This window comes from Nelumbo lutea, chromosome 5, assembly GCF_056320005.1.
Source record: "Nelumbo lutea isolate HS-2025 chromosome 5, American lotus-T2T, whole genome shotgun sequence".
Lineage (NCBI taxonomy): Eukaryota > Viridiplantae > Streptophyta > Magnoliopsida > Proteales > Nelumbonaceae > Nelumbo > Nelumbo lutea.
This window is the reverse complement of record NC_142688.1, coordinates 26,634,414-26,778,592: the sequence shown is the minus strand read 5'-3', so window position 1 is coordinate 26,778,592 and position 144,179 is coordinate 26,634,414. Positions and strand designations below refer to the sequence as shown.

General features: G+C 37.4%; 7 protein-coding genes, 2 non-coding genes and 1 pseudogene across 17 annotated transcripts in view; 3 read left to right on the top strand and 7 right to left on the bottom strand.

Annotated features, from left to right (window-relative positions):
* LOC148851210 (protein CHAPERONE-LIKE PROTEIN OF POR1, chloroplastic-like) overlaps nt 1-100 on the top strand; it is a 7,684-nt pseudogene extending 7,584 nt beyond the window's left edge. The window contains exon 5 of the transcript XR_016099003.1: nt 1-100. This exon is cut by the window's left edge and continues 187 nt beyond it. The product of XR_016099003.1 is annotated as a protein CHAPERONE-LIKE PROTEIN OF POR1, chloroplastic-like (transcript).
* Nucleotides 101-2,466: 2,366 nt separating this feature from the next.
* LOC148851209 (fructose-bisphosphate aldolase 1, chloroplastic-like) lies at nt 2,467-4,574 on the top strand. The gene is made up of 6 exons (XM_088943578.1): nt 2,467-2,805; nt 2,963-3,232; nt 3,333-3,442; nt 3,551-3,641; nt 3,730-3,999; nt 4,108-4,574. The coding sequence occupies exons 1-6, from the start codon at nt 2,632-2,634 to the stop codon at nt 4,384-4,386; spliced, it is 1,194 nt and encodes a 397-aa protein (XP_088799704.1). The 5' UTR covers nt 2,467-2,631; the 3' UTR covers nt 4,387-4,574.
* Nucleotides 4,575-6,756: 2,182 nt separating this feature from the next.
* On the bottom strand, nt 6,757-27,258 carry LOC148851208 (putative serine protease EDA2). Of its 2 annotated transcripts, none has more exons than XM_088944270.1 (13): nt 27,084-27,258; nt 25,684-25,863; nt 24,143-24,268; nt 23,869-24,024; nt 23,135-23,317; nt 19,111-19,227; nt 18,437-18,490; nt 18,272-18,343; nt 11,322-11,527; nt 10,955-11,049; nt 9,999-10,079; nt 8,128-8,211; nt 6,757-7,113 (listed from the first exon to the last, which is right to left on the bottom strand). In XM_088944270.1, the coding sequence occupies exons 2-13, from the start codon at nt 25,834-25,836 to the stop codon at nt 6,998-7,000; spliced, it is 1,443 nt and encodes a 480-aa protein (XP_088800396.1). In that variant the 5' UTR covers nt 25,837-25,863; nt 27,084-27,258; the 3' UTR covers nt 6,757-6,997. The 2 variants fall into 2 exon arrangements, with proteins under 2 accessions (XP_088800396.1, XP_088800395.1); XM_088944269.1 differs by lacking the exon at nt 27,084-27,258 and adding an exon at nt 26,687-26,934.
* Nucleotides 27,259-52,433: 25,175 nt separating this feature from the next.
* On the bottom strand, nt 52,434-57,579 carry LOC148851207 (B-box zinc finger protein 19-like). The gene is made up of 6 exons (XM_088943948.1): nt 56,901-57,579; nt 54,594-54,690; nt 54,373-54,488; nt 54,040-54,282; nt 53,610-53,704; nt 52,434-52,934 (listed from the first exon to the last, which is right to left on the bottom strand). Exons 1-5 carry the CDS (start codon nt 56,991-56,993, stop codon nt 53,615-53,617), a joined length of 639 nt encoding a protein of 212 aa, XP_088800074.1. The 5' UTR covers nt 56,994-57,579; the 3' UTR covers nt 52,434-52,934; nt 53,610-53,614.
* Nucleotides 57,580-68,748: 11,169 nt separating this feature from the next.
* On the bottom strand, nt 68,749-69,791 carry LOC148851206 (glyoxylase I 4-like). The gene is made up of 3 exons (XM_088943947.1): nt 69,501-69,791; nt 69,308-69,419; nt 68,749-69,210 (listed from the first exon to the last, which is right to left on the bottom strand). The coding sequence occupies exons 1-3, from the start codon at nt 69,662-69,664 to the stop codon at nt 68,911-68,913; spliced, it is 576 nt and encodes a 191-aa protein (XP_088800073.1). The 5' UTR covers nt 69,665-69,791; the 3' UTR covers nt 68,749-68,910.
* Nucleotides 69,792-74,585: 4,794 nt separating this feature from the next.
* On the bottom strand, nt 74,586-75,791 carry LOC148851205 (glyoxylase I 4-like). Its single transcript, XM_088944671.1, has 3 exons — nt 75,456-75,791; nt 75,212-75,323; nt 74,586-75,128 (listed from the first exon to the last, which is right to left on the bottom strand). Exons 1-3 carry the CDS (start codon nt 75,620-75,622, stop codon nt 74,775-74,777), a joined length of 633 nt encoding a protein of 210 aa, XP_088800797.1. The 5' UTR covers nt 75,623-75,791; the 3' UTR covers nt 74,586-74,774.
* A 9,035-nt stretch (nt 75,792-84,826) lies between these two features.
* TRNAD-GUC (transfer RNA aspartic acid (anticodon GUC)) lies at nt 84,827-84,898 on the bottom strand. Its single transcript has one exon. It is a non-coding gene; the product is annotated as a tRNA-Asp (tRNA).
* Nucleotides 84,899-84,906: 8 nt separating this feature from the next.
* On the bottom strand, nt 84,907-84,977 carry TRNAG-GCC (transfer RNA glycine (anticodon GCC)). Its single transcript has one exon. It is a non-coding gene; the product is annotated as a tRNA-Gly (tRNA).
* Nucleotides 84,978-98,918: 13,941 nt separating this feature from the next.
* Nucleotides 98,919-109,760, top strand: LOC148851202 (kinesin-like protein KIN-7E). Of its 7 annotated transcripts, none has more exons than XM_088945322.1 (15): nt 98,919-99,654; nt 99,970-100,057; nt 100,636-100,923; nt 101,442-101,531; nt 101,634-101,734; nt 101,841-101,954; nt 102,028-102,109; nt 102,187-102,254; nt 102,360-102,425; nt 102,587-102,711; nt 103,108-103,444; nt 103,668-103,772; nt 103,859-104,836; nt 106,478-106,800; nt 107,544-107,893. In XM_088945322.1, the coding sequence occupies exons 3-15, from the start codon at nt 100,704-100,706 to the stop codon at nt 107,581-107,583; spliced, it is 2,649 nt and encodes an 882-aa protein (XP_088801448.1). In that variant the 5' UTR covers nt 98,919-99,654; nt 99,970-100,057; nt 100,636-100,703; the 3' UTR covers nt 107,584-107,893. The 7 variants fall into 7 exon arrangements, with proteins under 7 accessions (XP_088801448.1, XP_088801445.1, XP_088801443.1 ...); XM_088945319.1 differs by lacking the exon at nt 107,544-107,893 and adding an exon at nt 109,198-109,760 and having other exon boundaries at nt 98,921-99,654; nt 100,677-100,923; XM_088945317.1 differs by lacking the exon at nt 107,544-107,893 and adding an exon at nt 109,198-109,760 and having other exon boundaries at nt 98,946-99,654.
* Nucleotides 109,761-112,344: 2,584 nt separating this feature from the next.
* On the bottom strand, nt 112,345-128,582 carry ARC6 (Chaperone DnaJ-domain superfamily protein). The gene is made up of 7 exons (XM_088945316.1): nt 127,920-128,582; nt 127,571-127,801; nt 127,252-127,476; nt 124,558-124,818; nt 123,335-124,292; nt 119,334-119,458; nt 112,345-112,742 (listed from the first exon to the last, which is right to left on the bottom strand). The coding sequence occupies exons 1-7, from the start codon at nt 128,238-128,240 to the stop codon at nt 112,452-112,454; spliced, it is 2,412 nt and encodes an 803-aa protein (XP_088801442.1). The 5' UTR covers nt 128,241-128,582; the 3' UTR covers nt 112,345-112,451.
* Nucleotides 128,583-144,179: the final 15,597 nt, after the last annotated feature.

Below are 144,179 nucleotides of genomic sequence, written 5' to 3'. Positions count from 1 at the left end.
TTCATCAGCATTACAGGATCTCTTGCATTGCAGAGCTGGTCATTTTCCGTTTGTGGCTTCACTTTTTTGTGTATTTGTCATTCGATTGAAACTTGTAATAAGCAAGAAAGAGTTTTTATTCATCTTCTTCCTAAAGCTAGAGAATCTTTTGTGAATTACATGGAGTTTTAGAAAAAAAATTTAAATAAAAGAAACCACAGAGTTTACATTCATCGTAACTTACTGTATGCCATAAGTTCATTCAATCTGGATTGGTGTTGCCTTTATTGGTCGTGGAATGGTTATGAAGTCATAATTTGAAAGAGAATAAAGTTGAAGGCTGTGTTTGGTTGCATCTATAAAAAAAAAAGGCTCTGTTTGGTTGCAATGCAAATAAATTTGCACTGATGCAAAACCATGGCAGTGCAAATGGTCTGAATGTAAATTCCGATCTATTTTTGTTTCAAATTTTAGTTTATCTTGCTTCAAATAAATTAAACAAGAACTTGCATTTTTTACATTTGCACTCCCATGCATTTGTATTAATGCAAATAAAATTGCACAGCAACCAAACACAGCCAAAGGAAAAAAAGGGGACCAATCCAAGGTTCAAAGTATCGACACGTATCCGCCTGTATTGGCCGATACGTATTGTTCTGGGGCCCCTCCAGTACGCCCCTACAGTGGGTGTATCAGAGGTCTGATTGGCTCAGGGGGTAGAGGAAACCTAAACCGGCCCCCCTGAACCAGTTGTGAAAAAAAAAATGCAATAAAAATGTGTATTGATTCGCTTGATACGCCCCTACCGGCGTATTGGGTGTATCAATATTTTGAACCTTGGACCAATCGGAATGCTCGTATGAATTCATGAACAATTCTGGGAGGTTATTTACTGCATTGTCTTCAAAACATCCATCCAAAATGCTGGCGCTTCTGGGTGTCTAAAAGCTTCAAAGTTGCTCAATTGGTTGAATTGTATTTACATCTCTTAAGGAACAGTTCAACCTAAAAAGCTGAAGTGGTTAGGTGAGCTCTCTGAATAGGTTTGTATTCTCTTGAATATGTTTGTATTCTCTAGTATGCCCCCTCATATGAAAGCCTATCGGACTAAAGTGTGGAAATTCTCTAATATGCCCCCTCGTATGAAAGTCTATCGGACTTAAAGTGTGGAAAAGATAGGCCCATTCCATATCTTGTACTAAAATTTAATTAATTATAACGGGGTGATGAAGATCAAACATTAGACCACTTAGTCAAACAGACTCTGATATCGTCTTACAAATTGAAAATTGGCCTAATTGGGCCCATTCAAGTAGGAAATCACAAACAATTACGTCTGATATTTTTTCCCAAAATAGACAAATAACATCCCCTCAAGTAAATGACCCAAAAAAGGGAGAAGTTTTTTTACCAGTAACCGGTCGTTAACAAAGCATAAACATGGCCATCCAACGAAGAAAACAGTTGGTTGTTGGAACCTTAAAATGTTCCAAGCATCAAAGTTCAAACACCTCTCAACATTTGTCATCTCACTTGGCAATTTGATTTGACACACGAGGCTTCCTACCCGTATACATTCTTATTGAGGAGATCACACCATTTTGATAGCCCTAACAATCTCAAGCCATTAAGGCCGAATTCCTTGGTCGGGTGGTTAAGAGGGGGCCTAACCAAGTGAAGTGGTCTAGATCATTGCTTTTAGCTTTTGGTACTCATTAAGTTTACGTCTCACCTCTCTCATACTTAGGATTGGAATATCGACATATACTTCTGCCTTACGGTCCCATCAGAGAAACTGGATTCAGTCAGTGCAATTCTCCTTGGAACAACCATTATACTCTTGCATTGGGAATATTTCTCCATAAAATAAAGTATTTTCGATGTAAGGCTGTAAAGTTGTTTGAACGGAATTTGAACAAGATTTGCACCGACTGAGATCATTTTGTTCGGACCAAAATGATGATGCACCAACACTTGCTGCCTCACGTGCATAAGGGACGTGGCATTCTTTCTACCGTCCACTTGGTAATAACGATCTTATTGGACTCGGTGAAAAATGCCAAGAGGAAGAAAAAGAAGGTAGAAATCAATTAACAATAATGAAGAAAGATCACAACCTCGCATTTTATTTGAAACGGGTCTCCCAAAATTCTCCACTTTGGACTGTATAGGGTGAGTGCCATTTATAAATTTGTCTGTTTTGTTCGTGCGACATCATGTCAGAGAAGGAAGAAAAATATGGAAGATTTCTTCACAAAATTTTCTTATATTTTTCTGGTTTTACTAGTTTAACAAAAACCCACCATTAATTAAATTGAGTCATTCTTTTATTCAAGATAGACAAACGCCACTCCATGGCAACCAAGTTCATAGCGTGCCACATAAACAGGTTATCGCTCCAAGTGGCAAGCTCTGGTTGGTCGATGTATTACAGCCTCAAATGAGACATCCCTGGGATACTGTGTGGAACTATAAATACAGTGAACGAGAGCAAGCTCGATACGTGCTGCCTGCCGAGAGAGAGAGAGAGAGAGACCCACAGACACAGCAAGAGATAGGGAAAGAAAGGCCGTGACTCGCGAGACAGATAAGAGAAGAGAGGTACTGGTCTGTAGTTGTCTCAACTCTCAAGAGAGCAAAAGCAAGAAACAAATGGCATCGGCATCTCTCCTCAAGTCGTCTCTGGTCCTCGACAAATCTGAGTGGGTGAAGGGCCAAACCCTCCGCCAGCCTTCGACCAGCTCGGTCGTCCGCTGCCACCCGGTCTCTCAGTCTGCTCTTACCATCCGTGCCGGTTCATACGCCGATGAGCTTGTCAAGACTGCGGTATGTGTGTATATATATATATATATATATATATATATTCCTGTCTTATTAGTTAATGATTGGAAACACTCTCTCGGTTTACTAAATTAATAAACATAAATCCATCAAACTCTAACTCTTATATCACAAACGAAATTTGTTGAATGTGGGGATAAAGAAAACCGTTGCATCTCCTGGCCGTGGAATCTTGGCCATGGACGAGTCAAACGCCACCTGCGGGAAGCGTCTTGCCTCCATCGGCCTGGAGAACACTGAGGCCAACCGGCAGGCATACAGGACACTCCTAGTCACCGCTCCTGGCCTTGGAAACTACATCTCCGGTGCTATCCTCTTCGAGGAGACGCTCTACCAGTCAACAATCGATGGCAGGAAGATGGTCGACGTACTCGTCGAGCAGAACATCGTCCCGGGTATCAAGGTCGACAAGGTAAGAGATCTTCTTATCCCTTCTCTAGTATACGAACCTTCTAATTCCAACAGTGACAACATCTTACTGAAACCCGAGTTGAATCGTGAGTGTACAACAGGGTCTGGTTCCCCTGGCTGGTTCCAACGACGAGTCATGGTGCCAGGGTCTTGATGGCCTCGCCTCCCGCTCAGCCGCTTACTACCAGCAGGGAGCTCGTTTCGCCAAATGGTACTAATTAATTCCATCTTATATGACAATCAACACCACCTCCAATATTATAACTCTTCCTTTTTGATCGATATCTGTTGTGAAATCTGTGGTTGCTCCCTCCAATAGGCGTACCGTTGTGAGCATTCCCAACGGCCCATCGGCACTGGCCGTGAAGGAAGCAGCCTGGGGTCTCGCTCGCTATGCTGCTATCTCTCAGGTACAGAATCTAGAATAAGAATTAATCACTAATGGTTGTCTTTGCTTTCAGCCTATGAAACGTCGTCGTCGTCTCTTACTCTTTGCAGGACAACGGGTTGGTCCCGATTGTGGAGCCGGAGATCTTGCTCGACGGTGACCACGGGATTGAGAGGACCTTCGAGGTGGCCAAAAAGGTTTGGGCTGAGGTGTTCTTCTACCTTGCCGAGAACAATGTCATGTTCGAGGGTATACTCCTCAAGCCCAGCATGGTTACTCCTGGTGCTGAGTGCAAGGACAAGGCTACACCTCAACAGGTCTCCCAGTACACTCTCAGTCTCCTCCGCCAGAGAATTCCTCCGGCTGTCCCCGGAATCATGGCAAGTGTCACTTATAAATAAGACTATATGATCTTTTTATTAGTTATATTACACAGTTTGTGGAAAAAATTACAATCTTGTACTCATTTGCTAAATATGGGAGAGCAGTTTTTGTCTGGTGGGCAATCCGAAGTGGAGGCAACCCTGAACCTGAACGCAATGAACCAAGCGCCAAACCCATGGCACGTCTCATTCTCATATGCAAGAGCCCTGCAGAACACTTGCCTGAAGACGTGGGGAGGAAGGCCGGAGAATGTGAAGGCAGCCCAGGATGTTCTGCTTGTCCGGGCCAAGGCCAACTCTCTCGCTCAGCTCGGCAAGTACACCGGTGAAGGGGAGTCAGATGAGGCCAAGCAAGGAATGTTCGTCAAGGGCTACACTTACTAGGACGTACCATGTACCAATCTGTGGACGACGAAGATGATGAAGCTTAAGCACCTCTCTCTCTCTCTCTCTCTCTCTCTCTCTCTTTTATGCTTATAGCCATGAAGACTATTTTTGTTCATTACATGTAATTTTAGCGACTTAATAATAAGTTTAGTTTCAGCTGGCTAATGAGATGAGATTAGAAGGTACACACTTGTTTATGGTATATTTCTTGTGGATATATTTGGATTTTGGCAGCATGATATGATGGCATGCTCATTCGCTCTGCCTGGTTTTCTGTTTGAGATTGGCCATCCGAGTAGAAAGTTTCATTGTTCGTTCTGTGTTCACCTATAGCTTGTAGCTAAGATTGACTAAAACTATGCTTGAATCAAAATGGAGGTAACCTAGTTTATTCATTTCTTTCAATCGGATCAGCTGCAAGGATACAGGAAACCTGTCCTTGCAGTATGATCACACCCACTGCAGATTAGTAATACAAACGTGTAAAATCGGGTAAATGAGGTCATTGATTCTGCCAGGTTTCTTGTTTGTAACGGGAGCCCCACTACAGATAACAGAAAATTGAACACGCATCAAAGAACGATATCTGGCAGTAGTTTATAACTGTCACGTTTTGGGAGGAGGGCAGGGTTAGCTAATAACTTCTCCAAGACGTGAGAAGTAAAACAGGGGGAAAAGGAGGAAAAAACAGTCTAGCCAAGGTCATCTAAAGCACAGGGTTTCAATACTGCATTTTACATCAGAAAACTCCTTTTTATACGAATCCCTTTGTTCAAAACACGCATGTAGCCACTACTTGACCACACTAATCAGAAATGCTGATCGCCATGCTCAACCATCCAACATAGCTCCCATAGCTATTACCCCTGTTTTGCACTGATATAAATTCAAGCTGCTTTTATGGTGCCGAATACCACCCTAAAAGACGGTTCCGTGTACTTTCACTGTTTACTATTATTTGTGCAAATATGCAATCACTTAGGTTGTGTTCTATTTAAAGGAAAAAGTAGGGAAAGAAAGAGAAATGTAGTTTCCCTACCTTTTCCTTCAAACCAAACATAACATTAGACTGGATCTATAAATGTGTCGTATATATAACTGCTATGTCATGCTTAGATGGACAAACCATTTTACCTGATTGAAGAACAGTTGTGTTAAAAAATAACCAGTATGCAACATTGCTTGTTTCGTAATACACTCTTGAATCAGATGAAACACAAACACAACCACGAACCAAATTCACCCTAACCTCTCCAACACTCTAATAACGAATGCTAAGTGCAACTTTACGGTTCAGACTTGATGTCATGGTTTAGATTTATAATTTAACCAAGAAACCCTGTAATGAAACATGAGAGACCAACTTAAATTTTATCATACAGTGAAGTAGACCGTAGGACGGCGGACATTTTCTCAGTAATTTTCATGGTAGGAAGTTTTATATATATATATTTATATATACCAATGACAAGGGTACAAGCCACAAGGTTTCCTGGTATTCTCATTTATCTAACGAGGATTCATGAATACAAACATAGGTGAGCCCGGATCTCCTGCGAGCAAAACTATAGCATCCAGTCACACATTGGCGTTGGGAATGTCTCCCATATATGTATGTCAAATTCCTGGGGAGATGTTCCCAATGTGATTATGTGAGTCTAGACTCCCCTGCTTTCGATGCGTGCAGAGTTTTGGCTTGCAATGAATCCCGTCTCCACATAGGCAATTGATATGTATTCCTTCACATGTATCCTTACCCAAAGATATGATAAACATATTTGTTTGGCCATTACTTTTTAGAGCAAGAACCGGTCCTGACCCAATTATTAGTTGGGGCACATACCACAGAAGCAGAACCGACATAATTGGTTCTGTCAGGTAGACCCAACCCATTGACAGCTCTAATTACTTTCCATACATGATGTGAGACAGGGCTACCAAAATTGACATCTTGTGTCACCCCTTCCTTATTCTTCTTGGAATTTAAATTTACTCTGCACGTGCCTATCTAAATAAAATTAGAAAATTGTATCTAAGTATATAGTTTAGACTTCAGAAGGTAATCTACAAAAACATGCATCACTTGGATGCTATTGAATATTGAAATGCTTACTTTATTGATCATAAGAGGAAGGCTTTTTTTCGAACAAGAGGAAGGCTCTGTTATTTCTACATCAAAAACCTTTACACAAGGCTTCAGATGGGAAAGGCATTCCAAGCAGAGATCAAGGCTCCGTTTGTTTCAACATAAAATGATTACAAAATTTTTCAGGCTGAAATATTTGATCTATATTTTGCCCCTATTACGAAGAAAACTTTGCTTTCCTTGCATTTGCATCAAAACAAATAAGGGGTGGAAAGCTAAAATTTATGCTGTAAAGGGGGGCAGAAATAATAGCTGAATTATTTCAGTAGGAGAAACTTTACATCCATTTTACAGAAACAAACACAGCACAAGTAAAAAGAGAATCTATAAAGATAATTTCTATTTACAATATAATCACGATTAGTGTACATACGAAGATGAATTATAAGGATTTATCTGCTGATAACTAGTAAGAAAAGGTCGGTTTAAGAGCCAGAGCTTCCACATTCCTCCATGGATGAATCAGATAAAAGTTCTACCTGTGTCTTGGCACTCAGAGAGCCACAAGTCCATGTTATCTATTATCTGTTGTCTAACTTTGTGCACTGCATCAGGAGAGGCACAATTTTGGGCATTACCTACAAAGAACCAGATCCAGAAATGTAAAACATCATACCTATTTCAGATAATTGACAAGAGAATAAACTGCCATTTACCATCCATGAAAAATCTAGTATTGTGCCACCCAGGACTCCGGATCTCCTGCCCACGTCTACCCACAACACACTACCTCCATGCATTGGGAACATCTCCCGGTACATAATACTACGTAGGAGGATGAGATGTTCCCCATGTGTGGCTGCCATGTTATGTGGGTAGATGCAGGCAGAGTTCTTGTGGGCAGGAGATCCGGACTCGCCCAGAAGAGCCAACTCCAGTACAACATAGTAGAAAAACATAGCACCTTCTAGTAGTCCAAATGGTCTAACAAGGTCATAAATGAAATAAGTGGTTTGACATAGATGTTCCTCTTTAGTGTGTGCCCCCAACTAAGGCTGTCAATTGGACTGGATTAGGTCCAATCCGATCCAGTCCAATGTGAGTCCATTACAAATGGACCAGGTCCAATCCAATCCAATGAATATTTTGGACCGGTCCAATTCAATGTTTGGACTATCCAATCTATTCAAATTTGTTTTAATTTAGATTAATTCTATCAATGGACCAGATATTGGCTCAATCCAACCCAATCCAATATAAATTCAATATGGATGGACCAGGTCCAATCCAATCCAATAAATACTTTGGACCATCAAGTCTGGACTGGTCCAATTCAATATGTATTGTTGGTCCCATCCAATCCATCCAAATTGATTTTGGTTTGGATGGGGTCCAATCCAAAACTGGTCAGTTGACACCCACACCCCCACCTTAAGAGAGATTCTGGACTACCAATATTGGCTTCACTCCCTTGCATGTCTCATCTGCTTCATGTACTGATGATGACATTTCTAGATTATCCTCTAGTATACCATGTGGGGCATTAGATTTCCCAATTTGGATAGAATAGCTTTCAAGCTTCTTATTCTTTAGGGTTGTCAAATTAAGGCCTCATATGTAATAGTAAAATTGGACATGAATGTGAGCCATACCTTCAGGACTTAGCGGCGATTGTGGACATCCTCTCAGATCAGTTCCATGGCCACAATTATGACATGAAATTATGTATGAAGGCACTAGACATTTTTAAAATAGAGTTTTAGTAACAAAACAAGGATAGAAACCAAACTAAAGCAAAATCTAAATTAGACTAATCTTTATCATATAAAACATAAACTCTTTTGCAAATGAACAGAACAATACTATGCTCAATCATTTAAGTTCAATAGATTTGATTTGTTGTGTAGCTATTACATGAAATGACCATGAATTTCTCTTATTCTTTTTATTTTATCAATAACACACTTCATTAATTTCATTAAAACTTTTCAATGATAATTACAAAGAGGAAGACAAACTTTCTTATTTTCCAGCTATACCTTGAGCCCCAAAAGAAGGAAAAAAAAGAAAGATAAGAAGAAACAAAAAAAAAATTACAATTGTGCCCAAAACATTGACTCCCTCTCCACCCCTTGTTTAGCTAACCCATCAGCAAAAGAATTAGCTGATCTTTTAACCCATCTAATTTTAACCCCCATTCCTCGAGCCAACCATCTAAATTTCCTCCTCATATTGTTGTAATTCCATAAGCCGCTATAGTCTTTATTTAACCACCCAACCACCACCTCTGAGTCCCCTTCAATTACAAGTTTTCTGATATTCATCTCCCTGGCTTTCTGGATTCCTTCCATAACCGCATGGATCTCAGCTCGGAGAGAGTCACCCACTCCAATTGGGCTTGAGAATTCCTTTTGCAGCTCCCATCAAAGTTTAGTATTATGAAACCAACAGGGAGGGGGGGGGGGGGGACTCCACGACACATTCATCACTGTTTTGGTCTGGGTACTGCTAGCAATCGCACCCCAGTTCCTCAACAGGTCATCCACTGTATAATTTGTGAATAGCTCTAATGATTTCATCCACTGTACCACCCTTATAAGGATCAAAGCCCTCAACTCATCAACGCTTTTCTCAACTTGTGAGAAAATCCTAGCATTTCATTCTTCCGATAAGGACCAACAAACCGCAGCCCTCAGATCTCTCCACATAATCTTGCCCCTTTTCATGTGCCACATGAAAAAAGGAGAAAACAGATTTTGCATGTTTGATGGAGGGTTCCAACTACACCCAAATAGGAAAAAGCCCATTCCCAAATAGACTTTGCATATTGGCAAGACACCAGTAGGTGAAAACCTGTCTCCCCATCAGCTTTACAAAGAACACACCAATGAGGGGACAAACAATATTGGATCTCTTCTTTTGGAGCAGATCACCAGTGTTGAATCTTTCCAGAAAGGCTTCCCAGCAAAAACTACCAACCCTAGGAGTGATTGGTCTGCACCAAACCTCATGAACAGGAAAAGGGATGAATTTCTCTTATTCTTACAAGCCTCCATTGGTAATTGATACAAGTATAGATCTACACTAGCTAGGATATAATTCATAAAGGTGATAAATGCACAATAGAATAATGTGATATTGAGAGAGCTAAAAAATGAAAACCAAAAGGGCAGATGGACCAGATCTACAGTTTAAGGTGATTGCAACAGTTAAAAAAAAAAAACACGTCAAGTGCACCATACCTACTATGACTAGTAATGAAAATGGTCTTAGTCAACCTTGTAATGTTGGCCCATCTAAATTGACTCTTAATCAGTCAGGCCAGGATAGGTTGATAAGTTAGAAGTTAGAACTCTTTTTCTTTATTATTAGCAAAGTTAGAACTCGTTTCTGTCAGTAAAATTCATAAGGTTAGGTCAGCTTCTTCCAGATCATGAAAAAGCCTCCTGGTTTCTATTTCTATATATGATATTCAACGCCACCAATATTAAATCAAATTTCCTCATCAAATTTGAAAACTCACTTTCACTATCTGGTGATGGTGTCTGTTTGGATACATGTCGCCAGGGATCCTGTGAGCCATTTGTGAAAATAATCTTTGAACCTGTGAATTTATGCAAAAGAAAACATCTTAAAACAAGTGATGTATGAATGAAAGATAAGTAAGGACGATTTTCTTCAAATCACGACAAACCCCACATTCATAACTATAAATTTTACTAGCAAACTTTCATCCCCATCCACGTATATCAACAAATATATAAAAGCAATGGCGATTAAAAAAATTGGCCAGATACAAAAGTCTGAATATAATGTGGGATAAACTTTTTTTTGGCCCAATGATGCATAGGATAAATTAATCTTCAATATAGCAGAAGTTCGATGATAGCATTTAACGGTAACAATTGCCTATTTTCGAAAATGAACATGGGGAAACAGACTTCTTGAAACAGAACTAACAAGGGCATTTCCACTATTTGATTATAAATACAACAATAAATGATTAATTTAAAACATTTCATACACAATAGCGGGATGTTAATGGTGTATATTAAATAATAGTATGGTACTAGGATATAAAGATGACTTCATGTCTCAGCCACCAAAATGTTAAAAAAAATAGCAATTTCCACTATTTTTGGCATAGCTTCCATGCCACCACAAAGAAGTTTCATCCTTCAAAGAACAACACATCTACCTCCACTGATTGTAAATTTGGATCCATGTAACCACCCCCAAGTGATGTAAATTCATAAGGTAATGTTCACATTTGGTCAGACAAGTGATGTTTGGAAAATCCCTCTCTACATACATCATAAAGATTTTCATAGCATGGATATGGTACAATCAGAAACCATAATTTAACAATCATATAACAAAAAAAAAAAAAATGATACCAATCTATGCCAGCTAACTTGAGAACAAAAGACGGGTGGATAAATGTGGAACCAGAGAAGCTAAAGGGGTTAAAATGTGTACCAGCAATATCTGTGCCTCCATAGTATATGTTTGTCATGTCCACATCTGGAAAGATGCCTTCTCCAAAAACATTCTTGCATAGATCTAAGTGATATCTACAAAATATTAACAAAATTTGCATGTTAGGATATGTATCAAATATTAGCAAAATCAAATTCTATATATGGTGAATTGTTGTTTCTTAACATTTTAATGACATAGGGAAAAAAATAAAGTAGAACTGTTCTTCTAAGGAAATACTAAATAATTGCAGTATTCCCTCTTTACATGTTGCTTATTTGAAATCATGAAAAATAAGCTAATATGGCAGTAGAGGACTCAAAATAAGCTAAGAGTTTACCAAAAAATGAGCTAAGCAAATATTTACCTTTCATCTACCTTTGAAGAGCGAATGCTATCATTTGAGGGTGCTACCTGGAAATAAGCAACCTCAGTGCAAACCTGAAACCACCACAATCGATCACTACTGCCTTCACTGAGTGCAGTATTCTTCAAGTATTTCTGATTGTATGTTTGAACATCAGCTCCGAATTTTCCAATGAAATAATCTTTCACATAGTTGGCATATTCATCCTGTATAAAAAGTTAATAAAGTTTAAATACCACTAGAAGCATAACACTAGTTTCTTAGGGAAAAGATCAGAAGAAGAGTAAAAAGCCTACTGATTTTGTAAATAAATGAACAAAAACAAAATGCAACAGCTCAATAATCTTATGGACAGATATTGCACACATCCTAGGTTTGATAATAATGCCCATTTTATATTATAAAATCGGCTTGGATAGAGGGGAAATATAAAAGGAATATCTATAACAAATCTTGTTCACCGGAATTTAATAGCTAGATTGGTGGATAATAGATTATAGCACCAGATTCCCATCGAAGCTTCACCATATCTATTGAAATTTATTGAAAAAGAAGAGCACCTAATTCTTGTGATAAATCTATTCTTAAGTCCAACACTATAAATTTTTTACTCCCTCCTGAATTTTAAGAGTATAACAAAATGTTGGGAAGTTCATAATATTTTAACAGGATAATCTTTACCACCCCTTGCACATAAAAACAATACAATGAAAATCAGTGTTTTAAACCAAAAAAGTAGGAAAATTAAATGCAATTTCACATAATTATATGATGTAAATATAGATTCATAATTTCACAATGGATATGATACTAAATAGAACAGAATGGCAAAACACAATTCATGTAGCTGACCCATACAGTTGGGATAAGGCTTAGATGATGATGATGATATGATGTAAACATAGATTTTTTTTTCCTTTTCTTTTCCTTTTATAGAGAAAATGTGTTTTTAACAGTAAAAGTTCATTTCATTAATTTCAATTAAAACATATTGCACAACATTGTTATTACGAATGAGCTCAGCCCCCATTATCAATTGAATGAACCCAATTACAAATCTGTGAAAAAGAGTTGTTCCCTGCACACCCCTTGGTTTAGCCAAATAATCAGCAATCCCATTTGCTGTACACTTTACCCGTCTAAAAGCTGCCCCCAACTCCTTTGCTAAATTGCTATGTTCTCGATCTCTCTTATAAGTTATAATGTGGTTGTGAGCCCACATGCTCGGGTTGCTGTCATTCTTTTATAGATAAAAGATGTTAACATGGAAAATATTGGATATTGGGTGGTAGCAACTTTCTACAAAGGACAAGACTTGGCTATACACATATAAGCCCATATGCATGTATTTACATTTAAAGAGCAGAGCCCAATCATCTAGAATGGAACCACCCATAGGAAAGGCACAACTGATGCAACATTGGAGATCCCAAGGACTGGGAACAAGGGGTAGAATGTTTCTGGAGAATATGGTTTAGAAAGAAACAAAAAGGACCTTTCTGAATGAGTTTACATCACAAAAGATCCTCACGGAGAGTCATCTTCCTAGTGGCATCATGGATATTGGTTGAAATAGATTTCCATGAAATCAGGGACCGATCATTATGTCACAGAGTAATTTAATGAGGGACTGTTTCTGTCTAAAAGACTAAAACGTTTGATGGCAGATCATTGGGTAGCCTGAGCCTTTCAGGAATTGGTGGGGTAATAGAAGATAGAGATGGAAGCATAATCTGGCCTTTATTGGGGCCTATCTGGGAGGTGGATTTGGCAAAGGCTGAGTTGATGGGCTCTTCTATTTGACCCTTGGTATGCTGTCCTCAGCATCTCTCTTCCCTTCTTTGATTGAAGGCAATTCTACAAATGTCATTAGATAGAATAAGGGTTTGAAATAGCCTTTGGAGATTGTCCTTCATACAGAATAAGATAAGAATTTATTTTGAGATTTTGTAATCATGTTTTCAGATGAATTTCTAGGGATCAAGATGAGATTTCTGACAGGTTAGCTGGGTTATGGTTAACCAAGATGAAACGTATTGTGGCTTTCATTGACATGGAGCATGTACACTGAAAATTTTGTACAGTTTCAGATGGACTGACCTTTTGCTTTGATGTCCATCCTATACTCCTTTCTGCAAGGGCTTTCTCATCTCTTTAATATAATTTGGATCTGACTACTCAAGAATAAGAATAAGATAACAAATATAGCATTCTTTTTGGTGCTGTGGCTGAAAGGCATGTCTTGCCAGCATTAAATCTGTCAATGGGCCGGGCAGATCAGAGCCAAACCCACCCAATTGTATTAGAATCTGGGTATGCATTAGTGTCCCAATTATAATCGGGTAACTATAATTGGATCAGGATAGTTTTGGTAGTTCCACACTGATTAAGACCCTGAACAATAATTATGTATATGCATATTGGCATATGCACTTAGATGATAGGTGATAGGGTACCACCTTGCTATGCTTAAGTGGGCACCAAGGTGCCTACTAGGCACCAGTTAGGCAGTTTTTTCTTTTATTTTCCTTTCTTTTTTGGACAAGAAAAGACCTACAACTTATTGGGTATGAACATTGCATATAAAGCTAATTGTAATGAACATTGCATATAATGCATGTAATATCATTAATTTCACAAGGGACTATCACTGTTAATAATAAATTTAAATATTTCATACAAAATATAATCCAAGTCAGCAAAATAACAAGGCCAATTTAAAATTATTGAATTTCATGTAACCAAAATCAAAACCATTAAGCTAAGTAACAGCAAATTGAATCCAATCAAGCAACAAACAACATAATACACACGCAGCATATACACGTGATTTATTTTTTTGATCTGTTGTAGTATACGATTTAATTTATCATAGAACCCAAACAAAATACAACATTGTACACAATTATGATAAAGTTCTGTGAGGTGCCAACTGCCAACTGTCTATGCCAAAAAGACATGACAGGGGTGATCATTCTTAGCCCAGCCTGGAAACCTGCCCCAGCTCAGCCTGTAAATTTCTGGGTGAGCCCAGGTTTTTGTGCTTAGGCCCTGCGTGGACTGCAATGTATAATAAAATATTATATATACATGTTATTTTATTATATTTTATATACAAAAATTATAAATATTACACACAGCATATATTATTTTAACAAAAGCATTTTCTTTTGGTTTCTTTTGAAGGGCTACACAACGGGGGGTAGCCCATACCCCAACCAGGTGCAGGCAGGACTCGATCCCAAGTCTCTGCTACGACCAGCAGGAGACCTTACCAACCAGCTGGTTGGCACCTTGCATTATTTTAACAAAAGCATGTATTTCATGTATACGGTATTTCACCACTCTTGATTAAAACCCCCATCAATCACATCACCATTGTGGAAGCCCCATGTTCTGGCCATGAAACACAATTACAGTGTCCTTTGAATTCCTCATTTTGACATTTCGCCAAAAGCACCACACTGAGACACAAATCTCTCCTGCCAGATCCCTCCTCCATCTATTTTTCAGTTTTGCCACTGCATAAGCCCTCTCTGCAACAATGGGGAACTGAATGAACATAAAGAGAATTTAAGTGTTTGTTGGCGGAGGTGTAGATGTTGCAAGCTTTGGAGCAGAAAGAAGGTTTGAAGGGGTTTCCAGAGAAGAAATCACAGGGAGAGTCGAAGTTCCAATCAGGGTCTTGGAGGGAATGTAGTGGTGGAGAAGATAGGAAGCTAGGGAGAGATAGCCACAAAGAGGGATGGGAGGAGGGGAGAGTTTGGGTTAGGGTTAGGATTTAGGGTTAGAAAAAACAAGAAAAGGAGATAGCAGAGCAGGTGATGGTAGATAAAAGTTGTTGAAGTCTTCATGGAATAACCCTGAAGGTGGAGGAATCTCTGTTATTTCATCTTCCATCTTCGTCAATCCCTGAAGATCCTTCTGTCTCCATTCTCTTCTTGAGGCAACCAGTGAAATGAATGCAGAGCATTTTCAATTTTTTTATCAGCAACACAAGAAAAATTTATTATTAATTATAAAAAGGAGTAGAATAAGGAGTTGTGGGCAAAGATTAAGCCCAAAATCACTTTCGATATTTACAAAACAGCCCAAAACATGGACTGTCTCTGAATTCCACATTTAGCTAGCCCATCTGACACACTGTTTGCAGATCTTCCAATCCACTTCACTTGGATTATCATATCCTTAGAAACCTGCTTGAAACGCCTGAATTCATTCTTTAACTGCCATATTACTCCTTCCCCCTTTTTCATCCAGTCCACAACAATTTTGGAATCACCTTCAATAATCAATCTCTTGATCCCTAACCACCTTATACACAGCTGCCAACAGTTCTGATCTCACCACATCTCCATGCTGAATAGGTCCCGAAAACATAGCTACAATATTTCCACTTTCCTCCCTGATGACCTAAATAACACAGAGGCCAATCTCCTTTCTCACAACCCAAAAAATCTGCCATTTCTCTCACATTTAGACCAATTGATTTTCAAGTTAGAGATCCTTTCAAAGAGCTTCACTAGAATTCTATTTCTTCCAATTACCCAGCCCTTAACCAGCTCCATAGAGTTAGCCTTGGAGATTATCTTACTTAAGACCTCAGCTATCAAAGTGAACAGAAATGGAGAGAGTGGTGGATCACCTTGTCTAAGACCTCTAAGCCCTTCAATGAAATCAATTGTCGACCCATTGACTATAACAAAAAAGTGTCTTGTTTGTAAGCAACCTCTGATCCATTTACACCATAAATCCCCAAAGCCACATCTCCACTCCTCACAACATTGATCAAGAAATCCCAATGCACTAAATCATAAGCTTTCTCCAAGTCCAATTTTAATGATATTCCTTTCTTAACCTTTTTTGAGCCTCCATACATTCATTTGCAATTAGAACCTAATCAACAATCTGTCTATCCTATATAAAAGCCCCTTGGAATTGGGAAATGAGAGGGGGGAGGACCTTCTTAAGCCTCAAAGAAAGCACCTTGGCAATTATCTTATAGATACTAGTAACAGGGCTTAAGGTCTGAAATCCCCTAGATGAGTTGCATCTTTCTTCTTTGAAATCAAGGCTAAGAAGGCTGAATTCATTCCAGGGCTGATTACTCCCCTAATGTGGAACTCACTAAAAACTTTAATAAGATCATCTTTAATTACCTCCCAACAATCTTGATAAAAAGCGATTGTGAATCCATCAGGCCTAGGAGCCTTAGATCTATCCATAGAGAACACTACTTCCTTAATTTCAACCTCCTCAAACCTTTTTTCCAACATCTCCACTTGATTTTCTTCCAGACAATCCCATTCAAGCCCATCCAAAGACGATCTCTCATTGATTGGCCTATGATAAATTGATCTGAAATGATCTGGCAAAGGCACCCCCCCCCAACCCACCACTAAAGATGATATTGAGCTCTTCCTTTTTCTACCATTAGCTTAAGCATGGAAATATTTTGTGTTTCTGTCCCCTTCCTTAATCCATCTCTCCCTTGATTTTTGCTTCCAGCTGATCTCCTCTCTCTATAAGGTAATCTCAAGCTCCTTTCTTAGAGACCATCTTCTCTACACCACCTTGCATCTCCTTATCAATCTCCTCAATTTGCAAAATAATACTGGTGTTTTTCTCTTCCAATCTCCCAAACTTGATTCTGTTCCATTTTTAATTTCTCCCTTCAAGATCTGCAATTCCTTCAGAAATTTCTGACCTTCCTACATAGATTGTGGTATGTGGGTAACCCACCACTCCTTAACCTTTTCTTGAATTCCAGATGGGTAAGCCACATATTCTCAAATCTAAAGGGAATTGGACCTCCAACATTGGACCTTTGAAACAAGCAAATTGGCCAGTGATCTGAAGTAACTTGACGCAATGTTTTTCCCATCAAATTCAGACAATGTTCTTCCCAGTCAAGAGACACCAAGAATTTGTCCAGTCTAGAGCATATAGGGTTAACTTGAAGATTAGACCAAGTAAAGCAAGATTGACCTAACGGGATGTCCCTTAACCCATGATCCTCAATAAGCTGTTAAATCTCCTCATTCTTGAGGTAACCCTTTGTCTTCCACCATTTGATTCCTCCACAAACCTGATTATATTAAAGTCTCCTCCTATGCACCATGGTCCCTCCCACAAGCCTCTAATATCTGCTAATTCTTCCCACATTACATTTCTTTCCCTATAAGAGTTTGGACCATATACATTGGTGAGGACCCATTCAAATCCATCCTGGGTGTTCTTCAACTTGACTGAAACTGAGAATCTCCCAACTAACTCTTTACCACACCTGAACATTTCCTCCTTCCAAGCTGTTATTATTCCTCCAGAGGCACCCCAAGCTGGAGCATAACTCCACTGAATGTCTCTCTCTCTCCCCAAATACTTATCCGCTTCCTATCTACCTCCTGAATTTTGGACTCCTGGATCAACACTAGGTCTGGTTTCTCTTTCTTCAACAACTCCCTAATCAACCTTCTCTTTGTAGCACTTCCCAAACCCCTCACATTCCAGCTGATGACCTTCATTGACCTAGCTGAGATTACCCTAGAGCATTTTCAATTTTACATATATTATATATTATAATATTTATATACTATTTTTTATATTTAATGATGTAATCCAAAATCCCAGCCTGGCCCTGTCCATGGTCGTCCCTGATGACAGTAAGGCACCCCTCAGAAAATGCCTTGTTGCCTAGGCATCACTTTGACAATTATGACTTGCACCAGTAAAAACTAAGTGCACACCACTTAACCACATCAAGAATCATGGTGTTGAAATACACAAGATAGTTCGTTCTGGATGAGTTATAAATGGACCCGTCACATAGCAGAGGGCACAAAAACAACTTAACAGTATGCTCCATCATAGCCTTTAAACTATGTATTTTCCTAAGGAAGAAGCTCACTAATATTAGACTATTGAATGGTAGTCAACAGAGATCTGCATACCACCAAATCCTTTCCATCTTTCCTTGCTTTGACAAGAGGAGAACATAGTAAATTGGGATTCCCATATTGAAACTGCAAATTTTAAAAACGTGTTAATAAACTTATTTGAAATAATAAGTATCAAATAACAAAAATTTAGTTGTATCAATTGTTGGATTACATTACCGCTACAACTGCAGCATCTGCCAGGAAATATAGAAAATCAGCATCATTGTTAAGCTGCATCCGTAAATGAAATATCCACAAAAATGATCAAAGTTTGTAAATAAAAAGATCCACGATGGAGTAATAGAGAAAAGGTTGACAACCGCATATGTAGCTAACAGTATCTTGTTAACTAGTATATGCATAAATGTACACATATATTTAGGTTTATTTTATCAGTGCTGAGAACAGGTACATCTAGGAGTTGGGTCTGTCTGACCACAGAATTTTGAGATATAGAACTTGGTTAAGAAGGAAGGAAACAACAGCCAGAAAATAAATGCACTAATGAAGAAACATGATAAATTCAAAACACAATAGTGTACTGGAATTCTATGCTGCATTATTAAATGATAGATGGGCATTGCATATATTTGTTTTGAACATCTAATTAAAAAATTACATTAGATAATTATGATGTATGTGTGTCCAAATAAGTGGGTGAATGCTTAATATGTTAAAACTTATAATCAGACTGTAATCATGTTTAAGAAAAGAAAATTGAGGAGATGCATAAATAATATGGCATCTTCATATTATATTGGTAGGAAGGGATAACAAATTAGAACACACTCCACAATTCATGCTTTTGGTTAGATGAAAATTAATCTTTACAAGGAAGCAAAAATGCATACCTCAGCTGCATCAAACAAAGTCTTCACTGTTTTTCCATCTGATACAAGCTTTTCTTCAACAAGTTTCGTGATTTCTTGTAATGCTTCTTTACATTCAGCACCAGCTGACACACCAATCTACATATGAAACCCATAGCAGATACAGATCTCATAAGTCCATAAAATCTATACCAAAAAAAAAAAAGAAGTCACTAAAACCTAAAATGCAGTAGGAGCATGAAGAGTGGCCTTTAGCAAATGAAACTCCATCACTATTATTCAAATTTCCCTACTGACATTAGCAAAAAAATCATTTAGAATAATTTTTTATTTTTCTCCCAATGTGTACACACGTGAAATGTTGTAATGATCTTGCAATATAAACTTTTTCTTCTATGGTTTCCTGATCAGCCCCTAGGTGTTACACTCAATATATGATCATGTAAGTATGGTTTCCTCCAAGAACCCTCCTGTTTTTTTTTTTTTTTGAGAAAAGGTAAGGTAAATTTTATTGAGACAGAAATAATAGTACAAAGGGACCCCCCCTCAAGGAGAACACCTTGGTAGGGGAGCAGCCAAATCAAAGCAATATTACAAATGCCATAAGTTCCTAGAATTCGGCCTAGCCCCCAACTGAGGCCTGAATCCCCTTTGATGCCGAGACCCAAGAAATCAGCTTTCCAAATGAAATGGATATAATGTCCTCTGGGTCCTTGTAGATGTATGAAGAAGCCTTTTGTTCTATTATGCCCAAATGGTACTGATTACTGCAGCCAGAATGGACACCCACACAGCAGAAGCAAGCTTTAACAGCCCCTGTAACACCCAGCTCCACAACATCTCCTTCACTGAGGCTGGCATAACCCAAGCAAGACCCAGTGCAGATAGATGATGATTCCAAATGCTAGTAGAAATAGAGCAGTGAAGAAACAGATGGCTGTTGCCTTCCACATCTTGACCAGACATCACACATCTCTGATCCTGGAGTTAAATCCCTCTCGTAGATAGATGGGCTTTGGTTAAACACCCGTCTAAAGCTGTTGCCCACACCAGGGCATTGAATTTTGAGGGAGGGGCCGGGTTCCAAATTCTGGAAGCAGCCATGCCTTCCATGTTTCTTTCCGACAGGTGACTGGCAAATTACTTGACTGAGAAAAGGCGATCTGTACTCCAGGTCCAGATCCAACTATCTTCTTTGAGAAGATCCAGGGGCTGGGGGGAGATCAGCTCAAGTAGCTCGGCTAGGCTTGCAATTTCCCAATCCTGAAAATGCCTTCTAAATAAAGGGCACCATACTACAGAATTACCAAATACCTCAAAACAGTCTGCAACCACTGCTTGGAGGTCAGCTAGCTGAAATAACTGAGGGAATAAATCTGATAGAGGGGTATTTTCACACCAAGGGTCTTTCCAAAATGCCAGCCTGTCACCCTTCCCTAGTTTAGGACTTAAAACTCTGCTAAAACTAGGATAAATGTTCATTATTTTCCTCCATAAGGAGCAACCTAAGGAGGGGAAAGAAGAAATGGTAATCCAGTCTCCTCTGTCTGTGTTATATTTAGCTGCAATTATACTCCACCAATTGTTCTCTCCATTCCAAATCTCCAGATCCACTTCCCAAGAAGAGCCTTGTTTGAAAATCCTCATCCACTTGATACCCAAACCTCTTTTTTCTTTCAGAGAGCACACCTTATCCCAGTTCACCAAGTGAATTTTCTTCCTATTTTCCTCCCACCCTTTCCACAGGAAGTCCCTCTGCAGTTTCTCAATTCTTTGTGCCACTTTCCTTGGTATTGGAAATTAGGAAAGATAGAAAGCAGGAAGATTGGACAGGGAGCTCTTTAAAAGGGTGATTCTACCCCCCAATGACATATTTAGCTTTCCAAGAAGCCAATTTCTTTTCCATCTGTTCTAAAACCGGTTCCCAGATCAGCACCGAAGTGTATTTAGCTCCTAAAGGGAGACCCAAATATTTTATTGGTATGAACCCCACATAACAAGCTAACCTCTCCGCCAAGGCCTCTATATTAACCACATTACCCACGATCAAACACCACCTGTTCCAATTTACTTTTAGACCCATGTCACCCATCACTATTTCTTTTTTTTTTTTTTTTGATAAAATAAGCCCATCACTATTTCAAACCAACTGAGAACTCCCACCAATAAATCTAACTGCTCTTCCTTGGCTTCAAAGAACCCTCCTTTTTTCTAGTGGTCTCTCATCCTTCTTAATATAAGATATTTTCTCAAAAGATAAGAACAACAATTGAAACTATAAAAACTAATATTCTTATATACAGGTTAAGAATTTAAGACCCTCTGCCCCTGGCATGGACTTGTTTGGGCTTGCATCAAGGGCTTGGTATAGAGGCAGCTCATCGAATTAAGAATACAATATGTTTAACATCACAATAACCACTTGAAGTAATGCAGTTGGGGAAAAACAAAGATTTGAAAATTCCACATGCTTGAATGTTTAAGTGTTTAAAACTGTTCTGTATGCTATTTTTGTTTCTATGTTTTTTCTTTAAATATGTTTTATATGTTCTATTTATGTGTTTTAATTTGAGCCAATGGACTTCTTAAAAAATGTGGTTTCTTTTAAAATTTAGCTTTGCATATTTTTTAATTAATATTATTTTTAATGGTTTTTGTATTTTTTATTTTTTTAAATTTGCACCTTGCTTCAAAAAGAAGCCTGCCTCGAAGCCCTTGTGCTTCTAAAACACTGACTTCAGTTCTGTCAAATCAGGTGGATCCATGCAGACTCATTCAGTCACCTCAGTTGAGAAATGAAGCTGATGTTCATTGTCCAGGTGCCTCCCATGTGCGTTTTGCCAAGGTTTTCGTGGACAGTGCATGTAACAATATTGATTATGCTAGCTATGTAGCTATTCTTTTTGATGAAGACAATAGGTTTTTAGCTGCATCATTAGAAGATGATCTGCCCAGATCACCACTGTTTTCAGAAGCAAAGGCATTGCTCATTGGTTTGTATCTAGCAGCAAAGGAGTGTAAAAGTGAGATCATTATTGCTTCAGATTGTGAGGCTTTATTAAAGCATTTAAGTGACAAATCTATCTATCTACCTAGCGAGATCTGGTCTGTCTATTCTAATATTTTGGCCTAGCAGCACAATTTCTCAGGGATTAAACTCGTCCATGTTAAGAGAGACATCAATGGAGTTGCCCATTTCCTAGCCAGTAAGATGTGTTCCAAAGGAAAATGGTGTGTCAGTCTGCTTGTTCTAATGGCCAATAGCCCTCAGCATGATTAATGAAAATGTTCATCTTTTTACCAAAAAAAAGTTTCTGTATATGATGGATGATGAGGCAGATCCAAAATATCCACTGGTTAGGGGACTCTGTGGATTGGCCACATGCTTAACATCCAGATTAAATCAGCCCTACAACCCACCTTATATTGCTAGTTTTCTAAATGAATATTAGCTAATTTTTGAGGATGTACTTTTTTTGAGGTCCTTCTGTTTTTGATGTTTACATCTTCTCTTTGTACAAAGGACCTTACATCAATACAATGATACTTTACCTTTGCTCAAAAAAAAAGAATGAATATTAGCTAATTAGCCAATAAAAGTTATAGTTTTTAATACAAACCTGCACAGAGAAAAGGGTTTACTTTGAACTTGTAGCAACATAATTTGGGCCAAAATTTGTTCCACCAATATAGGAGTCCTTTTGGGTTCCAAACAAATTTCCCTTCAATAAGATTCTTGCATTATTTATTGATGAAAAAAGATTCTTGGGTTATTTAGTGAGGTCGTTTAAGGAGCATCACTAAATGAACCAACTAGTAAACCCATTTCCATATATATAGGTTGCCTCATTGAGGCAAGCACTTTTATGGCCCCTCACAACCTTGTGAACACTTGCCTTATAATACCTTAACAACCATGATGCAACTAAACTAAAGGAAACATTTAGGAGTCAAAATGTAATATTATTTGAAAAGTTGGATGTCATAAATCAAATTATTGACGCATGTCTAATTAATAGGCAGGAAAGATATTTTTCTAAAGTACCTGTTTGTCAAAATTAGTGAAGTTGTAAACAGCAAGAACAACTGCAGAACTTGCAAGACTTCCACATGTTAGATGAGGGAACTTTACACGGAACCATGCACTAAGTGCTCCAGAGTAAGAAACACCGAAAACAAACCAAGGGTTTTCAACATTTGATCGATTCAGCTTTGAATTCAAAGATTCCTGCAGGATAATTATTATTGAGTCATTTAAGAAATGATACATTAAGAATGGGAACAAGAAATAGAAGGGGAATGAAATATAAAGAAAAGAGCCACTTCTTTTTAATAAATATATAAATGGAGTGGTACAACAAGAAAGCAAAGCTGCTTAAAGAGAGAATTTTAAACAATTTGTATCAAATTCATATCTCATGATGAGGAAAAAATGGAATAGCATGCATCAAAGTGCAACATATCCAAATGAATAGACTGCTACAATCATCACATATCTGTTTCCAAAGATTATGGATAAGCTCTCCTTAAAAGACAAAAACAGTATCACACTCTTACTGGTATCATACTGAGTTTGCTTGTATTTCTCACCATATTTCAATGTGAATGAAATGCTTAACTTTGGCTTCAAATCCAACCACTGTTAGATCTGCTGTATTGTTTAAATAGAAATAATTAAATATACATAGATATGTGGTAGTAGAATGTGCAGTCAAAAAGTAGCTAACTCGAAAAGAGCTTGCTTGAAGAAAGACATGTAGAAAACTATATCATCCTTACCTGATAATACTGACGAAAAGTAGCCAAATCAAAAAGAGCTTGCTTTGAAGAAAGATATCTTAGATTTTCTGTTGTCAACAAGTTAAAAGGGGAACTCTTCCCATAATAACGATGCTCAAGAGAAACCAAAGCAGCACCAAACTTCTTTGCTAAAACCTGTTTGATGTTACAAGGCTTGTAAATATAAAATTGCTACACTGGTTATGGAAAACAAAATGTTTCAGAGAAATACATGATATTGCAGTAGAGATGCCAAAGTAATTTTATGACTTACATTGGTATAGTCATTAGGAATTCCATTGCACGAGGATTCACCACATATTTTTAAAAATATGGGTCCATCAGGAACCCGAAAGTAGTCAAGGAATTCATAGTAGCGCTGCCCAAATTGACGATGGTCCTGAAAATTTGAGTGCAGCCATCAGGACTATGAGCACATCATACATTTTAACAGAGACTCAACCATCCTTGAAAGAATAAAAAAGCACTACAAACATGCATTTGACCAAAATGAGATCATAAAGGAATACCAAATTTACCAAAATAGTAGATGAAAAGGTCAGAAAAGATCTGTTTAAGATTTCTTTTTCCAATTAGCATTTTGAACTATCCATAAGCTAGAAATTTAACAATGGAATATAGATTTCTGTCATGATGTAAGACTTGTGAGACAACTACGAGTTTTTTGTGCACAAATCAACCAGGTTAATCCAAAAGTCTGATGCATTCCATTCTTTGAACAGATTAATTGTGAAAGGCCTGGAAAAAGTGAGAAAAATCAATTTTGCAAAAAGTAGATAGTACAACCAAGTTTTCTGCTATCTTAAGTCTCCAAGATGAAACTCATTGCCATTGGATCTTGGACAACAATCTTGTGAACTCGTATGCACCAGTACACTGGCTTGATGCACTGAATTATCTATACTTACACTGGCTTGATGCCATACTTCACAATCTGGTTTCCAAGACATTATGATGTTAGCATTAGTACATCAAACATTAATAAATCAATTGTATACCTGCAACATCACTTTGCAATAAATCTGCAGCTAAATAAAAATAAGAAATAGCACCCTCCTCATTTCAAGACTCCGAAAGAATTGAATGTGATATTATGACATGCAAAAGACATGTATAATTGTTCAGAGTCCTTGTCTGTGATTTCTCAGAGTGCAAATCTCATGAAGCTGTAGTTACATATGAGCAGGAAAAACGTAAAAACATAGGAAGATCACTTTATGGAACCCAGGCTTCCATACGCAGCAGCAAGACAATGAATACAGAGGAAATCTTTTATCAGATAAAACCCTATTCTTTCAAACCCAAAGAATATCTTAATTCTCAATATGTCACTCTTGATCGGATATATTAGGCTCTTTGTCAATTATCAGGAACCTGCCGTTTTAGTGCCAAAGGAGTACGCAGGCATCTTTCTCATAGTCATAGGGTGGAGATCCTGTTAGAGCACGCCTATTTCTTAAGTAATTAAAAATACTTTCAACACTTCGATTCATAGCATCGTTAGTTCAGGTATGTGAATTGGTCATAGTAGTAATTCAACTTTGCAAACTACGGAGCTGTCTGTTTAATGCCTGCCGAAAGGTAACTTGAAGAACATAATCAATTTGTTTGTTTTTCACGTGATTTTTTTCTGATCGTTTACAGATGCTTAAGCAAGATACAGTATGAATTAATAATCTAAATATTCAGGAAACCAATTCGTCAAAAAATTAAAGTTGTCGAAAACAAATTAGGAGCCAAGTTGAGGAGGGGAGATAGGAAGACGAACTGGAAAAACGTGAGAAAAAAACTTACAAGTGGAGAGAAGTGATCGAGCGTCTGATTGAACCAGAGTTCTTTCTGAGTCAGGTACGAACTGCCATTTGTGATCTCGAACCTTCGAGATTCCACGACAACGTGGGAGATAATGAACAATAGCTGAACAACTACGTAAGCCCTCATCTCCATTTCTTCTTCCTTCACGTCTTCCCTCGTCTAAAATGCATTTATAAAAAAGGATTTATAGGATGCCGTTACTTATATATACCCTCTCATCGAAACATTTAACGTCAAGGTTGACAGAAAGAAATAAAAAGACAAAAATGCCCTTCACTGTTCATTAAATTTTAAAAACGCGCCCCTCCAGTTCTCCTTAAATTCTCTCATTTTGTGATCGGAGATTTAGGCATCCCAACATTCCAACAGATAACTTGCATGAAATCGATACTCTTTTAGGCTCTAATAATCTTCGAGAGCCTGAGTATGGGGCCGGGCACATCTCCATATTTATCCATTATATAACCAGTGGGATGCCGGTAACCAGTGGCACAGTGAAGCAACATATGTCTTCTGACAAATCATGTTTATTCCGTAAACCACAGCCCAAACCAGTGGTTTCTGCAGAGAAGAGTGGTATTCGTATTCATCCATTATAATCAGTGGCACATCTCCATTTCTTTCTCTTTACTTTTTTATTTTTCTATTTTTTGTAAAAGAATTTTTTTTGATAATTTGCTAATTATTTTTTTACAGGGAAAATTTTCAGTTTTACAAAACACAATAAAACAGAGATTTGTAGAAGATGGTTCTCGGGTTCATACGTGAATTGATTCTGCAGTAATCGATCTCCGCCTCAACTAGACAAATTATATACATTTAGTTTGAAAGACGGACTGATCTCCGGCTCTCCGCCTCAACCAGGCTCTTAATTCCGTTTTACTATTTTTTCTTTATCAGCTTGAGATTTTGTAGAAAAATCAGCAATTTATGGAAGCATTGGGAAACTAGAGGGAGAACTGCGATCGAATTAGTGAATTACCTGATTCTGTTATTCAACATATTCTCTCCTCCTCCCCGTAAAGAATGTCTATGATTCCCAATCTAGATTTCTACGAAGATCAAATTTATGAATTTTATGGACTCAGTTCTGCTTTGTCGTAATGGTGCTGTAATTCAAAAGTTCCGTATGAATTTCGGTGACGACTATTGTGATAGTTATCGTGTTCATTCATAGATATCAGCATGATAAATCTAGGGTTTCGACTGAGAAAGTCGGGAGAAGAAAAAAGCGGTGTTTTGAATGGGGCAAAATTGGTATTATAAGAAAACAATGTGCATGTGGTGTTGGCTATGTAGTGCCAGACAAATCATGTACTGCACCATATTAGCATCCGGTACAGATTAAAAGAAGTCCGGAATGATTAGACAGAAAGCACCTGCGGTAGACGGTGGCTCTGTGAAGTCAGTGTAAAGCACCCGCAATATGCTATAAGTGGATTTTACTTTGGCGCGTCGCATACATCCGAACTTGTCATTGGGAGATGTGTCGTGGGCGCATAGTACCAGTAGGAAACCAGGAATTCCTATAAATGAAAAATGTGTAACAGCCATGGGAAATCTATGTGGATGGACTGTTATTTAAAGACTGAATCTAAATCTATAGAATATATTTAAGTAGTTTTCTAAAACTATAAGATATATAAATAATTAATCCTTATAAAATCAAAAACAAATGTGGGTGGAGATTATACTCGTAGCCGACCACCGGTTAAACCTCTATGGACCGAATTTACATGAAAACTGGCCAAACCGGATCGCTAAAGTGGGCAGCCCTCCAAGTCCCAAACCGGATTTAAATTCATCGAACCTTCAAGTGTCTTTTTGGGAGAGCTGAAGCGGAACAGCCCCCATGTCCCAAATTGGATTTACACTCAAAGAACCTTAAAAATGCATGTCCGGGAGAGTTGAAGCGGACAGCCTTTCCAAGTCTCAAACTGGATTTATACTTGATGCCACCAGAAAGTGGTGGTCTCTAATGAGCTTAGTGATTTCTTGTAGAAGGAGACAAACTTAGAAGGCTCGAGGTGATATCCCGAGCTTGTAGCTCTAATGGTCGTCAGTACCAAGTACTTAGAAGTGGTTGAGAATTCAGGATTCATAAAGTATCAATTGAATGTTCACCAACCCCTTAAATAGGTTTCGATATACCTATCATGATGTATATGTGTTGGGCAGATGTAGGACACCTGTCATAGCCTTGGAACACCTAGATAGGAATGGAAACGGGGCGGGGCACCCCCTCCCTGTACCTACCCCATCCCCAATGGCGGGGCGGGGCATCCACTCCCCATCGAGGACAGGGAATCCTCGAATTTTCCCCACTCTAAGGTAATTATTTAAAAATTATATATTTTATGAACAATTTATACATATGATATAGGAATTTGGGGGTATTTTAAGAATTAAATTATAATACTTTAGGGGTAATTCAAAAATAAAATTATGGGATCCCAGGATTTTAAGAATTTAGGGAAAACATAAAGATATTTTAAATATCAATATTAAACATAGAGGTATTTTACTAATTTACCTTCGGGTTTGGGGCGGGTTTGGGGAATATATATAAAACCCGTCCCGATTTGGGGAAAATATTTTTTCCCCGTCCTTGTTTAGGGTTGGGGAAAACCCGCCCCGTTTGGGGCGGGGTGGGGTGGGGCCCCGGTTTTATGGGGAAAATTGTCATCTGTACACCTAGAGCTTGCTTTTCCTGGGTGGAACTCGAGTAAGACACCTGGAGCTTTATCAGGACACCTCTTACTCGAGTTTGGCCACATAATGCTCGATCTAGACACTAGTGGCTCAGTTTAGGCTAGCTAGTACCCGACCGAGACACCTAGGATCCTGTTCAGGCACTTGGAGCCCAATTGGTGCTACCTGTTTAGCCACCTGGTCTATGGATGTGACATGCAGTGTCGATCTGTCTTTCATGTCTTCAGTGCATGTGGTGGACCCGAGATTGGTTACCTAGCAGGTTTACCTCACATGTTGATGATCTTGTTGCATGTACTGCCAGGTAGTCACTCGATGGGCAAATGTAGAGAGAAGACTCTCCTGGAAAGGAGCTCATCTTACTATGTAAGAGTCCTTTGCGAGGTCAAAGGCCAATGAAGCCCATATATCTGAGCAGAAGTTGAGGAGTCTGAGGCGAATCTTATCCTTTGAGATAACGGCAAGATTATGTTCTCTGAGCTGAAGACAAGTTCATCAGTTCACTCAAATGCGCCACGTGTCCGATAATTCGGAGGTCGGCTTTATACTCATCAACACTCATGGACACTTAAGTGCTTCTGCGAGGGCTGAAGCGGACAGACCTCTCAAGTCCCAAACCGGATTTAGATTCATGAAAACCGGTCAATCTGACTATAGACCTAGACAAATGTAGATTAAGGTTGAAAAGCGGACAGCCCTTCAAGCCTGCCTGGGAGGGATGAAGGATAGCGGCTTGTAGCTTTTTGAAGTGGGCCATACGCTTCGAATTTGAAATTTGTGTGTGTGTGTGTTTTTTGTGAAGATATCATGACATGCTTTCAATTTCTGTAGCTCTGTGGAGAATGTAAGGAGGTCTGGGATTGTTTAGCATGGTTTTATTTTTGTGAACTTAAAGTTGTTGATACGTAGAAAGAATGAATTTAAGAAAACATTTTGTGAAGAAGCTTTGATTTTAATGTTTCAGATTTTTTTTATTTTAATATATTTTTGTGGAATTTTTAATATATTTTTATAATTTATATATTTTCTAGATTTTTTATATATAAGTGGACATTTAAATGGCTTGAATTGGATTGGATCCGGTCCATTTGTAAATGGACTTATATATATTAGATTGAATGAGATTAGACCAAATCCAATCCAATTGACAATCCTATTGAAAGCATGCAATCCTTAGAATGACCGACTAGCAGTCAACTTGGGCTCTCTTGAAAAAACCAAAAGCCAAACATAACTTATAAGCTGATCATGTGGGGAATATCTCAAAAAACTAGAAGCCACTTTTGCTTCAGCCTTCAGCCCCCGAAATGAATAAGGAATCTGCTAACCACAAAACACTAGTCATATGTGCACATAACACAACACAACAGAAGACACACATTGAAAACATATCCTGGTCAATGACAATAAAATGTGATATTCCAATAAAATAGTTCAAGAGATTTGTGTGGATGTAAATGTATGTATACAACGTTTTGTGTTGAACACATCCAGTACACTAACCAATGAAAAGAAAAGATAAACGTTCACTAATTATTCACCTCTCAAATGTGATAATAGATGTGAAAAAAAAGAAAACCCTCCTCATCAATTTTGATGAATTTTCCTTGTTAGCATACGCCTTAGGGGTGTTCTTTTTTTTTGGATTTTGAGGGGGGGGGGAGTTGGTTAAAAAAATCATGTTCTTTTATCAGATTTATGTGGGGATTAGGGAAAATTTATTTTTTTGGGTATCACTTATCCATCTCTTAGGTGAATAAATCATTTTCCCATGTGGGGGGAAATTATCATCACTTAAACGAGACAAAAATGCCCCTTTTAATAATGGATTTTTATGAATAACATAGGAAATAAAAGAACATGGGTAAATGCACTTATACTGCTAAGTCTTTCCTAGAAAATACTTACTCGAGTAAATGCATTTATCTGGATAAATAACTTACCAAAAAAAAAAAGCGAGGTATTAGGGTAAGGTGTTTCGTGTCAAACTGTTACAAATTAGTGTCATACTAAACCCATTGCATTTCAACCAGGCTGATCTTTTGTTGTTTTCATAATAAAAAAGAAAACACCGTCCATCAGCCAATACATCTAGAATTGTATTTGGTGTATTTGATCTATTGGCTTAATCAGTTGAATCCAATAAATGTGATTCTCCATTTTTTGAGAAGTTAAAAAGGTTCAACTAATACCCGTTTTTGCTCAGGTAGAAATTGAGGCTAAGCATCTGGCCAGTTTGCACCTTGCTTGATCAAAACTCATGTATTCTGTTAAACTGAAAAAACAAAAGATAAATGTAAAAGTGTGAACACTGTTTGAGATCAAAAGCAACCGAAAGAACAGAAGAAACCAAGACTGATGAGCGACGATTCCCATTTGTTATGTTGGGGTGTAGTTGTACCAATGGGCTGTAAAACAGTACTCATGACTGGGGATTACTTAGCCCACTGCAAACATCTTGTTTGTAGCAGATCCAGCACGGACGCATAGCGAGCTCAAGGCCCACCAAAAGTGTCATTTGCTTCAAAGGCATACATGGGAAGTTTCGTGTCATATGACCTATAAATGTCTCCTCCGCAGTGTGGGATGAGAACCATCAAGGACAACGCATGTAGAACGAAAAAGCCTCCGCCGCAACTTTACATAGGTTTGCGCTTGAGCCCAAAACTGCGGGTTTTTTTTTTTTTTTTTCAATTGGACCCAGCCTAATTCTTATCTAGGCCTGCCCAATAAACTTGGCCCAGCCCACTTAGACTTGCACCCCTAAAAAGTAAGCATGGTATTTTATAGGGAGAATGACTATTCAGTCCATGTCAGAATTTTGTAACCCCACTGGTGAAGGATGAGTTGACCCGATCTATGAAACGATGATACGTGGATACTGACTCGATGTAAGCGACAGCTCAGCATTGCGGCCCAGTACAGCTAAGTAACGGGCCCATAAAGCAGCTCACCACATCATATCGCACAAAAGGAGGAGCTTGCCACGACGCAAGCTTCAGGTTCCCCGAGCTATCCCCGAAGGGATATTCTGAGGCAACTTAGGGCAGAGGAGAAAGCTCTTCTTGAGACCTCCAATCTCTCGAGTATAGGAAAAAAGCGCGACCTCCACTCTTAGCCTTCATTTTCCCCTTTACTTCCCATACACAGTACTAACTTAAGCATCGGAGTATTCCCACCAGGTAAATCCCCGGGAATCCTTCCTTTCATCTTCTCAGGTGCCGTTCGTTGCCAACAAGGAGCCAGTCAGCAGTCAGCTAGGAGTGCCCGGATCGCGCTACATCATTTGGCGTCGTCTGTGGGAAACGCTTCAAAAGGCCTTTCTCTCTAAACTCTTTCAGTTCCTTCTTCTTTCTTGAAGCAATCCAACATTCATGGCTTCCTCTAGCAACGTCGGACGAAGCACGAAAATGGATAACTCCAGGGAACAACCCCAACTTCCTACTGTCTGTATCGGGCAGTTCACCATCCCCCTCTCAGTGGACGGAATCCCCAGCTTGAACGTGCCTCTCACAATGGCACCTGTCATCGCCCCACTCCCTACTACAGTTGGAACGATGTTCACCGAACCTTCGGTCGTGCCCTTAGTGGCCAGCCCGAATAAGCTGGAGGACCTGATGCAGTGCGGAGAGCCATGCAGGTCGAAATGCAACGACTCCAACAACTTCAGCTCTATCAACAGCACGTGCTGCACCAGGCCTCCCAGTACCAGTATCAGCAGCAGTTCCCCCAGCTGCCCCAACCTCAGCTTCAACAGCCTTAGCTCCAGCCTCAACACCTGGCCTTGTAGCAAGCCAAGTCTCGCCACCAGAGCGAACACTCTTGCTGAGGAGAGGCCCCCCAAAATCTCCCAAAAAATCAAGCCTCCTCCCACGGCAAACGGGAGAGACCGGCTACCCCGATCTCACCGCGGGCGGACAGGTCGGGAGGACCCCGGCTTGGCAGGTCAACGTCGCCTCGACAGTCAAAGTTTGGAACCCCGATTCTTGAGAACCGGTCTGAGATCCTGGCAACACACTCTAAGCAGGCCCCTTCTGTCCATAGCCATCACCAGTAGACTGGGCTACCCCCGACGCAAACCATTCTGGATAGCACAGAGGTGAGTAGCATGAACGCCGAGCCCGTCAGGAAGCAAAGGCGCCAACACCGAGCTCGCCGATCTGTCACCCACGATTTGCCCGAGCTCATGGGCAAAGAAGAGGCAGGCTCGGTCGAAGCCAAAGCTCCCCTCCTCTCAGTTTCGTCCCCCCTATCTTCCAAACTCCTGGCGGTCCCAATGCCCAAGGATTTCAAGCTCCCCCCTCTTGACAAGTATGACGGGTCGTTCGACCCGAGTGATCATGTAGATGCCTTTTAGTCACAGATGCACCTGGCGTGAACCAGTGAGTCGTACATGTGTGTGTCCTTCTCCACTACGTTCAGGGGAGCAGCCCGCACATGGTATCGGAACTTGTCACCCGGGTCGATAAGAAGTTGGGCGCAGTTCACACAAGCCTTCATGTCCCACTTTGTCACCAACAAGCGGTGCCCGCGAAATGAAGAAAGCATCTTCAACGTAGCACAAAGGGAGGGAGAGTCCATCAAGAGCTATATCAAGTGGTTCAATGATGCTTATATGCAGATACCGCGCCTGGATCCCGTCGTACGCCTTGCAGTAGCCAAGAAGGGCGTGAAGCACAAAGAGTTCAAGTGGCACATGATCGTCAACCAACTTGCAACCATAACTGACTTTCTAAAATTTGCGGATAAGTTCATAGCCACCAAAGAGGAGATCAACTAGAAGGGTGAGGGTGCACCCAAAAAAAGAAAGAGAGAAGGAGAACCTTCCTATCAAGAGGACACCCGAAGAAAAAAGGAAACAACTCGGGGTGCAAAACTGGGTCAGCTATTCTGAGCTCCTGCTCCGGACCGAGCTGATTACACTCCACTGAACGCAAAGCAGACCGAAATTCTTATGACGATCAAGGACGCCCCAAACGTGAAGTGGCCACCGCGTCTGAGGGGGAATCCCAATGATAGAAATAAGAATTTGCATTGCAGCTTTCAAAAAGACCATGGTCACAGTACCGAGAGTTGTAAAAACCTCCACGATGAAATAGAGGAGCTCATCCGTCGCGGATATTTGAGAAACTTTGTACCAAATAATAATAATAATAATAGTAGTAATAGAACAGGTCGGCAAGGGGAGCACGGTAAAAATGCTCCCGAGTCCAGCAACAGGCAGGCTGAACAATCGCAGAGGCAACCTCTAGAGGAGAGGCCAGTTCGGGGGACCATCCACATGATAGTGGGAGGTTCAATCGTTGCGGGTTGCACTTCAGCGGCAGCTCGGACGTCGGTTCGTGAGGTCACTCGAGAGGAGCAGAACCCCCCAAAGCGGCCAAGAACAGAAGAGTCGATTTTCTTCACAGAAGATGATGCACGAGGGATCCATTACCCCCACGATGATGCACTCGTGATAAAGTTGAGAATCAACGACTTCGAGGTCAGGCGCATACTCATCGACTCAGGCAGCTCGACCGACATACTTTTCAAAGCTGCGTTTGACCATCTCCAGTTGCAGAGAAGCGATCTGAAGCCCGCAGACACTCCTTTGGTAGGCTTCAGTTGTAGAGAAGCGATCTGAAGCCCACAGACACTCCAACGGCAAGTGGCGCATGTGAGTCGACTACACCGACCTGAATCGGGCTTGCCCGAAAGACTGCTTCCCGCTCCCCCAAATCGACCGTCTGGTGGACGCGATCTCGGGGCATGAGTTGCTAAGTTTCTTGGACGCCTTTTTGGGCTATAACCAGATCAAGATGGACCTAGTAGACGAAGAAAAGACTACCTTCATCACGGAGTTTGGCCTATACTGTTACAAGGTTATGCCCTTCGGGTTGAAAAATGCAGGGGCAACCTTTTAGAGGCTTGTAAATAAATTATTTGCGTCGTTAATTGGCAGAAAAGTAGAATGCTATGTGGACGACATGGTCGTCAAAACTCAATTCTCACATGAATTAATACAAGATTTGCGTTCTATTTTTGAAATTTTGCGTAAGTTTAATATGAGATTGAATCCAAACAAGTGTGTGTTTGGTGTAACCTCGGGTAAGTTCCTAGGATACATTGTTAACCGGCGCGATATTGAAGCCAACCCGGATAAGGTTAAGGCCATCTTGGACATTAAACCACCCCGAAAGCTTAAGGAAGTTCAGAGGTTGAATGGCCGCATAACTGCCCTAAGCCGTTTCATGTCTAAATCGGCGAACTGTTGTCTACCATTCTTTAAGGCAATAGAGCAAAGGGTTTGAATGGACCCAAGATTGCCAGCTCGCGTCCGACGAGCTCAAAGAATACCTTACTAGCATGCCGACCTTAACCCGGCCCGATGAGGGCAATGTTTTAGAACTCTACCTCTTGGCGAGCGACGAGGTGGTCAGTTCAGTACTAATAAAGGAAGTAGATCAGGTCCAATGACCCATCTATTATGTTAGCAAAGTATTGCAGGGAGCAGAAACGAGATACCCGGAGATGGAAAAACTAGCATACACATTGATAATTGCAGCTTGGAAGCTCTGCTCATACTTCCAAGCTCATACTGTTATCGTCTTTACCGACAAACCTCTGAGGCAAGTATTGCTTAAGCCCAAGGTCTCCGGTCGGTTGACAAAGTGGGCCATTGAGCTCAACGAGTATGACCTCTAGTACAAGCCGCAAACTGCCATTAAGGCCCAAGCCTTAGCAGATTTCATAGCCAAATGCACATTCAGCTCTGGAGTTCCCAGTCTGGTTGAGCGCGAGGCTCCCACCTCGGGTGAGCTCAAACCTCTCAGATCGGTCGAGTCCGAACCCCGTGAAGTAGTAGCCAGTGTGACACCTCTCCTAGCTCAGCCAACCGCGAGCTGGGATGAGGAGCCCTGGATCCTTCATGTAGATGGCTCTTCGAATCAACAGGGCAACAGTGTCGGAATAGTTCAGCACGACCCAAGCGGCATGAAATTGGAGTACGCGCTACGCTTCAAGTTCGAGGCATCTAACAATGAAGCAGAATACGAGGCATTGATAGCTGGACTAGCCTTAGCCAGGGAAGTAAAAGCCAAGCACATCGTTATTTGCAGCGACTCCCAACTTGTGGGTCAACCAGGTCACAGGCGAATATGAAGCTCGCGAGCCAACCATGGTCGCCTACTTAGCCAAAGTTAGAGAGGCCCTACTCAACTTCCAGTCACACTTCATCAGACGGATCCCTAGGTCGGAGAACACCGAGGCCGATGCCCTATCCAAGTTAGCCAGCACTAGCGACATCACCATTTGAACCGTGTACATAGAGGACCTGTCTTGGCCTAGCATTCTTGGGGGGCAAAGGAGGTCGCTCTCGTCGTTCAAGCAGAGCCAAGCTGGATTGACCCACTCATGAGCTTCTTGTTACACGGGACCCTCCCTGTAGATCACAATGCAACCAGAAGGGTGCAACACCAGGCAGCTAAATACGTTATGATAGACGAGCGGCTATATAGGAGATCCTACACGCTCCCCTACCTGCGTTGCTTGCGACCTACCGAAGCCGAGCTCGTACTCTGCGACACTCATGAGGGTCTGTGCGGTGGACACTTGGGGGGTAGAGCCCTTGCCCAGAAAGCACTTCGACAAGGGTATTATTGGCCAACAATGAAGGCAGACGTCATTGAACTCATTAGAAAATGTGACAAATGTCAGAGACATGCCAATATTTACCACCAACCCACTGTCGACCTCAAGTATCTCACTAGCCTGTGGCCCTTTGCGCAGTGGGGCATCAATCTACTTGGGCCATTCCCGCTAGCAATGGTAGGAAGAAAGTTCTTAGTAGTGGCGGTGGACTATTTTACCAAGTGGGTAGAAGTCGAGCCCCTCGTGATGATCACAGCCCGAAATGTCCAAAACTTCTTTTGGAAGAACATCGTTTGCCGCTTCGGACTACCTCGGGTATTAATTTTTGACAATGGCAAACAGTTCGAGGACATCAAATTTCAAGATTGGTGCCGAGACATGGGGATCCAACAGAACTTTACTTCAGTCATGCACCCTCAAACAAACGGTTAGGCAGAAGTCACGAACAGAGCCATCCTCCGCAGACTAAAGGCACGGCTGGACCGAGCTAAAGGATTGTGGGTAGATGAACTACCCAGTGTCCTATGGGCCTACTGAACCACAAAGAAGACCGCCACGGGAGAAACATCCTTCAATCTCACCTATGGCACTGAAGCAGTGATTCCCATAGAGATCGAAGTACCTACGTTGCACCTAGAAGCATACAGCGATCAAACAAACGAAAATGAGATACGTACCAACCTCGACCTACTCGACGAAGGGACCTCGCGTACATTAGGACCGCAGTCTACTAGCAAAGAGTAGCTCAGTACTATAATGCCAGGGTCAAGAGGCGAAACCTCCATTTTGGCGACCTGGCCCTCGTAAAGTTATGGTGCTTGAGCCCGGTGCTGGCAAGCTCGGGTCCAACTGGGAAGGTCCTTACCGAGTGAAACGAGTGCTAGGGGAAGGAACATATGAGCTCGAGACCCTCGAAGGGAAACAGGTACCTCGAGCATGGAATATTGTCAACCTTAGGCAATATTATTTATAAAAATCAAGCGGACTACGGGTCCCTTCCAAAGCCTAAGGGCCAAAAGACCGAGCTAACATGACCTCGGCACAAGAAGACCCCAATTGCCACTTCGGCCTGGGAGAAATCCAGGAGCGGACTACGTTGGTCAAACTAAGGAATAGGCAACCAATGCTTAGCTCGGACATACGTTGTAATCACTCCGTGGTATACCACGGGCCTTAAACGTGACAAATCGGGATAACGCCTACTGAAGAGCCCTACTTCAAGTATGTAACTTTAACAACTCAAATGATGAGATTGCTTTAGTAAAAATAAAGGGAGTTCATCATACTCAGAAGAATGAAGAAACTTTCATTGTCAAAATATATATATATTAAGAAAATAACAAGTGTAGTAACCGAGCTAAACAACTCGGGAAAGGTTTGATCATCATAAGGCACAACCGCCCAACCAAAAACTTGTGAAATACCGGGTTTACGGCACCTGGAAGCCACAGAAGCCCAGAGAAATGCCACCTCAAAGATCGGCCTCCTCATCCTCCAGAGAATCAGGCTCCTCTTCATTCGCTTGGTCCACTGTCTCAGGAGACAAACCCTTCATAGTAATGCCGTCGAGGTTGAGCCCGGAGAACTTCTTCCGAACCAGCCACCGGCAGAGCTTAAACCTTGAGAGGTATGAACCCGAACCATACTCCGCCTGGAGGTCATGAAATTCCTGGGAGTCTTTAAAATCCCAGACTGATTTCTCTCACTCAGCCTCCACCATCTGATCAAAGTTTCGGGTCCGATTCAGAAGAGTGGACTCCAAGTCCCGCACCTGCTCCCTGAGAAGCTCCCTCTCCCCCACCATCCTCGACAATTCCTCCATATAGCATGCACTCTCTTCAGTAAGCCAAGCGATTTGAGCCTCCTGGTCATGGACGAGCAGCTCCTAAGACTCGCTCCCCTTGCAGGTGTGATGGAGCTCGCTCTGGATCCGATCGAGCACGACTTGGAGCTTCTGGTTGGTAGCACGCTGGTCGAGGGCATCGATGTGATGGATGCGCGTCTGGAGAGCCATGGCATGGATGGCAGAATTTACCTATCGACGAAAAAGAAAGATCAGAAGATAGCGGAAAAGGGCAAAACAAAAAAGGAAGAGGGAAAAAGGTCACTTACCACCATGCAGTGAGCAGAGGCGAACACAGAGAGATCCCCGGGCTCCATGTTTCCCCACTGAGTGATTTCATCATTGTTGATTGCCTTCTTACTCCTCCGGCGAGCTACTAGATAATCATTTACCCCTTTCCAGTTTCCCACTGGGAATCGAGGGTAAGAACGGGGCTGAAGGGGGTTAAAGGGTACCTCCCTCGGCTGAGGGAGCTCGCTTCCCCCAGGGTTAGTCCCACTAGTCCCCTCAGGAGGGGGCATCGAAACCTCGGGCGAAGGAGAGGGCAGGACCGACTCGGCAGACCTGAACTCAGTGCTTCCCGAAGGCGAGGTTCGGTCAGGGCGCGTCCTCTTCACCTGACGTCTCTGGCTGCCCAAGGGAAGGCGGTGCGAATCGGCACTAGACATGATGGCTGCCACAAGACCACAAGATATTAGTCTGACAATAAACAAAATGCATGTGTACACAATAGTCACAAGGCACTACATGACCTAAAAGACCAACCTACCCGGGCTCAAGCCTGCCTGCACGAGCTTCTCCTCGGCTAAGTATTCTGAGCAATGGAAGCCTACCGACGCCCAGGACAACATTGTTTTCCGAGTCTCAGGGTCCAGCTCGGCCCCGGGGTCCTGAACAGCGCCCCTCCAAGCAGTGGGAAATGGCCACCCCTCGGGGTTACGGATCACAAAGTAGTCCCGCTTCCAGGCGAGAAACTTATTCAGCAACTTGTATAAGAGTTTATAGCCGCAACGGGGGGAGAGGTAATAAAAGCACCTCTCCGGAGGAACCCCAGGAGCAGCATTCGTTATACAAAGGATAGAGGCAAAAATGTCAAGGTCCAAAGGAAGGCCGTACTCGTGACACAGGGATATAGTTCCAACCATGTTCCGAACAACGTTGGGATGAAGCTAGTCAATAGTGACATTGAAATGATTCAACACATCGACTATCAAGGGGTGCAGGGGGAGGCGCAAGCCAGTCTCGAGCTGTTCTTAAAAGATCACTATATCATTGGGACCATGCTCCCAGGGGACCTGAGTCTCTCCGCTGTCATTAAGGAAGGGCCAAAGGTATCAGGCTCCCTCCCTTTAGAAGTAGATGCCATGTCGCCGGAGGCTTCCCAAGCCTCCGGGATATGCTCCCAGGCTCCTCCCGAGCTCGAGGGAGCATCATCATCCTGGCTATCGCCCTTGTGATAGGTATGGCGTGGGTACCCAGACATGGCTGACGGCGATTGGGACTCACTAGAGTAGATGGAACGGAGCAGAATGAGAAACTCGATTAGGCTAGTCGAAGTACGCGACCTCAGAATCCAAAAGATGGCATGGAAGAAGATAGGGCCCGAGGGGGAGCCCCTATTTATAGCCCCCATCCTTTCAAACTGACAGCCTGGATCAAAGCAGATCTAACGGTCCACAGACATTTTGACCGCACGCCTTCTGAAAACCGGAGGCGATTGGCCGCACATCTTTCACAATTAAGGTAGTCGTAGCCGCACGACGTTTGGAATTAAAGGCCACCTCAGCATGTTTTCGGAATCCAAAAAGTCAGGGAAGTTAGAAGATCTCTTGATTCCCGCAAATGCATTTAATGGGGGTAGTCAATCAAGTTTGAATTTCGGTCAAATCAGTCCATCGCGCTTCATAAACTCCCCGCGCTAAGGCGATATTCTTAGCCCAAGGAGTGGGGGGCAATTGATGAATGATGATTTGACCTGATCTATGAAGTGGCAACACATGGACACTGACCCAACGTAAGCGACAACTCAGCATTGTGGCCTAGTACAGCTAAGTAACGGGCCCATAAAGCAGCTTGCCACATCATATCGCGCAAAAGGAGGAGCTCGCCACGACGCAAGCTCCAGGTTCCCGAGCTACCCCCAAAGGGATATTCCGAGGCAACTTCAGCTCGCAAGCTAAGAAAGCCAGCTCGCCCGAGCTCCCCAGTAGACAAGTCATCCCAAGGACTAATTCTACTAAGGGTACTCCTGGAGTATTCCGAGCTCGCTGCAAAGTAGCTCGCGAGTGGGCAGCACGAGCATTCCACAGGAAGCTTCTATCTGACAGGCCATACCAATCAGACTGCGCCATATCCCTTACTAACGGTGCAGTCCTTATCCTTTCGACAGTCAGTGCTCATGTCTCTCAGTAGGCGGAGGCGTGCCTGTCACTTTGGGGACGTGTCACTCGCCCAGGTAAAGAGTACGTCACAATGGCCACTTGCGCAGCCCTGGCAGGTAACGGCTGTGGCAGGGGGCCCAGTGGCGGTTATGCCCGATCTCACAAAGAGCGCCCCTATAAAAGTCCTCAGGGCAAAGGAGAAAGCTCTTCTTGAGACCTCCAATCTCTCAAGTATTGGAAAAAAGCGCGACCTCCACTCTTATCCTTCGTTTTTCCCTTTACTTCCCATACACAGTACTAACTTAAGCATCAGAGTATATCCACCGGGTAAATCCCCGGGAATCCTTCCTTTCATCTTCCCAAGTGCCGTTCATTGCCAACAATGAGCCAGTCAACAGTCAGCTAGGAGTGCTCGGATCGCGCTACATCACCCACCATACAGGGTAAATGAATCCTGACCGTGAATTGATGCTAAATTTATGAACAAAATGTGATTTATAAGGGGGGAGGGGCTACTAATAGACTATGGGGGTTGTCATTCAGAAATTTGCATTGAGCTATAGAGTACTTAACCCTATTTTATAATTGGCAAATCCTAACTGTTTATTAGGAAAGTATTAAAGTTTTGTAGGGCAAATCTGAACCAAATAACAAATTTTACACCTGATCCAATTTTGCATATGTTTGTTTGTAATTATGACTTGCACTCCTAGGTAATACAAAATTTGTACTTTTTATTCATACCGACAGTGCAAGTTTCTCTCTCATTTACACCACCTTCTTCCTACATCAATTCTCTCTCTCAGTTAAAGTAGGGATACCATCATCGTGCTTTCTTCCCTTACTTCCAAACAAATAATCCTCTCCCTACATCCATTCTCTTTCATATAAGATGAAGACCGCATTATTTTACTTCTCACAAATAAATAAGACAAAGTTGAATCTGAAGCAAAAGTAAACTACAATCTACATTCAGCCTATTTGTACACTTCCGTACATTAACACCTTTGCAAATGAAATTCGCACTATAAACAAACTGAATCTAGTGCACATTCTTCTCACAGACAGTCTCTCAGATGCACGAATCCTTCAAGACAACTCATGAAACACGAGCTTGGTGATGGGCTGATTTATTGCACACCCACGGCATCGTAGAACCGCATCATTCAAAACATCATTTGAAGTATTGATGATTTGGGTCACTTATTCAAACTATTTTACTCCTTCTGAACAAACAACCTTCTTCCTACCCTCACTCTACAGCATGGGTAGGAAGGATTTTTACAGGCATCAACAAATAACTAATTGGAAATATTTCTAATATGTATGCACAAACAAACAAATGTTGAGTTGAGTTCACTCACAAAACTTCAAATCCAATTACACAAAAAGATAGAAAAATTAAACAACAAATTTCAACTTTCTCTAAGAATTAAATTAAGATATCGATCGTGTCATTGACTAAATTCTCCATCATCCAACTTTCCATCTTAGCGGAACAAAGAGTATTCATGCTCATATCTTTATTCCCTGTACAACAATAAAATAAATGTTGATTTTTTTCCTATTTATTGGATATATAGCAGAATTAGTGGGAATCGTGCGATGCATGAGATTTGTTAATCGAAAGCTAAACAATATAAACACATAAAAGTATACAATTGTTTTATGTTTTTAACTTTTTAAATAATTAATAATTATTTATATTTTATAATTAAATAATATAAATAATTATATATAATACTTTTAATAATTTTTTACAATACAAAATTAACAATAATTAATTTCATCTGGCGTTGTTCATCAAACTAATTAAACCAATCAATTTGACTAAATTGGATTAGTTTCGCTTTGACTATTTGTAAACGGACCAAAATCGAATGATCCAACCATAGATTATATACTGACCAAACCGAAAATTGACCCAAATCAATACAATCCAAATTGATCAGTTTTCACTAATGATCACTTGGTTTTGGATAAATAATTCCCCAACATGATTAGGTCGATTTGATTGGCCAAACAATTTACAACTGAACTGAACAACCCGTAAACACTCCTGACCAAAATAATCTCTCTCTTTGGAGCCAAGAGATGAGAGAAAATACAGATCATATGTTTCATTCACTTTAATGTAGATCATGCAAAATTTCAATCCTAATGAGTTCATATGTTTCATTCACTTTAATGTAGAGTTAGCTGTGACTGCCGGAGCATTTCCTGGTTACCCCCAATAATTTACCAAACAAAAAGTTACTCCCAATAAAAACACACAGATACGTTAAACCAATAAACATAAATTATTCAATAATTTCAGATGTGTCAATATTTTATTGGAGGTGGCAAGAAAGTGCCAATCCCATAGGAAAATAGTTGCTCTGTGATGAGTTTGGATTGACAAGAGATAAAATCATATACAGCGGGCTGGCCAATTTATGTCAGTGTTCTGTGAGCATAAGGTGTAGGTCATGGAGCTTGGAATTTTCTCTTGGGAGCCAAGAGATGAGAGAGAATGGAGATCCGGCAAAATTTTCTCTTGGAAATATTATCCATCTCAAATTTGACTCAAAAGTTTGGTTTGAAAAAGTTTCTTTTTAAGTTCAGCGTTGAAACATATGAACTCCATTTAACTTTGGGCTGGCTAAGATTGACGAATTTATCCAATTCAACCCTATAGAATAAAATAAATAAGTTATTCCAATTTGAGCCCAACCCAAAAATTCCATCCAAACAAATTGGATTGACCCATTTATGAAAAAAAAAAAAGATTAAGTTAGAGTTAGAATTGGAATTTCAACAAATTGAATTGGATCAGGGTTGAGAACAAGTATTGACGTGATTTCATTCCCACCTAATAACATTTTCTCTAAAAAGTGTGGGAAAGTCGGGAGAATATTAGTCGAATTATATATATTCCGAATGGCACAAGGAGAGCGCTTCGGCTGCATCTCTTCTATTAAAAAATAAAAATAACGAAATAAAGAAAAGTTTGGGAGGGGGAAGAACCCCCCACCCAATAACTAGAGTTGTTCATGGGTCGGGTTGGGTCGGTTTATTGAAAATTTTTTAACTGATCCGACCTAGTCGGGTTACCTGAAATTGAAACCTAAACCGACCCTGTATTAGGCAAAACCGACCTGATCGGTTTGAGTCGGGTTGGATCGGTTTGGATCGGTTTCAGCTTTAAGTTCAACCATGGTAATAAATTGGTAGATTGGAGAATGAATACTGGAATTTGATATAAAAAATGACACCTAATTCTATTAGAGAAAGAAGACTGAAATTGGTAGGGGGCAGACCATATTAGAATAGAAGTTATCAAAAAAATAGAAAGTCAAACTATATTAGAGAAAGAAGACTGAAATTTGTATATTTCAAGAAACCTTTTAATCTAAGTAAAAAAGAACACCTAATTCTAATTGTAATTAGTTGCCTATTTGGTTTAAAACACCATAAAAACTATGATCCTTTGATTATTTTCTTTAAACTTTTCCAAAAATATTCCTTATCTAGTTGTCTTATAATACTTGACATTAATGTCGTTTATAACTAGAAGACTATAAATTAAGTTAGGTTGTAACTAGGATAGAGACAACTCAGTTATGTAGGAACTAAGTAGGTTGTAAATACTAAGTAGGAACTAACTACTAACTACTAAGTCAGTTCAGTTCGGGTTGGTTTCGGTTTTTACATATGAAAATCGAAACCAATCCAAACCATCGGTGTATGATTTTTTACAACCTGAAACCGACCGATACTGAAGAAAAACCTGGCCAATTCAGGTTGGATCAGTCCGGGTTGATTGGTTTGGTTGGGTTAGGTCTTTTTATGAACAGCCCTACCAATAACTTGACTCTTAGGTCTCATATGAGCCATATGTATAAAGCACACTGACTTGTTCACTTGTGATAACTGCTCAGCCCTCTATACATGATTTTGTTTCCATCCAACCAGCCCCTCTATGCATGATAAATTGATAACGAATATGTTAAGGAAAAGTTAAGGGAAAACTTTGGCTGTCCATGTTTGACAGCTGGTGCTGTCCATGGGCCCTCTCTGACCTCCGTGTTACAGTCGCATGGACAAAGAGGTCTAATTAGTGGTACAGATGGATGGATCGATTTTATTTGGTCAGATCATCCCTGTTTGGATCTTCGGATCACTATATATATATATATATATATATTTATAAATTTATTATATTATTTATTTTTTTATAAAAACATGTATATATGATAAAAATAATTAAAAAATACTTATTTTTTTTATTTTTACTTTATTTAAATTAATATATTTTATTTTTTTAATAATTTATTAATTAAAAAAAAACAAATTGGATCCTATAAGATCAGATCCAATTTACCGTCGAATTCAAATCAAGTCCTATCAGATATTATTGGATCGGATTGGATCCGACGTGAACAGTGTCGAATCCGCCGATCTGTTTGTATCCCTGAAAGGGTGGCTTCTTACGAACATCATTAACAGAATTACATTGCAACAGATGTATTCCAATGCCATAGTTGAACAACCTGCAAAAACAAGCTAACTCAGAATTCTTAATCTATTATCATGCTTAAGCTTTAACTGATTCATCGATCAATCGTTGACTTGCTGCTGAAAGCTAACTAAGTTGACTGTTCTTGGGGATGTTCATTCATGGATGAACACAACCTGGAGCATCATCTCAAGAAATCTTAGAACTCACCATGCTCCCTCGAAATCAAAAGAGGAGGGCCTCTTTATTAGGACGAACCCAAGAACTTCCTGATAGAACTTAGCCGTTTCTGTCACAGATTTGCAGAGAAAAGAGACATGGTTGAGGGAGAACAATGGAAGAGGAGAGTTGACAATATTTTCTTTTTGAACAATTCCCATATCGTCTCTCTCTTTCTTTCTCTCTCCCTCTCCCCCTCTTCGCCCTTCCTCGCACTGCGGAAACTGAATTGGGTAGGAGCTCTTTCTCTCTCTGCATGCATTTATAAGGGAGAAAAGTCAAGAGAAGTAATTCCAAGTTTAGGTTTAATTGATCATACACGTTAACTCCATAATAAAGAAACCCTTTTTTTAGCTGGATCCGAGTCATACAACAATGCTTATAGTGATTAATCCTAGTCTAATTCTATGGGCTTGTCTGGTTAATTCTTTTAAAATAATCTTAATTAATTAGGGCATTTCTTTCGATGTAGAAGGGGGTACTGTAATGTCCTCGTCCACCTTTCGCCAGCCGATCTATCGTATATAACTACTTCAATTGTAAGGTAAATATATAATATAAGTTATATAATTAATTTAAATTAAGCTTATCTTGTTTACATAATCATTGATCACTGATTAGTAAAGAGATTAATCCACGCTAGCTCAAGTTTTCCATTTGCCACGTGGCAGACATCAAGTGGCCAAAATCTTGCAATATGTACCTGGAATTAACATGGGATTCAACGATGATACCAGAAGAGAGAAAAACTTGTAACCAATGGGTATGGATTATTAAAGTGGTAATAAATCATGTGGTTATTTATCAAATTCATGGGACGATGTTTTCAGTAGTCAAAGTCTTTCAGTTATCGTCTTAAGGTAGCATAGATGTTTCCATTAATATGAGGATAACATTTGAGCCAGATTAGCTGCCTCATGTAGAGTTTGTTTAACTAATAAAGTAATAATATTAATTATGCCCCATGTCAAGCATTTCAAGTGAGAGATGGAATGGGTTTTTTTTCGGAAAAGTATGGACAAGCCCAATGCAGATTTCTGAATTCCATTGTAAATCTATAAACATTCAAAATGTCAAAAATCTCCATTCTATACATCAATGCCCCCCGTGAATTAACATCAATTCTGAGCTGACATCTACCCTAATTGTATTTTGGGCCTAAAGATTCTGACACTAGACTGAACCTTCATTCCCCCTTTTTTCTGGGGCATATACACTTGATGAGTGATGTGGGGTGTTATTATTGGTTAAACAGCCCTTAACAGGCAGAAAATCCTGACTTAAAAAAGTAATTAATAAATTAACATCTCATATTTTTCTTTCATCTTTATTTTTTTTAAGTAACTGGCTATGTACTAATTTCTTGTTTTTTTTAAGTAATACTAATCTATCTTATACTGTAGATCTGAAATATTGTATGGATACAAGATTAATTTAACTAACATTGCTCAATTAATTGATTGATCCAGCTATTATATTTTTTTTATTTTATGATTAATTAAGAGTATTTCCATTAAACACAAGAGGACAGTGGCTAATGAGTCATGAGGACTTAAAATATGACGCATGTTGGTGCCTCCATATGCTCCAAGTAAGTTGATTCAATAATATGCCTCCTTCCCAAATCGAGTGCAATTGCCCGACCCCAACGCTACATGTGCAGTTGATAGCTGAGCGAATACTAATATATTGATAATGTAGATTCTTTAATTTGTTTGGTGGATTTCATCAAAACGTTTTTCCAATCTCCTCGAAAGTCTGCCAATGAAATCATTCGTGGCCCAATTGTTTAATATACATGTTACGATTGGAATTGCAGGTTTGATCATTTGGCTGGGAGATCAAGAAAGTCAAATCTTTATAGTAATCTTTAATTTGGTTAAGAAGGATTTGACATGTTGGGGTTTGTTGGATGCATGCCCAATTGATGATTTAGGCTATGTTTGTTTTTAGGGAAAAAGTAAGGAAAGGTATGGAGATTTATACAAATTTTGTAAGGGTTTTTCTACCTTTCCCTACTTTTTTCTTCAAACCAAGCACAGCCTTGTGGGGTGTTTAATAATATTACTGGTTTTGTTTTTCGAAACAAAAAGAAACTGTCACATTAGCAAAAAATGGTTTTCACACTTTTGTTTTCAAAGAAAAGCAGTTTTTATTTTTCCTTAATTTCTTAATTAATTTGCCACATTATTGTGAGTGTTGAAGCAAGGGCCCTATTTGTGGTTTTTTTTTTTTTTTAAGCTAGAGGCAGATAATCACCAATGATGCCAAACACTCTCTACATTAATTTGAACATGCCTATAAAAAAATTGAAAATAGAAAGCTCGAGTGTTAAATAATGGAATGACAAAATGAGGGTAAACTTGATGTATCATAGTATCAGTTGGGACTTGGGTCTGCCAAGGACAAGATTTAAGAAAATTAATGAAGGTATTTAGTTATTGTGTAAGGTTTAGGGGTCTTTAATAAGCTGATTGCAGGAGACTTGTGCTAGCTGTGTATAGATTTAGGGTTTACTTGCGAGTTGAGAGGACTGAAGCTTTGATTGAACTACCACTTTAAGGAAGTTATTAAAACAAGTATTGAAATCCAATTTTTTAGCTGAATGGCAATCAGATTTGGGCTTTCTAAGTAATTCACAAAACATAGTTTATAGGCTATTCGTGCGAGGCCTACCTCACAAAGTTACAAGCCGCTGCATGAAGAGTTCACATCCGCACCCTATAGAGCGCATCCCAAAAATGCCCCACATGCACATCTTAGTATGTATTGGGTATGGGAGATGTTCCAAATTCACGATTGGAATGTACTGTAGGGCATGCTCTGTGAGGTGCAGATGTGAATTTCTGCATGAAAACCCTTCCAAAGAGTATTTGATCTCCTTAAGATAATCTTGGCGTCCATACTATTACTAAAAAAATTTCTCTAAGCCTAAAACATGGTCTGTCTCTCCTAATTTGGGAAAAGGCTTGGCTGTTTAGGGGCTTGATACACGTGACAGTATTATTCCATTTAGTTCTTCATTTGCCTTTTTAATTTCCATCTTAATGTGTCATATTATCATGCACATGAAGCTTCAAACAACCCAGGCGGTATGAGCTACACAACAGGAGTAAACCCTATCCTAACCAGTTGTTTTTTTTCTTTCTTTCAAACATTTAATTTTTTTCTCTAATTTATTTTTTTTTTCTTTCAAATATCTAATTTTTTCCCTATGGCTATGTTTGGTTTGAAAAAAAATGTAGGGAAAGGAAGGGAAAGACAAAGAAACCTATATAAGATTTGTACAGTTTTTCCTATCTTTCCTTTCCTTACTTTTTGATTCAAACCAAACACAGCCTAATTTCTTTATATTTGTACTTTTTTTGGATAATCGAATGTGATACTGAAAAGGGAATTAACTAATTGACTGGTATCATAAAAGTGGTAACTAATCAAATGGTGGGAGATCTGATTAATCAAATCTCTTAATTTTGGCGAATTAATCTTTGAATAATTTATCAAAAAATTGCGAGTCAGATTGAAGGTTGACATACTACAAGAAAAATAAAGGACATATCACATGCCAAATTTCTCTTAACTTGCGCCGGATCACACGCATAAAATGTGTAGTGTAATATGTACTTAGTAGAGAGAGTACTACGCACCACAGATTGGGTAGACCTTTGAAACTTGAAGAAAAAAAGAAACTCGAAGGAGAAACCGGGATTTTGAATATAATTAAACGAGCTCCATGGTTGATGAGATATATAAAATAGTGATACAAATTACAAACTACAAACTGCATAAAATTATGTGCTTTGTAGATTTAATTAAGGCTGTGTTTGGTTAAAAAAAAAAAAAGTAAAAAATAGAGACTACATTTTCTTTTAAACTAAATACAGCCTAAGGGAGAACAAATATACTTAAATCCGCCGAGCTCTTTCTATTTGTTTTATCAAAAAAATTAAAAAAAAAAAAAGAAAGAAAAAAAAGAGTAGCAGAGAGAGTTAGGATATGCTTCAAAATCATATAATCTGATTGATACTCTTTATTTTTAATTTTCTTTTTAGGTTGTGTTTGGTTTGAAGGAAAATATAGGAAAAGGAAGAGAAATGTAGGGAAATCTTTACAAATCGTATATTCAATTTCAAATTACGAAAACTAACACCTCCAAGACACTGATTTTGAAAAAAATGCTTCTAAAATTTTACAAGTTTTCATTTAAGTAGAGTGCATCTTTTTTTTTCTTTACTAGCGGGGCCCATATGGTGCATAGGAAAATCAGAAAGTTGATTTATTTTATTAATTGATAATTTGAAAGATGTCTTTATTTATTTATTTATTTGTAGAGGTCAAAGCGCCAAGAAGGCTTAAAACTAAAATTGTTGCTCCATGGAGTAACTGTCACAAGTGGGTGGAGGGATCATGCCCCAATCCCATAAGGCCCTAAACATGAGTGCAATCATGATTCAATCCTCGGTCTCCACTAAAACCATCACGAGACCTTACAAACCAACTAGTTGATACTTTGGTAGGAGTGTTTCAAACTAAATTAACAAAAAAATCTCTATTTATTGTTATTTGCATAACAGAAAAATAAAAAAATATAAAAAAAAGCTTAAATATCTTAAAAACCTTGGTACAAATATTGATATAAATAAATTATTTTTCAAAAATTTATGAATAAACTTTTGTATTGATGTGAATAAATTTTCAAAAAAGTCTGAATGAATGAACAATTAATTAAAAAAACATGAAAATTATCTTATGAAAATCACCAAATTAGAATTTCCCAGTAAATACTAAAAAATCAATAATTAAGTTACCAATAACCATGGAAGTTATTAATAATTATCAATATTAAAATTCCCGGATAACTTTCCAATTTAATAATTACCAAAGACCATTGCAAATTACCAACAATTAATTATTAAAATTTTTAAATTTAATAAATTTTCAAAAATATTAAAATTTCCAAATGGTTATGAAAATTATAACTATAGTTAAAATTCTGCAATAATTCTAGTTTAATATTTAATAATTACAAAATATCCATATAAATGAAAATATCAATTAATAATTTTTCATTACCAATAAATTTTCTATTCTTGTTACTGACGTGATATGTGAGACTTTACTCTCTTAAAATTGTAAGCAGAATGGGAATGGATAATGTAATATTTCCAAAGTTTATTCCCATAATCTGTTTGGTTCAGACATGAATGGGAATGGGAATGAGAATTAAAATCAGCAGGAATAGGATTTCATTCCCAAGGGAGGGGTAAGGAATGGCCATTATTCCAAAAAGAATGGGAATAGAATTCTGATTCCACCCAACCAAACAATTGGAATCGGAATAGAACATTCCAATTCCGGTTCCAGACCCCTATTCTTGCAAACCAAACAGGGCCTCACTTTATCCACATCATGAAAATATACAAATTGTGGTGATGTTCACCAATGCATAGGCTGTCAATTGACTCTGAAAGCCTGATCTCCAATTCTACTTTGAACTTGATTATATTAGGTTTAGATGTTAGGACTTACTTCTGATTATATAATAGATCAAATGTGGATTTAACCTCATTCGCTCTGATTAAAATCCGAATATATATAATTGACAAAATTTTATATTTTATGTTTATATATTTTCATATATAAATTAAAAATAATTAAGTATTTTAAGACCTTTTAATTTTTTAAACATTTTAAACACAATAAGATGATGGCAAATTAAATCTAAATCTAATCTAAAACTAACATAATAAATGAATGCAAATATAGAATCTAATCTAAAACTAACATAATAAATGAATGCAAATATAGATCTAGAGATGTCATAATTAAACATGGATGCGGATGCAATTAGATCCTATCCAAATACGATACATTCACAGCATTACATTGGATTCTCAATTAAGCATGTCAATATATGACATACTTCCACCGGTGTCTCCTTAATTATATTACTTAATGGGGCAATACACCATCCACCAATATCTAATTTGAGAGATTCTCATGGCTTGTTCCATCTTTGCAGACAATACTTCTTCGGATATGACTATAAAACTTCTTTACCTGGGCAAACTTATTCTAAACTCATTGTTTTTGTCATGATACCTAATGACGTGAGGCGTGTTCTTCAATGTGAATTCTCATTGCTGTAAGTGTCAAAAATCAAAGCCATCTAATCATCTAATATGGAAAAAAAAAATGACTGCGTAAGTAAAAAGCACAGAAAAACATTTTTTTTATTTATTCAAAACCGGATAGACTGGATGGTTAGACTAGAAAAACCAGAAACAGGTCAACTGATTGGTTTTATTTCACCCCAAAACCACTTTTTTGACAAAAAACTGTTGATTTAATCATCCAACTGTTGACTCGGGTGATCAAATCATCCACCCAAATAGTAATTTTTGGCTGTTTTTTTTATTTTTAATTTTTTTTCAGAACAGGCCATCCATTCAGACCGGATGATTGAACTGTTCGACCCAGGAACTGGTTCCCATAATGGTTTCCTGTCCAGTCCGGTTTTAAAAACCTTGGTTATGTATCTTCTTGTTTTTAAAACTGAAACAAAAAATATATTATTAAATTTTTTATTTAAAAAAACATGTTTTATACAAGACAAGGGTTTGCCCATTGGTCTTGTCTTGGTATGGGACTTGCACCAAGGGCAGGTCTTTCTCTTTACACACTAAAGCATATAAAGGTAGAGTTCACTTTTGCGAGGTAGAGCAGGGCTAAAACATAAAATCATGGGGTTAGATATACTGCATTAACCCCACCAAGAAGTCACTTCAACCAGCAATAAGGCTGTGTTAAGGGCATGTTAGTTTGCTCTAAGTCTAACATTTGAAAGTTCAGTAATTACATTAAGAGGTGTATTTATATTGATAAGTTTTTCTTTGCTCTGAACTTTATATGCAAAGAATGTTTTGAATTTTGAAAAAATCAAATATTCATTTTAACCCCATATATGAGAGTTTTTGTTTGTCTTTTCGGGGTTATCGTTAAAGAATAAACAACCATTTTTTTCTTAAAGTTAAAAAATTCTTCTTAAAAAATAAAAATTAAAAAGAAACGAACAAACCCTAATTCAAGATGAGGCCATGGCAACAAATCAAAGGCTTCGATTTAGTTGTTTCACCTGGTAATGGAGACTTCAAAATTATAAAATTACCCTTACAACTTTTTTAGGACATCTTTCAAATATAATTCAAAATGCCATATTTACCCTTCTAGACTTCATTAGACCTAACACTTTTATAGATGAAAATCACTTATTCTTTTTAATCTTACTTGGAGATTTTTTTAATTAAAATTAAAAACTTCCTTTGGAAGCATTTTAATACATTTTCAAAGGTAAAATAGGCACGCTAGAAAAAAAAAAAAAAAAAAAAAAAAGAGCAACGGAGATGTACCTCAATTCAGTTGCACCTGTTTTTTGACAGATGTGTAAAGAGAAAAAAGGAATGTTGGAATTAGGCTGAAGATCAAGGACAAGCAATTGATGGTAAAAGGTCTCTAACCTCCATCTATTGTCTTTGTCAGAAAAGCCAATAATACATTATTGTCAAATACTCTCTAATTGCTCTTGAAATTTCCACCGTCTCCAATACATGTCCAATTTATGAGGCATTCCGCCTTGTTTGTGGTTTCAATCTTAATCATTGCATTAACCATATCAGTGTTATCCAACTTCAACTTCAAGTAGAAAGTAGTAGATATGCCAGTACATCTTTATCTTTAGTCTTGGAGTTCAAAAGAGCAGTGCTAACATATTGGGTTTTCAGAAATTCTGACAAGACAATGACTCAAGCCATTTCCTTTTGAGCATTGAAGAATGTAAACTTAAAATATGGTCTTAGCAGACTACTCCTTCGCTAGAAGGATCTTGTTTTTGGGCTTCTGTTATGATTCAACATGTCACTGCTCCTATGCATGGGCTACCTAAAACCTGGGCCAAAAGATGTTGACCACGAATTCATCATTCATGTTCCTCTAGAAAACACTTGCAAGATTATCTGACCTTTCAATGTCAATAGAAGAGTATTGCCATGTAGATTAATTCTGAATCAGATAGAAGCTATGTCTGTTAGATGTACTGACAATATTCAAAAATTAAAAACCAGATTACCAAGTCTTCGAATAATATTTGTACCTGTTTCCATGACTATGATTCCTATAAAAAAAATTACCCATTATTTACTCTTACAAGCAATTGTTGCAGATTCTCAATGAAAATTCCGAACCACAACACTCCAAACATTTTAATTGCAGCAAGAGCTCATCTATATGTGAGGAATATCAGAGTAAAGTGCTTCAAGTAATATCGAGCACCTCCAAATATTTCAAGGAAAACCAGAGTGAAGTTCTTATGATCTTGTCACTATTCAAGGAAAGATCTGAGAATACATATTGAAGCACGCCCAAAACTTTCAGCAAATGTTGTATAACAAATCCCATGCATTGGCAACACTTACAAGAGTTCTCCAACAATCAGTCAAACAACTCAAGTCTAAAAATTTGTAATTCCCAAAAACTTCAAAGACCCAAGTTCACCTTTAAAACAACAGAGAAATGAAAAAGACAACATTTACTTACTACCACTGGAGAGATGTGCAGGAGATACCTTGGTCACTTTTCAGGTTCTTTTTTGAATGCTCCAATAGGAACAATATGTGCTGCTTCATGATTACTACCACTTAAAACATCCATCCCCGGTGCCTTCATTTTCAAGCAGGCATGGCATGTATTCAGTGCACATAATTAGTAAATCAGTCGACAGTTTCTAAATTGTAAAACGGAGATCGATCTTCTAAAAATAGCTGTCTTCATTTTACCCTTGGTCCACCAAGGGACCTAATTACTTGGTTAGAAAATCAATCTTAGCAGATACAAATCCTAGAAGATCCAACATTGAGAATGTAAAGGGCTTGGATTTTGCACCGGTTAGACTCTAGGCCCATCAAAGGCCATAGATTCAGGTGGTTGTGTCCAGCCAGACTCCATATTGACAGTTTTATTCACAGTAACACACTAACACTAGAATCCTCACATACCTGGTTATTTGAAGCCTGCCCATGTACCCTCTGTGGCCTGGCATTGAGATCAATCATTTTAGTATCCTTCTTCCCATGGTTATCATTGTTAGCATCTAGAACTTGAACCGTTGAGACCCTGTGGTTTTGCTGACTCTCTCTTGCTGTCAGCTTAGGTAGTGAATTTTGCTCCCTCCTAGTCTCACCCGGATCTGCGTTTTGCAAGGCCAGGTCCTCTAAATTGCCAGGCTTATCACCTGGAAACTACATCACGGGCCAAAATGGCATAAATTTCCTTTTTTTATATTACAGATACAAGAATTTGACCTAGTGGCCTCCAGTAGAGTCACAAACCTCAACTCTCTGCCTCAAAAGGAGATATCTTCCATGAGTTCTTTTACCTCCAACATGTACAATCATGTCACATTGCAAACAAAGGGAACTTCCATCTATCTCACAGTAAAAGAATGCTACATCCAGTTTCCAGAAAAAGTTGTAAGTTCCTTTACACAAGAAAGCATCTTGTAACCAAAAAGATTAAAAAACAAAATAAAATAAAATAATAAGCTGCATACCAGGTGCATTTTCACATATGTCACAGCGAGGAACATCACTGGGATTAGCAAGCCCAACCCGTACATGCCGGCTAGCAAGCTTGTTGCACATATGAACCTGTCACTCAATTGAACAGAAATGTTACATAATGTTGCGATAAAAAATGGGCCAGATTACAGTGGAAATCAATGTGACCCAGCACCTGGGACAAGAGTCCATGAAGGAACAAACATTTTTGTATGGACATTTTAAACACAACTTTATTCCTTACAGACTGTCCTAACAATTATAATGTGATGCCACTTGATCTCAAGGCTCAGATTAGAAAAATTGGATCTGGCAAAACGAGTTAGGTCCATGTGAGGCAAAGCTAATGAAGAATGGTTTGCCCAATAAAAAGTTCGCTCCAGTGTAAACCTTATTATCACTCTCATCACTTCTCGAGAAATTGGTTTATTTGGCATCCCTTTGTGACCCCCTCCCCCCCCCCCCCCTCTTTTATAATGTTGGGCTTAGTATGTTTAATTAAGATGCCATCTCCTCCTATACTTAAAAGGTAAGATGTAGAAAATTCTGCATACCTTAAACCTCATTAACACCTCTTAAGAATGAAAATCAAGCATTTGATTTTTTATTTGAAAAAGAAAAAAAAAGAAAGTGCGAATAGTTTCTAATCTAATATTTGAATTGAGCATGAAAAACAAGTGTAGTGGCTTGACACACTTGAGATTCAGTTTGGTAAGAGTGCAAATGCAAATATGTAGAGTGCAAAACCTTGTATACAGTTATTTCTAGACCTTGTATTTGCACTGTACATATTTGCATTTGTAATCTTCCCAAACTGAGCCTGTGAGCAAATGGGTAGGTTCTACCTGGATCCGATGGAACCAATCTCGAACCAGCCTTGAACCGACCCTGCCCAATCTGTTACAGGGTAGGGTCTTGTTCCAAATTCTTGGAACCGACCCCCAGTCAGGTCGGCTCCGGAGTCTAGGGGTTTGCCCTATCCAAACCGATCTGATGAACCGGCCTTGGAGCCGAACTTGTCTTGAAATAAACTCCAAAATATTTTTTAAGGATGTGAAGATTTGAACCCAACGCTCATGGTTACAAAAAGCCATAATCTCAGTTGACCATTGAGTTACTTTAGTGATTTGATCATTGTGTTTTCATTTTAATATTTGAATATATATAATAAATAATGTAAAAGGTAATATTTACAAAATTTAAATTATAATGCCAATTTTTGAATCATATATCATATATTATAATAATCTACATATTAAATTACTCAATTTAACCAAAAAAGATAATATATGTTTTAAGCTATATATTATCATTATTGAAAATCAAGTTTTTAAAGGACATGCTTCATTTTTTTTGGAGGGTAAAGAAACAACAGGTTCCACTGGTAGACTCTGGAACCGACCCAAGAACCACCAAGGCCATAACCGACCTTCACAGCTCACAGGGCAGGTTCGGGTTCCAAAAGCCTGGAACCAACCTCTACAGGATAGGTTCCAGGTTCTTCCATGGAACCAAACTGAACCGATCCATGCTCACCCCTAAGCCTCCAGCTTTATTGGTGCTACTAGAGCCCTATTCTCTTAAGTTCTGGAATTGCTCAAATGCAAAGAATGCCACTCTACAAGAGTAAGTGCTCAATTTCCTTAGATGCATTTTTCATCATTATGCAGTGTCATCACCCCTGACTGGATTTGATGCCACAGTATGGCGGCAGCTCTTGGGTTTCATGTCAAAACATTTCTTTTTTTGGTAACCCCATGCCAAATTTTTTCAAAAGCTCATTAGGGGCATCACATAGAAATTATGCCATCTTGCTCTCCAGCACTAGAGAAGCCAACCCTTTGATTCTCGATTTTAACATCATTAGAGCCTAAAATACTTCCAAGTTCCAGTCGGATGAATTAGATAGAGTACCGCTATATGGGCAAATTGACTAGTATTGAATCAACTCAAACACCTCTGAACACCAATCTTAAACATAAACAGATAAGAATATTGCATGTTTATCAAACTCTACTACAAAAAAACATAAACCGAAATAAAAGTAACCAAAATAAAGTAACCCAAATAAACATTCCAAAAGGATTTGCCCCAATTCTTTCCAAAGGAAGAAGCGGCGATTAACAAATCACAGTAAAGTAACCCAAATAAACATTCCCATCTAAATAAATCATGTACCAATTTACCATCATTAGGACCAGTGTATTAAAACAATAGAAGAATCATCCAATTAACAGAGAAATGAAAAAAAAAAAAAAAAGCAGAAAAAGTAATGGAATAGAAACCCGAGAGAAATATACCTTTTCGTCACAGGAGCGGCAGAGAGCGGCCTCATCAGCTGCACAGAAAAGGATAGCGGCAGCGCTCTCACAAACGTCGCAGAGTGTTCGCATAATTCCCTACTTCTCTCATTTCTCCTTTCTCCAGTTCGACATCATCTCACCGAAAACAAGCAACAAAGAGAAACAAATGCAAAACAAACGAACCAAAGAATCAATCAAGGAAACAAAAAGCTTCACAGAACTGACAGAGGAAAGAGCGAAATAAGAAAAGAAGAAGAGAAGTCGAAGCTAGACTTTATTCTTTTATGAAGAGAAACGAGTCATTGACGTTCGCTTTTTTTTATTTAATTATTTAATTAATAATTTTCTATTTTAATCAAGGTTTTGATGGTGCTGGACCTGCTGGCTGGCTTTCTAGGTAGACGTTGGAATCCTTTTTATGGGTGCTATGTTAAGCACACAAATCTGTTTTATCGTATATCGTACAGACGCCACCACTGAACCACACATTTGGAACATGATTAATTCGAGTGCGTCGCTACAGCAAGCAAAGGTGGTCCCCGCCCAAAAATATTCTAAAACTGTGGTGGATAGGCATGAACATGCTGGGCTAGAGGAGAGAGGAGACAAGGGGTTTGATCTTGAATCTTGATGGACAACTCGAAAGACGAAAACTGTGGTGGTGACTGGTGAGGTTGTTGGGGGATTCCAGAAGGCGGGTTTAATAAGTGATGATTATACGATAACGCTCCCGTCGAGGTTATCCGTGGGAATCCCACGTGCCGCTCGCTGATTGGCTCAAAAAGTTGAGAATTCAAACAACCTGAAATCTCGAAGATTTTGAGTCAATGAAGGAAGAACAGTGTAAGATAATCTCGTGAAGACGTCCGTATCTAATCACCACGTGGCTGTAATGGTGGGAGAGAGAGAGAGCACACACTACACACTACAAGAAACAGCGAAACCCTTTCCCTCCTTCCTTTTCTTCGCACACTTGTTAATCCTTATCAGCCACAAGCTTCAAAATGTGGTGGGGAATGAAAGCGGCTCTCCATCTAACCTCACCCACTAATTTCATATCTGCCCTACACACCAACTGCTTCGCTCATTATTCGATCTTTCTCCAACCATCAGCAATCGTCGGGCATCTATCTGCCTTTGCTTCTCTCTCTCTTTCTGAACAGACTAGAATTTATGGCCGGACCTCCAACACTCAACAAAAGATCCATTGGATCGTAATCTTTTAATCCAATCAAATGGACGAATCCTCCTCTGACCTATCTCCTAGGGAATCTGGAATCGGTCTTTTTCCTTTTTTATTTGGATAAATTACAAAGAACCCCCGGGTCAGTGACAAAGACCCCTACATTTAACATTTTTGGCGATAAAGACCCCTGTATTTTGACTATTAGACAAAGACCCTCTAGCCGTTAAATCAGGTAACGGAATGCATTAAATCACCAGAATACCCATTTAAGGTTTCTTTATTTTCTTTTTATTGCCCCTTTCTCTTAAACCTAATCTAACCTACATTCATGCGTTAAATTACCAAAACAGCCACAACGACTATTGATTTCTAGCAGAAAGGAAATTGGCCCCTCATGTTTTTTTTTTTTTTTTCGTTTTTTTCTCGTTTCTTTTCTCCCACAGGCCACAGCCCCTCGCTTCTCTTGCTGGAAAATGTTTTCTCAACGGAAGTTTCCTGAGACGATTCAGTTGGATGACTGAACAGTGGCTCATATGATGAGACTGGATTCCAACAGCCTTTTGAATCACAGCTTTCAAAGTCTTCAATCCCATCCGACATGGTCTTTTGTTTCCTTCGATGCAGAGCTTCTTCAACTCCAAAAATATAATTTCGTTTTCTCGTTTTGTAAATCAACAAGCGAACCTGACGCAGAACTTCTTCAACTCCAAAATGCAATTTCGTTTTCTCTTTTATTTCCTGAAAATTCACCATAGCAATTGCGATCAATTCAAGCTCAGACTTCAAAGTGGGAGAGACCCACTAATACAGATCCCTGACCAATTTAGTAGTAGACATGCTTTTTTTGGGTATGACTGGTAGAAAATGAGAATTGGTTAAGTTGTAGCTGTTAACTACAAGAAAGCTCAAATGAAATCAGTTTGAGATTAAGAGAGGCATTTGTGATTTTCACTGAACTGGAGATTAGGAGTGTTGGTCATATGGATGGTGAGCCACCTAAACCCTTTATCTATCCTTTCTTTCTATTTTGAGTGCAGCCACCGAAACGCATAAAGCATCGGGTTGCTCGTACATGGCTGGGACATTCGGGCATCCACCGTGCTCGAGGATGATCTAGTTTCAGCCGGGTAGCGAGTTAGGTGAATTAGCAAGATAGGATCAGAGAATTCGGTGAGGTTGTTCTGATGCTTAATTCAATAAACTGATGTGAGTTGAAAATCTTTAAGAGTTTAGAGAAGTAGAGAGCTAGAGAGTAGAAAAATCATACGTACCTTGTGCCATTGGGTTTGGTGCCTTTATATAGTTGAGCCATCGTGGGTTTTGCGGATTGGTTCTGGGATTTTCATCCCGATGGGATTTGTTTTCGCTTTAATTGGAGAGTAACATTATTAATTAATAAAGATTATCAATTCCGCCCAATCTGGGCAGGGAGAAGATAAGTTTTTCGTTACGTGGTATGATCCTGTGAGGTTCAGAGTTTGTTGGAGAGACTTCCGAGATCGTTACGTGATAGCCTAGGTCGATAGTCCCGAACTGATACTTGTCTTTTTAATTTTGAACTGGATTGAGTGTCGGGGTGCCTCAATGCCGGGGTGACTATGCGTCGCAGTGACCTTGCAATGAGGTGACCCTGGTGCCGAGGTGGCCCTTATGCCGAGATGATTGAATACCCAAGATCAATTATTGTGAACTAATCTGGCTAAGCTGAATTATCATCTCTTAGTCAGTTCGTGTCCACGTATCTTCCTTTTTGCTAGGTCGGGCCAAATCATCCTTTATCACACCGAAACCCCATAAACCCAATCCCTTTCCAGACTGAAATTGTTCTCTTTTCTTCCTTTTAATTTTCTTAATAAAAGAAACCTGTGTGATGCGCGAATTGGTGTTAATATTCATGGCCGCAATACATTGAAGACCTTCTTGATTTAATTTCCCTACGATTTGATACAGACAACGGAATCATAATAATTGGCATTTAGTGAAGCAGCCCTCCTTCATTGTTGATTGCGTAGAATTACAAAATGCAATGCAATCCCTCTGTCTCTGTAAAAGAAAAGAGAGAGTGGAGCGTGCGAGTATGAGTTGAGCACACTGACCAAAGTAGCAAGGATGAGCACTTTCATCTTCATCTTGTATTCCTACATTCCCGCCGCCCTTCTCCTTCTACCTTTTCTCTTCATCTGCCCGCATCTGCAGGTCCATTTTCTCTATTGAGATGCTACTCTTACATGCTTCTGGTTTAAATGTAGAGGTCCTTGGGACCACCAACAATCACAAACTTACATAATCTCCTAGTAGCGGAGCGACACATGCCCCACTCACCTTCTCCATCCTCTATAAACTTTTCCTCATTTCCGTTTTGTGTACAGAGAAAATTAGATTGAACATAGAAATATTCCTTTGCTTCTGAAGCTTGAACACATCCGAGAGAAGAAAAAGGAGATTGCTCGGTGAAGGGTAAAATGTTCGAAAATTTGTCAAAAGGGCAGTATGGGTGTTTAGGTCTTTGTAGCAAAAAAAAGTATAGGAGGTCTGTATAATTTACCCTTTTTATTTTTTGGGAGGGATTTTTACAGGTTGTAAGTTAGATAGGGGTGAGAAGAAAACCGAAAAAATGAACCAACTGAAAAAACCGATCGAAACTGAACCAACCGAAAAAACCAATTGAAACCGAATCGAAAAATTGGTTAATTGAACTGATCGGTTTGGTGTTTTTAAAAAACCGAAGGTACCGGTTCGGTTTCAGTTAACCAATATAGAAAATCGACAGTTAACCGAACCAACCAGTATACATATATTCCTATATATTTTATATATATTTGTATTTTTTATTATATTTATAATATATATTATAAAAATTAAAAAACCAAAAAACCGATGAACCAAACCGGTCAACTGGCTAATCGATTGGTTTTGGTTCGATTTTGATTACTGGTTTTCTAAAAACCAATAGTACCGGTTCAGTCCAAGAAAAAACCCCATGGTGCGAACCGTGAGCACCCCTAAAGCCAAGGTTTCAAAAACCAATCCAGAACCAGAACTGTTCTATCCAGTAGGAGTGTCAATTGGACCAGATTTGATCCAATATGATCCAATCTAATGTGAGTCCACTACAAATGGACCTAGTCCAATCCAGTCCAATGAATATTGGTCCAGTCCAATTCAATGTAATGATTGTCTAATATGTTCAAATTCATTTTAATTTTGGTTGGTTTCAACTCAAACCTTGCCCAATTGGATTAGTTCCAATTCAATCCAATATAAATTCATTATAGATGGACCAAGTTCAATCCAATCCAATAAGTATTTTTGACCATTAAGTCTGACTTGGTCCAATTTAGTATATCTTATTGGTAGTTTAATCCATCCAAATTGATTTTGATTTAGATGGAGTCCAACCCAAAACCAGTCCATTGACACCCCTACATCATTTTTTGGTATTTAGCACAAAACGTTAACAACTCATAGAGGTAAATGGTAATAACAAGATTAAAATCACATATTTGATGGGACAAAGGATTGAAATATTGATACGATATGCCCGATACAGGGCATATCGACAAGCATCTCACAATAAAAAAATGGGAGGAGCATGACTCAAACCCTAGTTGGTGAATTCCCATGGCTTAGGTGCACATGTACATTAACCACCAAGCCATTTGTTATTTCATGTTAATATGTGTAATAAAATAATCTTTATTAAACTTAATATTTACATGAAAATATAAAGCAACATACATTTATTTTCAAAAACTTCAACTATAAATTAAAAAAGAATAATATTCAAAATTAGTATTTTATAAATCAATTGAACAAATAATTTATAAAGTCCACACACACACACACACACACACATATATATATATATATATACACACACACATATATATATATATATATATATCAAAAATGAATTTTAATTTCAAAAATTTATATAGATAAAATATTCATAATAGAATAATTATTTTAACACTTAAATTTTATAAAATTGCATATGGTATATATATCTTAAATTTTTATAAATTATTAATTAATATTTTAATTTGCACTAAATAACAATGTATTTATTATTTACAAAAATAAAAGTACTCTTTACAAAGTATTTGAAAATATAATATAAATTGAATCTATCAAATCCATTAATCTATATTTTATATAAAAATAAATTTTTAACTTCAAAATTTTATAAAATAAAATATTAATAATGGAATATTTTTTAGTAATTAAAATTTATGGATTTTCATATGATATATCATTAATATTAAAATTTATGAATTCTTATGTATTTATATATTATTTATAGTTGTTTTGACATTAAACTCAATGCTATTAATATTAATAATGAAATAGTTATTTTAGTGATTATAATTTATGGATTTTCATATGACATGCATTTTCAAAATTTTAGGAGATTCGATATATTTTAAGTTAAGATTATATATTTTTATAAATTATTAATTGGTATTTTAAGTTACATTTTATAATAACATATTTATTATTTAAAAAAATATAAATATTATTTATCAAACATTTTAGAATTAAGTTTTTAGTTGAATATTTTGTTAATGTCAAAAAATAAAAATAGAAAAATGATATAATAATTCAAATATAATAGTTGCATATGCTTTATGACTTACACTTTAATAGATAATAAAATAATATTGTCCTTTTTCATGTATTAATTTGTAAAAATCTATATAATATTTTCCTTGGACTCTTGATTGATGCATTATTAATAAAATTGTATAATATTTGCATATCCTGTTATATTAATTATAATATATTTCTTCATATGCGTGTGTCTGTGTGTGTATATATATTTAAATATACAATTCCTATGTATTTATATATTGTTTATAGTTGTTTTGACATTAAACTTAATACTATTAATATATTTATGGAATTTGTGTGCATTTTCTAGTATATCCAAGCATTTCCATCTTTTTTCATTTGTATCCATGTGTTTCCCAAGTGCATCTGAATCCAATCTAATACAATATCTGATACTGATACTTTAATCTTTGGATGGGACTACCTAACATAGTCATTGACACCCCTACATGGGTATGCATATTTGTGCATAAATATGAACTTGGCTTGATCATCTACATATTATAAATATGCTCTATCATGTACATCATGTATACATGGGTAAATATTTTATAGGATTTCAGTTGGACTCTATCTAGGTTGACCAGGCTTAAACCAAGCTGAGGCTACTCAAGGCCTTAAACCAAATGTAAGCTGGATTGAGATCAAGCCCAAGTTTTCTAGCTAAAGCTCATCAGCCCAGAGCCCAAAATCCATACAGAACCCATACGAATGATGGTCTCAAGTATGGCCAAGCATTTTTACCCTGTTTTTCTTATTTGAACACATGATCCCAATTGAGATTTTCTACCAATAAAATATATTTCAACCCTTTACCAATATCATCTCACACCGCACAGACCGGAACCTACCATAAAGTAGTATGGATCCATCATGTATGAAATGTACATGTGAGATGATATTGATAAAGGGTTGAAATGTGTCTTATTGGGAGGTGATCCGCTCTCATTACCTATCTAGTTTTTTTTTTATGCATTTATGGTGTTGGTTTTGGATGGAACCTAGTTTGCGCTCCTAACAATAATACAACCATATGTTTCGTGTATTTATTAAGGTTGTGTTTAGTTGCACGTAGGACAACAGAGAATAAATAATTTCGATGGAAGATGCTAGATTCAATAAAGAATAAAGAAAAGCAAGGCATATTCTTTATATCCTTAGTTTTTTGCTTGGTTTGAAAAAACAAATCAGAGTTTGAAGATATGAACAAAGAAGATAAACCTCTTTCGCAAAATGACTTGTGGAAAACAAGTGACACCATTTGTGGATTTTACATGCAACTAAAAAGTGCCTAAAAATTAAAAGAAGCTCACAGTTCAGTCTCAGTCTAATCTGTTTAGGTCCAAAATTTTCACCCTTAAGTAGGGGTGATCATTGGCCACTTAGACAGGGTAGGTCAAGCCTTGGCTGAGCTTTAGTATATAGGGGGTGTTCTTTTTTTTGGATTTTGAGAAGAGGATATTGGTCAATGAGATTTTGATTCCTGTTACATAAGAAATCCATGTTTCTTTATCAGATTAATGCAGGGACTAGGAAAAGTTTATTTTTTTCGAATATCTATCTCCTATGTGGATAAATAAATTTTCCACTGAAAAGGATAATTGAGTAAATAACTTATTAACCTTAGAATAAGGGGCTTAAGGAAGGATATTAAGTGTAGAGGAAATGACCTAAAAATTAAGGACTTTGAGTGCAAGTAATAAGATGTGATTTAAATTCACATAATTTAATTAATGGAAAAAATTACACAAAATAATTTCATATGTAATGCTTAATAGTTTTATGCAAATTTCAACCAAGAATTCATTAATTTATAATTGAATAAATTTCAAAACTTGTTGAAAATTTTTCTCGGAAATTACTGAAATATTAACAAACAATAACTAATTAATGAAAAATAATCGGGAAATCAAATTTAAAAAGTTGATAACCAAAAAGTAAAACCGGATAACATGCGATAACCCAAACCGAATACCCAATACAAACCAACCCGAAACCAATGTTGGGTCTCCTTCTTGACCCGATCTATGTTAAAGCCATTCGCTCGACAAAGCGACTACAGTAACATAGCAGGGCATCTCACGTGGCTCAAATGGGTTGGTTTTCTCCCCAAAATCAATATTTTTCCAGCCTCTCTGGTGGCCCAAATGGCTCAAATCCGATTGACCATAACATTAGTTACTATGCTATGAATCTACGTTCTATTATACATGCTAATTAAGCTCCAGTTCTCAGCACTCTATTTAACCGCAAAACTGGATCTATTAGCCTTGATAATCTGAATTTATATATCAATTTAGATTCATTTATATTGTAGTGACTACTCGGTGGTCATATAATCACTTTGTGTGTCCGTCAAGTATATGTATCTCAACCGCTTTTGCAGGCTGTCGTTGCTGAAAAACTCAGCCAGGGATTCCATCCAACCAGGTTGCCAGCCACCATCCAATAGTACCTGTCCCGAATATCCCAACGATAACCCGACTTGAGAACCCATCTTGGGTCTCCTTCTTGGCCCGATCTATGTTCAGTTGTTCGCTCGACAGAGCAGCGACAGTAACGTAGCAGGGCCTCTCAGGTGGCTCAGATGGGTTGGTTTTCTCCCCAAAATCAATATTTTTCCAATTCTGTCGTTAGAGAAGTATTAAAAATAATAATATTTGAATTAATCTGGTTCACCGATCACAACCGATGAGACGCGTTGAGAAGTGGGTAGCATTTCATCTGTCCAAAAGCTTGAAAAAGGGTAGTCTATCGGCCCTGTTTTTCGAGATCGACTTTTATCAGCGCAAATGTGTGCCCATACGGTTGTAACAGCACTTTCAATGGGAATATCTCCCAATCAAATAAAGCACACGTACGGAGATATATGGAATGGGCTTAGCACTGATCGAACACTTTTGTGGATCGAAAATGATGAGATATAAATATGAGAGAGGGAGAAGAGGTATTGAGCGAGATTCGGGATCTCCTGCCCACTTTTACCCACAACACATTACCCTGTGAATCGGGAACATCTCCCCCTATATAATATTATATAAAAGTTGAGATATTTTTTCTGTATAATTATAATAAATATAAGCATAGTTTGTATGGATAAATACATTTCACCTTATTTTAAAAACATCTCCCATAAATAATAATATATAAATACGGGGAATACTTCTAATGCATATTGAATGTACCTAGAAGTCAGTATGAGGCGTCCTGTGTGAGTAGCAAATCGGATTTCGACCGTGGCTTTTCGGAGCAAAGAGACTATTGCAAAGAGGGGTCGAGAGTTCTCCATGCTAAGGGAAAAAGAAGACCCCATCTTACTGGCCTCGATTAATTAAGTATATATAGTAATGGTCTTTATGGTCGAGAGTATTATTCATTTGGATTACAAATAAATAAAATAAAGTAAGATATGAAACAAAAGAAAATCAAAATTTGTCGTTAACTCCTTTGTACTAATATTTTTACACGAATATCACTGTAAAGTGCAAACAAATGAAGCCCTAGTTGCGCGTGAACAGTAAATCTAAAAGAAAATAGTTTTAATATTAATACCAATCGACCATTGGTTTACACACGGAATTTACGGGATGAGATAATACAAGTGCTTGTTTCCAACTTTCAAGTTTTGAGAGTTTGGACCAGATAGATTGATTCGATACTGAGTCCTAAAATTGGGTGATGGATGTTACATCAATACCTTATACATATATTATTTATTGGTTTAGACCATGGTTTTCAAAACCGATTTAGAGACCGAATTGGTTAGGAGTTTGGTTATCGGGTCAAATAGTTCGATTGTTCGAATCGAATGGTTGGCCCATTTTGACAAAAAAATTAAAAAAATAAAAAACGATCAAAATCATTCGAACAGCTTGAATGGTTAATCATCCGGTTCAGCGGTTTGCTGACCAAAATCAATAGTTTTTGGAGAAAATCCAGTTTTGGGGAAAAATAAGAACCAATCCGACCGTCTGGTCCGGCCTGGTTTTGAAAACCATGGTTTAGACTATTAAAATAAATAAAGGGAAAATTTTCAATTAAATATCCTATACTTTGGGCCTAGTACCACTTTGGTTTTTGAACTGCAAAACATGACAATTTAGCATTCAAATTTTCAAAACGTGCCAATTCAGTACTTACTGTTAAATCATCAAATAACTAACCACTAAATAGTATTTGAAAAGACACAAATACCCTTCGAGTGTCATCTAATTTTCTTTATTAACCATCCAAATTTGACAAAAAAATGAACAGTCCCAAATTCTTGCCTTTTCTATTCAAGAAAGTTGGGGTCATGTCTCCATGGGCATTGTGGTGACCTCAAGCCTCCAACTTTCTTGAATAGAAGAGGCAAGAATTTGGGACTGATTATTTTTTGTCAAATTTGGATGGTTAATAAAGAACATTAGATGACACTCAAAGGGTATTTGTGTCTTTTCAAATACCATTTAATGGCTGATTAACGACAGGCATTAAATTGACACATTTTGAAAATTTCAGTACTAAATTATCACAATTTAAAGTTTTGGGACCAAAGTGACACTAGACCCAAAGTACAAGATTCTAATTGAGAATTTTTCCTATAAATAAATTATGAATAAAGCATTAATTTATTGTGAGTTTTTTTTTCTGAAAATTTTGAATTTTGATTTTTTGTAAGCTCCAGGTCAAGCATCTTGACTCCCGAGACATTTGGGATCTTGTGCTCGGACCATTATATGTATCATTTGCTACATAACCTATCACAAATAAACACACTATTATTCCACTAACTTGTTAATTTGCTTGATGTCAAACCTTGTTCATTTGTGATTCGTTACATAACAAATGATTCACACAGAAGTGTGAATAAAGGTGCAATTTGAATTAACCTGAATTAGCATTTTACATTGTTTCGGGCTCAGACCTTTGGGTCGATCCGTTCAAAATTTAACAAAAATTCAACAAAGTCCGCCCAACTTGCACTACTGGGTGCAAAAAACAGATGGGGTTTCATTCCAAGAAAATTAGAAAACTGAAAACCCACTGATAAGCAGGTTTTATATTAGTGGGCCCTGCATGCACCTTGTGACTAATAAAACCGCAAATTAAGACAAATGAAGCAAAACACATATATAGCGGATTGGATTCTTCATCGGTAGAGTCAATGCTTGATTGCAACAAATTAAATTAAAGAAAGGTCTCATGCCTCTCAATCAGAAATTGAGGATTTGTGAGAGTGATTCCGGCCTTTACTACACAGGATTTAATTATGAGAGTATAAAAGGACAAGATATTAAAACATCCTAAGCGTTAAATCCCATCTATTTACCTTGGAAACATTCTTGATGCATTCATTGTACGAGCTGGAGATGGTCCACCCAAACCATGTCATCTTTCACGACGATGTTACTAAGAAACTTCCCGTCAAAACTAAACAATTTCTCTGAGTTATGCTGCGACCTTCGACCCACAAAATTTGTGCCACCGCCCAATTGAAGAAAATGGACGCATCGAGCTTAAAACCAGGGCAGTGTTTGGACTCAGTGCTGTTTTTGTAGTATATATTTTGAAAAAACGATACAGCACAAAAGATGTATTTTTTTTTTTTAATGTTTGAACCATATAGACATTTTTCAACATCATACTAATGATAGAAAACAGAGAAAACAGAGAAAAGGCGTTTTCTTAGACCATACCTTCCCCAAATTTCAAGAGGTGATCTGAGAAAACGTTTTTTGAAAAACTCCCAACCAAACGGTGAGCTTTTCTTCAGAAAACACGTACACATAGCACTGATGTAATAACCGTTTTTTTTCCAAACACCTACCAGATCATTCCGTGTCTTGTTCTATCTTCGCCCTGTGGACAGCACAAGGATTTCGAACGTAGAGAGCCAATCTTTATCCATGTTCTCCGCAGTTGCAAGAATTTGTGCGACGGTGGTGGCAGCAGACGTAAAATGTCCATATATTGCCATATCCTGTTCGATCGTTGGACTGAGTTCTTGTCTGTAAAAAGTTTTCATTCTAGAACCTATCAAACCCTAGCTGAAAAGAGCCTATAATGTTCGATAATATATTTAATAGTTATTCTTCTCATTAAACAAAATACAAGCATGTCCAAGTTTCGTCTCAAACTTGATGAGAGACCAAAACAAAAGCCACACATTAGTTAACAGAAATATGCTATAGCTACTTAGCTACTCTAATAAACAACAGTTCACACAGCTTAAAACGAAAAGTTTATCATCTCCGTGCTCAAACTCTCCATCATCTTAGTCTCCATCACTCCGCAACCAATGACGGCAGCCATCTTGCAACTTATTTCCTTGGCCTTGCACACTTGGAGTGGGCAAGAAGAGAGAGGAACCACGGGGATGTTGTCGCAGTTGCAGATCTCAATCATGTATCCATCTGGGTCATGGAAGAACACCTGATCTACCTTGATCCCCCCTTCCTCAACCACTGCCGTCACATACTTCATTCCCATTTCTCGCAGTCTCATCTTAACGAGTCCGACGTCGGTGCACTGTTCGATAAAAAGTTCCAATTAAAAATTGCATTGATCAGCTGGAGAACCCATAGAGCTATATCTCACAAGCGACAAGGTTTTAACAATTCTTTACCTGGAATGAGATGTGGTTGTCCTTTGGGTTAATGGGTCGCGATACAGTCGGGATATGTGCATCCACCGAATTATTCTCGAGAAGGTGTATCCCAACTCCGTAGTTGAACAACCTGAACACGATTCACGTAATTAATTCTCAATGAAATTTGAAGAAACTCGTTAATATACATGAAATTTGAAGAAGAACTAACCAAGCTCCATGAAAATTGAAAGAAGAGGGCCGCTTTATGAGAATGAAGCCCAAGACATCTTCATAGAACCTAACCGAAGTGCTCACCGATCTGCACAATAGAGATACATGGTTGAGAGAAAGAAGGGGGAGTGATGTACAAAGGCCGATTTCATCTACTCCCATTTTGCCTACACAATGTATATCCTTCTTGTTCTTCTTTCTTTTACTTTTATAGATTTTGCTTGTAATCCTCCCCACACCCTCTTACCCTTTTATAGACTTCTCAAAATGTCTCAAATGTATTCAGTAATAATCAATACGGATAAGTACGTAAATGAGTGCTGTAATCGGGATTGGAGGAACTTTCCTATAATCCTAGTCAATTCTTATTAAAATCTTGGGGTTTTTCCTGTTCAGTGGAATTCAGAATTGTTCTAGGACTGCACTGAAATTCAGAATTCTGAGGTGGAGTGTGGTCTACTTGTCCCTTTAATTAATTTTTTACGGAAGAGTGAAGACAATAGCCCTCTTTCTAGGAACGCCAGCTAATTAGGGGCGTAAGTCGGACAGCCTGGGCGGGGGTTTAGCTCAACCCAATGATCCATGCCCAACTCTAAGAATTGGGCCTAAAGCCCAAGTCCGAATTATTTATCCCCAGCTCAGCCCATACTAAAAGTTGGTCAAATAGCTTACACTGAAAATTGATATATATGTGTATCTATATGCATATATGCATTATGCATGCAAATATGTGTCTGCATATGTGCATATACATGTATACAATTGTGTCGGATTCGAGTTGAGATAAGATCAAATTGGGCTTGAGCCACGTTTGGGTTTCCTAAAAGCTAGGCCTGAGCGCAGTCCAAAAAATTTAAATGCCCAAACTTTTGGGCTTAGGCCCAGCCCAAGGATCAGAAATTTAAACTTAACCCGTATAAAATTACAAATTGAACCGGTCTGGGCTCAGGTTGAGCCCACCCAAGTTGCACTCCTTCAGAAATCAGGCCCGAGCCCAGTCTGGAAAATTTAAATGTCCAAGCATCAACCTGAGTCCGAATTCTTGTGGTGTGGTTATACCACACTCCAAAATATCAGCTAGATAACCACACCACATGCTCCTCTCCCTATCCAGTACTTAGCATGTATATTAATTCATACAATTTTTTTTTTTAATTATTTGTCTTATATTTAATTAAGAATATTTATCTTATCATTACAATTGTTATTAATTGGTATTAAAAGTAGGAATTTTACTTTTTTTTTATGTTTTTACTAATTTTAATAATTCTAATTAATTTTTTATTAATTATTTATCATGAATATTAGTTCTCTTATGTATGTGTTTTATATCTTTATATTACTTTTAATTTTTTTAGTCACAATTAATTTTTGAATTTAATTATCCATTAATTTCTTATTAATTTGTATTGGCTATGGTTAAATTGATCACATGTCAAATTAATTTTTATTTTTCTTAAAAAACAAAAAAAAATTATTACTCTTGATCGAAACCATATAGAATGCCTATATGAGTGCGGTGTAGTTCAGGCTACTTATTTTTATCACGGTATAGAACACCTATTTTGTTGTGGTGTGGTTGAGAATACATCACTCAATTTCTCATCCACACTACAAAACGCCTCCAAATCAATCATGACATGCCTGTATCTCTAGCCCATCCAGTCCCGAAAGCCCCCCCTTAAGACTGTGTTGTTTGGTTTCATATCCCTATCTTTTCTTTCAAATCAAATACAGCCTAATTGTGCATCCATTTGATGGAGATAATCAGTTTTTTTAAACTCAAGTCTTAATGACTAAAGATCACGGTATTTGTTAATTTTCAAGTTCAGAGGGTCTTTGGCTCAGTTTGGAAGGAAAACAAATGCAAATATGTAGAGTGCAAAATCTTATGATTTGTATTATTTTGTTTGCATTTGTACTGTATATATTTGCATTTGTACTCCTTCCAAACTGAGGCTTGGCTTAGCAACAAGATGCATGGTGGAGTTGGTTCACGTAGCGTTAAGCCAAACGAATACTAAGCAAGAATCTCTCAATGAGATCACGTACACACAACATTCCTAAATAGGATTATTCAGTTGACAATCCCAAGAGATATGATTGAGGAATATTTGATGGTTAGGAAACTGCATGCACCAGCGGAATCCTTGTTACATGAGGAAACTAAACTTAATTGGATTGGATTAACACATATATAGAACCAAACCATGAAAGGGGTAAGCATTTTCTTTGAATTCATCTTTGGTTCAGCAGAGCCAGACAAATAGCGGCAGCTACCTTGAATTTCGGGAATGTCTCTGGCTACTCTCTGAGTCTCTGCCTCTCTCTATCATGTAAATGTACTTGAATATGCTGCGTTGGTTGATGTTCCCCTTATTGCAACGAAGCTGCTGCTGTCTCTGTCTCTCTGCTAGCTATACCCAAGACGCGTAGATTAATAATTAATTATGTGGTGATAGGTGCAATAATATCTCTCTCTCTCTATATATATATGAGCACACTGCAAACGAAATCCAAAACTCAGAGAAGTTTCTTTCATGTTTCTTTTTAGAACTAAATCTGTTGAAGTTATTGTTTTGGTACAAAATAGAACCTTTGAAAGGGGACTTGAGCATGTATTAGGTAGGGTGTCCAGAGTCTGGCCAGACCACCGCACAACATATAGCTTATCTATATCTATCCGTAGTTTTCTGGTCGGTCATCTTGAAGATTTTGATATTCTGCACAAAATATCAGAGAATCTTGGAAGAGAAGACCACCCAACCAAATTGGATCTTTTTGAAGTGGATCGAACATATATCTCTCTTTGTGAAAGTGATGATTTTGCCCTCTTTAGCTGCTACATGTCAAGTAGAAGATTTAGACCCACCATTGGTGTCTCACATTAGATAAAACAAGGGGTGTCAATTGGACTGGATTTGGTCCAATTCAATCCGGTCCAATGTGAATCCATTACAAATGGACCTCCATGTCCAATCCAACCCAATGAATCTTTTAGATCATTTTGGATCGGTTCAATCTGCTCAAATTTATTTTAATTTAAATTAATTCTAATCCAAACTTGGTTCATTGACATCTACATTCTCATCTTCTATCAATGGATCAGATATTAGCTCAATCCAACCCAATCCAATCCAATAAATACTTTGGACTATTTAGTCTGGACTGGTCCAATTCAATATGTCATGTTGGTCAGTCCAATCCTTCCAAATAGATTTTGGTTTGGAAGGGGTCGGAGAGGGTCCAATCTAAAACCGGTCTATTGACACCCCTGTATAATACTAACATAAAAAAATCAGATAATGATAGTGTAAAATGAAAGAAATTAAATGATGATTTCCTGAATATTGTTATTTTAAGGTATTTGGCTGGATAAAAATGGTTGCGGAAGAGGAGCCATCTGGTTTTTCATGATTTTATGATTTTTCTTAATTAGTAACGGATTTATATTTCCAATTTAATATATATTTTAACATACATTTACCCATAAAATAGCTCGAACTATTGGTCCAGAATTCCTAATATAAAATTGACATATTGAAGGTATTGAACTTGAACAAAATCTAATTTCCATATTGAATTTACTGACAAAATATTGCTTGTAAGTATCATTATTCTTAAAATTGAGTCATATACCAAGTTTTATCAAATCATGCTTTTGGTGTAAGCCAAATTTGTAATCGTGATATATATATATATATATATATATATATATATATATATTTGTCCAACCTTAGAAACATTATCTTGGACACTTTAACCTTAAACGTATCCGGACTAATTTGATCCTTTGCATTGCTTTTCAACTTCTAGAGTTCTAACAAAAAGCTATTTATCATCCCCATGAATACCTAAAACGAATTTATTACAAGGTGAGATATTACTCGTCATGTCTCACTCAGGCCTATATATGTTGTATATATTACGGCTTTTCTCATTTTCTGCTTCTCCGGGTGATATCTTCTGTTAGAAAGTTTTAACTTATTAATTTAAGAATTGCCTATATATGGGTTTATTCTGCAAACATTATTAGGGCTTTTGGCCTGAAAATCTGTTCCTGGACTGTGCATTAGTGAGGGAAAACTTAAAAAGAATATTGGGTGGAGTGCCAGTTAGTTCAGCAGCATGTTCTTGGTCTTTCCACATGCATGCCTAGGATCAAATCCTGCCTTCACTAACCTGGTCCAGTTTAGTCTGGCTTTGCCCAGTCCTACCAGTTCAGTCCGGTTCTCACAGCTGGAGACAAAATCATACACACCGAGATAAACTATCTATCACAAGTGAACACGTCAATGTTCAGTACATACCAGTGAACTAGTGTTCACTTGTGATGGACATAGCTCAGACCATGTGCTCAGATCATGTGTATTATTTTGTTTCTAATTAATCTAGACTCCTGAATTAATCTCCACCGTGTATTAGGAATATCTTCCGATGATAACATCATCATTTCTAGTACATTATTGAAAAAAATTCTCAATACAGGGCGGGGATGTGCAATGTTGTGGGGCGCAGATGTATAAACTCCTTTCAGCTGTGCATTGGAAATATCTTCCATGCATAAAAATATACAAATAGGGAATGCATAACTGCAAAATGCTGTGAACAGTGTGAAAAGGGTTTTGTGTTGTGAGGACTGAATCGAACAACTGCTGCCCTGGCCCGGCTATAATTGCGCTAAGGTTGTTTAGTAAACGGATCTCAGAACTAAGACACAGGGCGACACATGGCCTTATATGGTTGCAACTCGAACTAAGCCAACATAAGAACTTGCACAAAGCAACCTTGCATCAATTCCAGGATGGAATTTGCCCATTTAAAGACTATCTTGACCCATTAATTTTGTGTGGCATAAATAGTTTACATATTGTGGAGTGTTGGGCCTACAGAAACCGAATAAAATTTTGGCCAGGTCCAGCCCAGGCTGACAGTGGGACTAGGCTGTAGGCTGTATGTGCTCCAGGCCATACCGGGCGAGCCCGGCTCATGGGCGCCCCTAGCCAAGATGGATTCATCCTGCATCAAACCATAGACTATACCCACCAATGATCATAAAACAAATTCTTATTATCAACAACTATTGACGAAAACAATTCAATATTTAATTTATTCTTTACAATAGTCAAACACATACAATTAAACTTAAGAGCTGCAACCGAACATGTAAATTATCAAATTAAGACCAGACCACAAACACGGCCCATAATTCACTATAATTGTAACAGGAATTGACAGTGCTCTTAACTCTTAAAACAGTTGACAACTTAAATCAGAACGAGAAGTTCATCATCTCCTTGCTCAAGCTCATCATCATAGCACGCTCCATCATTCCGCACCGAGCCACAGCGCTCTTCCAGGTGATGTCACCTGGATTATACTCAGCGTATGGGGAAGGAAGAGGAAAAGTAATGGAAGTTACCTCCTTGGTCTTACAAACTCGGAGTGGGCAAGCAGAGAGAGGAACCACAGGGATGTTCTCGCAGTTGCAGATCTCAATCATGTATCCATCTGGATCATGGAAGAACACCTGATCCACTTTGTTCCCTTCTTCCTCCACCAACGCGGTCACGTACTTCATTCCCATCTCTTGCAATTTCATTTTAACGATCCCGACGTCGGTGCACTGCTCAATTGAAAATTTGAAATCAATTAAATTTTAGGAAATCCCTGTATATGGCTGAAAACAATCCAGACATTAATGCTTACTTGGAAGGAGATGTGGTTATCTTTCGGATTAATGGGTCGTGATTGATTCGGGACATTTGCGTTCTCTGAGGTGTTCTCAAGCAGGTGTATTCCAACTCCATAATTGAACAACCTAGTCGAATAATTGATATTGCACAGAAATTTGAAATAGCTAATTAAGCTGATAGAATTCAGGCTCGCTAAGAAACAACACGCAGAAAATAAAGGAAGTGAAAATGATGATTGATGAAGAAGAAGAACTAACCAAGCTCCGTGGAAATTGAAAGATGAGGGACGTTTGATGGAAACGAAACCCAAGACCTGCTCGTAAAACCTCACGGAATTGCCCACCGATCTGCACAGTAAAGAGACATGGTTCAGAGACAGGAGTGGCAGTGCTGATGAAGAGGTGTTCACTTCTTCTATCTCCATTTCGCCTTCACGATATATCCTCCTCTCTCTCTCTCTGTCTTTCACTCACTTTGTTTCCTTGCTGTGTAGCTTTTGCAGGTATCTGAACGGTTGCACCACGACCCTTTGGCCTCGGACCCTTTTATAAAGGAGGATTTGTTGAGTACCCATTAATTGTCGTTCCAAACACGGAAATGAAACTGGGTGGAAATTTCCTACTCTTATTCTCTCTCGCATATCGGGAATTGGGAAGGATGGAATGCTGGACAAGCGCCCCCAGAAGCGCGTAAACCAGGAACGAACAGTAGAAGACAAAAGAATGAGATGAAACCATTCCCAAGTCCTGACTACAGCTAAAATGATCAAAATGTGGTCATTTGAATTCCATTCCAACAGATGTGTTTGCCTTCCCACTACTAACCTCAGATATCGGAAATGACCAGATGTAATTTGAAAACGAAACTGAAAGACTTCCATGTAATTGGAATTAATTGTTTCATGGGTAAATACTTCTTATATCTTGCCTTTTTTTTTTCTCCTCCATGAATTTTGTGTTATACACATTGAATATGGGTCATATGGCTTTGTAAGCTTCATTGGCTAGGGAGTGTTTGGTCGCTTTGGCATTCTCTAATGTTGTTGCATTATGGAAGCGTGTGGGGTCTGATCAATGCCAAGCGGGCAAGTACGGGACCTGATCATCATAATTTGTCATCTGTCCCATTGAGGGTGGAGCCAGGAATTTTCTTTAAGGAAGATTTTAGTAAGACACATACAAAAATACATATTGCTTTGGCCTTGAGCCCTTCACATTGTTCCACAGAACATATACTCAGAACTTGTTATAGCTGACACATTTCAACCGACTTTGTTATGGAGGACTCATCAATATCATGTAGCGTTTTCGTACGCACCACCCATCAAACTGAAACCTTCTGGATTGGCTTGTTTTCAGTTCTTCTAAGTTCTACCTATGCCAGATTTATTGCGTGCTTTATGTAATGGGTTTCTCTTCCACTTCATCAAGTATAAATATATTTCAAATAAGCAAAGGATGTCCAAAAAGGAAAACTTGCTTTTGCCAGGTGGAAAGGAATATGGCTAAAACTCACGAAATGTGAGATTTGTGTTGCAAGCAGAAAGTAGTATCAATTAAAGGGTGCCAATTGTCTTTAAATCCATTGCTGGTTGTAGATAGGACTGTTAATGGACGGGATATTGGTCTAATCCGATCATGTCTAGTATGAGTCCATTACATATGGGTCTGCTTCAATCCAATCCGTTCAATACTTTGGACAATACTAGATCTGTTAAATTCAATGTCTGGACTGTCCGAACTGTTCGATAAGTTGGTTTTAATTTATACTAGGCCCAATCCAAACCTGGTCCATTGACACCCTACTCTTATCTTATGTAAATGGACTGATATTGGTTCAACTTGGTCCATCCAATATATATCCATTACAACTGGATCAGGTCCAATGAAATGCAATAAATACTTAAACCATTATCTCTGGATTGATCCAATTCATTATGTCCTACTGGTCCATCTAATCCATTAAAATTGATTTTGATTCAGATAGGGTTCAATCCAAACTCAGTCCATTGACATCCCAAGTTGTAGTGCATGAATCTGATCTAGGGGTGTTCATTCAGTTGGTTCGGTTCGGAAATAGAACCTAACCGATATTTTGGTTAGGCCATTTTGTGGAACCAACTTGATTGCATGGTTTAGTATGTAATAATTTTATAAAAAAAAGGCCATTTTTGTTGTTCTATATGCCTAGAAAAGGATCGCTTTAATTTTTACTAGCTGGGACCCATGTCATGCATGGGCTTTGTTACACAAAATTGAAGTAGAAAGAGCCTTGTGAAATTTTTAATTGAGCCAAGTCAATCTAAGCTGATTCAAGTATTATATTTTTGAGTTATGTTTAGTTGTGACCACAATCCAAATTGAAACCCTAGTGAGAGTGGTTAATTGGTTCAGGTTTGGTTAAGTTAATTGGTTAAATTCGACTTGATTCACCCCTACATGGTTAGGTTATGGTCAGGCTTATTAGGGTGCAGGGTCATGTTTGAGTTTTGATCACGTGCAGGTTTGGCTGACTTGGTCCATTGGTTCAGGTTTGGTTAACCCCTGCCCAACAAGTCATAATACTCCTACACATACAAAGGATATTCTTATAATTTGGTCTTACTTCTAAATCCTAACCTTAAACTATATGATTTTTTTTTCTTTCACTTTGGAGAAGTGATACCTTGGAACCCATTAACCAATTTTCACTTGAAAGACTACGAGACAGTTGGTTTGCTTCTTCCATATATGTGGACAAGACGTAGTTGCCTTCTTCTAGATATTGTTGAAGCTCTAATATGTGGACAAGATTGGTTGTCGGACAGATTTAAATATGAGTGAGTAAAAGAATATTATTTCTTAATTTTTTTTAATTAACATGCTAATTTTTTTACAAGGTATGTATGTATCAGAAAATGCTTTCACTAATGAAAAAATTGGTCGGTCATTAGAAAATTGTAAGAATTTGCCAATGGTTCAATAAATTAAGCCATTTATTTTTCTTTGAATTTAAGAAAGTGAATATATCCTTTTTTTTTATGTAGGATTGAATGAACGAGAAGATTGGCTTGGGAGATTGCATTTGGAGATTGCTTGTTACTTGTGATGGTTCTTGTACTAATGAAGAATTGGAGAATTCAAAATTGAACTTAGACTTGTTATTGGATTTATGGTTGAATGAGTTGTAATTTGTAAATTTATTGGGATTTTATGAATGGTTTTGAAAACTTGTTAAATGGTTTAAGACATTTAGAAATTGACTTTAGCTTGGAAGATGTTGAGAACTTTGAACTTATATCCAAATTTGATAATTAATGGTTTGATAACTCTTTTAGCAAAATTATTATTGTTTTTATCAAATTTTTATGGTTATTATTAGCTTTTAGTAGATTTTTATTGTTAGTAACAGGTTTCACTTAATAACAAGTTTGTTATTATTATGATTATAAGATGTTTGTTATTATTATAACAGGTTTAATGGTTTATTATGATTATCTTTTAGTAGGTTTTATTGCATTTTAAATAGGGTTTTATTTGCTTTATTATAACAGGTTGGTTTTAAATAGGTTGTATCTATTGACTTTTTAGTATGTTTCCTATTGTTTCTTAGTAGAGTTTTTGTTGCCTTTAGGTTTTAGTAGGGTTTTATTGTATTTTAGCAGGGGTATTATTATCCTTTTCACTAATGTTATTATTGTCTTATTTTATTAGCATACATTTTATAATCGAATCCATTAGGTTGGACCCGATTGTCCCAAGAACCGATTGGTTCGATTCAAGGTCCAAAGTTATAGACCCTATAGGGTTTGGGTCGATTCTAGGTCCCTGAGTTTTATCGATTTTGGGACCAGTTCTAGATGGTTCCGACCCAAAACTGACTCTTTGGCAAACCTACTGATAATATATAAAAAATGAGGTGATAAATAAGAGTTATTTTTATTAATGATAGAAACATAATATAAAATTAAAACTAACTTGAAAATAGAATTATGTTTGCATCTAGGTGTTGGAACAATGGTTCAAGTGTTTGGTTAAGATGGATAAACTAATGATGTCATAATTAAATAATAAAAATAAAAATATATAAGAATAAAAGAATATTAGTGTAAAGGTGGACACTACTCTAGTAATATATATTTATAACATTACGTAGAGAGGAATTAATTTTATTAATTATGGAAATAGAATAAAAGGTTTAATGCTACCCAAAAATGAAAGCATTCTTTCTTTTCAATCGTGTGTGGATCAACTCATGATGTCATATTTAAATAATAAAAACTCAAAAATTGATCAAAACCAAAATCATAAAAAATACAAAAAATTGTAAAAAAATGTGCATAAATATTTGATATTATATATTTATCATATTATACAAAAACAAGTATGACAATTAAGAAATATTTTTATTGATAATGGAAATAGAGGAGATGAATGAAAATTTTAAATTCACCAATAGACCATGACTCAATTACTTATCTTTGTTCATGGGTCGGGTCAGGCTTTGCACCTTTATCAACAGAAAATATCTAGGCCCGAGCCCGAAGCCCAATCTACACATAAAATGTCCTATTTTTGGTGTAATTTAATAAACTAATATAATATTAATTTGGTAATAATTTAATAAATTAATAAATTAATTTATATTTCCCAATTAATAAATTAATATTTGGTAATAACTTTATAAATAAATACATATTATATATTTATTATATATAAATAATGTATATTTCTATTATATGTAATAGTATTGGGCCAAGCTTATTTGAGAAAGCCTAAGCTCGGCCCGAAAAATGGCCACCCTGGTATTTAAAGCCCAAGCCTATATGCCTAAAATTTTGTCCAAGCCTAAAAAATATCAGGTTAGGCCGAGCTGGCCCATCGGGCTACCCAACCCATGAACAAGCCATGGGTTGTTGTTGTTGTTGTTGTTGTTGTTATTATTATTATTATTATTATTATTTATTCATGGGTTGTTTATTCATAAGAAAAAGAAAAGGTTGTTGTTGTTGTTGTTGTTGTTATTATTATTATTATTATTATTATTATTTATTCATGGGTTGTTTCACTATCCATTTAAGAAAAAGAAAAGATAAAGCTTAAACGATCTATTTATTGAAAAATAACAAACGTCATTGCTACTTGCTAGGGATAGAACTTAGGAGATCTGTGCTAAAGGGGAATACAAAACATGTTCATGGGTAGGGTCAAGGCGAGTTCGGGCTAAGCCCTGCCTCTTTATAAACAAAATATCACCAACCCTGAGATCGAGCTTACAATCCAACTTTGACATGTATTTTATAATATATTAATTATATATTACTAATAATATATTATATATTATATAGTATTTTATACATTTAGTATATATATAATACTTTTTTACTATTAATTTTACTATTATATAATACTAGTAAAAGTGTACGCATGTTGCACATGGCAATATCAAATGATGATGATGATGATGATGATAGTGAGCAGCCAAATGACCTTACTGTTTGAACCATTAACCTATCTAACCAAGAAAATGGACTATGGTTAAGACATTAATTCATTTTTTTCTTTGTATTTTAGCCATTTCTATTTTTACTAACAATAATTCTTATTTTTCAAACATATTTTTGTTTAATATGAAGAATATATAATGTTAATGCATGTACAAACTATACTTTTATTTAATATTTTTATTTTTGTTTAATATGAAGAATATATAATGTTAATGCATGTACAAACTATACTTTTATTTAATAGTTTTATTTTTGTTTAATATGAAGAATCTATACTTTTATTTTTATTATTTAATTTATGAGATAATAAATATACTTATTTACTAAGAGGAAATGCAATTTCAACATATTGTTTGAATATTGGTTTTAAATATGGTAAAATCAATTATTTATATGTAAATATCTTATATATATATATATATATTATATTTATTATTTATTTGTAAATATGTTATTTATATTGCATTTTCTAAACTTCTTATATGATGAAAATAGTTCAAAAAAATACTTATATTTTTTCTTTATTTCAACTATTATATTTTTTCCTTTTAATAATTTATTATTTTTTAAATTCAATTGGATCGTATCAGATTCGGATATCCAACATATTGGTCAAATTTAGATTCGAATCAATATTTATGAGATCTAATCAGATCTTCGGGTCGAATTGAATTCAAATATACTCTGATTCAAATCCGGTCCGATCTGTTCGCATCCCTACCAAACCACTTGCCTACAATGATCTTGCTAATTAAATCATTGAACCACTTGACATGGTTAGTGGGGTCATGTGTTAGACTTTAATGCTTTTATTTTTTATCCTAATTTTATCCCATTTCTATTATTAATGAATTAATTCTCACTAATCACACTTTTTTTGTATGATGAATAAATAATATTACAAAATGTACCCAAAATTCTCTGAAAATTTCTAAATTTTGTAGAACTTTATGTATTTTATTATGTACGGTCCATTTGACATGGATAGTTGAACTACTAACCCATAACTTGGATGTAAAAACCATTTTTTCCTTCTTTGGTTGATTTTAAATCATGTATTCCATTTTCATCACCAATAAAAGTAAATCTTATTTTTGCACATGGCAATATCAGATAATGGTGATGATGATAATCAATAACCAAATGACCTTACTTGTTGAACCGTTAACCAGGAAAATGGACTATGATTAAGACATTAATTCATTTGTTATTTGCATTTTAGCCATTTCTATCTTTACTAATAATAATTCTTATTTTTCAAACATATTTTTGTTTAATATGAAGATTATATAATATTAGTGTATGTTTAAATTTTTTTATAGAACTTATAAAAAATCTATATTTTTATTTTTTATTATTTAATTTATGAGATACTAAAAATTACTTATTTACCAAGATGAAATGCAATATTATATAACATTGGTTTTTAATATTGTGGTCAAATCAATTATTTATATATACAGTATTTATATATAAAATATATATTATTTATTATTTATTTATAAATATGTTATTTATATTGCATATTTGTAAACTTTTTAATCATGGAAATAGTTGAAAAAATACTTATATTTTTTGTTTTTTTATTTCAACTATTATATTTTCTTTTTATTTTAATAATTTATTATATTTTAAATTAAATTGGATCATATCAGATTCGAATATCTCACATCTTTATTGGATTCGAATTCAAATCAATATTTATGAGATCTAGTTGAATCTTGGATCAGATCAGATTTGAATCAACCATGATTCAAATCTGATCTGATATGTTTGCATCCCTACCAAATCATTTGCCTACAATGACCTAATTAATTAAAGTATTGAACCATTTGACATTATTAGTCGGGTCATGTGTTAGACATTAATGCTCTTTATTTTTTATATCCAAAATTTTATCCCATTTCTATTGTTAATGAAAATAACTCTCATTAATCACACTTTTTTATATGATGAATATATAATATTATAGAATGTACCCAAAATTATCGACAAAATTTTATATTTTCTAAAATTTTATGTATTTTATTATTTAATAATAATCTCATGGGTTGATCCATTTGACATTGTTAATTTAACCACTAACCCACCACTTTGATGGAAAAACTATTTTTCTTTTTTAGTTTATTTTAAATCACGTACTCCATTTTTATCATCGATAAAAATTATTCTTATTTTCACATTTATTTTTGTTTAATATGGTGAATAATAACAATAAAACTCTATCAAAATGCTTTATACAAAGTGTTCGGGTTATGGATAAGCTGGCTCTAGACGCCATGTGGTACCTATGTGGCCGCCCTATCACCTCGGCCACGCTAGCGCTACGACAACTCCGTGGCCTACCTTATCACCTTGGTCACATCAGCACTACATCATACCTTATCCATCCAGTCATGTCGACACCACGCCATATGGATAAGTGTAACCAAGACACGAATCTCCGACTATAAGAAGGTACCTCTCGCTCAAGGTAAAGGATCCAACTTCTTACTCCCATATTGTTACTCTGCTCGTACTAGCACTATTCTCTAATTGCTCGGCCCAATCGCCCACTACCCTCTACTAACTGGAGAGTCGGAGTACCTACCCGGGGATAACTCCTTGGGCCTTTGACTTGTTTCTTGCTCACAGATCTTGGTCCGTGGCTTCGTCCTTCCACCTCAGATCCACCTAGTTGGCAACGATTATCTGATTGTGACCATAGTTCTTGTAGTACCTAGGATCAAGCAACATCACAAAGCTTATATTTTTCTTTGAGTTTATGTATATATATATATATATATATATATATATATATATATATATATATATTTATTTATTTATTTAATATTCATTACTTAGTTATGACATCATAGATTGACCCATTTGACCCAGAATGTTAGATCATTGGCCTACCTACCATCTAGATATGGAATTGGTTTCATTTCCAAACTGGTTTTAAATTTTGCATTTCATTTATATCATTGATAAAATAATTATTGTTTATCATACTTATTTTTGTTTATACTATTGGTATATAATATTATAGATGTGCCCAAAATTGTTTCATTTTTTTGTACTATTCAATTTTAAAAAATTATTTTTAATTATAGATCATAGGTTAACATATTTGACCTAAAAGGTTGAAACACTAACCCACCCCTAGATAGGAAGATGGTTTAATTTTCTATCGATTTTTGTCCATCATTAATAAAATTATGTCTATTTTATCATACTTATTTTTTAATATGACAAATATATAATAATAGAAGTATGTCCAGTTTTTTTCTATATTTTTGTATTTTTGTATTTCTAAATTTGTATTATTTATTTATGACATCATGAAATTATCCATTTGACCCAAATGGTTGAAGTACTTACCCACCACCTATATGGAAAACATGATTTTATTTATAGGTTTATTTAAAAAATATAAAATTTCATTCTATTAATAATTATTGTGTATGGATTTATTAGTATAATTTAATGAGAAAAACCGTGATTTATTTAATAACTTAAATGTGAGACTTAATGAAAGGTAATTGAATGCACTTAATGGTATTCTTTTGCTTACATTTTCTACCCTTTCAATGGAGATTAACTAAATTCAAGAGGAGGAATATTTTAGTAAAGAAAAAATCCATAAGCCAATACCTCCTCATGCACAGTTTTGTAAGTAGTATAGATTTTTATTATATATTTTATGACGAAAGCATAAAACGCCGTTGTGAGGGACCGAACCCGGGTCACAGGTGGGAATACTCACCACGACCCACGCGTGTCCTTCACGGATTACCAATAAAATAAGTTATTTATAATCCTCACCGTTAAAAGTAATAGCCATCACAATTAGAAAATAGATTTATATGACGAAAGCATAAAACGCCGTTGCCGGGGATCGAACCCGGGTCGCCCGCATGACAGGCGGGAATACTCACCTCTTTCACGGATTACCAATAGAATAATTTATTTATAATCCTCACCGTTAAAACTAATAACCATCACAAATAAAAAATAGATTTATATGAAGAAAGCACTATACTACAACGACCCACGCGTGTCTTTCACGATTACCAATAGAATAAGTTATTTATAATCCTCACCGTTAAAACTAATAACCATCACAAACAAAAAATAGATTTATATGACGAAAGCATAAAACGCCGTTGCCGGGGATCGAACCCGGGTCACCCGCGTGACAGGCGGGAATACTCACCACTATACTACAACGACATCCAACTTGCACCAGCCGGGAATCGAACCCGGGTCTGTACCGTGGCAGGGTACTATTCTACCACTAGACCACTAGTGCTTCGTTGATACCAATGGGTACATTCATAAATTATTTACATCAAATCAGCTTGAAATTTAGACTTAGACACCTGGGGCCCACTAACCAGATTTGGACCAATAATACTGTTATCTGGTCCATAGTCAATCTCGTTCCCCACTCGACTTATAGATTGACGTACCTCATACTTATGTATGGGCCACTAATATGCTTCAAAACTCAAAAGAGGTGATAGGTCGGTGGTGAACCCCATCAGTTCAGTGTGGCATCCTAACCACTTAAAACCTGTGAACCTTGATCCATTCTGTAATGTTTTGGATGGTTCAGATTCTAGGATCTGGCCCCTGATGTTCAATTTTAGGATTGCCAATAAAAATATCAATCTCATCTCAAGTTTGCCGGGGCCCAATTCAGTTCAAATCTAAGTCGAAGAAAGTTAAAAACTGTGAGACATCGGTGCCACGGATTGTTGAAGCTTTGAGTGATGGATTCAGCGTTCATAGGAACATTTTGAACGAAAAGGAGATATACCAAATGAATCGTGTTGGATCCATATTATATTATTATGAATAAATAGACTTGAGAGATGAGTACTTGACCAATATGGGCTTCAACTTTTAAGATTCGGAACTGGGCCTGTAAAGATGCCAAATTTTGTTTTACTCCTTGGCCCATGTGAAAATGCAATGGGGTAGTTCATCCCCCAACCCAGGTACAGGCGGGGTTAGATTTCAAGTCTCTACTACAATCAGCAGGAGACCTTATCAACCAGATGGTTGGCACCTTGCATCTCCTGTTATTCTCTATCATGTTATTAAGTGCCTGTTTCGGAAGGTTTTACTCTGCAGCTTCTGATATTGGACGGTAGGCCGCCATATGGAAAGCCACGAAGCTATGTTTGATGAAAAACTTGAAAAGCCCAAAAACACATTGGACTGAGAAATTGACTTTTCGATAAAAACTAGTTTTAATAGCTTCTTCGAAGCCGTTTAGTGAATGTAGCTCAATCAATGCTGAAGTCCTTTGAAATGGGCTCTAAGTGAAAGTCGGCCATAATGTAGCTCAAGGTCCGACTAACAGAGCTAACCCAGTAGTTTTCAATTGGAGCTTAATGATTTGGCGCATTTTGATTGACAGTAATGAATAAAATATCTCTCAATACATAAAAATATACAAATATGAAGATATGCAAAAAGATATAAGAAACAGTGGACACTTTTGTGAGATCAAATTGATCCACGAATCAATTAAAAATTATTTTAATGCACAACCGCAAACGACTATGAAACGGTGTTGTGAGAACCAAACCCGAATTCCCTTTGGGCGTGTTCCTGGAAAGATAAAAGCTTTCTGGCTAAAATCACAACATCACGTGAGAAAAGCTTCGACTATTGGTTGGGTTACAGGTGCAAACGTGCACTATGCAAGTGTGGGATAGTTAAGTCAATCAAAGGATCCCTTGTTCAAGGATTTACACGAAATACTAACCGATACTAAAATGGGCTCACATGACCCCATTTAATTAGTGGATTTGAATATTTGGATCTAGGCCCAAGGCAAGATCCCTTTCACATCCGACCGTTGTGTTGTGTGTCCCAGAATTAATTATATGACAGTTGATTCGTTAATCCTTATTGGCAGTGGAAGTAGTAGCTAGTCGATATGGCTTTAATTTTGGCTTTGTCGCATTGGGGCATCTGTAACCCAGCATCTCTCCTTTCGATGAAGTATGGGTTCAAATCCTGATCTGGGTTATTATGATGACTTGATGAGGGGCTTTATTCGGTAGGTGAGGGATTGGACGTAGAGGGTTGAGTAGTCAGTGTTGGTCACCGTCAATTGCTGTGATGCATTCTCTCAAAACCAACCAATTTGTATTGCACGGGTCAGATTTCTAAAGTCTAATGTTTCAACGTTGGAATGATTTGAAAGGTTGATGAACACATTTACACACCTGTAGTTGGTTATTATGGTTACGTATATTTATTTGATTTGTTTATTTTAAGGGTTCATTTCGTTTGTAGTCTGGATTGGAATTGGAATGGGAATTGAAATTTTTTTGTATCAAAATCACAATGTCTATTTTTATAATGAGATTTTACTCTCAAATAAGGGAATGTCATTCCACCAGTAATGAAAAAAAGTAGGGATGGCATTAAGATGGGTTTAGAGAGGGTTTTGTAAATTTTGATCCTATTTGTCTCTTTAAATTTTCCAATTTATAATGGGTTGGATTTTGAGAATCCAAATTCTCTATACATGAACATGTAAAACCTTCCCCACATTCAAGGATAGGGGCGAATTGGATTTAGAACCTGCATCTAATTCCCTATTGTTTCTTGTTATATATAAGCAATACATAAGTAAAATAATATAAATAAACAACAAAGTTTCCATTTATTTGATTAAGATGTAAAAAGCATATAAATTATCAATTGTCCTTCATATAAAATTCAAAAGATTATTAAATTCAATATCTAATACCAAAGTTTATATGATGTCTAACAATATGCGGGTCGGGGAGAGTAGGTTTAGCCTATGGTACCCTACCCATACCTGTACAGATCATGGTTTTTGAAAACTGGACCAGACCGGATAGTCAGACTAGAAAACCAGGAACCGATCAAGTGACCGATTCCGTTTTCCCCAAAAACTGGATTCCCCCTAAAACCGTTGATTTTAGTCAGCGAATCACTAAACCAGGCAGTTAACTATTCAAATGGTTTTGACAATTTTTTATTTATTTATTTGTCAGAATGGGTCGAGCGTTTGGTTCGAATGATTGGACTGTTCAACCCAATAACCAGACCCTTGACTTATTCGGTCACCAGGTAGTACAGATTATAGAATCCCAAAACCCATAGTTCAAGCAAAAAATACCTACCCACCCACTGGATAGGGTAAAAATTGTCATCCCAAAAAAGGGATTTCAATTCTATCCAATAAAAAGTTAAAATCGGAACAGCCCATTTAAATTTTGATTCAAAACTCCTATTCTCGCAAATCAACTGGGACATAAGATTTTAGCATTGTTTGCAGTGAAAATTTGAAAAGCTTACTAGACATAACTAGAATATAGAGAGTATATAATCGGAGACACTCCCCTTATTACCAAAAATGATAGCTTATAGCAAAAGCTCTGCACTCTTCCGACCAAAACCTTAATGCACTCCATCTCCAGGAGCGGAGAAAGTGTGGTAGCCACATCCACATCTGTTCTTATAATAGAGAATTGGAGCTTCTTACGATTACCTTTTAATTTATTATTTAAATATATGTTATTTTTTAATTAATAAGGGGTTTTCTTTTATACAGAATTCTCCAACAAACCAACTAAGGGTACTTTTGGTTCATAGTTAGAATCAGAATCGGAATAGTTTATTCTTATAGTCCATTTGGTTTAAACACAAATGTAAATAAGAATTGAAATTTAATTCTCAAAGGAGGGGCAGGGGATGACCATTTTTTCAAATGGAGGAATGTTATTCCAATAGAAATGGGAATGAAATTCTGATTCCACTCAACCAAACAGTTAAAATTGGAATAGCCCATTTCAATTCTGATTCCAGACCCCTATTCCTGAAAATCAAATGGGGCCTAAGAGGTGAGAAAACACCTTGAAAGAAATATATACTATATACCATTTGAATTTATTCTAAATTGTTCTTTACTGGAATTCAACATTGTGCACCTGAATCATTTTTATTTTTGCATTTTATTATTATTATTTTTTTTTTTGTTTTGTTTCAAAATTTCAGGGATGGAAAGGTTATTAAGCATTTAAAACAAATGATTATAATTCTATTTGATAAATAACACCTGATTGACTACCACATTTATGATTCTAATTAAGTGGTCAAAAGTTTTTCAGATATCATATATTTCCCATATCATAGTCAAATCTTTTTAAAAATCCTTAAAATAAGCATATCAATGACCCATTAATACAATATATATTGTAAGAAAATTTTGAACCTTGATTTCACGGTGTTGATTATTTGGTTATGCGGGTTTAAGTAGTGAAAGCTACATGCTGACTTTAATCTGTTAAGCTTATCCAAGCCAAACTTTTCAAAACATTTCCCCTACTTTCTTAACTTCAATCAAGCCTTCAAAATGCCAATACTATGGCTTAGCTTCTGTAACAAAATTTTGAAATGCAGCATCTGGGAATTAACATTCCCACCCACTAAAATTAAGAAATAAGATAACCAATTTCTGTTGAAACTTTGACATAACATGCCTTTTACCCAGAAAACCAGCCAACTCAGAAGCTCCAAGGTCATAATTACAACTCCTTAGAATGTAGAAATTATGTAAGGAGATGAATCATGTTCTCAGTCATCTCCTATCCCTGGAATGATAAAAATAAACTCGCAGCGTCTTTCTCCTTTCTTTCGATCCCTTTCGTGTTTATTATTTGTTCCCTTTTCCCCTTCACCATCATTAACCACCTACGCCTGTTCATTATTGTCATTTTCCACCACCAGATTCTATCCCTATTGTGACATCGACATCAATGGCTGCTGATGATCCCCCCCCCAAAAAAAAATCTGTTGAAATTGTGATCGCATAAGAATGGCAATATTTCCCATTTTTGTAATCTTTACGGGATCGACTTTGAATGAGGTGGGGATGGATATGATTTTTTCCTGTGGGGACATGGATAAAAAAATTTTTATCAGGAACAAAACCGTTCCATGAGGATTCCAATTATATATGTATGTATATGTATATATATTAATATTTTAAAAATATGATTAAATATATTTAAAAAGTTAGTGTGTATTCACGTTTCATTGGGTAAGACCATGGTTGCGATTTTAGGAATTTTTGGACTACAATCCTCCTTAGAAATTGAATTTGCAGCTCCCTCTTAGTCTACTAGTAACCCCCCTATAAACCACATCATTCCCATAAATTTGACATCAATCCACGGACAGGATTCAGTCCATCCCTATTCTAGTAGTAGCTCCACCTAGGGATGGAGTGAACGATAAAAACCCCTGGATTTTATCTCATTCCCCCACTCCCACCGCTTAAAGCTTGAACTACAGGGATTTTCATTTATCAGTGTTTGTGAATAAATCACTTTCTTTCCTCATTCGCATGTCTTGATTTTCTGTTTCTGATTTATGCTTTTTGGCAGATGAATTTAAAGACAAGTAACTAGGACCTCGTCTTTCTTCTTGAAAATAAAATCCGTTACTCATTATTCTGAGAGCATGAGAAAAACTGTCTCTGACAAAACTAGATAGTCATGGGTGTACGACAATTTACTGCTGAACATGGACTTCAGACTTTCTACTTACCTGCGACTCGAAATCACAACACACGCACAGAGATATCTTTGTTCAAATCCTGTTTCGCCAAATTCTTTATTTCATATTAAAACTTGGTAATGAGCCAAGTGAAATCCGGTGATGAGTCAAGGTCTAGAATCCAAATATCATCCTATTGAGAATGACTCTGAGAGGGTGAGAGGGGGAAAGAGGCTCAAAGGTCTCAGCCATTGTCTGGCATCTTAAAATCAGATAAAAGCGTGATGTTTCCTTCAAGTATATGAATGAGACAACTGAATGGCTAGATTCTAGATGGCTGACTCTTAATCTATAGCGAAAGTCGGTGGCTAATTTTGATGTAAATGGCGGTAGAAATATGGAGAAGAAAACAAAAACAAAAAGATAAAAAGACGATCATGAAGAAATCATGAATTTAGGTATCAGTCATTTTGTCATTGTCGGTGGAGAGGTAAGGTTTAGGAGATTGAGGGGTAGAAAGAACAGAAAGAATGAAACATGTAGTTCAGTAGTTGAGATAAGGTTTAAATATTCCCTTTGGGCCAAGGTTCAAAGTATCAGATACGTTTAGTGTATTAAGAAGGCAATTTCAAGATTGATATTGAGATACGTTTGAGATATGTATGTGTATTGGAGAAAAATTAAGATACACATAGATATACAAAGATACGTATAGAAACAATATACAAACTTCAATATAACATAAAAATACACTAATAACACAAATATAAGGTTTTAATAAGATATATACATTAAATTAATAAATTTTAATAGAATTTATAAGAAACAACATTATACTCAAGTACTCAACATATGTGAAACATCTAAACAATGTTTATTAAAACTATAATCACATCAACATCTAATAATTCAATTCAACACAAAATATTGTTTAAAATTAAAGAAAAAACATCTAGTAATAGAAGTGTAAAACGTACCTTCATGAATGGTGGTGTCCGTGAATAACCTATATAACATATAATTGAAAAATAATTAATAAATAAATATTAAAATCATAATAAAAATTAATTATTTGATAAATTATTTACTTATATACCTGAAATCATGTGATGACAAACAATAATTTAGTACCATAGGGAGTTTCTTGCAGGCTCATAATTGCTTATATCTACATTGTATTGATCTCTAATCAAATTACAATATTCGCCCCAACTCATTCTATTAGTGTATGATGTATATATCTGTCTAAAATGCTCAAATTGCTCTTTAGTACAACATTGTTGATAACAAGGTTGAGTCTGATAATTTGAGCCATATCCTTCAGCAAAACCACCAAAAAGCCAATAACTCCTTGTAGTTCTAGGGATTGTAGTTGTATGACCCGTGTCATATGATTCATGTCGATACTGAGAAAAGTTGTAGTCATAATTAGAAGTTGAATTCAAACTCATCCTATTTAATCCAGACATCATCTCATTACTTTCCATAGATCTTCCATAATATTGGTTCCATTCATCTTATGTTCAATAACCATAACTGGAACTATCCATTAATTGCATATCTCCGCGACTTGGACAGTATAACGCTTGACTATGTGGCATTGAGTCATCCATAAGTGGTATATATTTGAAAAAACTACTAGTAGCATCACATTTATTGCGACCACCTGTTCTATCATATTCACCACCATCACCGTCACCACCACCATTATCATCAGTAGATTCATTCCCATTACCAGTCCCACTATTGCTTGTTTGTTCTCTAACCCAATCATCAACATTTATCCCCATTTAATTTGCAATATAGGGACCAAGTCTTGGAGGATTACCTAGTTCATCTAGGACCCTTGCTTTTGTGTCTTTATCTTCTAACCAAGATATCACTAGATCTTCTTCTTCATCATATATATCATCAAGATCAATTGGGTTGAAGTAACCTTCTGGATGCCTTATATCTCTAATGAGATGTCTAACTCTCAATCTCATGCTATAGTGGATATATACCAACTTCTCCAAAGTGTTATAGGATAGACAATTCATCTGCTTTGTATGAATAAAGCCAAAGGTACTCCAATTTCGTTCACAACTACTAGAAGAAGTCGTTTGTGATAATACCATTATTGATATTTTACGAAAATGTAGGGCATCTTAGCCATAAATCAACCACCATTCAACTGAAAAAACAAAAAATATATATACATTTTAATATAAAGTGTCATACCTAGAACCACCCTTGAAGAACGACAATGAGAGAACTCGCCCCGTGGAGGACACCATCCTGGTGCCGGTCTCAAATACTGACTCCACGAAGTGAGTATAGATCGGAGTCCGCCTCACGAAACCACTACACTCTGAACTGGTAAGCTTTTTAATTAATAATTTAGATGCTTTTGCTTGGTCAGTAGCGAAACTCCCCAGCATAGACCCCTCTGTCATAACTCATAGGCTAAATGTTGACCATTTAGTTAGTGTAGTCTAGTAGTGAAAAAGGAACATCACCCAAGATTGGTTGAGGATAGTGGACGAGGAGGTGTGAAAGTCCTCGCAGCAAACTTCGTTAGAGAGGTCCAATACCCAAGCTGAATTGCGAACCTAGTGCTCATGAAGAAGGCCAGCGACAAGTGGTGCATGTGCGTCGATTACACCGACCTTAACAGAGCATGCCTAAAGGACAACTCCCCACTCCCTATGATGGATTGCCTGGTAGATGCGACCTTAGGGTTTGAGTTGTTGAGATTCATGGATGCCTACTCTAGCTACAATCAAATCCAAATGGATCCAACCAACTAGGAAAAGACAACTTTTGTAACTAAAATGGGCTTGTACTGTTACAAAGTTATGTCATTTGGTTTAAAAAATGCTAGGGCGACCTATCAATGTCTTGTAAACAAAATATTTTTTCAATTTGATTGGAAATAAAATAGAAATTTATCTTGATGATATGGTTGTTAAAACCCAGTTTTTAAGCTCTTTAATTGCCGGCCTAAATTTCATTTTTGACATTTTAAGAAAATATAACATGAAGCTCAACCCAAAAAGTTCCTCGGATACATAATGAACCAATGTGGCATTGAATCTAACTCGCCCTGAACCACTTTATGTCTAAGTCAGCTAAGCGGTGTCTTCTGTTTTTCAAGGCCATAAAAAAGAACCAAGATTTCGAATGGGCTAAAGACTACCAACTCGTGTTTAACAAGCTGAAAAGATACTTAAGTTCACCACCCTTGCTAACTAGACCAGAACCCAGAGACGAGCTAAAATTCTACCTCTTAGCAAGTGGTGACTTTCAAGGTACTTAGCTTGGTTTTAATATACGAGGTGGATAGGGTACAGTGACATATCTACTATGTATGTAAAGTCCTACATGCCACCAAGACTAGGTACTCAAACATCGAGAAGTTGGCCTTCTCGGTGGTGCTAGCAGCCCGTAAACTATGCTCTTACTTTTAGGCCCATACCATTGTGGTCATAATCGATCGACCTCTAAGGCAAGTCCTTCAGAAGCCTAAGGTCTCAGGAAGGTTAACAAAATAGGAGCAAGTACGTCATCCGATTTGAGCCACACCCAACAATTAAGACCTAGGTCCTAGTAGACTTCATCACCAAATGCACGTTCAGAACGTCAACCCCTAAAGTTGTTGGGCCCATGAGCACCTCAAAGGTATCTACCAGCACGATGCCCGACCTGACTTGGGACGAGGAGCCTTGGATCCTCCATGTGGATGGTTCGTCCAACCAATGTGAAAGCGGAGTTGGGCTAATCCTCTATGGACCTAGTGAGGTGAATCTAGAGTATGCTCTCTAATTCGCGTTTCAAGCTTCGAACAATGAAGCTGAGTATGAGACATTGATAGCCGGGCTATCATTGGCAAAGAAGTCCAGTGTGAAACATCTCGTGGTGTACAATGACTCCCAACTAGTAGTGAACCAAGTGAATGGGCAATATGAGGATCGGGAGCCCGCCATGTTGGGCTACTTGGCCAAGGTTAGAGAGGTCTTACCCAAATTCCACTCTTGGTACATCCAACAAGTTCCAAGATCTGAGAACACCAAGGCCAATGCGCTCTTGAAGCTAGCAGATGCAACGGATATCACAAAGATGACAATTTACATTGAAGACCTACTACAACCTAGCATAAAAAGAGTAGCAAAAGAGGTCACTCCTATTTTAGTTGCAAAACCAACCTAGATTGACCCGCTAGTTGATTATCTGCACCATGGGACCCTACCAGCAGAATGCAACGCAGCTCGGAGGATAGAGTGGTAGTCAGCTTGCTATGTTATTATTAACGAACATTTGTAACATAGGTCGTTCACGCTTCCCTACTTGCGTTGCCTGCATCCAACAAAAGCGGACCAAGTGTTATGTGAGATCCACGAAGGTCTCTGTAGAGGAAATTTGGGGGGCAAGGCACTAGCCCAGAAAGCCCTACAACAAGGCTACTATTGTCCCACAATGAAGGCAGATGCAATGGAGTTAGTTTGGAAGTGTGAGAAGTCTCAGCAATATGCCAACATACCACGTCAGTTACTATTGTCTTGAGATACCTTACCAACCCATGGTCATTTGCACAGTGGAAGATAAACATTCTTGGTCCCTTCCCACTTGCGACTGGGCAAATGAGGTTCTTAGTGGTTGTGGTGGATTATTTTACTAAGTTGGTAGAAGATAAGCCGCTGGCATCCATCATAGCTTGCAACATCCAATTTTTTTTTGGAGGAACATTGTCTACAAATTCGGACTCCCTAGGGTACTAATATCAGACAACGGGAAGCAGTTCAAAAACATCAAGTTCCAAAACTGGTGTACCGAGATGGGAATCCAGCAGAACTTTACCTCGGTGCCCCACCCCTAGGCGAATAGCCAAGACAAAGTGATGAATAAAGCAATCGTTCATGGATTGAAAGCTCGACTTCCCCAAGCTAAAGGTTTGTGGGTAAACGAGTTGCCCAACATTCTCTTAGCTTACTAAACTACCACCAAGATGAGACTGACAAGACTCCTTTCAACCTGACGTATGAGATGGAGGCTATCATCACAACTGAGATCGAAGTGTCGACCTTGCAATCTGAGACATATGATGAAGAGGCTAACGAGGACAAGCTGTAGACTAACATTGACCTAGTGGAGGAAGTTCGCAACTTAGCCTACATTCAGACTGTGGCATACCAACAACGGGTAGCTCGGTACTATAACGCTCAAGTTAAGAGACACCGATTTCGAGTTGGCAACCTTGTACTCAGGAAGGTTATGGTGCTTAATCCCAGCATAGGAAAGCTAGGTCCAAACTGGGAAGGCCCCTACAGAGTACTTAAGGTGATTGGTGAAGGCATTTACAAACTTTAAAACGTTGGAGGAGAAACAGGTACCCTATGCGTGGAACGTTGATAACCTAAGGAGATACTACTTATGAGGAATTCGAAAGTTTTGAGTTGCATCCGCAAGAGCAAAAGTAGACCGCCCGCTAAATGAATAAGGGGAAGCCAAACAGCTTGTAGCTCTAAGGCCCCCTATGCCGACATGAAAGATGTCAGGAGCTCAACAACTCGACAACGTCTTGACTTAGCCAAAATCACAAGTTTAGTAGCTTCAAGAGTGAAGGAAAGTAAAGGGCACGAAAGAAGGCATTGTCTGTATGGGAAAGGATTATCTTTCATTCAAAAAAAAAGCCATTCAAAAAAAGCAAGCCAAAGAAAGAAACATTCGAGAGCACGTAGGCTCTAAGAAAGAACATTCAGGAATACATAGGCTCCAAGCGCAGTAGTTTCAGGAGCATGCAAACTCCAAGTACAGTAGTTTTCCAAAGACATTAATAGAGAGTTCCCACTAGCAGCTACTCTTCTTCATCGCCCTACAAACCATCGTCGACCTCGTCCATCCCCTCATCCTTCACCACATCACCGACCTCACTAGCCCCCTCACCCGGGGTTAAAGGCTCTTGGTTAACCTGCATGGCCAGCTCGTCGGTACTAACCTAATTGATAGAGTACCGAAATCAAAGTTGGGATGTAGGACTAGAGGAAGCGACGACATAACTTGAATCCTCTCTTCATAGAAGGAAGAGAGAAATCAATCTTTTCCTGGTCATACTTTGGCGACCGGCGGAAACATTCAACTACTTCGACCTCAACCCAACGAATATCTTCAGTATATTTAGTTCGTCGCTCTTCTAGCTGACGATCCCTAATCTGCACTTTGTCGTCAGAGTGGCAATGGTCCCATTGGCCTCCTCCAATTTGCGCTACATGCCGACACTATGCCCGTAGAAGCGTTTGTGATCATCCTTTGCACTGCGATGGGCCGCTTCGGCACTCAGGCAAGTTCCCTCTAGTTGGGCCTACAAGGCCTCTATGTTCGCCTACATCTCCTGCTTTTCACGCCTCACACATCAATGTTCATTGGAAATATCTCCCTTGGAGGTGGTTGTTTGTAAAACACACTTTGGGTTGTTTTGGGAATGATATCTCATAATGAGTGTGGGTAAAATAGTAATCACACAATATTCTTTTTAGTTGAAAAGACAAAAAGGACCTGAATTGGCTAAGATATCATGTGTAGAGGCTCCCAAAATAACTGAAGCTGTTTTTTCCAAACAACCAAAGTGATATCATGGTATCGTGGAAATAAGTGGGATGTAGGAATGGCAATGGCGGGGTCTAATGCCCAATGGGGATGGGTTCCTCGCAGGACCCAAATCCCCAAATTTTTTTTGATAATAATAATTAAAATAAATAAATTTACTTAAAATAAATAAAATTTTAAATTATAACTAATGTTTTAAATATATTTTGATATGTATATATATATATATATATATATATATATATAAGTAATATAAATAATATAATAATATATATTTAATATATGTATATAATTGGGGTTAGGGTAGGGCAAGGACCTCAATCCCCATCCCCAACTCTTAACAAGGATTCCTATTAATCTCCATTCCCATCGCCGCCCCACCAAAACAATCCCCATCCTCGACCCCATTGGGTCGAGGAAGTCGGGTCCCTGTCGGGGGTGGGGAAAATTGTCATCCCTAGTGGGATGTGCTTTGGGGTGCCCATGGGACGCCCATGCCAATTCCATTATTAGACAATGAAAATAAACAAGGCCTAAGTGCTCATGACTTAGGATGCACTCATCGTATCAATGCTCTAGGAACGGCTAGAGGTGTAAATCGGGCCATGTTGGGCTGACACAACATGACTCGTGTGCGGCCCATGCAAAGTGTGGTCCATGTTGTGCTGACCCACAAGACGAGTCGGGTTGTGCTTCCCTTTCCTAGGATACTTTGGGGGGTCGGCCCGACACAGCCCATGGCCTAAGCTCGTGTGGGCCCATGCCGTGTTGCGCTACGGGCCAGACTGGACCATGAACCAAGCCAAGCCATGTTTTTTTTTAATTTTGAAAAAAGTAATGATAATTTTAACATAAATTAAAAAAATATACAAAAAAAATATTTTATATGAATTTTGATGTATACAATTATTGTATGCAATAATAAAATGAAATAATATAATAAAATCAAAAGTAAAATTATATATATTAATATATTATATTATAGTATAATATATAAATATATATATGAGTCGTGTTGGGTCGTGCTGACACATAAGCCGCAAGTGGCACGTCCCAACCAGTCATGTCGTGTTGTGCTAGCCCATGAACCTAAAACCCCAGCCCGATGCAACCCATACCATCGTGTTGTGCCCGACATAGCCTGTATTTTGTTGTGCTGGGTTTTGCCAGTACCCAAGCTCCACGACCCTATTTACAACTCTAGGAATGACAATGGAGTAGGGGTCGGATTTTGTTTGCCCCATCTTCAAACCCCAAAGTTTTGGGTTTCCCCGAACCCCGGATCTATAGTCAAAATACCCAATCAAGTCGGGGTGGGGCCCCATAGGAACCAATCAAATTGCCATATCTACAATGCTCCCATCAAATCTGAGACAAAAATCGGTGGGGATCTACTACCAACCAAACACTCCCTACCAAAATTGACAAGGGTGATGTTCCCAATGTGCAATTGCAATGGCCAGTTGGGATTCTTGGGAGCATTTGGTTGGTAATAGATCTAAACTCTGTAAAAAAACATGAGTTCAAATCTTCTCTCAACGAAATATGTTCCAACATTATCCACTACCTCACATCTCATACATGGTGGTCCCAATCTCATGGTGATGTGCGGTGTAAAATCATGTTGTAAGTGTGTTGAAATGGGTTTTATTAGAGCAGATCCAACTCCAAAAACATTCATTACGTAACCTATTCCAAACAAAAAGAGTAGAGTTCGAGTTAAAAATGCAGTAAATAGGTCCCTGATAAGGATCACCCTCTAACGCTCCAATTCCCAAAAGTACAAATTTTTTGTTTTTTGCTTTTTTTTTAATTACGCAACCTATTCTAACTTATCCTCAACAAAACTTCAGGCTCCTCACTGCATTAGGACTAGGGTATAGTCCACGTGGATAATAAGAAGTTTCCCCTGTTGCTAATGGAAGCCTGGAAGGGCCGATGTGAGGTCTAGATTCTGGATGATTAGCATTAGCAGTGTCATCTCTCTACGTGGCAGGAAAACGTAGATTGGGAGGAAAACGAAGGCCAAAACAGTAAATTTGACTGTTCAGTTGTTAATTCTAGTTGTGGGCCAGTTTTATACTCTTACTTGAAGGCTTAGAAACAAAAATAGGACTCTATTATCCTTTAGTATTCACCTGAGCTCAGGATGTTGACTCCGTGGCAACTAAAACCCGTTTCGCAGATTTACAAGATCTTGGAACCACAAAATATTTGAAACCGTGTGGAATATAGAGGAAAAATAAACAAGAAATACTCTGCTTTTATCTGAAACAGAATTGAAGCGAAAGTGAGGAGTGAGTGAGTGAGACGGTTTCGCTGTTACTACCTACCGTCTCTCTTTTCTCTTTCCCTCGTTTTTTTGTTTCAATGTGCATTTGAGATCGCGGCAGGGATTTCGCTCACATTTCCTGTTTCCCGTCCTCTGATTTGCTCTTTTTTCTTTCTCTGTTCTACTGCTCTTCGTTTTCCACTTTTTCTCTCTCTCATTTTTCTTTATTCGATCCTTCCGCATTAGTTGAGTAAAGGCCCTCCATTCTTTTGTTTTCCTCTGATTAGTTCGGATAGATTCGTTGCAGCTTTTGAAGTTTATCTATCTTTATGGTGAGATCTAAGCTACAGAGATGATAGAAGATGTGTATCCGAGAAATTGTTTCTGCTTGGTGGTATTAGGGCTTTGGAGATACATACACGTTAAGAATATCTGCAACAGCTCTAGCTTTGAAGAATGGTGCGGGATCTATAATTTGAAGTTGAAATTACAGTGTCCGGGTAGAAAATCGTGATGCATTTTAATAGCGTTTCTGTTGAATGTGCGGGATCTGAGGTGTCGAAGAAGATTTTCGAGTTTTGAGGTAAATTATTTCGAATTTGGAGGGCATGATCAATAGATTAGGTCCACGAAAATCCTGTTAGGCTTTACATGGATTGCTACACTACGGGTGCAAGTAACAGCTCAGAGTATTAATGTTGTAGTGGATTCGCGAATTCTTTTAACGGAATTATCCGTTGGAATTGGTTATTAAATAAATATACGTTAGATGCAGAATAACCGGAGTTTTAGTAAATGTCCAGAAACACCACATTTCATGTATTTCGAATTCTTCGCGGTGGAGTTTCTAATTAGTGTTGCAAAATTTTGAACTCTGCTTTGGATTTTCATGTTACAGGCGAAATCATAGGAACATCCTTGAAGCGGGCACGGCGAAATGGCAGAAAAGACGAATTCAGTCAGAAATTCTACCAGCTTGTCTGACGGTACAATTGGAACTCCAACTGAACTACATTGCTGAAAAAGTTGGCGCGGATCTTAATATCTGACGTTCCTTGAAAACGAGAACTCAAGCTGAACTTCTGACGCTTATTACTTCTCCAGGAACGTTCTATGATATAACTGGTGAAGTTTTCAGTGTCTGGGTAAAAATAAAAGGAAAAATAGTAGGAAGAAGACTGAAATTGTCTGAAATGGATGCGGGGACCATCTCCGAGAAATCCAAATCATGGGCTATTAAAATACATAAAACAGCGTGACTTCGTCTCAAAGCATAAGAGGTCGCGCTTTCGGGAAGTTATCTTTTTTGAGAGCCCCTGACATTCAAACCGACAATGGCGAGTTAATCAACAGGGCTTAATTAGAACTAAGTCATCATTAGGTAGCTGTTGTAGACAATTGAGGTTATAATGGGGGTTGGGTCTGATGTTGTATACGAGTACAACCTCCTTTGTAACATCTGAACCATCTTGCATTTCTGTGGAGCAGGGGGAAAGCTGTGAATACCGTTGCTTTTATATTTTATCTCTTTTTTCATTTTTTTTCCCTGCGTTCTTGATTTCAGTTATATGTCCGACCATATACTCCATTTCATTCTGGCTCTAGGAGACGATAGCCGGTAGGGGTGTAGATATGGGGGCAATCGGTGGGGAGGAGCTTATGCATTGGGAGAAGGCACAGGAGAAAGGTACCCGCGAAGAAAAGATTTTTGTTTCTGTAAGATTGAGGCCTCTGAATGCAAAGGAGATTGCGAGGAACGAGGTATCAGATTGGGAATGCATCAATGATAACACCATTATATTCAGGAACAGTCTTCCGGAGCGATCCATGTATCCAACTGCATATACATTTGGTAAGGAACTATTTATTTTCTTTAGTTTGGTGTAACTGATTCGCTTTTGGTATGTTTGTATAGTACTGAATTTGGGGATGCAAATTTGCTAAAAAGCTTAGGTTATGAGAGTCACTGATCGGGTGGGGGAGGGGTAGTCGTGAGGAGGATCCATAGCGTTCTGCGAATCAGAAACTAGATATTTCTGCTCTTTTAAGCTGTTGGATATCTTTGTCTCTACCCATTTCTTCGCAAGGATGTTACCTCAGCTTTTCATTCCTTTACTTATTTTCCTTGTTTAGGATTCCTTTTACCAATTAATGTTAACGATCCTGAAGTCCGCTTTGTGCGATTAAGATATTACAATCTAACTGGTTTTCTGAATTGATCCAAATATATCATAAGGATTGAATTTGAAGTAATTTGTACAAACAAGTTATTTTTCTTAGTTTTTTTTTGTAATTCTTTATATTGTTCTTCTGAGATATACGGAAATTTATCTGATTGCCGGCGTCTGGATCTGTATTTTTCTTGGATAGACAGGGTATTTCGGTGTGATTGCTCCACAAAGCAGGTTTACGAGGAAGGAGCCAAGGAAGTTGCTCTTTCAGTTGTTAGTGGTATTAATTGTAAGTATAATTTTCATGGTCTTCGCTTCTTGTTTGCTGAATGCCTCTTGAGTCTTGATGTACTCCATTTACATTTTTTTGTACAAAATATTATGTCTTCAGCGAGCATTTTTGCATATGGGCAAACGAGCAGTGGGAAGACACACACCATGAGTGGAATTACAGAATATACAGTAGCAGATATATATGACTATATACAGAGGGTAATGGAATCCTCAACCCCAAGTTAAACTAGCCTTTTGCGCTTTCCATTTCAACTTACTTCTTGGCTCTTACTTTTGTAATAAGGGTGTCTCTTTCTTCTTGTAGCATGAGGAAAGAGCATTTGTTCTGAAGTTCTCTGCAATGGAAATCTACAATGAAGCTGTCAGAGACCTCCTCAGTGTAGATAGCACTCCACTTAGGCTTCTAGATGATCCAGAGGTGAATATTATTCTTGATGTTAATTTCATCTATGAGAGAGCCTAATCATACTAACAATAATATACTCCAATAGAGAGGAACTGTTGTAGAGAAATTGACAGAGGAAATTCTGAGAGATTGGAACCATCTAAAGGAGCTTCTTTCCATTTGTGAAGGTAAGGGCATTTCTAAAGTCAGTCCTGCTTCTATTTGATGATTATGTATCTTTATATGTGATATTTAAAACTTGCAGCTCAAAGAAAGATAGGAGAGACCTCTCTGAATGAAACAAGCTCCAGATCTCATCAAATTCTCAGATTGGTTTGCCTCTCTCTTGTTAGAGAATATGTTTTAGAGAGATTTAAATGAAGTCTAGGAGATTATTGGTCTCACTTGTTTCTTTTGATCAAATGATGGATTTCTTAGACAATAGAAAGTTCTGCACGTGAGTTTCTGGGCAAGGACAATTCAAGTACTCTTGCAGCTAGCGTGGTAAGATTACTTTTTTTTTTTTTTTATTACTGATACATACAGCTATTTGCCTTCAAATATTCTCTGATGATCGCTGAATACATCCACAAATAATAAACTGCATAATCACATGAACATAGATACAGGAAGCAATGGTAAATTGAGTTGCCTTTCTTGTACAGAACTTTGTTGATCTGGCTGGGAGTGAACGTGCATCTCAGGCATTATCAGCTGGGACAAGGTTGAAAGAAGGTTGCCACATAAATCGCAGTTTACTTACCCTGGGAACTGTTATTCGCAAACTGAGGTTGGCCAATATTTTCCATTGAATGTTTATCCTTTCTAGCCATCTTTCAGTTGGCATCTTGACCACTTTAACATGGTTTTAGAAACTTGTGTCTTCTGTTTTACAATGCCATATTGAGAACTAAAAGGATTGGATTAAAGTTGCTGTTGGTACTGTCCAAAGTTGGTTACTACTTCTCAACTATGAGCAAAACTGAAGTTTAAAATTAAAACTGAGCTTCTAATACTATGACCTTTGAGTCCATAGACTAGACCAGCATTTGGTTATAGTTCTTTTTTTTCTGGAGAATATTATGTTCCTCATTCTCATTTCATCATGAGTTTCTAGATATCAGGCTTTGTATTGGAGTTAAGAATAATTATACTGCTACTCATTTAATGCTTTTGGTGGCTCCAGCAAGGGAAGAAATGGACATATTCCCTACAGAGACTCCAAGTTAACACGCATATTGCAACCCTCCTTAGGAGGCAATGCTAGAACTGCCATTATTTGTACAATGTGCCCTGCACGAAGCCATCTTGAGCAGTCCAGAAATACCCTTCTGTTTGCAAGCTGTGCAAAAGAAGTGGCCACCAATGCACAGGTTAATATAGTCATGTCTGATAAGGCATTGGTAAAGCATTTGCAGAGAGAATTGGCCAGGCTGGAGAGTGAGTTGAGAGGTCCAGGACCAACTTCTGCAACATGTGATTTTTCAGCACTGTTGAAAGAGAAAGATCTTCAGATTGAAAAGGTAAAAGTTTCTAAATTTAGTTGTAGGATACACCTAGACACAGTGACATGCTTGCACACATGTAAAGTTAGAGCGTCTCCAAAAAATTACTACTTAGTTTCTGAATAAACTCAAAACATCAAAATAATGCAGTTGAACTAGTTTAATCCAATAGTCATGCCTTTGGCAAGCAACAAATTTCTGCTTTTAGTTGGTTAAGGAGTCATATGACCTTCTTATGTAGATGGAGAGAGAGATAAAAGAGTTGACCCAGCAACGGGATCTTGCTCAGTCTCGACTTGAGGACTTGCTGCGAGTGGTTGGAGATGATCGAGCTTCAAGACTATGGGTATTTGGTGTTAATCAAATGAACGAGTACTTTTACACATTGACTAATGTACTAAACTACTAACACAATTTTTGTCCCTTTTTCAGGAAGCACTTGATCATCAATCTAAATTCCAAGTGCAGAATGCATGGGAAGATGAATCTGACTCATCAAGTGTTGCAGATCCTCGCTGTTCTGATGTAGGTGTTGCAGGATTTGGCACATCTCAATATTCTGACAGACAAAGTAACACTAATTCCAATGTCCGCTACCGTCATCTCCCTGGGAACCCACAAGATCGTTTTCTGTCTGATTATACCTCTCCACAACTATCAAATGGTAGTTCTGAGTTTGTTGGACCTGGTCCATTTCAGAATTGGGAAGGAATTGCTCAAGAAACAGGTGAAGATAATGAAGACCTTTGCAAGGAAGTTAGATGCATTGAGATGGAAGCATCAAGCACAAACAGGAATTTGAAATCAAATGTTTTGCCCCCTGCAGAAAATGAAGAACTATTACCTTTGACAATGAATGAGAGCAGAGATGCAATGGAGCAAGAATTAGCATCATTTCCACCAAAAGGAGATGGAGAGTTGAGGCATATCAATACTAATTTTACATATGATGCACTGGAACATAAACTCCATGGCATGCAAAAAACAATTGCTTGTCTTGTCAATCCCTACACTGACGAACCATCTCCGTGGCCACCTTCAGTAGAACCGTCAAGCTCTAGAGGTTTGAGGCTAACTAGAAGCCAAAGTTGTAGGGCAACTCTAATGACTAGCTCATCTTGTCCCTGGTTTGACAACCAAAACACACCACCCAGTGGCTTTGATAAAGACTTCCCTGGAAGGCCATGTGGTTTCCAAAAGAAGCCTTCTGCGTTAAACTTCAGTGCTAACATTCAAAGGTTATCAAGAAAAAATTCTCAGAACTCTGAGGGGAGTGTTTGCACAGATGAACTAAAAGCACAAAATATCAAGACTTCAGCTGAAGATGATATTACTAGTATCCATACTTTTGTTACAGGACTGAAGGAAATGGATAAACTTCAGTATGAGAAGCAGATAGATGATGGCCTGGTGAGAATCTGTTATCGTTAAGAAACATTAGATTACATGATGAAAGTATCTTGATATTTCCAATGTCACTTCTTTTTCTTTCTTTTGTTGCTTTTTGTTATGTTTTTAAATACTGAGTTTGTCACAATCATTATATTGTTTAACCACCATATGATTGTAAAACAAGAAAAAGAAAATAAACTAACCCAGAATTCAGCACCTAATAGCTTTTCAAAGGAACCAGAATTGGCATTGTCAAGAAAATTTCCATCAAAAAATAAAAAATAAATTTTATTTTCAATCCTCGTCCTTGTATTTTACAACAATATATGGACCTTATATAGACTTATTTCTCCAATCTAAAGTTTTTTATCACTCTCCAACTCATACGAATAGTTGGAAACAATTTAAAACTTACTAGAACTCCTAAAAATTGACCTTTTTGACCCATTAGAAGTTTGACACAAATTTATGATAGGAAACAACTTCTAAAACTAATACCTATATAATTAAATCCTAAAACTAGTAAAACTCTAATTCAAAACTTTAAAATAAAAATAAAAAATAAAAAAACCCATTATAAACTTGTTGGCTACCTGTAACTCAGTCGAAGCTTTCTCAGTACAAATCCAAATTGTGTTATCTCAGACTTGTTGAATAGATTAAAAAAAAAAAAGGTTTTTAACAAAACTTAAATTGGGTCAATCAAGCAAGCTTTTGGCACTTCAAATTTTGGCTATGAAGGACAGGTTTAAGATGTTTTCTCTCTGGATTTCCATTTGAAGCTTAAGTAATTAATTTTCAACTTTGAATTTGTGATCCTTTGTCTCCTGCATTACTTACTTTCTCCTGTTGATATGAAGGATTGGGGTGTGGTTAGCCTTATCATCATTTCTTAACAAACCAAGGGGACTAAGTCCCTTTGTTATGTTTTTACATGTCAACAAAATAAGGGGATCAAATCATGTATCACATTGTAGAAATATCCAATGCTCTTAATGTTTCATATATGTCACATGAGTGATGGTCAACCATTGCTTGGTTCTCCATTCCAGATCTGAAACTTTCTAGTACTTCTCCCTACCCCATTGCATCAATTGGTATTGGAATTGTCAGTCTTATATCAGTAATGTACCATATGCAAGAGTGCATGCACATAAACAGACTTTGTAATCATATGGTAGCCATTTTGTTGTCTTATGTGCACATTTTTATCATAGACATACTTCCTCATGTTGCATGCCAATCTTTCTGAATCAAAGTCCATATGGCTCCATCCGTTCGTCTGATATATTAGGTAATGTAGGAGCCATATTTTTAAATTGTATTGTAGGAGCCATATTCATTGATATTTTCCACCAAAAAAAAATACATTATTGATATTGATCAGTAGCAGAATACATTTGTCAAGGGTGACCAGATACAGACTTGGAACATGTAGAAGTTTTAGTTTTAGTTAGAAACACAGGATCAGGATATGGAAACAACATCTGAAGCCATGTCTTCTTGGTTTGCACAATGTTTGGCTCCCCATATATGCAAATCTAAGTTTCTATTAACGAATTCTGTTTAGCTTTTAGTGAAATATTTGTTACTTTCTGGAAAATATAAGATGCACAGTTATATGGCATTCTAACATGGGTTCTTTTCATCGGATTTCAGGAGACAGAACCAAAGGCTGATAAATCTGGGAAGACTGTAAAAAATGTAGGGGTGGACCCGATGCAAGATCCATCAGACTCTCCTTTAAGTTGGCCCTTAGAATTTGAGAGGCAGCAGAGAGAGATTATTGAACTTTGGCACACTTGCAATGTATCATTGATCCACAGAACCTACTTCCTCCTGCTCTTTGGAGGAGATCCAGCAGATTCCATTTATATGAAGGTAGAACTCAGGAGGCTTTCCTTTATCAGGGATACATTCTCTCAAGGAAATCTTGCTAAGCATGCTATGATAGATGACTGGGCTCTCACACCAGCTTCAAGGTACTACCTTGCTTTCTTTCATATATTTATGTTTTCATATTTTTTTATCAGTAACTGAGATTATATTAATGAGAAAAAAACAGATATAATATAATACATGAGAGAGGTAAACACTCTTAACTCTCCACATGATAAGGGTCAATTACAACAAAGCCCAAAACAGACTTTCTCTTCCCATCCCTTGTTTTACAAGTATTTCCGCAAAGGAATTAGCAGTCCTCTTTACCCGCAGTAGATTTATCTTCATGTCCCTAGTCGACCACCTATATTTCTTTTTTTTTCATTAGCAAATTTCCATATCTCATTCTCCTCTTTTAACAGCCAGCCTATTACCAATTTAGATTTAGAATCACCCTCAGCAATCAGTTTTTTGATGTTCAACTCCTTTGCTCTCTTAATCCCTTCCATTACCACCAAAACCTGTGCTCTAAGCGAATCACCTACTCTAATGGGGCCTGAAAAGATATTTGTGTTTTCTTTTCTTAACCTGGGAACTACAAAAGAAAGAAGCTAAGCTACATGAATAATGTGTTGTCTTCCAAGGAAGCTTTGTTTCGGTGGGACTGTTAGCCTTTATGTTCAAACACTAACAGCCCAAGATTCAGGGCAAGATCTATCAAAGATGAGAGGAAAAACTTACAGAGAAGTTTGTTGAGATTTTCCCAATACTACACACCCATCCGATGCACCACTCAAATGAAAGTTTTACATATTAAGAGATTTTCTTTGCCATAATTGGATAGGCATGTCGTTAGAAGGGGTTTGGAGCATCCATCTGAATGACTGCTATTCCAGATCCACTCCATCCATCTGACAAAGGGGCACCTCCAAGTTAGCTATCTTATATTGCTTAAACTATACATGTAGGGGTATGTGTTAGTGTATCAAGACTATTTCACCATTCCCCTAGCTTGATTAGGAACCTCAACATTCATGTTAATCACTCATTACTACTGCAGTAGTTTGTCTTCATCCAAATGCCCACAACAATCTCAATTTGCAGCCTCATTTTCTCATTTATTGTATCCACTAATTTGTAGTTACATTTCTGCTACACTTATTTTATGGATATATTTCTTCTTGATTACCCAATGCTATATTTTAAATAGTATTGCTGACCACATGGCATCTTATAAGATTTTCCCTTCAGGCTTATTACATTCGTCATTCCATAAAACCCTGTTCATACACCCCACTATAGATTTTCTCTTCAGGCATATCCTCTTCATTCTCTAGCTATGAATTGTTGAACCAAGATAGTGGAAATGATCACTTAGAAGAATCTATTGGCCACTCAATTGTAATTAGGTTACTTTTGCAAACTCTCATACTAAAAGGGGAGAATTTATGCTCAAGCCTTCAACCATAGTTAAATAAATTTCTAGTAGATCACAAAACTAACCATTTAATTGACCCTGCATTAATGGTTTACCTGTACCAAAATCAGAGTTGTTGGACCTTTAGCCACTTGATTTGCTGAAGATATTTAAAATTGCAATAGATTGTTTTTTCCTACTGTTGAAAGTTGTAATCTTCAACTTTTTTTGCTAACTAGTTGTTATCTGCATTTACTGTATTAAATTTGCTGAAGCATCTTTTCACAGTACTAACTTGGCATTTGACTCCGCTGTAGCACCTCATCAGTCAATGCCTTTTAGTCAGCAAACAACATATACTTTGTACCCTTGTATACAACATATTCACTATGATTTGAAATTTTCATCTCCCTTCCCACACTAATCACCTTACCATCATTTATTTCATTAGATTAATATACTTGGTTGGGGTTCCTTTCTTTTCCAAAACCCACCGTAGGGCTCTCTTGGACACCTACCATGTCGGATCAATAAATACTGTGCGCTTCACTAGATAAAATCACCACCCTATATATCTTATGTATCATAATAACGCCCTAGCTTACTCAAGATAAAGAGTAAAATGCAAATAAGAAGTTCAAGTTTCAAATTGATTGTTCCCCCCAAGTTTTTCAGGGTCCGGTTATAATTATCATTAAGTTCAAGTACATTCCGAAACTCAGTATTTTTATGTCATAGAGATCTAAGCTGTAATTAGCCCCATATAGTGAATAGTATGAACGTTTGAGTCTTTGACAGAAGAAATTTTACACTGCCTGTGCCTTTAAGATGCAATGATAAAGATGACAACAACCTGCAAGTTAATAATTTTCCTCCTTTTATTATTTAAGTTCAACTTGGCAAACAAGAAAAATAAAAAAGTATGATAAAAATGCCACTGTGAGACAATGGGGTGATGAAAATTGAGAATTGAAATCTTTCTCATCAACAACGGTCATGATTTTTTTTTTATTTCTCTTTTGGCATTTTGTATTTTGTTCTTAATCAAGAGAATGCTAATTACTCCTCTGGAGTCACACAGCATGAGGGCACTCTGTCGAGAGAGGGAGATGTTAAGCAAACGAATGCATAAGAGATTCTCGGAAGGAGAGAGAGAACAACTATATAAGAAGTGGGGTATTGGATTGGATACAAAGCAGAGAAGGCTACAGCTGGCCCGCCGACTGTGGACAGACACCAAAGACATGGACCACGTAATGGAGAGTGCTACAATTGTCGCAAAACTAATCGGATTCCAAGAGCCAGGGCAGGCCCTCAAGGAGATGTTTGGCCTCAGCTTTACTCCTCAACGGACAAGCCGGAGATCCTACAGCTGGAGACGCAGCATGTTGGCTCTCCTTTAAGCTTGTATTCGGCACTCTGTATCGGGAAAAGGATGGTGATAATTTGAGGACTTTGGATGAGATGAACCGATCAAGTGATAATTTGAGGACTCGTTATCATTGATCTCATGATTTTAGATTTTCAATAGGACATCCATCACAATTCATAATAGACTAATTATTTGCAACTTTTTTATTTTTCCACTTTTTACTGAAGGCCCTAAATGTTCTGTGCAAATACAAAATGCAAGTTTCCTGAAAATGACAGCATGTGTATTCCACCTGAAGAGCCAAAAGAATTTATAAAATTATCAAACAAGTAATGCCAATAAAAGCATGGTCCATACATAATCATAAAAGTTAAGTTTAGGTCTCTTAATCAAATATTAAGAGGATTTGAGAGATTTTATGAGATTTCAAGAGAATGATAAAAAGATGGAGCTTGGCCCAACCTGAGCCCTAATTGGGTCAGGTTGGGGTAGGGATTCAAAACCTCAGCTTGGGCTAGGGTTGATCTCAACCTGACATAACACGGCTTGATTTGCACCCTTCTATTTATCGGAATTCAAGTTCAACTCAGTTAAGGGTTATCCAATCTTTATTACTTGTATCGAGTATGAATCAATTTATATACAATAGTCCAATTTATATTATATTCAATCTATTAGTAAGGTTGGTTTGATAGTTGTGTTTTACTAAAGAGTCCTTGGCTCAAGTTTCATAAAATCTGTTTTCAAAAAATTTGATTCATAATATACAATATCAAACTCAGTTTTAGTTTATTTTATTAATAATAGATAATATTTTACCATTTTTAGTTTAATTTGCTAATGCTTTACAATCCAAATTCAATTTGAATCATCTATAAATCTGATGGATAAGATTTGATCCAAATCCAAATATAAATGAATCAAATCCGGATCTACCTCAATATCCAGTTTGATCTGATTCATTTGCATCCCTAAAACTGAATGAATCATCCTGATCCTGAGAAAATTGGATTCTTTGGCCCATTTCATCCAAAAGGAAAAGGTATTTTTTTCCTCAATTTGCAACATTGAATTGAGCATTATTTTGAAACCAATGTTTTTATAAGTTTTCAAATCGTTGTTTATCATGCAGTTTTTTATGACAAAATCCCAAAGGCAAATCCATTCGCCAATCTCTTTCAGTTACATCATATAGTAAAGGTGGAGATAGAAACCCTGGTACAGTGGACCAGGTGTGAGTAATGGTACGTTAAAGCATGGTTTTAAAAAAATGACCTGGAAATGGAATTGTTATAGTCACTGATTTTTGGGTTGGTGGTTCGACTGTTCAGTTCAAATGAACGGTTCATTTTGACAACAAAAATTAAAAATAAAAAACGGCCAAAAAGCATTGAATGGATCAACGGTTTGACAATCTGGGTCAACAGATCATTGATTGATTCAACGTTTTTTTGCCAGGAACCGGGTTTAGGGTAAAACAGAACCAGCTACTTAAACAGTTCCCGAGCCAAATGATCCGACCATCCAGGTCAACAGCGGTTTGAAAACCATGAAAGTACAAATTTAGCCACTTGATGTGCAGCATGATTACAGGTCCATGTACATAAGCAACTAAAAGATTTGGGAGGCAAGAAATAACTCTTACAAGTATGAATAAGCATGCGTATGCTCCATGAAGGTTGTGAAGAATCAGACTAATCAGAATCTGAGCATCACCTTCTATAATAACATCTGAAAGACTGAAATGCCCAGAGACTTCTCGACATGAACTTTAAACTGCCAAACCCACCGCCAGCCAGATGTCACTTGCCTACACACCCTGCTTCGGATTATTAAAATATTTTGTACTAGAATATTTTATCATAGCCTTTGATCCATAGATCATCATAATGAAATATTGAGCATAAACACCCTTGTTCCTTTTACCGGAGAAAAAATAAATTGTTTAGAGATGATTTTGAACAACCGTATGGTTACCTATTCTTAATTATATGGGGGGCGAGATTGATGTTTCCCATCTTATTTAAAAAAGGTATAAATGTACAATGGAAAAAAGAACCACACAACCCCCATAATTAGGTGAAGTCGTGAAGACAAAAAGTTCAAAATGTTGGTAGTTTGGTACGGATTAGATTGGTAATGCCTAATACTGTGACATGCTTTGATAGACCAAAAGTGACACACTATAAAGATTTTTCACAAATTACTATACATATAAATTTATTAATATGTTATTATGTATTTAAGTTAAATTACTAATTAATAACTTGCGAAAATATATAATATTAATTTAAAAATATCGGATCATTATAATTTCTAAAATACATATTATATCAATTAATAAGTTTTAATTACTAAAATAACTATTCCATTTTACTGTTTTTATTTCTGTAAATTATCAAAAAATTAAAAAAAAAAGGTTTAGATTGATTGATCATCCATAGATCCATCTTATACCATCAGAAGTCAGAACCATTTAAAATATTTTTTATGATTTTAAAGTTTCCCGATTTTTGAAAAAAAAAAAACCATGGATCTGGTCATGCAAGCAAAAACGTAACAAATCCAATTACAAAATCAACATCGTATTTCGAATACAAAATTATTTAAATGTACTATTTAAGAATTAAATGAAAAATTTGCATTTCTCTTTTATTTCAATAAGTTTTCATTTTTACTTTTTTTAATACAAGATTTTAATGGAAGTAGAGGATCCGGGCCCTAATGAAATATCCAAACTTCAAACGTTCACGACTGAGAAATTGCTGTTGCCATATAAACCTTGTTTTTTTGAGATTTATGAACTTGGTTATAGATATTAGAACCGGAAAAAGGATTCAACTGAAAGATCACCAATAGAACAAAAATAATTGAATAAGATTAAGGAATGCATATATGTAGCATTTACAAAGCAGGGGTGACAGAAAAGATGAAAGGAGATTCTCATGGCCACCATCACTTACTTACGCTTTTAGGACAGCTCCTTCTGTAATCTTCCACCCTGACCTGGAACAGGACATCTCATACCTCGTGGTGTAGGTTGTATTGTAGGAGTCGTTGTGCTCTGGATGGACCATATCTGTCAGCCGAGCTACCTCTTCAAGTGTTGCCTCCACTAAGGCTCGCCGCCCATCCAATGACACAGTGACACTATCAATTGTCAAGCCCAACAATGTGTACTCCCAAAACCAACCATGTTGTGCAATTTCTGCTGCACGGTCTGTCCATATCTTCAGCATCTGACCATCCAGTATCTGTCCAGCATATATCAAATTGTCAAGGACATGTTCCAACAAGAACCTCAAAAAATCAAAAACAAGAAAATTCCTGGCTTGAGATGGCGGCAAATGTATGGGCATCAGTCCTCCCTGTGTTATATGGTTAATAAGGCTTTGACTTGGGTGAAGGATAAATTTTCCCATTAAATCGAGATGTTTTAATTTTCCAAGCTAACAAATTAGGACATACAAAAAAAAACCGCAGGTGTCAGAGTGCAGATATCCTGATATTTTTGTTTGCTAGCATAATATTGACAGGTGATGAAACTGAAGAGCCGAATACAAAGGTAGAATGATTAAGAGATGCTTTAGAGTAAAAAGGTTACAAAATAAGTCGGACTAAAATAGAATAGACATATTACAACTTTAGTAAAACATTTTTTGATAAATGGAGAATTTATTAGAAGAAGAAATCAAGAGCAACTATTACAGAAGACACTTGGAGAGGCACGAGCTGCAACCTCTCCAATCCATCAAACACTAAAAAGGTATACAGCTCAATACAAATGTTCTCTCGTTGCCCCTTGCTTGGCTAAGCAGTCAGCCATAGCATTGGCAGATCTCCCTACCCATTGTATTCTAAGTTCTAACATACAAGTTTCTCATCAAGCATTTGAATCTTTTAAGTTCATTTCTGAAGCACCAAACTGCAATCTTTGGATTCTGTAACCACCCACAACCAACTTAGAATCACCTTCTACTAGTAGCTGCTCCACTCCTATCTGTACAGCAAGCTGTACCCCTTGTAGTGCAGCTAATAGTTCTGCCCTTGTGGAGTCCCCCTCACCTAATGGGCCTGAAAATAGAAGAGCCACAGAACCACTTTCATTCCTTATAACCCCTCCCATCCCAGAAGGACCTGGGTTGCCCAAGCTACTCCCATCAAAATTTAATTTCAAGAAGCCTTCAGGTTGGGGTACCCAGTTCATGTGCATCTTTGTCTTCAATGAAGAACTACTTGCCACTTCTGCCCAATGCCTCCACGGGTCATTAAAGAAAACTACTGAAATAACTCTGAAGATTTCACCCACACTATAGCCTTGACAGGATACACTCCAACTCTCGTTGGCTTCGCACCTCTTGGAATATTTTGGTATTCCTTTCTTCCCACACTGTCCAAAGCAGTGCTGCTCTTGCAACCCTCCACATTATTCTTCCTCTTCGATGGTGCTGAGCAAAGGTAGAAGGGTCCAAAAGCAAGCTTACATCTGCTGGCCTATTCCACGTTCCACCTACATCCAAAAATCAAGAAGAGCCAATCCCACAAATTTGCTGTAACAACAATACAGGAAATTAGTAAATGGTTGCAGTCCTCACCATGGGATCTGCAAAGGTACACCAATTGAGTGAGATGCAGAGATAGGGCCTTCTCCTTTGTAGATTATCCAAGGTGTTTTACTTTCTCATAAAACACTTCCCAACAGAAAGCCAAGACCTTGGGGGGAACAGGCTTGCACCAGGCCTCCTTAAAAGAGAGGAGAAGCAGACAGTAAACAACAAAGGGACTTAAAGAAAGAGGCACAAGAAAACCTACCCAAGGGCACGAGAGTCCAAAACCTTTTATTTGATTCCATGGGATCCAAACAAACTTTTTCAAGGGTACTCAAAAGGCAAGTAAGACTCACAATCTCATCCCTTAGACCTCGTCGGAACCCAAAGTCCCAAACTGGAGTCAACAGAGATTCCAAAGGAGAGCAAAAGGAAGAAACAGGCTCTTTCTTGTACCGGGAGATAGTGTATAAAGACGGAAAGAGGTCTTTCAAAGGAGCCTCTTCGACCCAAATATCTTCCCAAAGGAGAACCCAATTACCGCTACACACATCATATCTAAGAAAATTGTTGAGTCGAGGGAGGACACTATGGATTGCCTTCCATGGTGTTGCCAAAGTTGCTTGCCAAGAGATCCCAGCATCCCATCCATTCTCTGAGTGGCCATGAATACTTCCTATCACCCTAAACCACAATCTCTCTCTCTCTAATGGCCATCTCCATAGCCATTTCCCCAACAAAGTCGTATTCTTTTGCATCAAGCTCCCTATTCCTAGACCTCCCTCTTCTTTACTTCTGCACGCCACCTCCCACTTCACCAGATGATCCTTCCTACTTTCCCCTAGTTCCCAAAGGAAGTCCCTCATCAACTTTTCTAGCTTCTTAACTTCTCTAGAGGGAATCCTGAAGACTGACAAGAAATAAGTTGGAAGGTTAGACAGGGTGGCTCTAATTAGGGTAATCCTACCCCCCAAAGAAATATAAGTCTTCTTCCAAATAGACAATCTCTTCTCAAACTTCTCTAATACTAGACACCAGAAACTGCTCTCCCTAGGGTTTGCCCCTAAAGGAAGTCCTAGGTAGGTCATGGGCCATGTAGCTACAGAACACTCTAAACACCCTGCAATCACCTCCACCTCTCTATTATCCAAATTTATCCCTACCACACTACTCTTTTCAAGGTTAACTCTCATATTGGGCATACTTTGAAACATTTTCACCAACATCTTTAGATTCCTTATCTTCTCCAAGTCCCCTCCTTCATCAAAAACTAAAATATCATCTGCAAATTGAAGATGGGTAACTGACACTCCAATCCTGCCTATTTTCCAACCATTTACTAAATTCTCCCTATCAGCCTTTGAGATCATTCTACTTAGCACATCAGCTAACAAGGTGAAAAAGGAAGGGCAACAGAGGGTCCCCTTGCCTTAGACCCCTAGAAGCTAGGAAAAAATCCTTTACCACTCCATTAATCAGGGTAGAGAAGTGACTAGAGCTCACACAGCCAAAAATCCACTAACACCACCTTTCTCCAAAACCACACTTCCTCAAAGCTTGTAAAAGGAATTACCAACCCACCAAATCATAGGCCTTTCCAGAGCAAGCTTGCAAACAAATCCCTTCTTTTTGGATCTTCTCATTTCTTCCAGGCATTCATTAGCTACTAAGATTTGGTCTATAATTTGCCTCCCTTGTACAAAAGCCCCTTGGTATTTGCTGATTAGGGAAGGAAGAACCTCTTTAATTCTCAAGGACAACACCTTAGCTAAGATTTTGTAGATACTAATAAGTCACCAAGCTTATTGGTTTAAAATCCTTAGGGAGGATAGCATCAACCTTCTTAGGGACTAAAAGCCAAGGAAGTAGCATTGACTCTTGGACTTACTATATGATTGTCTACAAACTCTCTAAACACCTCACAAAGATCTTTCAGAATCTCCCAGCAGTCTTGATAAAAGGCCATTGTAAAACCATCTGGGCCCGGCGCCTTAGACCTATCCATCAAAAACACAACCCTTATAATCTCATCTTCTTCAAAGCTTCTTTCCAACCAACAAGCCTTTTCGTTTTCCAAACTTGGCCAATCTAATCCTTCTAGGGGTAGCCTTTCAGCCAAAGGTCTTCCATACAATTTTTTGAAATGGTTAACAAAGGTTATAGCTATTTCCTCTTGTTTTGCAATTACCTCCCCTTCTACTTCTAATTTGGCTATAAAGTCTCTCCTTCGATGTCCACTTGCCAAGTCATGGAAAAATCTGGTATTTCCATCTCCTTGCTTTATCCATTGATGCCTTGATTTCTATCTCCAACAAATCTCTTCCCTTAGCAGCACATCTACTAGATCCTTCTTCAGTTGTCTTCTTTGCACTCTATCCTGTTCAATGAAGATTCCTTGGGATTCCTTCTCATCTAAAGCCTCAACCTGAGTGATAATATTCAACTTCTGTTCCTCCACTCTACCAAAATGATTTCTATTCCACTCTTTCAGTTTGAATCTTAACCTTCGCAGCTTCTTGTGGAATCTCACACCCTTCCACCTTACCCTGGTTAGCTCTTCATCCCACCATTCCTTCACTTTAGCCTTAAACTATGGATGTGTTAACCATATATTTTCAAATCTGAAAGGTTTAGGGCCATTGTAAAGGATTCTACACCTATCTTAATTGGCCAATGGTCAGAAGTGACTCTAGGTAGAGCTCTAGAGACCAAATTACCCCAATAATTCTCCCAAGAACCTATCCAATTTTGAGCTCAAAGGGTTTTCCTAGAGGTTAGACCAAGTGAACCTGTGTTGCAATAGTGGGATCTCCTTCAACTCACATTCTTCTATAAGCTCATTATCTCATAATTGTTGTGATTGATTGACAAGGGTTATTAGTTTCATCCGAAAATCTTATTACGTTAAAGTCCCCTCCCACACACCATGGGACACCCCATAAACCTTTTATTGCAAACAACTCCTCCCACGTTTCATTTCTCTCTCTGTAGGAATTAGGACCATACACATTAGTTACTACCCATGTGAAGCCATCCTCCACATTCCTAATTTTGATAGAAACAGAGAATCTCCCTATCAATTCCCTCACATGTTCCATTGTATCATCCTTCCAAACAGTCACAATTCCCCCCCAAGGCTCCAAAGGACAGGGCTGATGACCAACTCACTCCCTTGGACCTCCAAAAGCTTCTGACCCATCTTGCATTTAACCCAGACAATTTTGTCTCTTGTAGCATCACGACGTCAGGATTTTTCCTCCTAAGAAGATCCCTTTTTTTTATCAATCTAAGAAGATCCTTTATTACTCTTCTCTTCCTTGTGCTTCCCAGGCCTCTCATGTTCCAACCTAATATTTTCATCAATACTTTTTTCCAGAATCCTTCTTTCGCCAACCTCCACTCCTTACCTAGATTTTTTCCTCCTATCTCCCCTTCCACTAAACTCTAGATCCCCCTCAATATCCGAAAGTATTCCACCTCGGATCTTTTTTTCCTTTTATTTTAGTAAAAACATTAGTAACAATAGAAGTGCAGTTGTGATTAATAATCAGGAAACACCCCAACCTAACCACTTCAGCACTTCTGGTATCTTGGAACAATTATCCATAATATGAAATTGAAAAAGGATGTTGCCCATAGCATTAGATCAAAGTGGTTGAAAGCAGAGATTGTGCATCTAGCGTGTTGCATGACCAACATATACCAATGAAAAGAGGAAATTCAAGTGGCTCACCAAGGATATTGAAATCTGTTGCACACGGATAGCGAGAAGCGCTAATACACTGGCAGATGGTCAAGCTAGGCAAGGGGTGAACAGAAGCTCAATGTTTTGGGCTGTTTTGTAATTGTTTCATGAATTCGAGTTTATGGGGTATTCGGGAGTTAAGATTTTTTAGCTCCTTCTTTGTAATTCAGCTTTTCCATCTTATTAATAAAATTCACTGTTATTGATAAAAAAAAAAAAAACGAGTCATATGACTAAGAAAAAAACTCTGTAAGACCATAGTTTCTATATAGAATGATTTTCATCAAAAAAAAAATGCTATACAGGATAGAGTTAGGTAATTAAGAAACATCTCCAAAAAAATGAGTGTAGCTGAGATAAGGATATTAAGATAGATAACTGGCAAGACTAGAAAGGAGTGCATTAAAGACTTAGGAGTAGTTCCTATAGTGACAAGATAAGGGAAAGTCAACTAATAGTTTTTGTTATGTGCATAGACACCAATGACTGCACTAGTGAGGAGTTGTGCAAGTAGAAAGCTCTAAAAGAGAGATCAAAGAAAGCTTGGTCTGAAGTCATAAGAAATGAACTAAGAGCTTACAATTTGACAGAAAACATTGCTCTTGATAGAGGATAGTGGCAAGATAGGATTTACTTAGCCAACTCCAAATAGTTGGGAATAAGGCTGGGTTGAGTTAAGAGAGTTGAGAATGTGGATAACATAAACATGATCACAAAAACAAAACAGCAAGAAAGAATAAGAAAAAAGAGCAACAAAATATCCTTACTGCAAAGCTGGGCCCGGAGGCCCACAGAGTAATTCAGACCTCCATACCTTACTCTTGCAAGTTAGTCTTTAGAAGTCAAATCCTCTAGACATTACCTTAAAGCATGTTCATTATCTTCACTTACAATGCTTATGGTCAGGTATCTTGCTGACCTGATTTTGCTTTGTAACCTCAAGTTTTCATCTTAATAAAATGTTTAAGTTACCTAACAAAAAATGTTTATTATCTCCACACGTGTAATAAATGTTTTGACTTTTCTATTTTCAGCAAGCCAGCTTTTGCCAAATAGGTTTGAATATGAGAAACTGTACTCTAATTCAGCATTTCATGGGTACTGTTGTCAAACTGAAGTGAGAAAATGGGCCAACTCCAGAGGATTTACCACCTGCCCAAGGGACAGCTTACCTAGTGACCTAGTCGCTGTATGGACTAGTGAGTTACCTCATTTTTTATGTGTATGCAAAAATAACAACAAAATCCCCCTCTTCTAGTTCCTTTTAAAATCAGTCTTTCATTTTTTTTTTCCATCAGTGCATGTCTGTTTACGTACTGAGGATGGGAACATTGTATTTTAACTTCAAAACATGAAAGTTTACTGCTAGCAAACCCCACAAGAAGGCAGTACAGCAACTTCTATTTCCTTAATAAATAAAATCCTACAGTTATTGATCATAAAAATTCTCTAATCAGCTTCAAATGGAAAAGCACAATATCATAGGATTGAATATAGAAATATAAGTACCTCAAAAATAAAGAATATAGAGAAATAAGATGGGCTTTCCTCACCTCTGGCAATTTGCTGAGACAATGATCAGGTCCAAGAGCCTGTGATTTAATATTCTGCCACTGACGAACTAGACTTTCTGCAAACCTTGCATCCATTCTGGGCATGTCCTCCACAGCTTTTTCATCTACAGGGAGTGAAGTATCAAATAATTAGATGTAACTTTCACAGAAAACAATCAGCACAAGTAGAAGCCAAACCATATCCAACAACATAGTGGGAATCCATGAACATAAAAAAGAACAACAAACCATAACCACAACCACAACAAGAAAAAAGAAGCAAGAACCCATATTTACATGGTCTAGCATGGCATTTTTTAGGTAATAAACTAATGATTTACACTAGCATGATAACCTACATCCACGGGAGACAGCAGCATAAAGACATAATCAGAAAATAGAAGAATGCAAACAGACCTGAAAACAAATTTATACCGTTGTACACCCAGTGTCTCAAAGTTCACACCTCTTCTCTATTGCAATAACCAAAGAACAACAAATGGTTTAAATAAGCCCATACCAGATGGCTTGTTGGACAATCTATACATGGATGGCTTGTTGGACAAGCCACATAAAATGACAGGAATTATAGCCCCAGCAAACTGGAAATTAGAATAAAACCCAGGATGGAATAAAAGAATACCTAATATCCTCCAATAGATGTGCATTAGAAGTTGATTGGAAGTTCCCTACCAAGAAAAGATAAAAAATAGAAATGGAAAAAGGAAAAGAAAACATAAAAGAGGAAAAAAAAAAAGAAAGAATTAATTGCCTATGCCTCTATTCCCAGGAGAATCTTGTAGCCCTGCATAGTTAAGTAGTCAACAAAAAAAAAAAACTTCTCTTTTTATTAAAAACATTGAAACACATACGAAAACCCCACAGAAACTCCAATTTGGTGACACCATACCTGGCTAGATTGTCTGTTGCAGAGTTGGTAGACTTTTTTGAGAAAAGGTAAAAGTATATTGTATTGAAAAGTAATTAGAAGAGTGAATAAAGATGCCACTCCATACAGTGTACTGTACAGTAAGTGAATTGTCCCCTGATGAATACTTACAAAAAGTGCTTAAATCAAGATATGATTTGGATTAAAAAAAAAAGAGTAAGGGGCTGTCTGGCAAGTCTTTCTAAGTAAATCTTTCAACAGCCCAATAGACAAGAAGATGCACTGAGCTTTTGGGGTCTTGTCTTTAAAGACCAAGACAGTCTGGTTAGTGTCATGGTCTACCGTGCTGTTAAAAATAGCTGGGAAGGCCATTTTCAGTGCGGAAAGACCAAAAGCTTCATTTGAAGCTTTCCTGATTTTCAGCTTTTAAAGTCTTTCTGTACACTCGCCTTTGGGTCTTTCAGTCTCAAACTAAATGGAAAAGACCATTTTTTGGTCTTTTGAGCTTTCTGCAGACCGATAGATGCGCCAAACACCATCTAAGTTGGTATGCTGTAATATTCCTTGCAGAAAAAGCCATGAATGACACTAAACCAAAGTATTCTTCAAATTTTCATCCACCCATACCATAATGCCAACTAGTGAGGACATCAATCATAGTTTTAGGAAGTACCCATCTTAAATTGAAAATTTAGGGACCGATATTTTAAAACATGGAAGCCTGACACAAGGTGTTCCACAACTTGGAGGCGCGAGGTGTAAGTCCCCTGAGCACAAGAAGGAAGAAGGAGAAAGAGGAGCTCTTGCTTTTCTTCTTTCTTTCTTTCTTTCTTTCTTTCTTTCTTTTGATAAAGTTTATTCTTCCTTCCTTCCTTCCTTGCTTGCTTTCTTTCCTTCTTTCTGTATGAAGCATGCATGCCTCATGCAAAAGGTGTTTGAGGCATACGCCTTAGATACATCAACGCCTCCAGTACCCGCCTTAGGGTGTTTTGAGGGCACCTCACCCAGAAGTATGCCTCCAAGCATATGCCTCCCACATCTTTTAAAACATTGCCAGGGACAACATCTTGGTGCTAATTGGGCAACATATAGAAAAGCAATTCTTCCACATAAAAATTACTGAGGGACCACAGCCTGGTGCAGGTATCTGGGAATGGTTTTTGTCTCTCCAAATTCCTCTTTCTTTAGGCCTCCAAAGAGAAGAGGGAGAGTGTTACAGAGATGCACAAGGGGCATCCATAGTTTGGCCTATTTAGGAGGAAAGAAATGACAGGATTTTCAAGGAAAAGAAAAGATCTAGAAGTAACATCATTGACAGCATAATCATCAAGGTGATCCATTGGGTAAAAACATTAGAATTCTGATAATTTTTCAATGGAGGGCTTTGTTTGAGAGTGGTATTGGATTACTAACTCTGCAGTGCCAAGACAAGCATAGAAGCTCATTGGAGACCACCAGAAGCACATCAAATCAAATGGAATTTTAGCAGCAGGAGAAGCAGCATAGGTAGCTTGTAACCTTTGGGTTTTGGAGTGGTCATTAAGGACCATAATGACACAGTTTTAGAAATGTACTCAGGCCCAGGAAGCCACAGTGATTCCACCAGAACAGAGCTGAGTAGCTGACAGCTGTAGTTCAAGACCTAAGAATAGCATGATCTTTGGATCTTAAGAACCTAACTGTGGAAGGTAATTCAAGAATGGTTATAGGCTAGATAAAAGCAGAAATCAAGTTCCTTGGAAGCACCAGAACATGATGAAGGTTGAAGGAAATACAAAGCTTGGGAAGGGGCAGAATCAAGGTTCAAAATATCGCAACATATAGGTGCATATTGACCAATACGTATTGGTTTTCAGGGTCACCAATACTCTAAATAGGTAGAGTTAGGTGCTTTTAATCATTTTAGTCATTATTTTAGTTTTTTTTATCAATACTTTTTTTAGTTGATATGCCCTGTCCCCTGTCAGGTTATCATGTCAAAAGAGTAAGAAGAGAATCAAAAGATAAGTGTTTCAATTGAAATAACCTCTCAATACACAAATTTTGCATATCAAGAGTATTGATACCTTGAACCTTGGGCAGAACTAATAGGAATTGTATGAGTATGTAGAAAGGGTGTGAACAGAGATGTCTTTGGGAATTTATAATGAGGTTAGGAGGTGAAAAGTAAGCAAAAGGATGAGGTTAGGTGGCTTGGCCAGCCTAAATTGTAGAGCACTTGTCCTTGTACATTTGCTACTGATTCATTTTTCTTAATAAAAATGTAAGTTATTAACCAAAAAAAATACTATATTTTCATCATATCACCAAACATAAAGAGATCCACATAGAGAACCTTGATAAATATAGTGGGTTAAGGAAGTGGAGAAGATAAGGTTGTCAAAGGAAGTTTAAATATTGGAACATGATAGAATTTTAAGAATAGGAATGGTATGAAAGGAATTCCCCCAAAAGTTCCAGGCCATTGGAGAGGTAAATTGTAATAAAATTTCTTATGCCTCTTCAACAGCACAAAATGGAAAAGTAAAGGCTACAAATACAAATACAAAAATAGGCTAACAAAACCACAAGTGGTGCCTGATCAGATCAACTTCCATTATCTGTATAAATTGGACTATTGGCCCTCCAAGCATGGTAGCTCCAGCAAGTGGGGAAGAGGAAGAAGTCACAACTATTGACAACTTTCTGGATATGGAGATTCATTTATAAAGGTCCACTAAACCTCCAACAGGCAGGGCAAGGAAGACAGCTGAGCCTTGTACCCCAAAATGCAGAGAAGGGTGGGGGAAGGGGGGCAAGAGAGAAGGGTCAACTAAATGGCACAAAAAAACAAGGAGAAAAGTAGAAAACAAAAGAAACATCATTCCCTTATAAGGGAATAACAACTGAACATGTAACCAAAACCAACCCCCCCATAAACCCATGGTGAACCAGCAACAGGCCCCATGTTCCAAGTATGCATTTCTAAGAGGAAAGAAGAGCAACATGATGATGACTGAGGGATGGGCAAGCAGTTCAGGCCACAATAATATCATGGTTTCTTTAGAAGTTGAAAGTGTAATATCGTCAACTTATGCAACAAGAATGAGAAATAAAAGTTTTGTCATCATACCCAAGCTGATTGCATCAGCAGCCATAACTGAAGTATCTCTTTGTAGAACCGATGACCCATTTCTAGTTGGTAAATACTTCAAACCTGCCAGAGTCACCAGTCCGACAACCACACCAGCACACATAATCTTCACACTGGCATCTTTTATTTTTTCAGTCATCCACTGTTTGTCAGTATTATAACTCATTTTCTCATACACTTCCTCTGAACTGCCAGAATTTTCTCCATTAGGTTTGTCATCAGGCTCCACACTCTCTATGGCAGAAACAAAAGCGCTGTTATCATAATCCTCCTCTTTTCTCATCCTTCCTTCCTTGTTACCCACTGGAAACACCTTCTGCAATGCAAGCATTGCACTTGCCTTCACATTATCAAGCACTGCTGTTGTGGCTTCAGCCCCTATTCTTGCTATGGCTGCTGCAGCAGCTAATGGTGAACCACCAACTCCCTCCATCCTTTCTAGATATCTCAGGACAGTTGGGTCATCATAGTAATCACCAAGTTTGAACTGTATTCTTTCAGTATCTCTAAACCTGGGAAAAACCACCTCCATCAGCCAAGTTTCCAACAGTTTGCAAAGCCCATAAAGATCACTATCGTTATCATCCTTAGAATTTTCCAGAACAAATTCAACAATGGAAGGGTCTCTATAAGGTGAATTTTCATTGTCTAAGCCCAACCATGAGCGGCACTCATCAATGTCTCCCACAAGAAGTGAACAGAGGCCCCGTTCCAATGCAAAATCTACCTCACGATCTACTCTTGCCACATACTCAGAGACAGCAGTTCCTAGAGTCGTCACCTTTGTCTGCTGAAGTTGTTGGAATAGGTTGCCAGCATCTCGGATCAGATGAGGCTTTTTACCCACAAAGGCCTGGGCAACAAGGGCAAGTGCCACCCCATAAACTTCAAAACTTTCTGCTGGAATATTACTCGGTGTTGCAGCAAATAGATCCACCTTCACAGCACAAAAAGGAGAACAAGATTATCCTTGGGGGAAAAGGCACAAACAAAGAGTTGGGAAGCTTTTAAGACAAATTCTAGCAAACAATACAAGGGTGCACCACTCAACCCCAAGTAAAGGACAAAACTGATAAGCATAGGAGCCCTCAGAAAATAGGTCAACTTTGTCTTTATTCTGCCTTTTCACAGTGCTGAAGTCAGCTCATGCAGCACGGTGCTGCTTGCTAGCATTATCCAAAAAAATAATGTAATGAACACACCTGCTCCACTGCTGTCATACGAGAAAAGGCTTCGTTCATAAAATCTTCACGAGTGAATCCCCCTGCAATAGCAGCTGCACCCCCTCCTCCAACAGCCCATAAAATGTTGCGAACACCATGAAGACCCTCCTCTCGTCTCGTCTTGTGTTCTTCATCAAGAGGTAAAGCTAAAAGCTCCAGAACACAACGTGGTGTGATCTCTTCCAGTGTCTCATCAATTTGTGCCTGTAGATCTGGTGCAAGGCCACTTGCACCTTCTTCCTGAGATTTCACAACTGAAAGCATTTTATATACAAATAAACTGTACCATCTTAAAGGGATGATTATTAAATTAGTGCCCATCATTTCTGTTGATTCTTTACAGTAAGAACTCGTTTCAATATCTCACACAAGACTTTTGATCCCTAGGATGCATGATCCAGTGTTTCAGGCTAGCTGCACCAGCATTTAGTGTCCATTATGTCACTTCTATCACTGTTTATTATGAAACCACAGGAATAGCAAAAATGTTACCTTCAAACACTACGACAGATAATAGAAAGTGAAGTTTAACAACTCTTTCTTACATTCAACTTAGATCCAAGAAGCCATTAAGCTCTCATAGAAATAAAGAGAATTAGCGAAATTGACAGAAACTTTAACACCAAACAAATAACACTGTGCATTACTAAAATAGAAAGTGTTAACAATGTCATGATTTCCAGTGATCAAAAAAGGTAACAAACCACACCCACCAACCACTCCATCATGTCCACTTGACAAATGCATAGTGGGCAACTGCAATTTGTAAGCACCAAGGAGAAAATAATGCTACCATGTTAATTACTACTAAAGCCTTGTTACATAGCAATACATCTATTCCAAAGAATGGCAGAGTCAAGGGAATGGACGAATGGCAAAGATAAGTAGCAAGAAAACTTTTCTTTTTATCATCATTCAAAGTCCAATCCTGTCAGGGATAATAAATCACTTAATTTGACCCTTCCAAAGTTTGCAATTTCAATTATTCAAAAAATGAAAACATTCTTGCAGGACTTCAGAATGATGTGTAGTTTTCAGTTTGAGGTAATAGAGTAAATAGATTTGTCTGTGTATGTGAGTGTTTGTGTGTGTGCATGGAAACTAAAAGATTGTTAATTTTTTTGAAAAGGAAAGATTGTTAATGTAGACATCATTAATGCTTAAAAACCAAAATAACAGCACTAACCATATACATCGAGTATGTCAGTATGACAAGTAAAATAAAACAAACTCCTATCAATGGCTATATTTCATTGACATTCAAAATAATATCTAGTTAAATGTGATATTGACCTAAATGCATCTCAACTTTGCTGAAAAATCAAGTTTATAATGCAACTTTTTATTTTTTGTGATGTTGCCCCAAAATATTGCCAATATCCCTTTCTAATAATGTAATTCTAGGATTTCCTTTGATATATATTTGAAAGACCCCCTTAAATGGGAAATTTTGTGGGGATACATTCCAAAATTTTAGGGAATTTTCAAACCATGGTACAGTTATCCTAATCCCCCCCCCCCCATATGTTAATACCTGACAGGCAAAGGCCATCAGGTATTACCAGTCTGTGCCTTCTGGGAAGAATCCCTTTCTGACAGAAAGTAGACTATCAAGTTTTCCAATTGGCCTGTTAACATGATTTAGGCAAATTTTCTCTAAAGGCCCCATAGCTCTTTGTATTTTAACGTGATTTGTGATTTCAATTCAAGATCATAGAATTACAACATGGTATCATGATTTTTATGTATCTCACTTTCTGATATGATATTCATTGTCCATAACCAAATAGCTGAACCAAACTTAATGTCACTGCACATTGTTAGGGAAATCCTGGTTTTGCTCCATCAAAGGCATATCTAAGCTTTGATTTCAAGATAGGTTTCAACCTACACCAGAAGCAAAAATGTGCAATATATATATATGAAATTCCAAAAATTTTGCTTTTTTCTTGCCCTTTTCTTCTTATTTTCTCTCCATTATTTATCCAAACTTCCTATTTATCATCTTCTTGCCCACTTCAAACTCTCTCACACAGTCCTTCATGTTGGCCGCTTAATATCCTTTAATTCAACTTTTTAATTAGTGATTCAATCCATATTTTGTTACAGTAATTGCCAAACCCAGGCAAAATGTTGAAATTTTGAACATCTCTGATTCTCTATGAAATTTAAGAAACCCATGGTATACTACTAGTCAAGGTTGTCTATGTTATCATGCATGTCTTGATTATATGATTAACTATGCAGCTGAATGTTGGGTCTTCAAAAGTAGACTATTACAAGTTAGATGCATGGGTTTTATCCAAATCATTATTACATTTGATCTTGTGAATACCATCTACCAGTGGCACCAGCAAAGATGACAACTGATAGAGCCTCCCATGCAGGCTGCACTCTATTGCTTTCGATAAGGCCAATTAGATGTTGATGGCAGTCAAAAGCAAAGGTATATGTCCATTCCTCTCGCAATGTTGAGGAATGATTTCTCGTTAGCTAATAAGAGGCAATTTTCACCGAGTATCTTCTCTATACTAGAACTAGAAGATAAAGACAAATTACACCGGGCAAAGTCAACTTCATAATGAAAATAAAATTACCTTCAATTAACACATACATTGTTAATTAAGAAAATAGTAAGATAAGACAAGACAAAGTGATTATCAAAAGATTCACCTGTAACAGCTTTAAAGCCCTTTCAAGCATTTCACAGCTTTTAATAAAATCTGCAGGAGACAATGCCATGGCATCCCTAGAGAGGTCTACATAGGCCAGAGCCATTGCCAGCACAACATCTTGCTTGAACGACTTTGGCAGCCTTTCTCTCAGCAAACCCTCGCCTATGCGAAGTACAACCTCAGTCTCCCCTGCTTCTTGCAACACACAAAGAGCTCCAGGGACCTACAGAGATGAAAAGGAAAATCCACAAAAGCAATCAGCTTACCTTCAGATGAAATTAAAATGGGGGCGGGGAGGTATTGTCAACAAAATGTACCTTATCCCAAGGAACTTTTGTGATAAGAGTGCCATCTTGGTCTTCAAGAAGACCTTGGTTGTAGTCTCCTCTTGTCCTAGGGTTTGCTAGGGTTTCACAAGCGGCTTGAAGAATCTGCCTTCGACTGATTAAGGCGTCTTGACTGAAGCCATATTGGGGTGGTTTGGAAATCCTAGAATCGTAAGCTCTTCTTATACCGTCTCCCAGGTAGTGAGTTTCAGCTCCTAATATCTGTAATTGATTACAAAAAGCATCTATGTATTACATGTATTTAATAAATGCTTTCAGAATATAAAATAAGAAAAATGCAAATTAAGAAGAGAGAGTGCAAGTGAACTTCGTCGAAAACCTTATAGAAGTCGAGAGGGAGGGGAATGTGCCTCTCTGGAACAGCGGGTGGAGGAGGGAGGAGTGAAGTCAGAGCGACGTTTGAAGTAGAAGAAGAGGAGTAGTAGTCGGAGGGATCTGAAGTGGTGGTGCTGGTGGTTGAGGGAATGAATTGGAAGTCGCCGAGGAGACGGTCGGCCCATTTGCTTGTGTAGCAGGTGATTGGGGATGAATTAGTAGTATTCGGACCACTACCCCCAATGGTGCAGAGCTTCTTAAGTCTCCTCTTTGGAACCAACCTTGGGCTGCATAGACCCAGACCCAAATGATTCAAGGTTTCCATTGAAATGACAACTCTCGGAGTCTCTCTCTCCCTCTCTCACTCTCAGAGGCTTCTTCCGTTGGCTTTGTTGTTCAGCTGGGTTCTGTCAGGCGTCAGCGGCGAAAAAATCCTGTTTCAATTAACAAGTTATTGATGAAAAAACTCAGTGAATCTTCATTCACATAGCAACTCCGTAAGAGATCTTCTGATGCCTCTTTGGCTGCCATGGATGAGGAAGCAATGTCAGGTGGATAATTTCCCGTTCTCTTTCCGAAATCCGGGTTTCGACTTTCGAGTCGGGTGCGAGAAAATATCATCGAAAGAGCTGCAAATGCATACAAAAGAAAAAATTTCTGCATTCACGAATAATAAATCGCCACGTCGATTTTTATAGATAATTGCAACTTAACGGAATCCAGATTATTGACGGAAGTCCGGACTAAAAAAACTTGAATTTTATTAAGGCTCGGTTTGAAAAGAGTATAAACATAAATATATAGAGTATAAAACCTTGTATTTTATATGTATTTATATTATATATATTTATATTTATATTCCTTTCAAATTAATTTTAAAAAAGATAATTTTTTTTTTAAATACCCCTAAGATTTAGAAAATTGATTAACTCTACGTTTATTTTATGTTAATTTTTCGTCACACCACATGACTGATATTATTTTTCAAAAATTTTTAAAATACCCTTGTACCTCTATTCAGACGATATCCGTATTCCCTCATTTTTTACCTGTACCTATACCTATACAGGTACAACAATAATCTGTTCCTCATCGAAGGCTCAGGCGAAATAACCCAACGGGCTTCTTCTTCATACGAACATGAACAGTTCCTCATCGAAGAGGACCATCAATGTAGTCCATGCCCCTCCATCGTTGTAATCTCCACTTCCTTCGTCTTCACCTAATGTTTTTCTGCCCAATATGGTGGATATTGTCCCCATCGTCACCCCTTAAGAAGAACAAGACGAGGAGAACATCAAATGTGTTGTCGTCGGTACTATTCCCTCCTACTCGTTCGAATCCAAGTTAGGAGATTGAGGTCTCTTGTTCGTTTACCTTTGGAGGGTTTCACCTACGATTTTATATATTTTGGGAGTTTGATTGAGCAAAACAAAATAACTAGGTCCGTAGCAATTAAGGGTGAGCACTCAGTTTATTTACTTAAAAATTAAATTGAATAAATCAAAATTTTAAAAAATAAAATAAAAAGATGAAAATTGAATGGAAATCGGATTTCAAGAAAACCGAAACCAAAAAATTCGATTCGTTTTTTGATTATTTCGGTTAAAAACCAAATTTAATTAATATATAAAATATTATATATTACAACATATAATATTATATATATATATGAAATTAAATTTTATTATAATATATTAATATATATAAATATATAGCATATTATATACTATATGTTATATATTGTATATTATATATTACATATTATATAATGAATTTCAGTTAATTCGGTTTTTTTAGTTAATCGAATTTCTAAATATGAAAACCGAAACCGAAAACCAAATTAACCGAACTGAATTACCCAAAAACTAAAAAAAACAAAAATTCCAATTCGATAATTTGATTTTAACCAAATAATGCTCACCCGCCAAAAAGGTACAGTGACTTCACGAAGAAAAATTGGCATGCAAAATTATAGAAAAGAAATGAATCAAAAATGACCCATATGGAGAGAGAAAGGTAGGGGAAATATTCTAGGCTCTCTTCCTTCTCATATTAAACCACGTGTTCTCTCTTTCCGAAATAAATTCAAAATAAACATTCAGCTTCCAAGCTCCAACAACGTCATCCCCAACCTTCAATCGAATCCTCAACAGTCTGCTCTTAAATTGGGGCCATACCAGATTTTGGGCGTTATTACGGTTTTTCTCTGATTGAAGCATTTTTCAGTAAGATTTTCCATATTATCTCTTAAGATCCTGCGTTTGAATTTTCTTTTTGGGTTTCCTTGAATTTGGAATTTGGTATCTAGGTATGGACGAATGGATCAAATTGATGTTTCACCTTTTTTTTTTGTTATTTGCCAGAAATCATGAGAAATCTTAATGGTCTCGGCAAGGTTAACGTATGATCTGGAGTGCATAGAGAAATGGGTATTTTCCGGCAAGAACAACGTATGTATTTGGTATAACTTTCGTTTATTAAATAAATGTTTGTGCTTGATTTGTTTTCAAAACTAAGAAAATTATTTGATAAATCATTTATTGACAATTAGGAGCCATTAGATGCCACATTAACAGAACATTGAATAAATGCTCAACCGTTGAGGGAAGCATTAAAATGAAGCTTCCCCCAACAGTTGGTGCACACATAAATCAAGACCTACTTTTGTGGATACTTATGCGTACGGATAAGCATGATGGGATAAATGTTGATTTGGCAATGACATGGCACCATTTATCAAAATAATATTTATATTTTTTTATGTATAATGGTAAATAATTTTTATAATTCTTATTTTTTGTATGTAAAATAAAATATTTTTTTTATTTTTCATATGTATAATAATAAATTATTTTTATAATTCATATTTTGTCATATGTAAAATAAAATATATTTTTATATGTATAATTTTTATTTTTAGATAAAACTTGGCTTGTAGTCAAGCTCGAGCCGAGACGATTTCGAACTTGTGAGCTTTGAACTGAGCCGAGCTCGAGATCAAGTCTCTAACTCGAATTGAGTTCAAGCTCAAGCCTAAGATTATTTTAGAGAGTCAAACTCGAATAGCAAAGTATTCAGCTAAGCTCGGCTCAAATCCACCCCTAGATGTTGGTCCCTAAAGACAATTATTTCCCTATCCTTTGCTGACAACTTTCCATTGTGAGGGTACCTCTGAAATTGCTAAATACCCCCAGGCAATTTTTTGAACCTTCGTTGACCCAGACGGTCAGATCGTTTGGCCCGAAAACTGTCCAAGCAATCAATTTCGTTTCACCCCTAACCAGTTCTTAACTCAAAAACCGTTGGTTTTGTTAGAAAACCGCTGACTTGGGTGGTCGAACCATTGACTCGTTTGACCCGGACAGTAGTTCGCAGTTTAAGAAAATTGCAGAGAGGGGAGAAACTGAGAGTTTGAGACATGAGCTCAGATCTATGATCCAGCACACACACACACATACAGAAGAAGAAGAAGAAGAAGAAGAAGAAATTGTAGAGAAATTACCTCATATCTAAGATCCGAGGAAAATCGTTCTCAGGTCTGAGATCCAAGAACTCATATCTCAAATCTGTCATATGTGCCTATTACTGCCGCCTCACCATCGCCGTTGCCATTATTGTCACCAATTCCCTCCTTCCCTCCTCCTCCTTTTTCTTCTCTCCCTCCCTTTTTCCTTCATTCCTTTCCTTTCTCTCCTTTTCCCTTTTTCTTTTCTCCTTCCTTTCTTTATTTCCTTCTTTTCTTCTTTCTCAACCGATAACAATCTATTGACTCTCTTCTCCAATTCTCCTTTCTCATATAAATATTTTTCCCTAATGCAAACCGTTCGATCCAGACGATTGAACCATTGACCTGAAAATTGGTAGCTAGAATGATTTCATTTATAGGTCGGTTTTTAAAACCTTGCCCCCAAGAATCATACTCCTAGACAAATCTACTTGTGTTGAGAATGGCTCTCCATCAGCTCCCACCTAAAAGTCGTCGAGTCTTGTGGGTTTCAAGGTATATCTCCATTGAATAAGGGCAATTTGTGTGATGCTCTAAAAACTATTGCTTAGTCTGATCATATATTGTCAATAAACTAAATAGAATAATAATTAGAGTGATGAAGATGAACATTATGTTTTGGTCAGTTGGTTGTGGTGGTTAAAAGAGAGGAAAGAAGGAGATAGATAGAGAGAGAGAGAGAGAGAAATGATGATGTTAATAGTTTTATTGTGTTGATTCAATGGAAATAGGTGGGGGAAGAAGAAATGGTGTGAAGGATGAGGGAAAGAGAAGAGTTGGAGAGGCATGGGCTAAGGAAGAGAAAATGGTAAAGGGAGTCTAAAGAGCGGGTAATAAAATTAAACTTTTTAAAAGTCCATACTCCCATTAAGTTAGGACTTTGTTAAGTTGGAATTTCAAAAGCTAAGTTAACGTGGCAATTTTCTATTGGTTGTTGCAAAAAGTTTTTTGCAACGTGGGTGCAGACGATGTGAGCTTGATACAAAGTGATTCATTCTTTTTCTTATGTATACGTACAAGAATGAAAATCAAGAAAACCTAAGAAACATGGGCAAATGATAAGAGCAGAAGAAGTGCAAGATATCATCTGAACCGAACATTTTTTCCTTCTTGCTCATTCTTTCAATAACAAGGTCTCATTTGGTTCGCGCAAATAGGGGTCTAAAATTGGAATTGGAATGGGTGATTCTATATCCAACTGTTTGGTTGGGAAGAATTGAAATTTCATTCTCATTCATGTTGAAATGGCATTCTCCCATTTAAGGGAATGGTCATTCCCTCTTCCTCCCTTGAGAATGAAATCCCATTCCAATTTATTCCAATTCCCATTTTGACTCCTGTCTAAACCAAACAAGCTATGGGAATAGACCATTCTAATTCCAATTCTAAAGAATTTTGATTCCCATTGCAATATTCTGACTATGAACCAAATAAACCCCATAAATGATTCCAAGGCTGTTATTAATACTCTTATGATTGCACTCCTTCTATTTGGTCTATTTATAATAACATCAATAGGTTATGCGGAAGCTCATCTTTTGGCTTCTAGATGCTCCAAACGTTGGTTCATCTTTTATTTATGTGCTTCTTTTACTTTTCTTGGTTTGGTTGGGTTTGCTTGTTGTTTGGTGTTTATTTTTCGTAATACAAGTTCCTCTTACAAAAAATGAGTAAAATGAGAAAATGTCACTACCAACTAAATACTTCTTTTTTTAAAAAAAAAAGAAAGATTTTTTATAACAATAATGAAAATAAAATTTGAACCCATTTGATTACAATTTTCATTTTCATTCATTTTTTAAGCAATTAGCACTAGACATGTTCACATGTCAGGTTTTGAGCTTGACTACATTATGTTGGGTTCAGGCTTTGGGTTAGGACTATCCAAATTTTGACAAAATCCAAGTTCGAACTTGACTCATGAACAAGTCTAATTAGTACCCATTTAAATCTAGTTAAAAAAAATATTTTGTTGAATTGAATAGACAGTTTTGCAAATGAAGAAAAAGAAGCTTGGAACTTCAATATAGACATAGAGTCTAAAATTTGTGAAATTAAAAATAAAATTAATAGCATGAAAGAAATACAAAATCTCTAACTATTTCTTCAAATTGATAAGAATATATTCGATAAAGATAATATATCAATAAAGTCATAAAATATAGTAAAACATCATAAAATTGTGCCTCATAACATTTATTTTTTTTTTCAAAGAAACATTGTTCTAGTGGTTGTCAGCCTATGTCTCAAAAACCACCGGCATATATTTTTACTAACGGTTAACAACTATTAACATATGCTTATACAACTGATTGCCGATCACCTTTTAGTAAAGATCAATGTCGGTGGTTTTTGAGACATAAACTAGCGGTTTATGATTGCCAACATTGAATTTTTTTTTTTTTTTGAAAATGAACAATATGAGGCACCATTATATTTCATGCTACAAGATAGCCTAATTCTTATGCCATGAACCCATTTTTCATTCTAAATTGAATGAAGCCCATGGCAATAATTTTATAACCAAACTATCTCACATGACTTGTTCTTGCTGGTTCTTGCCCATAATGAATAAGAATTGAAAGAATGAAACTTGTAGCAATAAACTAAACATGGCCTAAGACTCCTAAGAAGATGGCAAGATGGTCACTTCTGAAAAACATTTTTCTTGTACCACATAAGATACCATAAACATGAAATATTATGTTACTTTATATATATATATATAGAAAGGATTTGACTATAATACCAAAATACATCATATATGGAAAATTTGTGACAAAGCAACTAGTATCATAAACTCGTTAACCAATCAAATGGTATTTACGAAAATTCATGGATGGGCTTTGATTGGTTAAAACTCTTCCAGTATCATGTCTTTCCCGCATCATAAATTTTCCTTGTACAAAAGGAAGAGAAACCTAGCATAGTAAAGCTCTACCCTATGAGTCCATAGCATAAATAAAGTCTAAATCGCAAGGAAGCCCATAAATAAACTCGAAAAAAGAAACCCAATTCACTGAAATTTTTCATCCAATCCAGTACTTGGATGCCTTCACTCCACATGTACGAATAGGCCACACACAATAACGTACTTTATCCAATTCTTCTGCACCTACTTTATCAATTAGAACTCAACTTGTATAATCCCTTGCTATACATCCAAATGAATTCAGTCCATTTTCTTTCATAGATTCCATTTGACCCATTGATTTGGCCTTCTAGGTTCTCCGTTTGGGCTTCTAGAATTTTTTGTGATATAATTTGTCAATGCCATAGTGGCAATTTCTACAATCTTCCCCAAATTCACATGGTTATTTTGGTTAACTTTGTTTCGTTTATTTTTTTATACGTACCAACACATGGTAGCTTAATTTTTCCTATGACCTAGGCCTAACTGTATGTATTTTCTTTTCCTATGCTCTACATCATCGTCAGTAGATAGTCTCTTCATTGTCCATCGGGATCTAAGTAGTTTCCTTTATTAGGCCCCAAACTTGTATTGTGGATTGTTTATAGATAAAAGATATATATTAACCACTAGAAAAATGTAAAGTCTTTTACATCTAAGTATCCCTGGGGAATAATCACCAAGAGAAAAGTAGTCATGCGAAGAGCTTTTTGGCCCAATTGGCCACTAAATGTGCTAGGACATTATATTGTCTATTTACAAAAAAAACAAAAAAAACAAAAAAAACAAAAAGGACATCGAGCTGAACTTTGATAATAGAAGTTTGGTCTTGGACAAAAGCTAGAGGCAAGACCAAGGTAAAGAACTTTTAGACTGGAAAGCTTGAACCACCGATAGGGATATGAGGAAATCAAGATATGTTGTTTATGCAATTGAAGCACATAATAGATTCCTTAATTGATGGCAAACAATTCAGCTTCTTCAATAGATCCCAATAGGGGTGCAACTTGGGTAGGCCCAATCTAAGCCTGAACCAGTCCAACCTAAAATTTTGCACGAGCTAGGCTTGGATTTTTGGTCTTCAAGTTGGGTTTGGGCCAAAGAAGTTGGGCTTTTTCTTTTTCAAGCCAGGCTTGGGCCTAACCCTTAGGTAGTCCAAATCCGGTTTGAGCCTAGCCCAATTGTACACACACACACACACACACACACACACATATATATATATATAGAGAGAGAGAGAGAGAGAGAGAGAGAGATGGTTCATTGACCAACCTAAGTGCATCAAATTATAGTGTGGGCTGAGCTCCGATTGGGAAGATCAGGCTTGACCTCGGGCTTGAATTTTAAGGTCGTGCCTGGGTTGACCATAAGCCCAACTGAATCTACCCGACTTGCACCCCCTAGATCCCAAATTTATAGCTTTACCCCTAACAATACCTAAACAAGGTAAGTTAACTAAAAGGCAAATGATTTCAAAAGAAAATAAAGATGATCCTAGACTACCATCATAAAAATGATAAAAATAGTAAAATTGTTCATCTCCATGGGAAATTTCTGTCATAAAATAACAAGACTCATAGAAACATTCAAAGGTAATGAAATTTGTGCAAAAAGAATGTTTGTTTTCATTGATAACTAATATGATGAGAGAAGTTTACCCTTAAAGCATTTCTCATTTTTTGGCAAACCAAATATAATAAAGAGCAAGAGCATACCAACTTAGGACTGCCAAAGTCATATTTTTTGTCAAGCAAAGAAGAAATTAAAGCATTATAACAATCCAACCATTAATTCTGAAAAAAAGCCTCGTTAGATTAATATTCCAAGGAGTAGCAAACAAAATGGCTTAAGAAATAGGGCATTCAAAAAATAAATGGGAAACCAGAAACAAACTCCTCACTTTGATTACATAAGCAACATTGACGGTCTTGTGGGGAGGAAAAAAGATTATGTTTCATAGGAACAAAATTGTTTGCAATGCTCCATATAAAAAGTTGATATCTAGGGGTATAGGACGCTTCTAAATCCATTTAAAACATATTTTTTGGGTACCAAAAATGGGAGCTACCAAGTTCCTTTGGTGTTGGGAATAAGCTGCCTTGGTAGAAAATTTTCCTAAGGAATGCGGCAACCAAATCCAAGAGATACAAGAATCCTCATGATAGATGGGGTATTTAGGATTTAAGACACTTTCGCTAGATCCAAAGCATTATTGAGGAAGTATTGGTCCCAATTGTCATTAGAGATGATAGCCTAAATAGAAAGATCTTTGAGACTATAAGACATCGATTGGGTTAAAAGTTTGAACCCATTATCAAATTTGATCCAAAGGGACTTGGTCCATTGGATAATTATAGTTTTTGTTAACCAAATAACCCACTTCCTTGAAAATATCACACAATTTGGGTGCATTCAATTTCTAGAAAAAAGAGCTTGAAGCACTAACAGAATAAGGCTTTGAGGTTATCTAGAATATAGTTAAGGTTATGATGTTTATTTATAGCCCAACAGCTAAGTGGGAATTCTAGATTTATCAAAATTGATCATTTGTCCAAAGAGATTTTGAAACTAGGACAATGTCTTTCGAATTGTCCAACTCCTCCCTGTAAAAGGAAATTTGGATTCCTTTTAATTTATTCTCTTTCTTAGCTTTATAAAGCATACATGACAGACCTTCCATATCTAAAATAAAAAGATGGGGAGATAAAGGATCTCCTTGTCTCAGCCATTTAGTAAGAGAAAAATGGCCTTTTAAAGTATCATTAATAGGGACTAAAAAAGAAACCATGGAGATACATTCATAAATGGTTTGATAAAAGTAAAAAAAACTATAGTCTAAAGAACCTTCAATAAATAGGATTACTATAGGCACATAGCCAGTTCCCCTACGGTGTTGTTTAAGAAAACGGAGCATCTCATGAGTGATAATAGTATTATCCATCATTTGACGGATAGAGACAAAAGTTGCATGGATTGGTCCTATACAATTATTCAAAATAGTATGGAGAGATGATTCATAATTATTTTGCCTAGGATCTTATACAACACATTCAATAACTCTTTTGCATAAGTCATGAGATAACCATACTTCATAAAACTTAAAAGGTTTTGGATAATGAAACTTTCGAGGATTAAGACCAAGAATGATCAGATGATGATCTAATCCCCAATTAGACACTAGACTAAGAGTAGCATTCAGGAAAGTGGGAATCCAGTTAGGGGAAGCAAGAGCTTTATTTAAAGTTTGATTCAAACAATGCCCACTTCTTCTCTTATTTAACTAGCACAACCCCCACCTTGAATACAAATTTCTAAAAGATTAAGATCAAGAATAAGGTTCTTATATTGGCAAGAGGTTGTCCTATGAGAGGAATAAGAGGAGCTCGAGTCTAGAACTTCAACCGAGGTAGCCTCATTGGAATCATCTATTAAAACAAAATGTAAGTTTATAGTTTCCAACCATTGTTTTGAAAGTAGCTCAAAATTTGTTTCTGTAGACCTTAATGGATGGACCGTAAATAAAACCCAAGACCCATTGATCCAAAATAAGAGACATAAAAATTTTTAGGAAAACATATCTTGTACTTACCACAAAAGAGTCACTTGGAGCTTAGTTTTTCAAATTACAATTAATCCTCCGGCTCGACCTTCAGGGGGAATTAGATAAGAATTAGAATACTTTATGTCAGTGAAGCAAATCCCTAAGTCCTTGAACTGCTTTAGGATGAGCAACCCTACGACAATTCTAACTCAATAACAACATTAGTGGTGGTGTGGCTGTTAAGGACTAGCCACCACAGCCCTTTTGAATAAAAAGTGCCCAATATATTGAAAATATATGCCATCCATATTTTGACTAGGAATCTCTATCATTTTAGGGGATTCAGTCTCTATACGGTTAAACAAGATAACCCTATCTATAGGAGAATGGGCCATCGAGGATTTTGGACGATCGAAAATAGGTAAGTCTGGTTTGTTGGAAAACTTCAAGTCTAGGAAGAAAATCTAAGCAGGCTCTTTTTTGCTGATAGGATAAGGAAGTACCCAAAGTGTTTTAGAAGAGGAGATGATAAAGCATACACTGGGCCCGTAATGCAAACCAATAAGTTTCATGGGAGACTTTGATAAGAGGATTCACATTACCAAACTCTAAAGTTGAATATGGTTAGTTAGATGGCAAAAGAGCTAGACCATTATCAGAACTATCTGGAGGCTGGTTTGGTTGGTTAGTCGGTTCAAGGATAGGAAATTAGAGGCTAGATTAGGATGGTTCTCTGGTGGAGCTGGGATATGAACAAAATCCCTGAAACTTAGGTGCTTCCAATTTCAACGCATGTTAATCTCAACCCTTAGCTAAGTCCCTGGATTGCTCATGACTCCATAGTTGAAAAACTTATCAAGCAAATGACCATTTGTGCAGGGAAGAGGTTGGGAGCACTGGTGAAAAAAGATGGCCTACCCTTCCACACAAATAACAAATCCAAGGCAAGTCTTCATAACAAAAAATAACATGATTTTGTGTGCTAAAAAAACACCCAATTTTAAGGGGCTCCTCAATAGAAATACACACATTTGCTTGAATATAATTTTGGATCACATAGAAAAGGTGGGCTGGTCCTATTCTTTTGATGATTGATCTTCCTATATCGATAGGATTTCAAATGGGAGATTATGAAGTTGGACCCAAACTTCATGCAAGTTCCAATCATAGGTTGACTTAGGATCCACAGTTTTAATATTATCCTTTGGCCATTCAACAACCAAGTGTCATGACCGCAAATCCTAAAAAAGTCATCTTCATATCTAAACGTAAGGCAAAAATGATTTCGTTGAAAGGGAGCTATTAAAAGTATGTTAGGGCTGAGGTTCCATAAGTTATACAGACCTTGCTTAAAATCCGCAAATTAATCAATTAGGCGAGGAAAAAAATGTGCATATAAAAGAGAACTGCCATTGTTCATGCAAATTGGGTGGAATATGGGGTTGAAGATCAACTACGTCAACAAAAGCTTGATTAACCCCTTAGAGCATGCAATAGAAAGCTTCGTTAAGAGCAATAGTATCATCCATGGATAGGGGAAGAGAAAAGAGCAGGACACAAAAGAAAAGGAAATGAGTAGAGAGGTTTTGTATATTATTGATATCTTCATTTCTTTTTACTAGTAAACATGTACTGCATTTGCAAATGACAGTATCTCTAAGACAAAACTATTTATAATTTATGGACAGTTTCTAAATAGTTATAAGTGGGCAGTTTTTGAATAGCTATAAGTGGGCAGTTTTTAAAGTGAGAGTAAAGGACATATGTACCCTCTTTATGCCCGTTGTATGCTTAGACAAAGGGATAGAAAGCGTCCAATGAAAATTCCATAAAGAAGGGACATTCGCTCTTTTATAGGTAGTATAGATGGATAATCGGGCCCAAGTCCAACCATAAATCATGGAGGAGGATTTCTCTCCATTTCCTAGCTCCTAACACATTCTTTTCATTTTTTTTATGTCTTTTGTGCCTAATATTCCTTTCCACACCCACGAGGCATTACTCGTGGGTCTAATATTCCAATAATTCTTATTTTTGACATGTTTTTTTGACATATTGCTTTACTTTTTTAGGTCACTTACCAACCAATAGTTGTTTTACATATGTGGCATTTTGGAAGTCTTTCCATGTGTTGTTTTGGGCTTCGATGGAAGACTGTAAATTGGTCATTCTCTATTTAGTAGCAAAAAAAAGGAAGACACCCAAAAAGACTGAAATTCATGAAGGAAGCTTTAAATAAAGCTTTTGAGTTTTTCCACATGATAAATAGCCTTTAGATGTATTTTTTGAAACTCACTATACCAAACCACTTACCAAATTATCTTTATCTTTAAAATCAATACCCCACAATTTGGTAAGTCTTTGGTTGGAAGATCTTTCTAAAAAGATTTGACAAATGCTACCATGATTATTTAGACATACCTTTTAGTTTCTATCTACTGAGGTTATCAATGGGTCAGAACTGTCCCACTAAACCGAATTAACCAAACTAATTTTTGTTAGGCTTGGATCTATGATTTTATCACAAATAATAATTTGGTTCGGACCACTTATTTTTATTTATTACCAAGTTAAGGCCTAAACTGATTATATAATTAATAGTATATACATGTGTCTTGGTCTTCTTTAATATTTGTTATACTTTGTGTCTAAAATGGCAAATTTTATGAACAATATATAAGATCATTTTGGTTGAAACATTTGTTTTATGACCATATAAGCTTCTTGGTATTTTAATGTTATTTTTATTAAAGCTTATCTATACCATATAAAGTCCATACTTGTCTAGTTTTTGTGCATGTCAAAGTTAAATTTAACTATATAACATTAACTTAGGGTTCTCTTGGTTCATAGTCAATATTGGAATTGGGATTAGAATTGGAATATTTCAGAATCAGAATTTGAATGGTAAATTCCCCTTATTTGTTTGGTTCATATTGGAATAGAAACTGGATCAGAATTAGATGGAATGGATTCTCGTTCCCGTGGGAGGAGGGATGACCCATTCCCTCAAATAGGGGAATGCCATTCCACTAGTATCCAGTAATGGGAATGAGATTCCGATTCCGCCCAACAAAAAGTTGGAATCGAAATGAATCAGTCTGATTCCAATTCCAAACCCCTATTCCCCCACTAGCCAAATGGACCCTTATATCTTCATCCTTTACTTGCATACATCCATGTCATGTGACCTTACACTAGTATTATCAAAAGGAAATTTTCAAAAAAAAAAAAACCAGAAGATATCATGTATTTTAGGGGTAGTGACAACTAAGAGACTCGAATTTCAATTAAACAACCAAGTATACTATACTTTCATAAATCAACACTCAAGTATAGTGTCACTAACCAATGTTATAATGAGTGGTAAAATTACCAAAATGCCTATTCACAATTTAGTAGGTTGATATATGTTTTTCAATGCAAAAAGGTTGATGCACATTACTTAAATGCTTAATTCAATTTTGAAAATGAAAATATGAATGAAAGGGTTGACAACTAGGGTTTTAGGCACTCAATAGTGGAGAGGGCAAAACATTCTCATAAAATATGTGAAGGCTAACTTTGGAAGTTTGAAATGCTTCAAGGCATACATGACATTACATGCTCTAGAAAAATGATGAAATGCCAATGGCTGGAGGCCTTTAAGTGTTACTACTCCGAAGTACAAGGTAGGGGTGCGAGTCTGATGGGTTGGTTTGGGTTTTAGCTTAACCCAAGCCCAACCCCCAAAATTGGACCTAAAGCCCAAGTTTGGCCCAAACCCAAGGTTAAGCCCAAACTATTCAGCCCAAGCCTAGCTTGTAATAAAATTTGATGCACTTGGGTTGGGCTCAAACATGGGCTAAGCTTGAGTTGGGCTCGGGTTGGTCAATTAATCCACACTAAATATTGATATACATTCGTGTGTATACGTATACATGCATTCATATATGTATAATTTATTAAAAAATATGCATATGTGCATAGGGGTGGCAATTTTTCAACCCAACCCACTAACCCGCCCAATCCAACCATTAATTGGTGGGTTGGATTGTATCCATTTAGTCCCGGGTTTGGTGGGTTGAGCAACCCAACAAGGGAGAGGTTTAATGGTTTGGGTGGGTTGGGTCATGGTTATCCAACAAATAACCCATTAGCCTCTTCATATTTCCATAGGCACTCTCTTTATCGGTCTTATCCTCATTCGTCTTTTCTAGTAGACAAATACCAACGTTTTAAAAAACAACTCGGAAATAGAACCGTTATAGCCACCGGTTTCCTGTTCGAACGGACAGCCCATTCTAACAAACAAATTAAAAAATAAAAAATAATTAAAAATAAAAAACGGTCAAAAAACATTGAACGGGTTGATGAGTTTATGGTTCAATCGTTTGGGTCAACGGGTTGTTGACTTTTTCAATGGTTTTTGGCCAAAAATCGGGTTTGGGGTAAAACGAAACTGCTTGCTTGGACGGTTCCCGGGCCGAACGGTCTGACCGTCCGGGTCAATGATGGTTTGAAAACCTTGGGAGAAAAGAAATCATCAATGTTTTTCGAACCGCCGTTGACCTGGATGGTCAGACCGTTCAGCCTGGGAACTGTCCAGGCAAGCGGTTTTGTTTTACCCCAAACCCGGTTTTGGCCAAAGACTACTGAAAAAGTCAACAACTCGTTGACCCGAGCGATCAAACTACCAACCTATCCAGTGGTTTTGACCATTTTTTATTTTTAATTATTTTTTTATTTTTTTAATTTATTTGTCAAAACGAGCCATCTATTCAAACCGAATAGTCAGATCATTGACCCAAAAATCGGTGGCCAGAACAACTCCATTTCCAAGTCATTTTTTAAAACGTTGTTTTCTCCTATTATTTGTAATTATAAATGGTGATCAAATCGATTAAGAAACAACATCAATAGCTCTCTCGAAGTGGTAGCAAAGCCCTATCTTTTTTTTTTTTAATTCATTTATTTCATCATTCACTTCTTAGTGGATGCTCAACAAATTGAAAAATCACATTTACTTCTTAGTAGATGCTCAATAAACCAAAAAATTAGAGGGCGCAGAGATGAATTCAAGGGGTTGGGCTGGGTGTTGTAATTGTTTGCATTGGGAATGATGAGGTACATGATCTCCCACTCCGACGTCACTGCCAATTGCGATGAAATACTCAATGTGAGCCCCTTCACCTATATAAATCTGTTTCTCCATATTCATGTTTTTGTTTTTTGTGTGCTTTTTTGTTATTTTTCTATAATTTATCCTTTCTTTTTTTTTCTATAATTTTTGTTATATTATTTTATATTTTTGTTATTTTTATGTAATTTCTACTTTCTTATTTTTTGTAATTTCTAGTGGTTTTCTACAGTTTTGTGTTGTAATTTTCACAATAATACTGTTTTCCAAGGTTTTCAAACCGCTGTTGACCCGGACAGTCGGACCATTTGGCCCGAAAATCGTTCAGGCAAGTGATTTCATTTTACCACAAACCCGGTTTTTAGCCAAAAACCGTTGAAAAAGTCAACAACCTGCTGACTCAGGCAATCGAATCCGTCAACCTATTCAACGGTTTTTTATTAGTTTTTTTATTTTTTTTAATTTGTTTGTCAGAATGGGCCGTCAACCCAGAAATCGGTGGCTAGAACAGTTCCGTTTCTAGACCGTTTTTTAAAATGTTGGTTTTTTCACATGTATAGAAAGAACAAAATGAAAGTTGTATTTTCTATTTTTTTCAACTTTTCATGTTATTTCTATTAATTTTATGCATTTTTTGTTTTTGTTTAATTTCTATTTTATTTCTTATAAATTCTATTATTTTTGTGTAGTTTTCATTATTTTATCTAAATGGGTTGGTTGGGTTGGGTTGGGTTGGGTTCAGGTGTGTTTGGGTTGAACCCAATCCATTTAATTCTATCTAATTGGGTCATTAATGGATTAACGGATTAGATGGATTAGGTTGAAACTCAATCCAAACCGAACCAAACCCAACCCGCCCACTTGCCACCTTTATATATGCATATGCATGCTTGCAAATGTATCTACATATACATGTATACATGTATATAATCAGGCTAAGCTTACTTTGGGATAAGGTCGGACTGGTCTTAGGCCATGTTCAGGCTTCCTAAGGGCTAGGCTTGAGCCCAATTTGAAAACTTTAAAAGCTCAAACTTTTGGGCCCAAGCCCAACCCGAGAAGCAACATTTTAAGCCCATCTTGTGTTAAATTGCGGGGTCGTTCCAGGCTCAAGTTGGGCCTACCCAAATTACACCCCTACTACAAGGTGAAGTTCCAACTTCGAAGTAGAGGTGCAACTTGGCA

Coding starts and splice junctions, on each gene's coding strand:
- LOC148851202 (XM_088945319.1), top strand. CDS start 100,704: ATGGGGGCAATCGGTGGGGAGGAGCTTATGCATTGGGAGAAGGCACAG. Junction 102,255..102,359: donor CTCATCAAATTCTCAGATTG/GTTTGCCTCTCT, acceptor TGGATTTCTTAG/ACAATAGAAAGTTCTGCACG. Junction 102,712..103,107: donor ACTGTTATTCGCAAACTGAG/GTTGGCCAATAT, acceptor TGGTGGCTCCAG/CAAGGGAAGAAATGGACATA.
- LOC148851209 (XM_088943578.1), top strand. CDS start 2,632: ATGGCATCGGCATCTCTCCTCAAGTCGTCTCTGGTCCTCGACAAATCT. Junction 3,642..3,729: donor GCTATGCTGCTATCTCTCAG/GTACAGAATCTA, acceptor TACTCTTTGCAG/GACAACGGGTTGGTCCCGAT. Junction 4,000..4,107: donor CGGCTGTCCCCGGAATCATG/GCAAGTGTCACT, acceptor ATGGGAGAGCAG/TTTTTGTCTGGTGGGCAATC.
- LOC148851205 (XM_088944671.1), bottom strand. CDS start 75,622: ATGGAGATAGAAGAAGTGAACACCTCTTCATCAGCACTGCCACTCCTG. Junction 75,324..75,455: donor TTCAATTTCCACGGAGCTTG/GTTAGTTCTTCT, acceptor TTATTCGACTAG/GTTGTTCAATTATGGAGTTG. Junction 75,129..75,211: donor ATAACCACATCTCCTTCCAA/GTAAGCATTAAT, acceptor TCAATTGAGCAG/TGCACCGACGTCGGGATCGT.
- LOC148851206 (XM_088943947.1), bottom strand. CDS start 69,664: ATGGGAGTAGATGAAATCGGCCTTTGTACATCACTCCCCCTTCTTTCT. Junction 69,420..69,500: donor TTCAATTTTCATGGAGCTTG/GTTAGTTCTTCT, acceptor AATCGTGTTCAG/GTTGTTCAACTACGGAGTTG. Junction 69,211..69,307: donor ACAACCACATCTCATTCCAG/GTAAAGAATTGT, acceptor TTTATCGAACAG/TGCACCGACGTCGGACTCGT.
- LOC148851208 (XM_088944270.1), bottom strand. CDS start 25,836: ATGGAGATGAGGGCTTACGTAGTTGTTCAGCTATTGTTCATTATCTCC. Junction 18,344..18,436: donor CAGATGCTGCAGTTGTAGCG/GTAATGTAATCC, acceptor TAAAATTTGCAG/TTTCAATATGGGAATCCCAA. Junction 10,080..10,954: donor TGGAGGCACAGATATTGCTG/GTACACATTTTA, acceptor ATAAATTCACAG/GTTCAAAGATTATTTTCACA.
- ARC6 (XM_088945316.1), bottom strand. CDS start 128,240: ATGGAAACCTTGAATCATTTGGGTCTGGGTCTATGCAGCCCAAGGTTG. Junction 127,802..127,919: donor TCCCTCTCGACTTCTATAAG/GTTTTCGACGAA, acceptor AATCAATTACAG/ATATTAGGAGCTGAAACTCA. Junction 127,477..127,570: donor CAAAAGTTCCTTGGGATAAG/GTACATTTTGTT, acceptor TCATCTCTGTAG/GTCCCTGGAGCTCTTTGTGT.
- LOC148851207 (XM_088943948.1), bottom strand. CDS start 56,993: ATGCGAACACTCTGCGACGTTTGTGAGAGCGCTGCCGCTATCCTTTTC. Junction 54,489..54,593: donor CATATGTGAAAATGCACCTG/GTATGCAGCTTA, acceptor AACTGGATGTAG/CATTCTTTTACTGTGAGATA. Junction 54,283..54,372: donor TTTTGAGGCAGAGAGTTGAG/GTTTGTGACTCT, acceptor CCCGTGATGTAG/TTTCCAGGTGATAAGCCTGG.